General features: G+C 38.6%; 4 protein-coding genes and 1 pseudogene across 4 annotated transcripts; 2 read left to right on the top strand and 3 right to left on the bottom strand.

Moving 5' to 3' along the window:
• Nucleotides 1-47,447: 47,447 nt before the first annotated feature.
• Nucleotides 47,448-106,749, top strand: LOC139726756 (uncharacterized). The gene is made up of 37 exons (XM_071637783.1): nucleotides 47,448-47,548; nucleotides 48,595-48,735; nucleotides 50,166-50,234; nucleotides 51,460-52,001; nucleotides 52,574-52,867; nucleotides 53,884-54,071; nucleotides 61,985-62,250; nucleotides 67,076-67,240; nucleotides 67,673-67,815; nucleotides 68,176-68,277; nucleotides 69,072-69,186; nucleotides 72,616-72,722; nucleotides 73,403-73,501; nucleotides 74,122-74,194; nucleotides 75,287-75,384; nucleotides 78,492-78,693; nucleotides 79,570-79,782; nucleotides 80,487-80,791; nucleotides 81,791-81,961; nucleotides 85,688-85,813; nucleotides 86,032-86,046; nucleotides 86,368-86,484; nucleotides 86,902-87,069; nucleotides 87,568-87,725; nucleotides 88,906-89,075; nucleotides 94,542-94,621; nucleotides 95,337-95,528; nucleotides 96,425-96,558; nucleotides 96,950-97,034; nucleotides 98,215-98,412; nucleotides 100,036-100,173; nucleotides 101,151-101,293; nucleotides 102,339-102,462; nucleotides 103,242-103,387; nucleotides 103,979-104,099; nucleotides 104,574-104,815; nucleotides 106,580-106,749. Exons 2-37 carry the CDS (start codon nucleotides 48,609-48,611, stop codon nucleotides 106,740-106,742), a joined length of 5,799 nt encoding a protein of 1,932 aa, XP_071493884.1. The 5' UTR covers nucleotides 47,448-47,548; nucleotides 48,595-48,608; the 3' UTR covers nucleotides 106,743-106,749.
• On the top strand, nucleotides 71,226-72,150 carry LOC139720683 (large ribosomal subunit protein eL6-like; annotated as a pseudogene).
• Nucleotides 106,750-122,995: 16,246 nt separating the features above from the next.
• Nucleotides 122,996-124,111, bottom strand: LOC139726655 (galanin receptor 2b-like). Its single transcript, XM_071637676.1, has one exon. The coding sequence runs from the start codon at nucleotides 124,109-124,111 to the stop codon at nucleotides 122,996-122,998; it is 1,116 nt and encodes a 371-aa protein (XP_071493777.1).
• A 7,042-nt stretch (nucleotides 124,112-131,153) lies between these two features.
• On the bottom strand, nucleotides 131,154-132,215 carry LOC139726551 (allatostatin-A receptor-like). Its single transcript, XM_071637572.1, has one exon. The coding sequence runs from the start codon at nucleotides 132,213-132,215 to the stop codon at nucleotides 131,154-131,156; it is 1,062 nt and encodes a 353-aa protein (XP_071493673.1).
• Nucleotides 132,216-140,395: 8,180 nt separating this feature from the next.
• LOC139726469 (neuropeptide receptor 15-like) lies at nucleotides 140,396-141,457 on the bottom strand. The gene has a single exon (XM_071637458.1). The coding sequence runs from the start codon at nucleotides 141,455-141,457 to the stop codon at nucleotides 140,396-140,398; it is 1,062 nt and encodes a 353-aa protein (XP_071493559.1).
• Between the last annotated feature and the right edge of the window lie 2,722 nt (nucleotides 141,458-144,179).

Genomic DNA, 144,179 nt, shown 5'->3' with positions numbered 1-144,179 from the left:
AGAATTCTGTTTCAGTGCAGATATGTGTTACTACAGCGTTGCAGACTATTGTTCGGATTGTTCCGATACAAAATGGCGCCAATTCCCTTGTGTGAAACGCCCTCGGATTTCTGTCATAGACACTTGCACACATTAAACTCAACAGTATTTCTGAGCGTGAATAATACGACCGGGCTTTTCTGAGGCAGCTCCTTTTGCTGGCCTGCCACATAGCAGCATCATAAACAAAACAACCATTTTGGTGCAGATAAGCTAAATGACACAGTTCTATTGCTTCAGTTGTCATCATTTTACTGTCTTTCTTCAATCTCAATCCCAATAACCTTTTATATAACCTTGTTTATAAAGTGATATACAGGATAGGCCCTACTCTGCACAATATCATAGTTTACTCTAAAATTGATTATGGAGATCCCACTGGTTCCCAAATGGCTTTATTCACGCGTTAACTCTATATTATGACATTATTTGCACTTATGTCTTGTTAATGTATTTTTTAATGTAATATGTGTGGTTGTCTTTCTCAACCTCATGACGAGTCACAGACAAGACATGTTTGGTATAGGCCACTTTGTCAGCGTTTTATATAAAATAGCGTGTAAGGTTTGCAGTTCAATTAAAGCAACATGTTTGAATTTCCAATTTCCACCTTCCAGATCAGTGAGGGTCTTAAAAAGTAAATTTTGCACCCATCTGTCTGAAAAGTGAAAACTTGCACCCGTTAAGGGGCTCCCAGTGCGACACGGGTAAAAGATGCAAAGTTTACTCTATTTTTCCTATTCTTATTATAGCACACATCAAGTTGACCGGAAGCTTCTATTTATTGCTCATGGTTAGCAAGGATCCTTGAAAAAAAAAATAAAAAAAGAACCTTGAATTAAGGGGGAAAAAATCCTTGACATTATGTTTTAACCGGGGTCATCCGAAGAGACCGTCACCCACGAGTTCGACATTAAAAAAAGTCCATGAGTCATAATAATAGTCCACGAGTCATATAGTCCGTGAGTTCGTGTGGTATAAACAGCCACGAGTTTTAAAGGTACATGACGGGGCTTAATTTGAATTCAAATTCAAACTTTATTTTCACTTTTTTTTCAACAGAATGTACGAGAAACAATTTGATAAATTTGACTTGCGAGTCATTGAGGATATACATAGCCAGACAGGATTAACAACATGTTCATGTCTACATGATCAGTACAAAAAGAAACATACACACACTCTGCGAAAAAAAAAAGCGGAGGTACCCACTCAGAGAGTAAGTGGGAATGGGGGGGGGGGTGAAAAGCTTTCAACTGCAAAGAGTGCGGGAAACTGGGAAAGCCGTGAATAGAAAAAAAAGAAAGCAATTTGTCGGTCTCGTGGGCCTTGTTTTCTTAGTGTCGAACGCATGGGTTGTATTAAATTATTGTGCTGTAGGCCTATAACTCGTGAGCTGTGTGACTCATGGGCTGTATGACTCGTGGGTGTCGGTATCGTGACGTGCACCCGTTTCATACACCACCTAGTGTATAAGGCAAGTGCCTACACGCCTTAAATCTTTAGATTATTATACATTGTAATAATGATAATGAGGTAAATATACTTGTCACTCGATAGAGGATGGATAATGTAGGCATTAAGGATCACACTATGCATCAGGTAAAAGAAAAAATGGCTCTATTGGTAAATTCACTTGTATCGTTTCTTGATTATAATGTGCATAGGTTAAGATGGTCCTCCCATGAGTGTCCAAAATGATCGTGGGCCGTCTTACCCCGATCTTGTTTGCTTAGTCAAATAGTTCGTAATTTTGTTTCCTGGCCTCTGATGATGTTATGCCACTACATAAAGCAAGACAAGCGAGAAATTCACGGATATCACATAACAAGAAAAAGGCCACAAAATATTGTCAAGTAGAAGGGACTTGCAGTGTATACAGTGACGGGATTAGAAGACGCACTGCCTCGGCGAGAGATTATATACACTGGTAGTATAGGTTAAATGAAAACAAGTTACTGATTTCTTAATACAACATGTAGGTCTATCCCTGAAGTACCAGGAAAGCACTTTGATAGGTTGTACAAGGATACTAATACAGTAAAAGCTTATGAACAAAATCAAACTCTACAACACAAATACAATTTGCTTAAAATTTGATATTACAATTTTCATCAATTCTCCGTCTTTTAACATAGACACCAGACTTTATTCGATTGTGTTTGATTTTACTTTAGTATTTCTTTCTCAAAAATCAACAAATAAACAAATAAACTATTAAAATATGATACATTGATATTTAAAGGGTTAATCATGAACGATGCAGAGAGCATACATAGTGCAGTTTATATAAGGCAACTGAAGCTAGAGTAAAATCTGAAACTACGCACCACAAATAATATACTTACATGAAACTTGACCATTATTCATACTGATGATTCCTTTTTTTTTACCTCTATAGGCAAACATAATCGTTACACAGTGTGTATTCCTAAATGGATAAGGATGTCATGATAACAACAACTAATAAACAAAACGAGACATGAAGGGATATTTGACTTCACCAGAATGACATAATCAAGTGATTAACCGAATTTCTTCAATGATGGTTGAACATAATCACAAGTGAATGTCATTTCTCTGCACGTTAACGGAAATTAAACTTGTCCTTACTGTAATCTTATCATAATATCTATTTCAGCAACAGTCATTTTGTGCATGAAAGGTATCATAATTACTTTCACACAATAGAGTAAGAGTGAAAAGAGAAAAGTCAAGAATTAGGTTATGTTATGTAGAGTGTTTTTATTAAAAATGTCAAATTCAGTTACTTTGTATTTTAAAATTGGTTTAACACATGCTTAAAATGGTCATCAACGTATTGGCGCAATGATCATGGTTCATGGAATTTGGTTGTGTTTATGTGTTCTCAGTCAGCTCAAACTGAGCTTCAAAATCATATGCTAAATAGCGATTTGCCAGTGCGATCTAAATGTTATCATTGAAGAAGACAATTTCGTTTTTGAAGTGCCCGGGGCAAACTAGACCTAGTCGTCCATTTTGCTACCCTCTTATGACCTATCTTAACCGAGGCCTATAAAGCATAACAAGACCCACGACATTTAAAGAACAAATATATAATATTTTATTCAAAACAACTATAGCTGAGTATTTTGACGATTATGTCAACGTAGATTTATATGCCGTCATATCACAAGCTATACAATTAAGATTTCCCAATAACTATATAGTTAAATGTCCCTCCGAAGTTAAGGGATGCATCTTATTCCATTTTGCCCCTACCGCACAGTTGATATTAGAGTGCAGGTTCATATTATTAAAACATGGAGATACACTAACCTTCTGCGGCGGGGCCGCAACATACAGAAGTAGTCAGTGTTATTAGCAGAACGAGGTGGTATCTCCCATCCATTTCAGGTAGTCCAAAACTTAGACAGCTCCTTTGTTTCATATTATAAAACAAAGTGATTAGGCTTATACGTTTTGATCGCGATGTCCGCCAAGTCTGTCAAATGATTACAGTGATTAGACTTCTTCAAAATGGTGATAGTCGAGCACACCCACGAAGTATTTCAGACAGACGAGACTATGAGGTAAATATGAGCGCTGCTGCACCCTACCACCTATCCGTTTGCATGGTTCGCTTACTTCTTTGTCAAAGTTTCTGAATGTCTGAGGTGGTGTACATTCGCGCTTGACATTGTTGTTTCACGGAAGACTACACCCCATACAATGAACATTGAGATATTTCGGGGGAAAAATCATACAAAACATTTCGACTCTTTTGTAATGCAACAAAGGTGTGTAGGGCAGATTCCCCCATTGAGCCATGAACGCGCTACGTTATTCCTGTGTGTGCAGAGTGCAGTTGCTATATACATTAGGACGGGAAAAGCTTATTCACCTGTGCAAAGTTTGCATGCATTTCACCTACACTAGCATATGACATATATACATCGATGTGTAATGTATAGGGCCTACTATCCTGCCTTTTACACTTGAAATCTATGTCTAAACCGTCGTGGTTAAGTGGAATCAGCAATGTGAATTTGAATACAGTGTTTGTGATGAATGTAATATAGAATGATATTTTAGAGTCCCTGTTTGTGGAAATTTTCATTCCGCAAAGTAAAAATATTATGATTGGTATTGTTCATAGACCCCCAAGTTCAAGTCCTAAAGATTTTCTAGATTGTATAACAAACTTATTAAAAAGCCCCTTTTTTACTAATAAAGATATTTTCATAATGGGTGATTTTAACATTGATTTGATTAAGAATAATGATAATACATCTCAAGAATTTCTTGAAATGTTTTTGTCAGCTTCCTTTTTGCCATTAATTTCGAAGCCAACTCGTGTTACAAATCATTCCGCCACCCTTGATAATATTTTTACTAATTCTGTGCAGATTTTAGATTCTTCTATAATTTTATCTGATATTACTGATCATTCTCCCATTATAGTATGTTTTGACCTTAAACACTGTGTTAATAAGTTTCATTCTTCTTTATCCAGACATAGAGCTACACCAGAAAAATTGGCTAGCCTTGGTGCTAACCTAGATAGGGCTGATTGGTCTAGTGTTTATGATGATGGTGATATAAATGTATCGTTTGAGAATTTCTCAGGGATAATTGATAGATATTTAGATGAATACATTCCCAGATTAAAAGAAAAGTCAGTTAATTACAAAACTTCCCCCAAATTACCATGGATTACAAAATGTCTTCTTCGTTCAATAAATAGGAAAAATAGGTTATATTATAATTTCAAAATGAAAAAAAAAAAACCGAGAAGTGAAAAAAATAAATACACTTCGTATAAAAATATTTTAACGAAGATTGTACGGTTGGAAAAGAAAAAAAGTATACGATTCAGTTGGAAAATATAAACATGATATAAAACATACATGGAAGGTGTTGAAGCAGGCTATGAATATATAAAAAAAACAAATCAGAAATTATAAGAATAAGACATGATAATAAAGTTTTTGAAGATCCCAATGATATAGTTAATATTTTTAACTCTTATTTTTCAACGATTGGAGAGAATTTGGCAGAAAAAATACCACAGTCAAATATACATTTTTCTAAATTCTTAGGTCAATCCAATTCCAGTTCTGTCTTTTTGTTCTAACAACAAAACATGAAATGATAGATATTGTTACCGCAATGAAAAACAAGCGAAGTGCCGGTTATGACGATATCAGTAATTTTATCTTAAAGGGAATTATATTCTCAATTGCTGACCCACTGTCATATATCTTCAATAAATCCTTATCAAGTGGTGTTTTTCCTGATTTTATGAAAATAGCTGAGGTTTTCCCTTTATTCAAAAAAGGAGATGATTCTGATATATGTAATTATAGACCTATTTCTTTGCTTTCATCTTTATCTAAAATATTGGAAAAATTGATATTTACAATTTTACAAATTTTCTGAATTTGCATAATGTTTTTACAAATTCTCAATTTGGGTTTCGTCAGAAACATAGCACCATTCGTGCTCTTTTAAAGTTTATTGACCACGCTGCGCACACTATTGATAATCATTCTCATCTCACTGGTATCTTCCTGGACTTCTCCAAGGCCTTCGATACAATTAATCTTGAAATATTACTTTATAAACAGTCACTGTCTCATTATGGAATATGCGGGGAAGGCCTTGGAGTGGTTCAGGAGTTACCTACAAAACCGAAAACAATATGTATACCTGAACGAGTACAGCTCGAGTTTAGAATTCATTAAATGTGGCGTCCCACAGGGTAGTTTATTAGGACCTTTAGTTTTTTATCATTTCTATTAATGACTTTTGCAGATCACCTGACATACTCTCATTTATACTTTTTGCTGACGATTCAAATATTTTCTTTTCTCACCAAAATCCAGATACTTTTGTACGCATCGTTAATTCCGAATTGAAAAAAAAAAGTAACTCAGCGGATAAGAGCTCATAAATTATCTCTTAATCTTCAGATAAGTATATGCTTTTTAGTAATTCTTTAGAAGATTTAGGCACAGGTATTGCTTTTGATGACACTTTGTTAGAACGAGTTTCTCATATAAAATTCCTTGGTATCACAGTGGACGATAAACTTTCGTGGAGGCCACATATTACAAACATTAGTACAATAATTTCACACAATATTGGTATTATTAATAGACTCAAGTTTCATATTCCATTGTCCTCTTTGTTGACGCTGTATTTTTCTCTAATTTTACCTTATCTTAATTACGGACTCCTAGCGTGGGGTAGTGACCATCAAAACTTACTAGATAAATTACTTTTATTAAAAAAAAAAAGTTATTCGTATCATTTGTGGCGTCCCGCCACGTTCCCATACAGAGCCATTATTCACTAAATATAAGATTTTGAAAATTAAAGATATTTTTTTTTCAACTTGGTCAGTTTATGATTAATTACAATGTAAATGCACTTCCCAGTATTTTCAATTCAACGTTCCCACGGAACCAGTCTTTTCATGATTTTCCCACTAGACAATCTAATGAGTTTCATTTACCCCTCCTTAGAACTTTATTGGCCCAGAAAACATTTATATACACCGGTCCTCGATTTTGGAACTCACTGAGCTGTGAAATAAAAAAATCCCCATCTTTGTATTCTTTTAAGCGCAAGTTGAAATCGTTTCTATCAAATCCTCTCTGATATGTTTTTTTTTTTTCTTAGCTATAGGTTTCGTCAACCTCAGGGTTCATCATTCACCCACCAATCATTCAATCACCGAATTCATTATTACGTAAAGAAGTAGCCATCACAATCCTTGCTCAGCTGCATGCAGCACCAACTCTATGAATCACATTCTCTACCATCCCCTGATCCATTTCCCTTGTTCAGCGTGTAGGCATTCTCTCATTCCCTCTTTCCTTCTTTCCTTCCATACATTTCATCTATTCTGGCAAGTTGTGTCATGTTGTTGTGTTTCTTCTGTTTTTGTCCCGTCCTGTCGTATATCATATTTTGTCACAAGTGTTTGTAGTAATTCATAAGTTCTGTGAGTGGTTCACAATCTACAAGCTTTGCTTTTTAGTGGACCTCTCTATTCTTTCTTCCTTTTTTTTCCAACTGAAGCATGACTTTGTATTATTATTTTTTTTTTTGCCAGTTGTCACAAATGTACACACTAGTAGTTATGTACACGCACATGTATGATGTACTGTATGCCTGGCTGTTTTAATGTGTATGTACACAGGTGGACCAGATTAATGGAGAACATTCTATGTGGTATAGATATAGTACATACAGGCTGACCAGATCAGTGGAGAATTTTCTAGGTGGTATACAATGTAACTACACAGTACATGCATGTAAGAGGAAATAAATTATAACTCACTCAATCTAGAATGCTTTCACCCTTTCCAGAATTTTCAGGGAAGTGCTTACATATTTGGCTGAGTGAGGCACTGTCCCTGTAGCCCAATGTGATTGGTAGTTATTCTTGGCAATGATGTTTTGTACATAGATAGGCAGTGAGTCATCCAGGATTCCTGGAACTTGGACTAGCTAGAATGTGTGGCCCCAGGTTGGAGAGAGTTACAGAATGTGCTAGAAGGGGGTGAATGGATAGTATATAAGCCAGAGAAATTCTGCAGTAGGCAGAGTACCCAACACCTCTGCTCTGAGAGTTACGTCACTTCTGGCTCTGAAGCGACTTGTTATAGTCAGTCCTGTGTTACCTGCTGACCTGTTATGTTTGTGGAGATAAGGCCTGGGAGACATTTTGCCTGCAGAGAATTAATGTGCCTTCATTGGACTCCATATTTTTGTGTCAATGGACATTGCTACGACAAAGCTGTGACGGGCTGGATTCCTAGCTGGACAATATAAAGTGAATCATCATTCAACGCATCGACTGGACGTGGTCGTTGGATCTGCACATTTCGCTGTGAACATTATACCGTGGACCTATCACATGGACATATACCTGGATTAATACCGAGGATAATCGCAACCTGCGCCTCTGGATTTACGTCGGAGGTATCATTCATTTGTGCATCGCGGATCATTCATTCGTGCATCGAACATCGTATCTGGACACTACCAGGGAACTGTAGCGACTTTGTGATAGTTTGGATGCATGTAAGTGATTCCATTACCGATTTGTAATTGTTTCTATTGATCATTGTTGTACTGATATGACGCCGATTACCAGTCTGTACCCTCAATATTACTGTTAATAAACCGCCTGAACATCAGTTGATTGTTTCTTTTGTGCGATCATTCTCAGAGTGATTTTTGGTCGTAACACAGTATGCGCTCCAATGTTTATCGATATCATGTATTTATTGCAAAGGCAAATGTTTTGTTTATGATGTAATACCTGATTTATCTTGTGTTATGTTTTTGTTGAAAGAAAAAAAGAAGAATGAAAATAAATGAATTGAATTGAATTGAATGTCAGCACTTTGTTTAATTTCACAGTAAACTTATTTTAACTGTCTTATTTGACACGTAAAGGCATGTTTAGAGAAGTATTGAAGGCTACATTCTGGTCTGAATTTGTATGCTGATTGAAGAGTTCGGGGCAATCATTCAATTTTGATGATTGGTAATGAACCCTACTGGAATCACAGATTGTTGTGTTGTAGTGATAAATTTTAATTTTTATGGTTGTTAGACTCGCTCAGATATATTGGATATAAAGGAAGCATTTCTGCATTCTTGCTTGTGAATAAGTATAATTGAGTCCTGTCTTGTATTATGCAGCTGGACTGCGTGCTGTCTAAAGAGAGTGTGTATGGCAAGAAATATATAATGACATCATTTGGCCTATACAGAGATGAACGCAACTGTCAGGCGTCTAATCCCTCACAATGATACTGTTATATAAGTGCATTATCAACTCTCACAGTAAGCAACTTTGGATGTAATCCTGTGAAGGTTATTCAAATTAAAGTGATTCAAATTATTGTGTTTTGAAGCTCTTTACGATATGCTAATACTGATTCCCGCAGCAGCACATATTGAACATACATGTTATGTGTGTGTGCGTGTGTGTGTGTGTGTGTGTGTGTGCGTGTGTGTGTGTGTGTGTGCGTTTGTGTGTTTCTAAATAGGCCTAACCTTATTACGTCACGAGATACGTTTCGATTGATTTCCAAAAATATTTTGTTTTACTTTCAGATGCACATGGAGCTCGAGTAGATGCTATAAGCTAAGGGAGAAGCTATCACTTAATCATCATCGGGAATAAGTTTTGTTGTAAAATAGCTACACAATAGTTTTGTCATTCATGCTTCTACTATTTGTAACCTGTTTGTTGTGTCTTTTAAAGACATTAAGCAGAGATAGAAATTAATATCACAGTGCTTATATAGCGCATATCACTACCGTGGTGTCTCTATGCGCTTTAAGGAGAGGGATGAAGTAGAAAGAAGAAATGCAGTGTACAATATGTGTACCATAAATGCAGAACCAAACTCATTCATAATACTTTTTGAACAGAAATGTCTTGAGAGCAGTTTTAAACTTTAACACTGTGGGAGCTTCTTTTATATAACACGGAACAGCGTTCCACAGTGTGGGAGCAGCATGGGCAAAAGATCGCTCACCATAAAACTTTGTTGTGATAATAGGACATTGGAGAAAATTTTTCTGAGTTGATCTTAAATTACGAGAGGGAGCGTACCTGACCAAGAACTTACTGAGATATTCTGGTGCCATTGAATGGCGGCACTGATAAGTCAGTAACAGTATCTTGAAAACTATACGTGACTGAACAGGAAGCCAATGGAGCTGTTTCAAAATGGGGGTTATGTGAGAATTCTTCTTTGTGCGGGTGATCAATCTTGCAGCTGCATTATGAATTGCCTGGAGTTTATGTAACTGTGAGTCAGAGATATTATACAACAAACTGTTACAATAGTCTAAATGACATATAACAAAAGCCTGAACAAGCTTCTTAGTGGTCTTAACATCCAAAAACTGACGAACTTTTCCAAGCTTATATAAAGCGAAAGATGCTGATTTACATTTCTCTGAAACAAATTTGTCCATGACCATATTCTGATCGAATATCACACCAAGGTTTTTGGCTGTTTTACCAGGTACAATGGAAGTACTGTCAATCTTTATAGCAGGAAGTTCCATTCTTCTGCGAAATCGAGATGTAAGGTGTAAGATCTCAGTTTTTTCACCATTCAGTTTAAGACCATTTTGGATTGACCATAGTTTAATCTCTCTGATACAACATTCTACTCGAGAGATTGCATCCTGCATGTTACAAGGTTGAAATGAAATGTATATCTGAGTGTCATCAGCATAACACATCCCTGACATTCGGTTGGACATGATAATATCGTGTAAAGGAGAAGAATACATGGTAATTATAAACAACACTGGGCCAACCACAGAGCCCTGGGGGACACCGATATCTAATACATGAGCAGAGGATTCTAACTTCTCTATTACAACTGTCTGCCTTCTCTGCTTCAATTATGATTCAAACCATTTATAAGCAAGAGATGTGATACCAAACTTGTGTTGCAGCCTGTGCAGTAAAACATCATGCCTGATGGTGTCGAATGCCGATGAAAAATCAAGCAGAACAAGTATGGTTTCATTGCCATGGTCTAGAGAAAGATTAATATCATTTGACACTTTGAGTAATGCTGTTTCACAACTGTGGAATGGTCTGTACGCAGACTGCAGGGGTGAGTGTAAATTGCTATCAGAAAGATAATGCTGAATCTGCCGAACTGCAGCTCTCTCTATAATCTTTCCAAGAAATGAAAGATTAGCAACTGGTCGATAATTCTTCAACTGCTCGGGATCCAACCTTGACCCTTTCATGAGGGGAAAAACAATGACATCCTTCAGACTTTTAGGAAATGTACCCTCTTCAAATGATCTATTTACGACGCATGTGATATATGGAGCAAGTTCTACAACACACTTCTTTACAAAAGAAGTTGGCATTGGATCAAGTTTACATGTTGCAGCACTCGACTTCTTGATAATTTCCTGTACTTCATAAATCTTCATTCTTTCGAACTTAGAGAAATTCACGTTCTTACAAATCTGGTCTGGAGCTGGTGTGGGATCTGTACTCATGCTACACAAACTATCAGATATTTGTCTAACCTTATCAACGAAAAAATTCTGAAAATATTCAGGTAATGCCACAGAATCAACACTAGGTAAAATTAAGGAAGGCTTAGGCTTAAACATCCTTTCAAATTTCCGGAACAACTCACGAGAGCTACAGTCCTCAAACTGTCCTTGATGATATTCTCTCTTTCTTGTCGTGAGTGCTTTCTTATAGTGACAACAAGCTTTCCTGAGGATTTGGTGGTGTACCTCCAACTTGGTTGACCGCCATCTACGTTCAAGGCGTCTGAGATCTTGTTTCAGCTTATGAAGGTCTTCGTTGAACCATGGAGCATGGGGGCGAGGGAAAATCAAGCGAGTAACCAGTGGCGCATGCTCTTCCAGTAATTCAGACAGGACTGAGTTGTATAGCTGTACCAGTTGTTCCAGATCATTAGGGACAGATGCGTATAACATAGAGCTCCTGACATCCTCTCGGAACACATCAAGATTGATCTTATGAAGTTTCCTAAACGTAACTTCTGTCCTCTGTTGCTTTGGCTTATCAATCATCAGAGAGCACATTAGGGCACAATGGTCAGAGGGAAGGTAGTATGTGGAGTCCAATTCAGAGACAAGGTTATCAGTCATACGAGTCAGGAGGAGGTCCAATGTGTGCCCCCTGAGGTGAGTTGGTATAGTGACATGCTGTTTTAGGTTCACAGAGTTGATCATCTCCAGAAAACAGGATGCATCTCTATCTGAAGGATTATCTACATGGAAATTGAAATCACCTGCCAGCATTAGCTGATTTGGATACACAGCAATCTGTTCAAGAAATGAGGAAAACTCATCAAAGAAAACCTGCGTAGTTGACCGGCCAGCTTCAGTTCTTTGAGGACGATAGACCACCATGAGGCGAAATGATGATTTTCCTTTTGCACTAAGTAGAAGATCAATATACTCAAATGATGTAAACTGTCTTGTGTCGTACTTGTGAACATTGAAAACTTTCTCAATGCATACTCCCACACCTCCACCCAAGCGACTCTTGCGAGGAGCGTGATGGAAGTCGTAATTCTTGAGGCAGCTAGTTAGATCAGCAATAGCTCGATCATCTCTCACATCACCCGACAGCCAAGTCTCAGTCAATGCTAGAATGTTAATATGGTGAACTCACAGATTACCGGTGTTTTTGATGTTATGGACCGTGCATTCCAGAGAGCGAAACGACATATTGATGACAGACCTCCTTCTTCGGGGCATAAAGCAGCCACCTTTTCTTCCCCTCTTTGTTGGCTGTTTGGAAGATATCTCGAGTTCATTGATAGTCGACCACACTGAAGGACTGACACGTCGGTGAACATGGTTGATGGCAAGGAGTTCAGACCTATCATACTGAATTCTCTTCCTTGCTGTATTCTGGGTTGTTCGGGATGAAGCTGCAGTGGCATCATGGTTAGCATTGGAAGTACCATGCTGTAGAAGAGGCCCTGGGTTTTGCTGCACATCACCACACTGTACAATGTTAAATGTGGAGTCTGCATTACTGTAGTAAAGTACTGCCTTCCCTATGAACTTCACTTTGACAATGGGACATTTAAAATGCCATTCCAGTTGCTTAGTAGACTCAGGTGTTATTAGGCTTACTTCTTTGTCTGCCTGGCCAGAGTTGCAGAGGATGGTCAGGACAACAATAAGCCACACCAGAATAGAAGACATTGTCCCTCCAGAGGCTCTGCTCAATCACAATAGGACCTTTGTATAAGGTGTTGCTGCTCAGGAATCATGCTGCTGTAGCTGGGTCTTGCCCATGTAATGGAGTTTGAGCAGCACAAGAATATCAGATAAATCCAAAAACAGAGTTTACCAATCACGAGGATAATGAAGCAGAATTGCAGTTCAAAATTTGTCCAGTAGTGTCAGTGATAACTCCCAAGCACTCTGATAATAACATGAATGAGAATAATGTGCAGTTACCAGCAAGGAATAGCAAAGAGTTGGAGAGAGGTAATCAAGCAGCTGTGAGGCGCTTGACTCTCTCCGGCTTTTAAGTCATTTATACATCTCACTTATTCCTGCAATTTACTTTTTTAATGATTTTATTTTAGTCTGCGTTGGTATGATTTATTAAGATATCAAATCATGCAACAGATAACATGTTTATTCACTTTAAATATTTGATATCAGCTATATTGAGTTAAAATCAAAGACGTAAGGAGTTGTGAATGGGGCACGCGGGCACGTTCAGACAGATGAGTTGAATTTATTACATTAAAATTGGAGGCTTTGTTTGTTGGTTGTTTTGAAACCTCAAATATAAAGCACTCGTTGCAGCCTTGTCATTCTTATGTCTCTTCCCATAAACTTGATCAAAAGCGTGTCAATAACAATCCTTCCACAAATGCCAATCTTTTGCTGCATCACTTTGGCGTAAAGTTTGAATTGGAATTATTGTGAGTGATAATCAAATAATGTATGACGGACAGACCTGGCCTCAAGCTGCAAAAAGTAATGGCGACGATGATGAAGATACACACACACACACACATTCACACACACACACACACACACACACACTCACACACTCTCTCACACACACACACAAACACACACAAATGAAATGTCGCAAACCGTGTACGAAAAAATTTTATAGAACTCATGCACCAGAGAAGTAAATGAAAATAAAGAAAACAAACATGGAAAACAGATCGAAGAAAAAGAGAAAAATAAGGGAATGGTATGAAAGAGGAGAAGGAATATGACAAAAAGAAGAGAGTAAAGAATGAGGAAATGAAAACGAATACACGAAATTTGAATGTAAATCAAAAATTATGTATGCTTTTGCATGCTTGAAATGTGCAGGCATGTTCAATTCAATTTCAATTCAAAGGTTTTATTTTCACTTCTTTCAACAGAATGTACAAAAAAGTATAAATTCGACATGCGTTTGAAGGAGTGATACATGGATAGCGAAGAATAACATTTGTCAGTAGTCATTACAAAGTGAGAGACATTTTTCATACTAAGATATTTATACATTCTGCGAAAACAAAAGTGGAGGTACCCACTCAAAAGACTGTGCTTATACTATGTAAGCACTTCACAGGAAAAAAAAAAACGTAAATAACTTAACTACAAGTGTGCGGGAAATGAGAAAAGAAGGGGAAATAGGGAGAGAGAGGAAACAGAAATAGAAGTAAAGAGACGAGACAACTAAAAATAAAAAGCCTAGATCAATCGATACATTGAAGTTCAAACCCACAGAGACTATTAGCCATATTAGAAGTGTAGAACGTTGAAAGCGACCGAGAAAGTGACATAATGGAATTGCTGATAGCGGAACGTATTATTCTGTTCTGTGAAGGCACGTATAAAAGTATACAAATTCGCAAAAAGCATGAGATGTGATGTGGATTGCCGCGAAAGATTAATAATGCTTAATATAAATAAACAAACAAACTTAGTTTCTTTCTGTTACATCATAAGACTTAAGGAGGAATGATTTCAATCTTTTTTTACACGAATGCAGTGAAGGAGCATTTTTTTATGTCTGGACTAAGGGAGTTCCAGAATCTTTGACCTGTATAAATAAATGTCTGCTGAGCTAACACAGTTCTAAGCAGGGGCAAATGAAATTCATTTGACTGTCTTGTTGGGTAACTATGGTATGTCAGGTTACGAAGAAACATGGAATCAAATATAAGCGGGAGACAGTTATTATTATTATTATAGCTATTGTCCTAAATGAAATAAAAACAAATCTTTAATTTTCAAAATCTTATATCTTTAATATGTTAAGATCAAAATGTCGAGTCCTTTTGGGGATACATCGTACACAGTAATCCGGATTTGAATACTAGTAATTAATGAAGTAGAAAATCGACTTCCTAAAACCTAATTTGAATGCTGGAAAGAAGCTCAACAGCCGAAGCTTATTAATTTGCTGCAGAAATTTCAAATTCCACCGCGCATTGACGAAAATGAGTTCTTATACAGGTTTGATTGCCCCCCCCCCCCCCCGCCAAAAAAAAGAAATATCGTGCTCTAAAACGAAATTAACTGCTGTTTGTGTTAAATTGACTGACCGATAGTCACGAAATGTAGGCCTACCTATTTGATTTTGTTCTTTAGCAGTATTGTGATGATGGGCTTCTTTTAAAATATTCGGAAAATGACCTGTAGTACATTTTTCGATGATACTGTTCGTTTTATTTCATCTAATGTTCCAACGTTAAGTATAATAAATTTAATGCAGCACAACAACTGCGGACGAGGTATGATATAAACTTAAAATTGAAGTGGCATAGCCGTATACTTTGCATGTACTTAATGTGACTATTGCATTTTCGAATCAAGCAATCACAAAATAACCCATTAACTGAAACGCACGAAACCGCCCGTCAGATTACTCCTTAACACAGCCCGAAACTGCCCGCTCGCTTTTAATACTTGCTTTACCATTTTATTTTTTATACAGAAAATATAATTACGTAATTTGAAAGAGGTCAAAGGTCAACAAAAGTATGTCAAAATCATTTCTGTGACACATAAAGTGCCTTGGTAAAGTCTCGATAGGCTTTCAAATAAACATAACTTATAATAGACAAAAAAAAAAAAACACTTTATGCAGTGATCTATTCTGCATGATTTGTCGAAAGTTGTCGAAATGAGAGTAATATTGCTAAATCGTCCAAGGAGCAATATGTCATTATGTACCGAGTCTACAGTTGCTAAAGGGATAACGAGGAGAACAAAACAAATAGATAACAACAAAATATTCTCGGTACCGGTAAATGTGAAAATACTCCCATGTCTGTTTGCAGGGCAAACGAGACGAGTGGCTGACAATTAATTTACTTACTGGTGTTTGAAACATTAGCATTATCGTTGTCTTATAAAGCGATTCCCTGTCACAAACTTCTCATCACGGGGAAAATTTATCGAATGCAAGCACAAGGGCCTATTACAGCTAACAGGATCTTCGTCTCTTTTTTTATTATTATTAATCTTTTGTCTCCCTCCTCCCCGCCCACTACTTCCATAGCTGTAAGCTCTGTTTATAGGTTGACCGCCAAAATATGGAATCTGATGGCTTCCATTTAGACGTCATTTTTAAAAAGAAATCGCTAATATTCTACTTCGTAAGGACATAATTTTGATGCTTGAATCTATGATTAAATTTCAATGGTCATGATTGACAAGCAATCAGCTTAATTTTCCCGCCTGCATATTGATTTTTATGTTTTATTTCTCAACAAATTCAAATGATTCTAGCTTGAAATTTATCGTTCATAAGGGCTTTTTACACTTGTAAAATTTTGCTTAGCCCCGGACCAACGGTGGGGCTAAGGGGGGGCCTTAGCCCCACCGTTGGTACGGGACTATCCTTAGCCCACTTTCTGTTTACACTCGTTTTTGCCAAAGTGGGCTAGCCCCACCGATAGTACGGTACTATCTGGCCCTGCAAAATAGCAGGGGTTAGCACCGCAATTGCGGTGCCAAGCAAGTGAGTGTAAACAGAACGAAAAAATAATCCTGGGCTAAGCGACGGAGACGAAGTCCGACCCTCACTGACCAATCAGAAACGAGGTAATCAAGTGCTGCCGGTGCGTGCGTGCACGTGTACAGTACACAGCGTAATCATGAATATTCATGTGGTTTGGAAAGTCCGGGGCTAAGAAATACGAGTGTAAAAAGGTCAGTTTTCTCCTTAGCCCCGGACAAGAGATAGTACGGGACTAATTGGCGAGTGTAAAAAGCTGAAAAAATTGGTACGGGACTAACGATAGTCCTGGGTCAGAGAAAGTCCGGGGTTAAGAAACGCAAGTGTAAAAAGCCCTTTAGAATGCTATAGGCCCTCAGTACCCATAATTTATTGTAAATAGGCCTGTGCATCAAATAATAATATGAACGAAGGGCAAATTCGTTGCAGCTAGCTGCGGCCCAATCTGAACAATCCAACCAAATTGTGGCCAAAAGTCAGATGACGCCCTCTGTGGTGCATTATTTACAATAATGTTGGTGCTGCCCAATAATCAACACTATAAACACTGCGTATAATACGAGTAAGTCTTTGATGGTGAATAGTCCTCAAGGTACTTTACCATTGTATTGACAACACCTTACTCAATACATTTTCATCAATGATAGGTCCTAATCCCTGATTAACCTTTCGTTGCACCTGTGAGCATTCATTAGTGATTCGTGAGCAAATAGACCTATAGTATTTAAAAATCGATACACTTGTTTGCATGTTCTACTGAGTCTCGAGAAGGAACGAGTCTCGATTTTCAAGAGAGGTTTTAAAGTCAAATTGAAACTGGAACGAGTGAATGCATTGTTTGCTTAGCAGCGTAATCGAGATTTTATTCTTGCTCCTTTATGTAGCCTAATACCTAATTAATAGCCTAATAGGCACCCTCTTTTCACCAATTGCATAAAGGAAATATTGACATTATATTATAATATATTATGGCTGTGCAGTCCTCACAGTAACTGTTGTGTCACACACGCACGCAATGCACACAGACGCAATTTGCACTCATCTATGTTTTATGCAGGCCTTTTAAATGTCCATTTGCGTTTAAGGTTTTTGTAAAGGCCGTGTCACACCAGCCTTGCGTGCGACTTGCAAAGAACAATTTTGACTACCCGGAGATCCCCTTAGATATCCGCACATGACAGTACCTAGCATGTATCTCAAAAGTAGTCGCCCGGAGGTGGGCACGCATAACTTTTTACCCACAACCGTGTTTAGGCCCTGTCACACCTTTCCGGGCAAGCTACTCGGGCTTGTTACGTGTAGGGATTTTCTAGCATACCGGACATTCCTGAGGGCGGAAAATGATTTGTGCGAGTCAGCGCATGTGTCTTGCTGGACGCGTTATACTTGCGAGTACACTGTGTGACCTTTGTGCCAGTCGTGTGGGGGCTGACAACTTAGTGAAGGAATTCCTCTAATGGAATGGCTGAAATCTCACAGAATTTCATTATCTTAAATTGGCTGCATACGGGACTGCGAAGTACCTGCGTGGGAATTGCCTGGGAAGTACTGCCGCTAAGGGTCTCCTACTGGCGTTCTGCGTGGACCTCTACGGGCATTCCCGCGACTCACCCGGAAAAAGTTTTGGTCATGCTCAAAACTTGGCTGCGGTTAAATCGGACTTGCGTGAGCACCTCCGGGCAAGTACGCGCTAGATACTGTCAGGTGCGGACCAACTGCGGAGAGCTCCTGGGAGTAAATTTGTTTCCCCGCAAGTCAAGCCGCAGAAGTTCCCCCGTACGGTATGACAAGGCATGAATGAAAATTGCAAACATTCTTGTTCGCCCGCTGAAAATCTTCTGCGTGCTGGAAACTACCTCCTCGCCACAAGCCCGCGTTATGGTGTGACACGGCCTTAAGACATGAATAGGAGTGAAAGAGAAATCATGAGACTCGGGAGGGAGGGTGAGAGCCGTGAAAGGGTGGCCGGGAGCTTGTAGGCCTATGTGATTTCTTGTTTGCAAAACCCAAGAGCAGAAATTAAGAACAATAAGAATTAATAGGCCTAATTGTAAAGCATAATTGATTGATCGAATACAAAAAAAAAGAAGAAGGATAGGACTATATAGGGGGAAGAACAAGGGAGCGAAAATACGTTGTACGTCCAGTTTGTGGTAATTTTTTGATTGATTCATCTGTTAGCATTTTATTTTTTGCGTGGAATGTGTGTATGTGAGTGTTTTTGTTTTGTTTCTTTTTAGTCCTCTATTTAGGCCCCTTTGATGATCGCTACATTTTTGGCAAATCACACACATTTTAAGTGGAAGTGTATAGATTTTTCATGCGCTTCTATAATTGGGCCTACTCTTTAATTGGTTTATCCTAGATATCTAGAGTTAAACGTGAGAGGCAAAACCATCTCTTATCGCCTGGGTGCCCATTCCCCAAAACGAAAGAAAGCAAAAAAAAAAAAAAAAAAAAAAAAAGAAAGAAAAAAGAAGCATACCAAAATAAAACTAGAGATTGTAATTTGTCATCACTGACAAATTAAGGTGATCCGGTTTTTTTTTTTTTTAATCAATGATTCGAGTCCTGGGGTGGTATTCTGAGACCGTTTTATCTCTGTTGTAAGTCTGTTGTAACAAATCGGTATTCTGAACACCGTTTTATCTCTGTTGTAACTTCTGTTGTAACTTGTGTTGTAACTAGTGTTTTATCTTGCGCACTCTTTGCCTGCGCATACCATTGTCTTAGGGTATGCGCACGCGCGTAACAGTGGGCGCAAACCTGAACACCCATTAGATTACACGGTATTCTGAAAACTGTTTTATCTTCTGTTGTAAGTCATGCCCCGTGCAAATTTATGCTTCTGAGATAAAACAGGGTGGAGGGTGTTATAACTCCGTTGTAACTTTCGTTTTAACTTATGTTAGATAGTGAGATTATTCATCAACTCAATATTGTGGTATGCGAGTTCAAAATAAAAAAGACATACAAAAAATAAAAACAATGTATGTACAGATAGACAAATGATATAGCAGTTTGACAAAATGTAAACTCATTCCACAATACAAAATTTGGTAACAGTAACATTGCAAGTACATACGCGTAGCATAATTATGCACATAGATAAAAACACAAACACATGAACAGAAAGGTTACCGGCACCGTCGGCACTAACTTGTTTTAAGCACTATTCATTTCAAAAATATCTTTCAAAATATTAAATATTTTTTAATATGATTTCACTATCTTCACCAATAAGAATTCATTATCAGTAGGGCTACCTTTGGGTGTTTCAAAATATTTATTGCTGGGGACGGCGCGAATCCTAAGAAAAGTATTAGAAGTCTAAGTTAACAACAATAATAATAATAATAATAATAATAACATGGCATTGCAAGGGCTTAACATAATTTAGAAGCGTCTAGTTCCCCATAAACCATGAAATTTGGGTTCCTCTTATGAACGCCAGATATCTTCTTATTTTTTAAACAAATTTCAAACAAAAAGACTTAATCTGAGATAGCTTTGCGAATCCCCTACTGCACCAACTATACGTCAAAACCGGTAAGAAGGCATAATGATCCAAGCTTCTGTTGTAACTTTATTTTATCTCTGGCTCTCTTTACCTGCGCATACCATTGTCCTCTTTGTGCGCACGCCAGAGAATGAGCGCTTCTTAAAACGCGCAGAGTTAAGCACGGCGCATTTGCCCAAGGGAGCAATCTTATTGGTTGAAATGTCTTAGATGCTACTTCTAACAATATTTCTTATTGGATATGATTATTGCGATGGGCGTGGTTATCATGACTTACAACACCGTTAAAACAGTTTTCAGAATACCTATTTACAACTGTTTTAACGGTGTTATAACTCACAGACTTACAACACAAGTTACAACACAAGTTACAACAGAGATAAAACGGTGTTCAGAATACCACCCCTGATCGCAATACGCATGACCATACAGGTTTCATCTGTATTCAGAGAGATTGGCCGTGTGATGTTTGGATTCTCATTTAGAAAAGGGAGTCATATCTGCCATCCTTGGTACTAAATTCTGTATACACTAGATAACGAAGATACAGCAACAAATACATATGACCTTTGACCCACCTTTTACACTCCCAAGATGGCATCTGAGCAAAAAGTGGTTATTTTGTGAAATGATTCTTGCGACATCGTCTATACGTGTGCAAAATATGGGAAAGATAGGACAGGTATTCACCAAGAAACAGGATGAAACAGTTATGACCTTTGACCCTAATTTACATACCCAAGATGTTGTCCGATCAAGTCGTTGTAATTCTATGAAATAATGGACGTGACATGAACTAAACATCTGCTAAGTATGAGGGTGATAGGGGCTGTTTTTCTTGAGTTATTGCAAAGAAAGTTGCAGAAGGAAAGAAATATCTCAATACATCGAAGATAAGCTTTAATTTCAACCAAGTTTTTTTAACATGATCCCGACATTGTATGAAGAAACGAAGGCACACATTCGATAGCGCACAGTCTCAGCTACAACATATTAAAACCTGGGAGAAATTCACTAAAGGGTGAGCTAGTGCTCGATAAAGACAATCATGTCAATTTTCACATATAAAAGAATTCCCTCCCATAGAGATAAAACGTCATAACGAAGATACAGAAAGAAGCACATATGACCTTTGACCCCACTTTGCACAGACATGATGGCATCTGAGCAAAAAGTAGTTATTTTGTGAAATGATTCTTGTAATATGGTCTTTGCGTGTGCAAAATATGGGAGAGATAGGACATGTATTCACTAAGATACAGAATGAAACATTTATGACCTTTGACCCTGATTTACATACCCAAGATGGTGTTTGATCAAGTAGTTGTTATTTCATGAAATAATGTACGTGACATGAACTAAACATGTGCAAAATATGGGGATGATAGGGGCTGCTTTTCTTGAGTTATTGCAAAGAAAGTTGCAGAAAGAAAGAAATATCTCAATACATCGAAGATAAGTTTGATTTCAACCAAGTTTTTGGACGTGATCTCGGCCTCGTATGAAAAAATGGAGAGAATGTTGGCAATAGACCAAAGTCTCAGCTACAACATATTAAAATCTGGGAGAAATTCACTGAAGAATAAGTGAGCTAGTACTCGATAAAGACCGTCATGTCAATTTTCATTTCCAGAAAAATTCCCTCCCATAGAGATAACACGTAAACTGGTTAAATTTGACAAGGTTACATTATATCCATTTTCACGAGGTGAAGACATCATCCGATTAAAACTTTGATTGAAGAAATCTTAAAGAGTATTAAATTGGCTACAACATACTAAAATCTGGAAGAAATTCACCCAAGGGTAAGTGAGCTAGTCGTCGATAAAGACAATCATGTCAATTTTCACATCTAGAAAAATTCCCCCATAGAGATAACACGTCATAACGAAGATACAGGAGGAAGTACATATGACCTTTGACCCCGCTTTGCACAGACAAGATGGCCTCTGAGCCAAAAATTGTTATTTTGTGAAATGATCCTTGTACTCTCTAAAAAAGAAAGAGTGAATTTCCACTCGATTTTCACTCCCCTTGGTAGTGACGTCAAGGATCACTAGAAGTGGAGTGAATTTCTAGTGAACAGAAATTTCACTCCAAAAGAGAGTGAAAAAAGACGGAAATGTTTTGGGTGGGATGTTCACTCCTTTCTCACTCTAAATTCACTCCTGACGTATTTCACTCTTTTGTCAGTCGTTTTTCACTCCTTTCTCACTCTCAATTCACTCCTATTTATTTCACTCTTCTTTAACTCCGGAGGTTTTTCACTCCTTTTTCAATCTTTTTTCAATCCTTTTTCAATCTTTTTTCAATCCCAAACGGAATTACACTCTACATGAGCACACATCTCTATCACAGCACTCAGTGCACTAGTTATTCAACCCTGGAAGAAAAAGTGACAATGGTGATGAATTTGGGAATAATCTAGGTGGTCTGGGCCCCGTTGCTAGAAACTTTGCGTTTAAACGCAACTTGCAACTGATTGTCACTGGCCAATCAAAATCATTGTTGCATGCATGTCTTCTTAATAGGGCAGACCCTGAGCCAATCAGAATGGTTGTTTCAAAATTAGCAATTATTTGCAATTGATTGCAACTTTCTTGCAACGGGGCCCTGGAGCCATTTCTGGAATAATGAATACCAATCAAACTAATACAAACAAAAACAGCAAGCAACGTTCATAATATAGATATTTGTTAATATTAATGCATGTATTTTGAAGCCAACGATCCATCACTGGTAGCCCAGTGCATTGCCAACTTTGTGTTCCAGTTTTGAAAGTCATTCCTACCCGGCCGACCTGGATCAATACATGAAACTGAATAAATATAAGCTAGTAATCCAATTGGCTGTTGTTTCATTCTTTCTTATTAATTTATTATTTCTTTAAGTAGCATTGAGGGGGATATAAGAAGATAATGTACTAAATGCTATGCATGATATGTTTTTTTTAATGAGCTGATTCTCTATATTAAATAAATGTGTGATGTCCACTGGATCACCTGAAATAAAAAAAAAAGGAATATACCTCTTTTAATATCTAAACTTCAACTATATACAGAGCAGTACACCATTACAAACAGTCTTCATGTGCTGAGTATCTGGTTTTCCATGAATTATGTGGCCAATAATAATTATACATATTTTCATCATTTAAGAACAACTGTCACCATAATCATCACAAGGTCCTTGTAAATATGCTATTCTAGCTGTCATTCCCAAAGCTCTACAAATGAAGAGTTTGTTTGCAAAAACTGATAAGTTCATATGTGCCAAATGGAGATATTTGCGATTAAAGGTCAAGAAAAATACAGAGAATAATAAGAAAATGTTTGCTTCTTTGATCATAACTTCAAAAATGTACCTTTATATGTAGTGACCAATATATACTGTAATTCAAAAGGTATTATTTTATACTTTATGACAGAGACCGTACTTCAAAATCTTCAAAAATGGACATATCGGTTTTTGCGAACAAACTCTTCAAATATTAGCATCACACATTTCCCCGAAAATATGCCAAATTCATAAAGTTTGTGCAAAAGTGAAAATTTTTACAAGTACCCTTCCTGAACATGTTTAATTTTCGACTACAAGCGAATATAATTATTGCATGTTCAATGATAAGCTACAAAAGACTTGCAATGTATAGTCACCATTATCTATATTATAATACAAAAACAATTACACATGTACCAGGAATTGTGATTGCTTTGAAAAATTGACAAAAATACAGACATTTTCAATACTGCATGGTTAATCAAGTTTGGATCCTCTGTCATGTAACACAGTGATGCTCTACAAGTACATTGCACAAATACCTAAACATACTCGATCAGAGAAGCATGGTCTTGACTTTAAGTAGGCTTTAGGTGGGGTATTTATGTAGATGATAGAGCCAGAGGGGGCCTCCCTGAAACCCCCCAGACCTCGGTCATCAACCGTGCGATCATTACAAAATCCACACACAAATTGCCTGTGACATAATCTATAAAACGGTAATGTTGATTTTCAACAACAAAAAAAGTCACTTGGCTAAATTATGCTAATTTGAGCATGAAATCAGACCATTTGCCATAACTAAAGTTCCAAAAAGGCACATTTGTTTTTTGTGTAAATATTCTTTCTAGCGTCCATAGCAAATGAAAGAGAAAAAAACTGTGCCATCAAAAAATTCTGAAGTATCTATTTTTTTCTATTTACTCATGTATTTCCTTGTTTCTTACTTTTTGTTTTTCATTGCTTTTTCAATGAAATTTGTCAGCGACACGTCCAGCATGAAAATATTTATGTTATTGATTACAATCAATAACCCCACAAAATAATCATGCCTTCATGAAATTCGGCATGGAATGTCAAAGGGGAGGAGGGCTCATAGCCCCCCCCCCCCCCTCAACCGGGCCTACTATTTATGGGAAAAGAATTGCAATCAATACAGTTGACACAACATGTATCATATCATTGATCTTCTTCACCTAAATAAGGCATCATTGTACAATATTGAACACTTGTAATCCTTCCGAGTTTTGCCAGATGTAGCAACAACTAATGCTGCAAACTGAATTTCTTATAGAGTGATTTGACGTCATGTTGGCCACCATAATGGTGGCTTCCATAGCAAAGGCGATCAATATTCATTCATGCATGCCTCTCTATAACAAAGGTGTTCTTTTGTCTTAGGTTTCCCTGAAGTAAACATTGCTGCAGCTTTTGTATGCAGTCTTGATTTCTAGTCAGTTTAGGCAATTGACTTCGTTAGGCTGCGTTCACATAGAAGTATACAGTATATGGTATTCGCTATTCGCTATTCGGGCACCCAGTACACCATCACCCTCACCGTCAACTTGCCATCCCATGCAGTGAGGATTTCTTCCTCCTTCATCCCAGCAAATCTTATTAACAATTTCTAAACTGCATCAGAATGTCAGTCTACATGCTTATTTTTGCTAAAGGGCAAATCCAGACCAAAATTGTCATTATTTCATAAACGTGAGACGGTATACGCTGCAGGAAAATCGAACAAGCTCGATTCCCACTTTGCTACACTATTCTATGCTATTCGGTACATTCAAATAGTGCCCTCTTATGTGAACCGGCGTTAGGAAATCCTATCGTTCGATTCAAGCTATTTGCGTGCCCTCGAAAACGAGCCCCGAATACCCAAATAGTATACTTCTATGTGAACGCAGCCTCATGGTGGGCAATTGTGACATCACTGCTAACACTCTATAACAAAATATGATTGTCAGTTGCAGGTTATCTTAATAATTTGTTATGAGGTCAAGGGAAGAATTATCCATAGGTTTGACTTGGCACATTAGTGAACTAATCTATTTGGCTCCATCTACTCTAATGCCATGGATTTATCAATGATGGGCTGCAGTTTCGTGGAAAAAGAAGGTGAACCCATTGAGCTTCTACCCACAAGTTTTTTCAAAGTACAGTACATCAATTACATAAAGGTGAAAATGTATAAAATAACCCTGGGTCCCGTAACCCTAGGGATCAATGATTCCCATCAATTTTGTTTTATTTTTTTTAAAAGATTTTTCCCTCTACTCCAAAGAAGATGGATGCAATAAATTTGAGCACATGCATATTGTACTGCATCACTGTTAATCAAAGGGGTGACAAATGTATGTGGTAACTTAATCACAACATGGAGACATAATCTTCATCCCAAGAGCATGGATGACCATTGGAAGATCCTACTATTTAGCTGCTATTTGTAGCATCCCCCCCCCCCCCCCCCCCTCAAAAAAAAAATGACGGAAAGAAAAAAAATACATACGAGTGTCTGTCAACAGTTTTCTCTCTTGAATATTAGACCATAAAAAGGTTTTATTAAAGAATTGCCTGGAGAGAAGGGGGTGCTTAATCATGAGCACAGCCAGATTCGTATCATGCGGAATGCCAAGCTGTGTGTGGCCAAACATTCTTTCATATGCTTGGAACACCTTACAGATGAATGTATTGATTAACATGTGGCCATGAAGAGGAGATTTTTTCTTGACTATATAAGTCAAAACTATTTTCAGTTACTAGTATTATATATACAACAATCAACAATTTAAAGCATTAACAATCACACATTCTATGCAACAAACTCTTTTCATCGGCGAGCCCTGTTCTACTTTTAATGTTGAAGTGCTGCAGTACATCCTGGTAACAGCTTCATGCTAAACTACCGCTGAGCCTGATGAGGCTGACTCTTCAACAAGAATGTAAGTTCCAACGTCAGAGGAGCATATACTGTATCTCAAAAGAGGAAAAAGCAAGGGTATTTAGACCTATACACCGATGGTAGCTGTCTCTTCTTATTGGGCTTCTAATCTAACGATGGAATGGTGCTCGGTCAGGTGCTTGGTGGGAGCTGCAACTACTCTCTCTCTCTGCCTGAGGTGATGAGTGGTGTCATAGCTCCTCAGGGTCTTAAAACGATACTCAATGAATCCATGATCCTTGCCATACAGGTATACTCCTGAAATATAACAATGCATTGTAAGTCAAAGCTTTTTCTTGAGTCTCAACAAATTTGACTTTGGCACAGAGTTGACTATAACTGATGAAGATCTGATAGCAGTAGAAATACATGTAGTGGCATTCTTATGGAAGAAAACGAGAATAGGTTTATTATAAATGAACGGCGCAACTGGCATGTTGGAACTTAAGTTACATTATGTTACGTTGAAGTTAACGTTTAATATCGAACCTAAGTCATGGAATCAGGCCAATCTGCACACAACTCTATTAGACATCTATGAGAAGGTACATCAAAGATTATAAAAAGTCCCCACATTGCCTGTATATTTGCACAATAAGTTAATTAAGAAATAGATGCAATTTCCCTGTAAAGGCCATTTTTTTTTTTTTTTTTTTGGGGGGGGGGGGGGGGGGGGTCATGCCCATAACCTGAAAAACTTTTGGGTCCTTGCCCCCTAACTAAACAAGGATGATCAACTCCTCGTTTGGTTGCTTAATTCTGTCCACTAGCTCTTGAGAAAAGTTGAAAATGTTGAAGTTTTTGCAAGCTAGATGAATAAGATACCATGTTACAAGGTATGTCACTTAAGCTTTCTGCTAAAGAGGGCTAAAAAAAGTTGTAGATCACATAAACTTACGAGTATAAACTTACATGTCCTTTTGCACCTTGTGTGGTGTCTCACAAAGTGGGGTACTGCATCGCAACAGCCTTGGCTACAACATCCTTAGCTCACTACTTGGTATCTGAATGTAAAAAGAAAGCAAGAAGAATGTTAATCATATTCTTGGACGCAAATATATAACATCAAAAATTTGGCCCTCATTTTAATCTTTTAAGGGGCTGAACTATTTTTATGTTTTTTTTTTCTTGGCATTAATTTCTATTGCTATTCAATACCACTGTTTCAAGTACATTTATTGCTACTTGAGCCAGATATCAGTTAATACATGTGAAAATTTCATGCAGATAGGTTAAGTGTGAATGTGCACAGTTAGTAGAAAAAATTTATACAAGATGTGATTATCCATTGAACTTCATGGCACATCAACTCCCACTTTTTTATTAATCATTGTGATGATTAAATCATAAGTATTAGGACTATTATCAAATCAATATACATGTGGCCCGATGGGGCTACCAAGAAAATAAGTCAGCGTGGAGTCTTGTACGTACACTGTGTTTACATGTCTCATACAAGTATACCAGTCTTTATTTTTAAATCTATAACCATCACTTCATTAACAATGTTATACTTACCGGTCCCTTCTTTCTTTCTTCTTTTTTTTTTCGGGGGGGGGGGGGGGGGGGGGGGGCAAATTTTAGTCTGGTTTTCTCTATACTTGAGAAGACCCCCCCAAAAAAAAAAAAAATGAACAGGCAAATTACATGCTTATATATTGGATGGAAATGTAGTACAAGACATGACAATGGGAAACTGGTATTCCAGACCAATAATATAATATATGAATAATAATAATATTTTAAATAATTGAACTTACGCTGTACAGTTTTCTGCCTCCATTTGCAACAACAAATATGCTGCAATGATCTGGGTGTGCAGATGTCTCCTCGGAACAGTCAGAACTCCTTCCCTCAGCTTTTGAAGTATCTCTTCCCCCTTGAAGTGATGTGTGTGTTGAATTCCTGGGCAAATAAGTAAAATCTAATGGCTTTATGAATAATACAAATGGCATGAGGATAGTAGGTTCCTCCAGTTTACATTATAAACTTGAAGAGCAAAATCATTTAACATACATATTTGACATAAGCAACAGCTCTACTTACACAACTCAAGACTGACCATAACATGGTTTTCACTTCTATCAATACGGCAAGTACACGGTACACATTTTTCTTAAATACAAGTACTAACCTGTCAAGACATTCATTTTCAGAGGGAAGGACAGCTCCAAAACTGCTCCATGAAGTATCTTGAAAATCATTTCAAACAAAATAAAACCAACCAAGCATTCAGTCTCTTAATGTAGCCTCTTATGTAATTACTAAGACTCTAGAATGTAAAATAAATATAAATCAATTTCAAACTAGTCTCCCTTCATTAATCATAGTGGAAAACAACAGAATAGCTTACAGCAGGGTTAATGCAATGGAAGTCCATATCTCAGAGGCTCCTTCGCTGATGTTGGCCCGGTGTTTCCAGCATTCGTCAACCCTGAATTCAATGGCTAGTCGTTGACCACATCTGGTACTTTGCAATCTGGTGATCTGCACCCTCTTCGTGTGACAGAGACTGTACAGCTATCAATATCTGTCTTTGTTCTCCAAATGATGACCCCTACACCGAGTTCCTTTAAATCACCATCACTCCCAAAGAGCTGTCATGTCTACGTCTTTATCTGGAGGAAAGTATGAAAACACAAGGTTCAGAAATGGATTTAGAACTCATTTCCACAAGACAATAATTATGCAGTTGTTTTGTCCACACAAATACTAAGTGAGCACCAATACAAAAGCTAGTACGGGGTAGGCCTAATTACTTTTTTAGCTACATCAGCATATTTAATGTTAGAATTAAAGACCCAAAGATGATCTCTGCCAAATTTCAATACCGGTACATAAGGTCACCTGTAACTTTCATAAAAAAACAATGTTGAAAATAGTACCAGTCATCGTCTGCTCCAAGGGGGATCAATCTCCATGATGTGTGAGCACGCTGATCTTCAGCTAGAAGTGTGATGTCACAGTGGACCAACACTTAACACGAACAGAACACGCATCATACTTCTTACCTAGTACAGTAACGCTAGTATGTAGGTGATTACGACACATGACGTGGGAGCTAGTGTACGTGTATTCTCCCAGCTGTTTGGATGCTCGAATGTAGCGGCAAATAAAAGTCCTTTTTACAACATACAGTGTATGATAATGAACAACAATCATAAATCACAAAATTTCACCATTATTACCGTCCTGATCGAGATCACCATCTCATCTGGCAACACAGACCAGTGTCAGTGATTCGGCTGTCAACTCAACAATAGCAATGTAGAGTACGTGTCTGGCGCCAGGCGCTTCTTAAATCTATTGCTTTAATTAGCACAGCTTAGTAACAGTTAAAGTTCGATCTCTACACTCGACCACAGTAATCTCTGTGTGATGATTAACTATACACAGCCCAGTCGCTGTACATTAAGACGTACCTACGTACACACAGCGACTGGGCTGTGTATAGTTATGTGATGATATTATGCTTACGAATGTCAATTCGGCATAATGGCTAACGACCAACGTTTCATTCATCACTCTTTTTTTTTTTTTTTTTGAATAGTTCAAGCCCTAGATCCCAACGTGTACAATTAAACTAAAGTCTAAAGACTCAACGTATTATTAGACATCCCAACACCAGGGGGGCATTTCATGAAGGAACTTGTCGGATAAAATGTCCGACAAGTCAATTATATCCGACAAGTTCAGAGAAATCAGCCAATCAGACTAAAGAATTTCTCAAAACTTGTCGGATATAATTGACTTGTCAGATATTTTATCCGACAAGTTCCTTCATGAAATGCCCCCCTAGTGTGTACCAGTTGAGTTTCGGCCTCTAGCTATTCTTAAGGTGTTCTATGGTATGACCAGCCCCATATAGCTAACTGTGCCACGGGCGGCCCGGGGTTATTCGTATAGAACCCTAAAGGTAACTTACTTATGATGGTCGTTTACGGAGAGGTATAACGTTAGACTAGCCCGTAATGCTGAAAATAACTCAATAAGTTATAATTAGATCGATCTATGGTTTGCTTACCTTCAAAAATGTGAATAATATCTCCGCCCCACTCAATTTGGAGACAGACATTTTCTCACGTCCATCACGACATCCAGGCTCAGATTCTCACGATTGCACTTACACGCACGTAAATCTGTGATCCTATGCATAATACACGCACAGCTAGCACACAGCACGCAATTGCACACAGTCCACGCACAGCTAGGCGACGCGTCGCTGCGTCAGGTAAACCTGCCCGCGCCCAAGCCAGGGGAAATTGCGGCTGGTGATTGGCTTAGAGTAAACACATGACAGGGGAATTCTCAATTTCTATTGGCCTAGCCAAATGCGTTTAATTATGTATTCACTCGGAATTCACTCGGCTTAATTTTCACTCGGAATTCACTCGGCGAATGGGTTTCACACAAATTTCACTCGTTACAAGAGTGAAATTCACTCGCCAACGAGTGAAAGTCACTCTTAATTGAGTGAAATTTTATTCACTCCTTCCGAGGAGTGAATTATTCACTCGAAATTTTTTAGAGAGTAACATGGTCTTTACGTGTGCAAAATATGGGAAAGATAGGACATGTATTCACCAAGATACAGGATGAAACATTTATGACCTTTGACCCTAATTTACATACCCAAGATGGTGTCTGATCAAGTAGTTGTTATTTTGTGAAATAATGTACGTGACATGAACTAAACATGTGCAGAATATGGTGGTGATAGGGGCTGTTTTTCTTGAGTTATTGCAAAGAAAGTTGCAGTAAGAAAGAAATATTTCAATACATCGAAGATAAGCTTTAATTTCAACCAAGTTTTTGGACGTGATGCCGACTCCTTATGAAAAAACGAAGTGCACACTTACGATAGCCCAAAGTCTCAGCTACAACATACTAAAATATGGGAGAAATTCACCGAAGCATAAGTGAGCTAGTGCTCGAAAAAAATAGTCATGTCAGTTTTCATTTCCAGAAAAACTGCACTCCCATAGAGATAACACGTAAACTGGTCAAATTTGACAATGTTACTTTCAATCCCTTTTTACGAGATGATGCTGTCATCTAATCAAAATGTTGTTATAATATGACTGAAAGACCATTTAATAAGCTACAACATATTGAAATTTGGACGAAAATCAATTGAAGAATAAGTGAGATACGCTCGAGTGAACTTGACATTTGATGACGTCATTTTGAAAATTTACTTTTTTTACTTTATTAAGAAATTTGATATCTTTTAATCATTTTTTCAGCATCGCCAACCCATGAAATGACATGTACAACTCATCAGCTTTTAGAATATGTAAAGAAAATGGGGGGTCACCGTCCATCCTGACGAGTAAAATCGGATTTAAAATTGGCGATTTTTTGGCATAGTTGCACTGTATATCGCCATTGACGCGCGCGCGGAATTTCAACTTTGATTGGCCCGTACGACGTCATATTGAGTCGGATCGACTTGAAACTTGGTAGAAATATTCCTTGACATTTCAGACATTCGATCCGTGCGATAAAATGGGAAATTTCTATTGCATATGAGCTGTGCGTGCGTATATGCGCGCGCGCGTACGCGTCCGTCGATTTTTTTTGAAATGCTGTAAATGACCTAAAACGTGTGCAAAACAATTTTGAGGTTGATTAGAGCATGTTTAAATTTCAACGCGCGCGTACGCGCTCGTTTACTATGAACGTAACTAAATTTTATGAAATATATCAATAGACCTTGACTTGGACTATATGATATCTTAATATCATTCAACAATTCCGTTCCATTAATGAGATATTGATGTAAACGTGATTTCAGATAATGACGTCATTATGACGTCACGGTTAACTGATCACATTGATACAATAGATCTGTCGTCCTTAGGACATGATACAAATATGGTATAAGTTTGAAAGTGATAGGTAGGGGACTTTTTGAGTTAACCGCTGCACAAGATTTGAGGAGAAAGAAATAAAGAAGAAGAAGAAGAAGAAGACTAGAGATTGTAATTTGTCATCACTGACAAATTAAGGTGATCCGATTTTTTTTTATCAATGATTCGAGTCCTGATCGCAATAGGCATGACCATACAAGTTTCATCTGTGTTTAGAGACATTGGCCGTGTGATGTTTGCATTCTCATTTAGAAAAGGGAGTCATATCTGCCATCTTTGGTACCAAATTCTGTATACACTGAATAACGAAGATACAGCAATGAATACATATGACCTTTGACCCACCTTTGCACTCCCAAGATTGCATCTGATGAAATAGTGGTTATTTTGTGAAATGATTCTCGCGACATCGTCTATACGTGTGAAAAATATGGGAAAGATAGAACAGGTATTCACTAAGATACAAGATGAAACCTTTATGACCTTTGACCCTAATTTACATACCCAAGATGTTGTCCGATCTAGTAGTTGTTATTTTATGAAATAATGTACGTGACATGAACTAAACATGTGCAAAATATGGGGGTGATAAGGCGTGTTTTTCTTGAGTTATTGCAAAGAAAGTTGCAGAAAGAAAGAAATATCTCAATACATAGAAGATAAGCTTTAATTTTAACCAATTTTTCATCGTAATCCCGACATTGTATGAAAAAACGAAGGAAACAAAACGATAGCGCAAAGTCTCAGCTACAACATATTAAAATCTGGGAGAAATTCACCGAAGGGTAAGTAAGCTAGTGTTCGATAAAGACAATCATGCCAATTTTCACATTAAAGAAAATTCCCTCCCATAGAGATAACACGTCATAACGAAGATACAAAAAGAAGTACATATGACCTTTGACCTCAATTTGCACAGACAAGATGGCATCTGAGTAAAAAGTGGTTATTTTGTGAAATGATCCTTGTAACATGGCCTTTGCGTGTGCAAAATATGGGAAAGATACAACATATATTCACTAAGATACAAGGTGAAACACTTATGACCTTTGACCCTAATTTACATACCCAAGATGGTGTTCGATCAAGTAGTTGTTATTTTATGAAATAATGTTCGTGATATGAACTAAACATGTGCAAAATAATGTGGTGATAGGGTATGTTTTTCTTGGGTTATTGCACATAAAGTTGCAAAAAGAAAGAAATATTTCAATACATGGAAGATAAACATTAATTTCAAGTAAGATTTTTGACATGATCCCGACATCGTTAGAAAAAACGGAGGGCACACTTACGATAGCCCAAAATCTCAGCTACAATATATTAAAATCTGGGAGAAATTCACCGAAGCATAAGTGAGCTAGTGCTCGATAAAGATAGGAATGTCAATTTTCATTTCCATAAAAACTGCACTCCCATAGAGATTACACGTAAACTGGTCAAATTTGACAAGGTTACTTTCAATCCATTTTTACGAGGTGATGCCGTCATCCAATCAAAATTATGTTTCTACAATTATGAAAGAACAATTCATAAGCTACAACATACTGAAATTTGGGTGAAAATTGGCAAAGGATAAGTGAGATACGCTTGAGTAAACTTGAAATTTGATGACGTCATTTTGAAAATTAACTTTTTTTACTTTATTAAGAAATTTGATATCTTTTAATCATTTTGTCAGCATAGCCAACCCATGAAATGATATGTACAACTCATCAGCTTTCAGAATATGTCAAGAAATTGGGGGGTCACCGTCCATCCTGACGAGTAAAATCCGATTTAAAATTGGCGGTTTTTTGGCATAGTTGCACTGTGTATCCCCATTGACGCACGCGCGGAATTTTGATTTTGACGGGCCCGTATGACGTCATATTGAGTCGGATCGACTTGAAACTTGGTAGAAATATTCCTTGACATTTTGGACATTCGATCCGTGTGAAAAAACTGAAAATTTCTATTGCATATGAGCTGTGCATGCGAATATGTGCGCGCGCGTACGCGTCCGTCCAATTTTTTCAATTTTTCAAAAAATGCTCCAAATGGTCTGAAACGTGTGCAAAAAAATTTTGAGCTCGATTTGAGCATACAAATATTTCAACGCGCGCGTACGCGCGCGTTTTTGAGATAAAAATGAATTTTGAGAATATGAGTACAATTCACTTGACTTGAAATATATGTGACGTAAATTTCATTGAAATATTCCATTCCATTAATGAGATATGCATGAAAATGTGTTTTCATATAATGACGTCATAGTGACGTCACGGTCGACTGATCACTTTGATTTTACTTGCGCTGTCGTCTTTGTGACATGATACATATATGGTATAAGTTTGACATTGAGAGGCAATGCACTTTCTGAGCTAATCGATGCACAAATTTTGAGGAGATAGAAATAAAGAAAGAATCCGTACAGAAACAATAGGTGATCCGAGAGGATACTCGGATCACCTAACTAGAGATTGTAATTTGTCATCACTGACAAATTAAGGTGATCCGATTTTTTTTAATCAATGATTCGAGTCCTGATCGCAATAGGCATGACCATACAAGTTTCATCTGTGTTTAGAGACATTGGCCGTGTGATGTTTGGATTCTCATTTACAAAAGGGAGTCATATCTGCCATCTTTGGTACCAAATTCTGTATACACTGAATAACGAAGATACAGCAACAAATACATATGACCTTTGACCCACCTTTACACTCCCAAGATGGCATCTGAGGAAAAAGTGGTTATTTTGTGAAATGATTGTTCCGATATCGTCTACAAGTGTGCAAAATATGGGAAAGATAGGACAGGTATTCACCAAGCTACAGGATGCAACATTTATGACCTTTAACCCTAATTTACATACCCAAGATGGTGTCCGATCAAGTAGTTGTTATTTTATGAAATAATGTACGTGACATGAACCAAAAGATGTGCAAAATATGGGGGTGATAGGGGCTGTTTTTCTTGAGTTATTGCAAAGAAAGTTGCAGAAAGAAAGAAATATCTCAATACATCGAAGATAAGCTTAAATTTCAACCAAGTTTTTTGACGTGATCCCGACACCATATGAAAAAAACGAAGGGCTTTAAAGCGATAGCGCAAAGTCTAAGCTACAACATATTAAAATCTGGGCGAAATTCACCCCGAAGGGTAAGTGAGCTAGTGCTCGATGAAGACAGTCATGTCAATTTTCACATTTAAAAAAATTCCCTCCCATAGAGATAACACGTCATAACGAAGATACAGAAAGAAGTACATATGATCTTTGACCCCAATTTGCACAGACAAGATGGCATCTGAGCAAAAAGTGATTATTTTGTGAAATGATGCATGTAAGATGGTTTTTGCGTGTGAAAAATATGGAAAAGATAGGACATGTATTCACAAAGATACAGGATGAAACATTTATGACCTTTGACCCTAATTTACATACCCAAGATGGTGTCAGATCAAGTAGTTGTTATTTTATGAAATAATGTACATGACATGAACTAAACATGTGCAAAATATCGGGGTGATAGGGGCTGTTTTTCTTGAGTTATTGCAAAGAAAGTTGCAGAAAGAAAGAAATATCTCAATACATAGAAGATAAGTTTTAATTTCAACCAAGTTTTTCGACGTAATTCCGACATCGTATGAAGAAATGAAGGGCACACCGACGATAGCAAAAAGTCTCAGCTACAATATACTTAAATCTGGGAGAAATTCACCGAAGCATAAGTGAGCTAGTGCTCGATAAAGATAGTCATGTCAATTTTCATTTCCAGAAAAACTGCACTCCCATAGAGATAACACGTAAACTGGTCAAATTTGACAAGATTACATTTAATCCCTTTTTACGAGGTGAAACCGTCATCCAATCAAAATTGTGTTGAATATTTCTGAAAAAGCATTAAATAAGCTACAAAATACTGAAATCTGGGTGAAAATTGGCAAAGGATTAGTGAGATGCGCTCGAATGAACTTGAAATTTGATGACGTCATTTTGAAAATTTACATTTTTTACTTTATTAAGAAATTTGATATCTTTTGATCATTTTGCCAGCATCGCCAACCCATGAAACGACATGTACAACTCATCAGCTTTCAAAATATGTAAAGAAAATGGGAGGTCACCGTCCATCCTGACGAGTAAAATCGGATTTGAAATTAGCGGGTTTTTTTTGTATAGTTGCACTGTATATCGCCATTGACGCGCGCGCGGAATTTCAACTTTGACGGGCCCGTATGACGTCATATTGAGTCGGATTGACTTGAAACTTGGTAGAAATATTCCTTGACATTTTAGACATCCGATTCGTGTAAAAAAACGGGATATTTTCATCGCATATGAGCTTTGCGTGCGTATATGCGCGCGCGCGTACGCGTCCGTCGATTTTTTCTGAAATACTCCAAATGACCTGAAACGTGTGCAAAACAATTTTGAGCTCGATTGGAGCATATTAAAATTTCAACGCGCGCGTACGCGCTCGTTTACCAGGGTCGCGATGAAATTTTATTAAATATATCGATAGAACTTGACTTGAACTATATAATATGTAAATTTCATTGAGAAATTCCATTTCATTAATGAGATACGAATGTGAACGTGATTTCAGATAATGACGTCATAGTGACGTCATGGTTGACTGATCACAATGATACATCAGATCTGTCGTTCTTATGACGTGATACATATATGGTATAACTTTAAAAGTCATAGGTGAATGACTTTTTGAGTTAATCGCTGCACAACATTTGAGGAGAAAGAAATAAAGAAGAAAGATTCAGTACAGATACAATAGGTGATCCGAGAGGATACTCGGATCACCTAAAGAAGAAAGAATCCGTACAGATACAATAGGTGATCCGAGAGGATACTCGGATCACCTAACAATTAAGTTGGATTAATATGTGTTTGGCAATTATCATTTTGCTTTTTATAGGGGCATCGATCTACTCTACCCTCAAAAAAGATGAACGGTAGCAGGTTTAGGTCTTTTATTAGGTGATCCGAGTATCCTCTCGGATCACCTTCTGTATCTGTACTGATTAGGTGATCCGAGTATCCTCTCGGATCACCTTCTGTATCTGTACTGATTCTTTTTAGGTGATCCGAGTATCCTCTCGGATCACCTATTGTATCTGTACTGAATCTTTTTTCTTTATTTCTTTCTCCTCAAATGTTGTGCAGCGATTAACTCAAAAAGTCATTCACCTATCACTTTTAAACTTATACCATATATGTATCACGTTATAAGAACGACAGATCTAATGTATCATTGTGATCAGTCAACCATGACGTCACTATGACGTCATTATCTGAAATCACGTTCACATTCGTATCTCATTAATGAAATGGAATTTGTCAATGAAATTTACATATCATATAGTTCAAGTCAAGTTCTATCGATATATTTAATAAAATTTCATCGCGACCCTGGTAAACGAGCGCGTACGCGCGCGTTGAAATTTTAATATGCTCCAATCGAGCTCAAAATTGTTTTGCACACGTTTCAGGTCATTTGGAGTATTTCAGAAAAAATCGACGGACGCGTACGCGCGCGCGCATATACGCACGCAAAGCCCATATGCGATGAAAATATCCCGTTTTTTTACACGGATCGGATGTCTAAAATGTCAAGGAATATTTCTACCAAGTTTCAAGTCAATCCGACTCAATATGACATCATACGGGCTCGTCAAAGTTGAAATTCCGCGCGCGCGTCAATGGCGATATACAGTGCAACTATGCCAAAAAACCGCCAATTTTAAATCCGATTTTACTCGTCAGGATGGACGATGACCCCCCATTTACTTTACATATTTTGAAAGCTGATGAGTTGTACATGTCATTTCATGGGATGGCTATGCTGGCAAAATGATTAACAGATGTCAAATTTCTTAATAAAGTAAAAAAAGTAAATTTTCAAAATGACGTCATCAAATTTCAAGTTTACTCGAGCGTATCTCACTTATCCTTGGCCAATTTTCACCCAGATTTCAGTATGCTGTAGTTTATTAAATGCTCTATCAGTTACGTAATAAAACAATTTTGATTAAATGACAGCATGACCTCATAAAAATGGATTGAAAGTAACCTTGTCAAATTTGACCAGTTTACGTGTTATCTCTATGGGAGTGCAGTTTTTCTGGAAATGAAAATTGACATGACTATTTCTATCGAGCACTAGCTGACTTATGCTTCGGTGAATTTCTCCCAGATTTCAGTATGTTGTAGCTGAGACTTTGGGCTATCATAAGTGTGCCGTTTGTTTTTTCATACCATGTCGGGATCACGTCAATAAACTTGGTTGAAATTAAAGCTTATCTTCGATGTATTGAAATATCTCTTTCTTTCTGCAACTTTCTTTGCAATAACTCAAGAAAAGCATACTCTATCAACACCATATTTTGCACATGCTTAGTTCATGTCACGTACGTTATTTCATAAAATAACAACTACTTGATCAGACGCCATCTTGGGTATGTAAATTAGGGTCAAAGGTCATAAATGTTTCATCCTGTATCTTGGTGAATACCGGTCCTATCTTCCCCATATTTTGAACACGTAAAGACCATGTTACAAGGATCATTTCACAAAATAACCACTTTTTGCTCAGATGCCATCTTGTCTGTGTAAAGTTGGATCAAAGGTCATATGTACTTCCTTCTTTATTATCTTCATTATGACGTGTTATCTCTACGGGAGGAAATTTTGCTAGATGTGAAAATTGACATGATTGTCTTTATCGAGCACTAGCTCACCACCCTTTGGTGAATTTCTCCCAGATTTTAATATGTTGTAGCTGAGACTTTGCGCTATCGTAATGGCTCCTCTGTTTTTTCATACGACGTCAAAAACACGTCGAAAAACTCGGCTAAAATAATCAAAGCTTAGCTTCATTAGGTGATCCGAGTATCCTCTCGGATCACCTATTGTATCTGTACTGAATCTTTCTTCTTTATTTCTTTCTCCTCAAATGTTGTGCAGCGATTAACTCAAAAAGTCATTCACCTATCACTTTTAAACTTATACCATATATGTATCACGTTATAAGAACGACAGATCTAATGTATCATTGTGATCAGTCAACCATGACGTCACTATGACGTCATTATCTGAAATCACGTTCACATTCGTATCTCATTAATGAAATGGAATTTGTCAATGAAATTTACATATCATATAGTTCAAGTCAAGTTCTATCGATATATTTAATAAAATTTCATCGCGACCCTGGTAAACGAGCGCGTACGCGCGCGTTGAAATTTTAATATGCTCCAATCGAGCTCAAAATTGTTTTGCACACGTTTCAGGTCATTTGGAGTATTTCAGAAAAAATCGACGGACGCGTACGCGCGCGCGCATATACGCACGCAAAGCCCATATGCGATGAAAATATCCCGTTTTTTTACACGGATCGGATGTCTAAAATGTCAAGGAATATTTCTACCAAGTTTCAAGTCAATCCGACTCAATATGACATCATACGGGCTCGTCAAAGTTGAAATTCCGCGCGCGCGTCAATGGCGATATACAGTGCAACTATGCCAAAAAACCGCCAATTTTAAATCCGATTTTACTCGTCAGGATGGACGATGACCCCCCATTTACTTTACATATTTTGAAAGCTGATGAGTTGTACATGTCATTTCATGGGATGGCTATGCTGGCAAAATGATTAACAGATGTCAAATTTCTTAATAAAGTAAAAAAAGTAAATTTTCAAAATGACGTCATCAAATTTCAAGTTTACTCGAGCGTATCTCACTTATCCTTGGCCAATTTTCACCCAGATTTCAGTATGCTGTAGTTTATTTAATGCTCTATAAGTTTTAATCAATCAAATTTTTCGCTTGATGAAGTCTTCACCTCGTAAAAATAGATTGAAGGTAACCTTGTAAAATTTGACCCATTTGCGAGTTATCTCTATAGGCGTGCAGTTTTTCTTGAAAAGAAAATTAACATGAATGTCTTTATCGAGCACTATCTCACTTATCCTACGGTGAATTTCTCCCAGATTGTAATATGAATTGTAGCTGAGACTTTGCACTATCGGCAATGTTTCCTCCGTTTTTTCAAACGACGTCGAAATCACATCGACAAACTTCTCTTAAATGAAAGCTTAGCTTCGATGTATTTTCATATTTCTTTCTTTTTGCTAATTTCTTTGCAATAACACATGAAAGACATTCCCTAGTACCCCCATATTTTGCACATGTTTTGTTCATGTCACGTACATTAGTTTATAAGGTAACAACTACTTGATCGGACACCATCTTGGTTATGTAAATTAGGGTCAAAGGTCATAAATGTTTCATCTTGTATCTTGGTGAATACCTGTTCTATCTTTCCCATATTTTGCACACGTATAGACGATGTCGCGAGAATCATTTCACAAAATAACCCCCTTTTCCTCAGATGCCATTTTGGGAGTGTAAAGGTGGGTCAAAGATCATATGTATTTGTTGCTGTATCATCGTTATCTAGTGTATACAGAATCAGCACCAAAGGTGGCAGACATGACTCACTTTTCAAAATGACAATCCAAACATCACACGGCCAATGCCTCTAAACACAGATGAAACCTGTTTGGTCATACCTATTGCGATCAGGACTCGAATCATTGATTAAAAAAAAAATCGAATCACCTTAATTAGTCAGTAATGACAAATTACAACCACTATTTCATCAGATGCCATCTTGGGAGTGCAAAGGTGGGTCAAAGGTCATATGTACTTGTTGCTGTTTCTTCGTTATAGTGTATAAAATTTGGTACCAAACATGGCAGATATGACACCCTTTGCTAAATGTGAATCCAAACATCACACGGCCAATGTCTCTAAACACAGATGAAACTTGCATGGTCATGCCTATTGCGATCAGGACTCGAATCATTGATTAAAAAAAATCGGATCACCTTAATTTGTCAGTGATGACAAATTACAATCTCTCGTCTTCTTCTTCTTTCTTTATTTCTCCCCAAAAGTTGTGCAGAGGTTAGCTAAGAAAGTACTCTGCCTATCAATTTCAAACTTATACCATGTATGTATCGTGTCCCAAAGACGGCAATCGAACTAAAATCAAAGTGATCAGTCGACCGTGACGTCACTATGACGTCATTATATGAAAACACATTTTCAGTCATATCTCATTAATGGAATGGAATTTTTCAATGAAATTTACGTCACATATATTTCAAGTTATGCGCATTCTACTCATATTCTCAAAATTCACATTTTCTCTTGGTACGTGCGCGTACGCGCGCGTTGAAATATTTGTATGCTCAAATCGAGCTCAAATTTTTTTTGCACACGTTTCAGACCATTTGGAGCATTTTTTGAAAAATTGAAAAAATCGGACCGACGCGTACGCGCGCGCGCATATACGCACGCACAGCTTATATGCAATAGAAATTTCCGGTTTTTTCACACGTATCCGCTGCCTGAAATGTCAAGGAATATTTCTACCAAGTTTCAAGTCAATCCGACTCAATATGACGTCATACGGGCCCGTCAAAGTTGAAATTCCGCGCGCGCGTCAATGGCGATATACAGTACAACTATGCCAAAAAACTGCCGATTTTAAATCCGATTTTACTCGTCAGGATGGACGGTGACCCCCCATTTTCTATACATATTTTGAAAACTGATGAGTTGTACATGTCATTTCATGGGTTGGCAACGCTGACAAAATGATTAAAAGATATCAAATTTCTTAATAAAGTAAAAAAAGTAAATTTTCAAAATGACGTCATCAAATTTCAAGTTCATTCGAGCGTATCTCACTAGTCCTTTGTCAATTTTCACCCAGATTTCAGTATGATGTAGCTTACTTAATGTTCTTTCAAACATAAAATTACAGTGTTCTGATTGGATAACGGTATTACCTCGTAAAAATGGATTAAAAGTAATCTTGTCAAATTTGACCAGTTTATGTGTTATCTCTATGGGAGTGCAGTTTTTCTGGAAATGAAAATTGACATGACTATCTTTATCGAGCACTAGCTCACTTAAGCTTCGGTAAATTTCTCCCAGATTTTAATATGTTGTAGCTGAGACTTTACGCTACCGTAAGTGTGCCCTTTGTTTTTTCATACGATGTCAAAATTACGTCAAAAAATTGGGTTGAAATTCAGGCTTATCTTCGATGTATTGAGATATTTCTTTCTTTCTGCAACTTTCTTTGCAATAACTCAAGAAAAACGGCCTCTATCACTTCTATATTTTGCACATGTTTAGTTCATGTCACGTGAATTATTTCATAAAATAACAGCTACTTGATCGGACACCATCTTGGGTATGTAAATTAGGGTCAAAGGTCATAGGTGTTTCACCCTGTATCTTAGTGAATACATGTCTTATCTTTCCCATATTTTGCACACGCAAAGACCATGTTACAAGGATCATTTCACAAAATAATCACTATTTACTCAGATGCCATCTTGTCTGTGCAAATTGAGGTCAAAGGTCATATGTACTTCTTTTTGTATCTTCGTTATGACGTCTTATCTCTATGGGAGGGAATTTTCTTTAATGTGAAAATTGACATGATTGTCTCTATCGAGCACTAGCTCACTTACCCTTCGGTGAATTTCTGCCAGATTTTAATATATTGTAGCTGAGACTTTGCGCTATCGTTTTATTTCCTTCGTTTTTTCATACGATGTCGGAATTACGATAAAAAATTGGTTGAAATTAAAGCTTATCTTCTATGTATTGAGATATTTCTTTCTTTCTGCAACTTTCTTTGCAATAACTCAAGAAAAACACGCCCTATCACCCCCATATTTTGCACATGTTTAGTTCATGTCTCGTACATTATTTCATAAAATAACAACTACTAAATCGGACAACATCTTGGGTATGTAAATTAGGGTCAAAGGTCATAAATGTTTCATCTTGTATCTTAGTGAATACCTGTCCTATCTTTCCCATATTTTTCACACGTATAGACGATGTCGCGAGAATCATTTCACAAAATAACCACTCTTTCATCAGATGCAATCTTGGGAGTGCAAAGGTGGGTCAAAGGTCATATGTATTCATTGCTGTATCTTCGTTATTCAGTGTATACAGAATTTGGTACCAAAGATGGCAGATATGACTCCCTTTTCTAAATGAGAATGCAAACATCACACGGCCAATGTCTCTAAACACAGATGAAACTTGTATGGTCATGCCTATTGCGATCAGGACTCGAATCATTGATAAAAAAAAATCGGATCACCTTAATTTGTCAGTGATGACAAATTACAATCTCTAGTTTTCCTTCTTCTTCTTCTTCTTTATTTCTGGACAAAATTTGTGTATCGGTTAGCTCAGAAAGTCCTCTTCCTATCAATGCCAAAATTATACCATATATGTATCATGTCCCAAAGACGACGGGTCAAGTAAAATCGTAGTGATCAGTCGACCGTGACGTCACTATGACGTCATTATATGAAAACACATTTTCAATCATATCTCATTATTGGAATGGAATATTTCAATGAAATTTACGTCACATATATTTCAAGTCAAGCGCATTCTACTCATATTCTCAAAATTCATATTTATCTCAAAACGCGCGCGTACGCGCGCGTTGAAATATTTGTATGCTCAAATCCAGCTCAAATTTTTTTTGCACACGTTTCAGACCATTTGGAGCATTTTTTGAAAAATTGAAAAAAATGGACGGACGCGTACGCGCGCGCACATATACGCACGCACAGCTAATATGAAATAGAAATTTTCAATTTTTTCACACGGATCGGATGTCCGAAATTTCAAGGAATATTTCTACCAAGTTTCAAGTCAATCCGACTCAATATGACGTCATACGGGCCCGTCAAATTCAAAATTCCGCGCGTGCGTCAATGGGGATACACAGTGCAACTATGCCAAAAAACCGCCAATTTTAAATCGGATTTTACTCGTCAGGATGGACGGTGACCCCCCATTTTCTTTACATATTCTGAAAGGTGATGAGTTGTACATGTCATTTCATGGGCTGGCTATGCTGATAAAATGATTAAAAGATATCAAATTTCTTAATAAAGTAAAAAAAGTAAATTTTCAAAATAACGTCATCAAATTTCAAGTTTACTCGAGCGTATCTCACTAATCCTTTGCCAATTTTCACCCAAATTTCAATATATTGTAGCTTATGAAATGTTCTTTCATAAATGTAATTAAACAAGTTTGATTTGATGACGACATCACCTCAAAAAAATGGATTGAAGGTAACCTTGTCAAATTTGACCAGTTTACGTGTAATCTCTATGGGAGTGCAATTTTTATGGAAATGAAAATTGACATGACTATTTTTATCGAGCACTAGCTCACTTATGCTTCGGTGAATTTCTCTAAGATTTTAATATGTTGTAGCTGAGATGTAGGGCTATCGTAAGTGTGCCCTTTGTTTTTTCATACGTTGTCGGGATCACGTAAAAAAACTTGGTTGAAATTAAAGTTTATCTTCGATGTATTGAAATATTTCTTTCTTTTTGCAACTTTCTTTGCAATAACTCAAGAAAAACAGCCCCTATCACCTTCATATTTTGCACATGTTTAGTTCATGTCACGAAAATTATTTCATAAAATCACAACTACTTGATCAGACGCCATCTTGGGTATGTAAATTAGGGTCAAAGGTCATAGATGTTTCATCCTGTATCTTGGTGAATACATGTCCTATCTTTCCCATATTTTGCACACGTAAAGACCATGTTACAGGGATCATTTCATAAAATAACCACTTTTTGCTCAGATGCCATCTTGTCTGTGCAAAGTGGGGTCAAAGGTCATATGTACTTCTTTTTCTATCTTTGCTATGACGTGTTATCTCTATGGAGGGAATTTTTTAGATGTGAAAATTGACATGACTCTCTTTATCGAGCACTATCTTACTTATGCTTCGGTGAATTTCTCTCAGATTTTGATATGTTGTAGCTGAGACTTTGCAGTATCAGGACTCGAATCATTGATTAAAAAAAAAGATCGGATCACCTTAATTTGTCAGTGATGACAAATTACAATCTCTAGTTCTTTGTTTTCCTTCTTCTTCTTCTTCTTTATTTCTGGACAAAATTTGTGTATCGGTTAGCTCAGAAAGTCCTCTTCCTATCAATGCCAAAATTATACCATATATGTATCATGTCCCAAAGACGACGGGTCAAGTAAAATCGTAGTGATCAGTCGACCGTGACGTCACTATGACGTCATTATATGAAAACACATTTTCAATCATATCTCATTAATGGAATGGAATATTTCAATGAAATTTACGTCACATATATTTCAAGTCAAGCGCATTCTACTCATATTCTCAAAATTCATATTTATCTCAAAACGCGCGCGTACGCGCGCGTTGAAATATTTGTATGCTCAAATCCAGCTCAAATTTTTTTTGCACACGTTTCAGACCATTTGGAGCATTTTTTGAAAAATTGAAAAAATTGGACGGACGCGTACGCGCGCGCACATATACGCACGCACAGCTAATATGAAATAGAAATTTTCAATTTTTTCACACGGATCGGATGTCCGAAATTTCAAGGAATATTTCTACCAAGTTTCAAGTCGATCCGACTCAATATGACGTCATACGGGCCCGTCAAATTCAAAATTCCGCGCGTGCGTCAATGGGGATACACAGTGCAACTATGCCAAAAAACCGCCAATTTTAAATCGGATTTTACTCGTCAGGATGGACGATGACCCCCCATTTTCTTTACATATTCTGAAAGGTGATGAGTTGTACATGTCATTTCATGGGCTGGCTATGCTGATAAAATGATTAAAAGATATCAAATTTCTTAATAAAGTAAAAAAAGTAAATTTTCAAAATGACGTCATCAAATTTCAAGATTACTCGAGCGTATCTCACTAATCCTTTGCCAATTTTCACCCAAATTTCAATATATTGTAGCTTATGAAATGTTCTTTCATAAATGTGATTAAACAATTTTGATTTGATGACGACATCACCTCAAAAAAATGGATTGAAGGTAACCTTGTCAAATTTGACCAGTTTACGTGTAATCTCTATGGGAGTGCAATTTTTATGGAAATGAAAATTGACATGACTATTTTTATCGAGCACTAGCTCACTTATGCTTCGGTGAATTTCTCTAAGATTTTAATATGTTGTAGCTGAGATGTAGGGCTATCGTAAGTGTGCCCTTCGTTTTTTCATACGTTGTCGGGATCACGTAAAAAAACTTGGTTGAAATTAAAGTTTATCTTCGATGTATTGAAATATTTCTTTCTTTTTGCAACTTTCTTTGCAATAACTCAAGAAAAACAGCCCCTATCACCTTCATATTTTGCACATGTTTAGTTCATGTCACGAAAATTATTTCATAAAATCACAACTACTTGATCAGACGCCATCTTGGGTATGTAAATTAGGGTCAAAGGTCATAGATGTTTCATCCTGTATCTTGGTGAATACATGTCCTATCTTTCCCATATTTTGCACACGTAAAGACCATGTTACAGGGATCATTTCATAAAATAATCACTTTTTGCTCAGATGCCATCTTGTCTGTGCAAAGTGGGGTCAAAGGTCATATGTACTTCTTTTTCTATCTTTGCTATGACGTGTTATCTCTATGGGAGGGAATTTTTTAGATGTGAAAATTGACATGACTCTCTTTATCGAGCACTATCTTACTTATGCTTCGGTGAATTTCTCTCAGATTTTGATATGTTGTAGCTGAGACTTTGCAGTATCAGGACTCGAATCATTGATTAAAAAAAAAGATCGGATCACCTTAATTTGTCAGTGATGACAAATTACAATCTCTAGTTGTTGTTGTTGCTGCTGCTGTTGTTGTTGTTGTTCATAATTTGATATTCTTTTTAATTCTTTTTTATTTACTTATTTTTTTTTTCCTGCACAGAGAGCACATCGAGTCGAGCACGACACTTTCCCATTCCCTATCCATATTCTGCGTGAGTGTGTGCAACGGCACACACACCTCCGTCCATAATGACCATGGCGTTTATTCGCTCTATGGTAACGAGTGAAAGATAGTCTCGAAAACAGTCAACGCTCAGAGTGCAATGCAAATGAAAATAATGTTGATTTAAAAAAAAAAATCAACGTTATGATCACAATGCAAATTAAAAAGAAATACGGTTTTGGTGAGCATTATTAGGGAAATAAAATCGTATCCACTGAAAGAAAAACACATTTAAGTGGTAAGTGAATAAGTCTAGATAATTATGCATTTTAACGATAAATTCTAAGTGGATGCGACACTTACACGGAGTCTAACGAGTGAAACCCTGGATTATCTCATCTGGCGAAAGTGACGAAGACGCGGAATCGACACTATGAATTTTCTGTTTTAGGGCAAGGGAAGGTTGACAATGTGTCCTTCATTGTGAAGATAGGCTCAGAATATAACTGTTTGGTAAGCTGTGTATGTTTTGAATTCCTGTTTCCGTCAAAGTTTTATTCAGTTATTGCAAAAAGGGCACAGTCGCATCAACCTTGACTCAAGTGCCTACCAGAATTCTGTTCATAGGCAGAGTACAGTAACCACGTTTGACTGGTCGAGCGACAGTGAGCCTGCAGCGCAGCCTTGCGCCTTCTTGCGGCCAGGGCTGGCAAATCACTTGACCGAATACAGTGACAGTGTAGACGAGACTCTGTTTGTGGTCATGGTCTTTCTAATTGGGTCGTCTGCTGTAATCACAGGCAAATGATGATGGTAGTATAATTGGTACACATGATATTTTGTTTGGTAGTGAAATGTAGTGCCTGAACCCTTTGTCTATAGACCTGGCCTGGAAGTCTTTGAAAAATATTTTTCTAGTGCGCAAATTGACTTTATCTACATGGTGTAAAAAATGCCAAATGGTTAATGAACATGTTTTTGTTAATGTTATGTAAATTTACGTTATAAACTCTTGGTAGTTGTAGGATTCTATTTCTAACAAGTGTTAGTTTAATTTACCACTTCACTTCAGGAGCAAACTTTTGTCTAGTAGCGGGTAGGAGTTTCTCTTCATACCAGACATCTATGCCAAAACCCACAGAGAGTAATTTGCAAAATGTGTTACACATTTTGCTCCCTTTGTGTTATTAATGCAAGATGGATGTGAATGAGTACTGCGCTCCGATATCTTACACATGTACATAGAAACGTCTCCTTGATTTGTCTTCAACTTCAAATACTCTCATTCAAAATTACTGTTAATTCAAATAAGCTGTTATTTTCGCAAATGGGGATTCAGTCACAGACATTTTTGCCAAAATGTTTTTGCGAATTAACACCGAGGCTATTCAAAATGCGCTATTTGCCCTAAGGCTGAAGCCACGGCAATATTTTTGCATGTTGTTAAATTTGTGGTCCTACTGTAATTTGCAAAATGGCAAAGATTAAAACCTCACAAAAATAACAGCTCATACATTGATGTTCAGCTTTGTTCGCTTTGCAATAATTTTTTTTAGCAGAAAGGACAATCGCCATGGGAACCAAGGTGTCCAAGAATCAGGGTGGGGAAGCATCGAAGAAAGTCAAGGCCGTAGCAGCTTTTCAACTGGCTGGGAAGAATGCTGTCAAGAGAGCAGCAATACAGGCAGCCAAGGATTCATGTGAGTGTTCCCTCTTCGGCATAGCAGTCAGTCACAACCTCAACACATGAGGTCAATGTCCCAAAGGTCAAATACTTGGCTATGAATTTTACCATGCACACTTTGACCAAGATATGATTCAATTTCAGGATTTTAAACTTAGTAGTCTACAAAAAAAGTCCCATTTTTGTTCTTTTTAATAAACATTGGTGTCTATGTACTTGAAAATTCATTTGAATCTTATTGAAGGCACAGATGATAGTATTTAAGAGGAATTCCTATTTGCATTTAATTGTTATTGGAATGCAGAAGAAGAAAAAAATCAAAATGTTTTCTCTCTTCATTACATCCATACCTGTGTGGTAAATTATTGCATAACGTGTAACACGGGTCTCTGTCATCAGTGTAAACTTGCCTCACATGTAGAGGTGCAGGAAAAAAAATACATCTTTGAGAAAAAAATGAATTGTCATAGCATCTCGTAAATCAATGAGCGCATGCTGGGCACGAAGATTTATGAATGTATACACATCTGGTCAAGATAAAAAACTTACAAAAGTATTAGATGGATACATACATTGTACATAATTACAGTACATGTACGATGATGTAGCTTTGCTCATTTTGTCTTGTTACGTAGATTTAGAACTTGAAAAATGATATCAAATTCCTAATATGTGTCAGTGAAAGTTTAAGATGTTGCAGGAAGTGTGTTGTGTTGAGCAACAGTAATAAAATTAAAAAAGCTCTTCACAGTATTAATTTGAAATTGAATGTTTATTTGTTTGCTTTTTTGTATGTTTGTGCAGTAGGCCTTTCTAATAAAATAATGTACACTGTATGCAAACTCTAAATACCGGTACTTATTTACTTGGTCACGCAATCTCGGAAGTATGTATTCCCAGATCATCAGAAGTATGAAATTCTAGGTCAACTGTTATACAATTCAACACGATGTGAGGCATGATTCAGTTTATGTTACTGTTTTATTATGATTGCTTTACTTCTCAAGTCATGAAATGAGAAAGTGTGAAGCTAAATTGTCATACAATGGAAATACCTTGCTATATTTGACTTTTGACATTTGAAAAAAAAAACAATAATTAATGTACTTCTTGCTTCTGTTTGAATTCATGGAAAAATAAAAAAAAAAACTGTAAAATTGTTGGAGATCATAACATTCTTACTCTAAAACTTTTCTCATGGTGTTAAAAAGATTTGCAACCACTACTCTGAGCTCTCCACAGAAAGCAAGCATTTTAATGTAATTTTAACATGAACAGCAAGTTATAGTAAAATAGTGATTTTTTTTTTTAATGATTGTCACATTTGTTTTTGATTATTTATTTAATATATTTATTAATTGATAGTACATGTTGCTGTATTTATGCTAGAAGCCCGGTACATGATATGTTAATATCTTTTCATCAAAATATTTTCTTTTGGAATAGTGGCAGCAAAGGTCTTGCCAAAGGGTGATTTCAATCTTCCTCCCAAGCCTCCACCACCTGCAAATGTTGGTAAGTGAATTTTTTTTTTCAGTTAACATTTTTTGTATTGATTATTGATAGATGTTGACATACATTTTTGAGATATTCACATGGTGTCAGTAATATATTATATCACTTCAGTGTTACCATCTCAGACCCAGTATTGTATTCTAGTTCTGAATTAGTAAGTGATTAACTAGTGATTGATAGTAGTTGAATTTATGTACCAATTATACATTCTGTCTAGACAAGGTTTCAATGACATCATCAAGCCAAGGTTCAACTTGCTGAGGGGCAAAAAAAAACAACCAAACAAACAAAAAACAAACAACTGAGTAAAGCAAGTGAATTAGCTTTACATCCCACATTCCATCATCGCTCACAATTTTATCATGGCAGCCAGGCAGGTTGGTATGTGGTACGCCTACCACGTGCTGCAGCTCTACGCTTAGTACACATGATTTGTTTGTGCCCCTCGAGCAACACATTTTCTGGTGTCATGAAACCTCATCTAGATACTGTACATATCCTTTTGAACATTCCCTGAGCATTGTCTAGTGACGATACATTATTGGATGTGCACGCGCTTAGACAGAGATAATTTGGGCTTCAATATTAGTGAGAATCAGTTCTTTGATAGACAATAGCATGGCTGCCCCCTCCCCCCCAAAAAACACACACACACACACACACACACACACACCAATAACAAACAGACAAACATACAGCTTGCATTTCAGATTGTTTGTGGTCAAGAAGGAATCTAACTATTAGCAGAGCTATTGGAAACATTACAACACTGCTGATTAACAAACAAAAATCCCCATACCCTGTAGATGACCATCATATTGGTCTAACAAACAACTGAATGAAAATAAAACTCACAGAAAACTATACTGTAGAATATGATATATTCGCGGCATGAAATTTTCGCAAATTGGAGCCAACGGCCTTTTTCGTGGCATGAAATTTTTGCTTATTGCCACTGGTGTTCAATGCATATTATAAAGATATGTAGTGTAGACAAGAACTTTCGCCTTCATTTTAATTTCGCAAATCTTGGCGCATGCGTGTGAAATTCGCGAAATTAAAATGCACGCGAACATTCCTCGTTTAACAATATTTTCACTTTAAACTCATCAAAATTGTGTGTAATTGGTAAGGACATACAAATCACACATTGTCTAATCAGTCATTAGTCACACGACTAACCTGCACAAATTCTTTTGTGCTTGTACCAATCCTCACACTTCAGCTGACTGGGCATGCCTTGAGGCATCGTCCAGCTGCGGCTTTCCCATCCCGGCGCTGGTCCACACAGAGTTTAATGTCAATGCCAGGCATGGTGGTGGCACAGCCCTCCTTCTGCTCACAAGGGGCAAGAGTGACGGCGACTCCTCCGAAGTCGCACTCTTGCGATGCGGCTTTGATGGGAACCACTTCTCCGCAAAGTCCCTGGCGCAGGGTGGGGAGCACAGCATTTACAACTGGAATGAGATCTTCACCAACTGCGATGGCTACCTCCAGCCCAAGCTGATCTTTGGCCATGCGCATGCCACAATCATCACGAACATCGCCAGCTACGGTCACGGGGGCTGCGGGGTTCTGTTCGACGGGCCCAAGGCTGGGTCTTACGATTCGACGGCAGATATCACCCCCTCTCCGCATATTTCCACGACTTCTGACTCTGATGGTTCTTGCATTCTTGTTGTCTGCAGTGCTGAGCCAAACAAGGCTGGCGCTGTGCCCAGCCAGACGTATCTCGTACACTTCAAGCGAGATGGTAATGTTACAAAGGTACAATCTTCAATTTATGTTTGGTATCCAATGTTGTTAAGCTGCGTTGACGTAGTCACATGAAGTGATTTTGTAAAAGCATGATCTAAAAGTTTACTTTTTGCGATATACATATGCAAACATTTGTATTATTAGTTTCTATCATTAATTTCTGTAACATTTCTATTATTAGTTTCATTATTACCAGTATTTAAATGTTACAAAAAATGCATTGTACATTACAAAGTAGAGCCACATAAAAAAGAGAGTAGTGGGGTATTGTCACAGTTTGAAAATTATTCATAGAAACAGGCAACAAGACAAACAAAAGAAGATAAGTGAATTTTGGGGGAGAAATTATTATGTGAACTAGAATGACTAATCTGCTTGTTTCCTTGCCATCAATATCTTTGCACTTAGCTGCTTTGCGTCCATATTTCTGAATGCTGAAGTTGGTGGAATCGCCCTCATTTTAAGGATTGTGTATTTAACTGTTTGGTGTTATTATGTTCTCTGTTCCACTCATTCCCTCTACTTCACATCTCTACCTCTCCCTTCACCCTTCCTCTCCCCTCTGCCCATTTTGTCTATAGGTACCCCTGTACCCTGATGGCATTGACATGTGGGAGTTCTTAAGTCAGGATGGTGCACTTCAGATGAGTGGCCCCTCCCACAGTCACTATGCCGTGTTCCACAGCAAGAGTGCGCGCTTCTGCGAGTCCCACATCAGCAGGCCGCGTGGCAGGGTCGTCCACCTGCAGGAGTTCAGCGGTACCACGGCGACCACGCTTCTGGAGAACGCTGGCAAGTACGTCGGTCGGACGATGCTGCTCTTGTGCTCTCACAGCCTGACTGACGAAGACAGCACAACTTCAGCCCTTTATCAGGTACCACACCCATAAAATGCACATACACACACAAGTATAGACAAAAACGAGCAGATATGCATACAGACACACACAAACACACATGCAGACACATACACATGCACACATACAACGTACTGCTGTATGTATCTGAAGAGATGCATCAGTGGTATGTAAATCATCTCCAGTTGAATGGAAAGATACTGTAAAAGTGGAAATTTTCGCTGTGTTGATATTTTCAATCATTTCGCGCAACCAGAAACTAGCGCGAAAATAAAAGCATGCAAATATTTTTGCTTGCCATATGTTCCTGTGCATGATGTCTTGATTCCGCGGAATTAAAAACATGTGAAACTCTTCTGACCAGGCCAAACGCGAAAAATTGGTCGCGCGAAAATATCCACTTTTACAGTACTGTAGTAAGTCCTGTGTCTTGACTGGAAAGCAATAAAAAATTGGTTCAATTGCAGTTGGTTCAGAAACTTGCCCAGTAATGCAGCAGACCAAATTCAGTGTTATGCTGAGCTTAGCACACTATTGGACCATAATGCTGAGCTTAGCACACTACTGGACCATAATGCATGGCAATAAATGCATAGCTACCATTGAATATTCCTTCTGTCTGCAATTTCCATGACTCGTGCAGTGTTTTATTTTTTTTATACCTATGGCAGGGCTGCACACTAACCCATTTTTTTTCTACCGGCGCGACCTGTCTGTCGGACCAGTAGGTACCCAGTTTTTCCATGTTTTACTGGTCCGACAGTTTTTTTTACTCGTCAGGGACCATCGAACCAGTGTCGGGGTGCAGCGTTGCATATGGTTTCATTTTGTAGTTTATTTGTTTAATTTCTTTTTTTTTCTGTAAGATACAATGTACTTCATATGACCTAATTTCAAATGTGTACAACTATCTGATGCAAATGCAGTGTGGTTTAGAAGTATATTCTGAAAAAAAAAAAAAAAAAACACCTTTGAATGATAACCTTAGAAGAGGTATAGTAGGTAATGATGAGATTTCATGCTTGCCCTTGTAGATTGCTCTGATGAAGGGTCAAGTGGGAGTGGCATACATCGCTGGTCTCACTGGTATGATGGACTCGCCGGACGTCTGGACTGTCTCATTGGTCAACGGTCAAATGCTCACTGTTGTTGGCCCGAGTGGACCCTGTCGCTATGCTTTCTTCAGTAACATTCCGGAAAATGTACCTGTTCCAGAACAGAGGTTAGTACAGTTTGATACCTATTTTCCCTTTCAGACAATTCTTAGAGGTATATGTTTTCTCTAATTTTGTGAAATGTAATTTTAAGGTCTTTCTTTTTCTCTTGCTGAAAATCAGTGTTATGACCAAGTAAAAAAAAAATATATATATATGTGACCCTGCACCACAAAACCAACAAAAAGTCGCCAGACATGGATTTTCAGTTAGGGGCATATTCTGAAAGAGCAGACTCTAAGCTTTAAAATGATGTATCTAACTTAATTTAAATGGACTCCCCTAACCTACTTGAATACATGAAAGAAAGCACACACTCTGGAAAAAGTGTGAACTGAGAAAAGAGGCTCAGAAGTGCACGGTCTATTCAAGCGCTTAATCTTTACGAAGCTGTGCTAGCTGTGCCATGAAAGGGACAAAGCACAGGATATAACCACCGGAGCAACATCAATGAAGAGATTATCAGATTAAGCTACAATTAGGCATGTTGTATTGGCACATTCTGCCCATGATTAATGCTAACTTTCAAAGCAGTAGCGTCATCCTTCCAAAAGTTATTAGACTTGAAAGTGAAGAGTTTGCAAAGGATTTCAAGACATTAAAAGCGGCCTCTAAGTCATACCTGATCATTCTACTCTTCCCCCAAAAAGGGTTGTAGAAAAACTGCTAAAAACACATTTTCCCATTCTTGTTAAGATACCAAACTGAAGAATAATGTAGAAGAAGGCTAGCTCTTTCAGAAAATATGAAAAACTCAAGAGTGACTTGGTTGAACTATTTCACCTGTTTTGAGTCCTCACGTAAAATCAAGGGGTGCGACTTTTTTTTTTTTTGTGGTGCACGGTCACGTGTATATATTATTTAAAGATATGTTGTTCCAACGAACGTTCTTTCAGACATTTACTATAACCCATATCTAGAGAGGAATTTGTTTGTTGGTAATTTTTGTTGATTCCTTTTGCTAGGTTTGAGTCTACATACCTAACAGAATGGATGATTACTTTCTGTCAGACGTGAAGTATCTACAATAGTTTGTTTCTTTTACATCAACATATAGATTGAAAAAGATTGTATCAAAATATCCTGTTGTGATGTACGAGTAATTAAGGTACAATGTAACAACAATCAGGACACCAAAGAAAACACGTGTGCTCCCTTCAAGTGCGATTCCAAAGCAACTTTTATTGCGCAGAGCGCGTGCGCAGCTTACAGTGGGTGTGTGTCAAAATAGTCTTAGTTTCCATACACAACATTTCTCCCCCCTTAGTTCAAAAAATACCGTACAACATTCATCTGCAGCTTCTTTAAAATTCTTCCAAATTACTTAATGACTTATATTGAATCCAGGTTCCTCATAACAGATTGTAGTCTTAATGGTCCTTAATACCATGTAATGGAACAACACAAAAATCATCTTTCCGACAATTGTTTTTGTTTTACTCTTGCTTTGAATTTCCATTCCAAACTTGTGTGTACCTATACTGCATCATGAATTCAATAAAAACATATTCATGACCTAATGACAACAGCTTAGATTAATGAAATGTTATAACCCCAATAAAAAAACAGTTAACATATTTCTGAAACTTCCAAAAAAAACATGTCAAAACATTAACTTTGGCTGTGATGACAAATAAGGATGCGATGTGTACATCGCTGTTGTAATCAGTCCTCAGATTAATCAGTCAAAACCGTAGTAATCCGGTTTTCTACGCTCTCGTCGTGGATATGTCTTCCTGTTGCCATTGATGGGGATATCGCGATTGACGTCGACTTCGTTCGCCAGATTTTCGCGGGGGTCGACCGGTTCATCGCGAATATCATCCGCGTCATCACCGAGATCGTTGTCGATGGGCGTATCCTCGAATGTAAGACCCGCTCCGTCGTTCGCTCGCGTTTGTCGTGCTGCGATTGGTGACGACTCTCGACCTCGAAGCTGGTCAACATGACGCTTCCACTGGTGTGTCGTACCTTTGATGACGACATCGACCGTGTACGACACGGGCCCCGACCGTTTGACTATCTGGCCAGGCACCCACTTGCTCCCTTGCCCGTAGTTCCGTGCTAACACGTCTTCGTCTATCGCGAATTCGCGTGGAGCTCGCGATTTGCGTGACGCGTTCTGTGCTAGCTGGTTTTTCTCCACGGTTGCGCTGACATCTGGCAGCACTGTTGCGATGCGTGTACGCAGTTTGCGATGCATGAGCAATTCTGCTGGCGATTGCATCGTGGTCGCATGTGGCGTGGTGCGATAGCTCAGCAGGAAACGCGATACGCGTGTTTGTAGCGGTCCACTCATCTTGCGAAGGGCGGTTTTCACTGTCTGCACCGCTCGTTCTGCAGCCCTCTTGTGGCTGATCGCATTCATCTTCAGAAAAGTGGCGAATTCATCGCTCGCGAAACAGGGCCCGTTGTCTGAGACGAGTGTGTGGGGGAGACCATGTGTCGCGAACACTTGTCTCAACTTTTCGATAGTAGCTTCGCTCGACGCCGTTGTTGTGATTTGGACATCTATCCATTTCGAATATGCATCAACGATCACGAGAAGCATCTTTCCTTGTACCGGACCCGCGTAATCCACGTGTATTCGCGACCACGGTTTGCTCGGGTACTCCCACTGGAGTGGAGGTGATTTTGGAGGTTGACGTTGGTGTGCCTGGCATTCCACACATGATTGGACTTTGCGCTCCAAATCCTTATCGATTCGCGGCCACCACACGTAACTTCGCGCACTCGCTTTCATGCGAACGATCCCAGGGTGGGCATCGTGGAGCTCATCCATCATTTGGGCGCGACACTTTGGGGGTAGCACGACTCTAGCTCCCCACAACACGACTCCTTCATGTACGCTCAGCTCATCTTTTCTATTCAAATAGGGGGCGTACTCTACATCGCTCAATTCACGATCATTCGGCCATCCATGCAAAATGAAATTTCGAACTCGCGATAGGACCGCATCCTTATCGGTCATCAGGCGTACGCGTGACGGCGTCACCGGTGATTTCTCCAACGCATTCATGAGAAATATGACGTCGCCTGGGACGGGTGGGTCTGCGATGGTCTCATTCAGCGGTAGTCGACTGAGGGCGTCGGCGTTCGCGTTCTGATCTCCCGCTTTGTAGGATATGCGATAGTCGTAAGCCGCTAGTGTGATGGCCCAACGCTGCACTCTAGGGGAAGCCATATGGGGAATCGCTCTCCTCTCCCCAAACAACCCCAGTAGGGGCTTGTGATCCGTGACAATGTCGAACTGTCGGCCGTACAAATATTGATGAAACCGCTTCACTCCAAAAACCACAGCTAACCCCTCTTTATCCAATTGAGAATAACGGCGTTCCGCTTGGCTGAGAGTGCGCGATGCAAATCCGATTGGCTTCTCAGAACCATCAGCCATCTTGTGCGCGAGCACGGCGCCGACGCCGTATGGGCTGGCATCACACGCCAGCACCAATTTCTCACTTGGGTCGTAGTGCGTTAGGACCTCTGTTGATTTCAGCAGCTCTTTAGCACGTGTGAACGCAGCTTCTTGCTCCTCGTTCCACTGCCATCTCGCATCCTTTCGCAACAACTGATGTAGGGGTTCCAATGTCGATGCGAGGTCAGGCAAGAACTTCCCATAATAGTTCAGCATGCCCAGAAAGGATTTGAGTTCTTTCACATTGCGAGGTGACGGTGCCTGGTTGATAGCCCTTACTTTGTCATCTGTAGGGCGCAGACCGTCAGCCGTGATTGTATGACCCAAGTAATCCACCTGGTCAACGAGAAACACACATTTTTCTCTTTTCAGGCGCAGTCCTGCGCTTTGGAGAGTAGACAGAACACGCTCGAGATTTCTCAAATGTTCCTCTACTGTCTGTCCCGTGATGAGCAGGTCATCCAGATACACGGCCACTCCGGAAATTCCCGCTAGCAACGATTCCATCGTTCGCTGAAACACTGATGGCGCTGTCGATACGCCAAATGGTAGACGCTTGTAGCGGAAAAGTCCCCTGTGAGTGTTTATCGTGACCAGCTCCCTGGATTTCTCTGCTAGGACCAGTTGCTGGTAGGCATGACTGAGATCCAATTTTGTGAAAAGCCGTCCATTGGCAAGTCGTGCAAACAACTCCTCCACCCGGGGAATCGGGTATGTGTCAGAACGCGCGGCTGAGTTGATTGTGGTTTTGTAATCACCACAAACACGGATAGACCCATCTCCTTTCACAACTGGAACTATGGGAGCCGCCCACTTCGAGTACTGCACCGGTTCAATGATGTCTTCCGCCAGAAGTCGATCGATCTCACGATCCAGCCGGTCTCGAAGAGCAAACGGTACAGGGCGCGCTTTGACAAATTTCGGTGTAGCATCCTGGTCGATATCAAGCTCCACTTCAACACCACGGAGCGTTCCCAGCTCAGGTGTGAACAGGCCCTCGTAGCCAGCGAGCAGCTGCTTCACTCGATCACTGCCCGTGAGGAGATTTATCTCCCTCCAGTCCAGTCTGATAAGGCGCAGCCAGTCTCGTCCCATGAGATTCGGTCCTGACCCCTTAGCAACGATGAGACCCAGCTTCTCCGTCTGGTTGCCATGCTGGACCATGACGTCACACTCGCCTACAATTTCCACGCTGTCACCAGTATACGTGCGGAGGACAGTGCTGGAATTCCGAAGAGCGGGTCTTTCGTGCATTTCCCACTGCTTCTCCCACGTAGTCTCGCTGATCAGGCTCACCGACGAGCCTGTGTCGACCTGAAATTGCAGCGCTTTTCCGTGAACACAGAGTTCGGTCATCACTGGCGGAGATTTTGCATTGTCCGCAGTTTTGTGGAACAAGCCGTACGTCTCGCTAGCATCGGCTTTATCTTCCGACATCTGATAGGTGCGCGATTTGTTCTGCGTCGCTTGTTTCTGCGTCTGGAAATTCGCTTTCTTCGATGAGCTGTTCTTGGCTGTTGAGCGACATGCGGCTGCGTAATGTCCCTTTTTTCCACACGAGAAACATACCGCGCTCTTCGCCGGACAGTCCTTCCCTTGTTTGTGTGGGACTTGACCACACCGATCACATTTCGAAGGTCGCTGGGAGGGCGGGCGATGAGCGTGATAGCGACGGCCACTCGGAGATTCGATTTTGTTTACCGCCCCGTTCGACACTCTCTCCCCACGGAGATCCGCAGTATTTCTGTCTGCCAGCTCCATTGCCACAGCGATATTTCTCGCTTTTTCGAAAGTCAAGGTGGGCTCTGAGAGTAATCGTCGTTGAATTCGATCGTCAGCCACTCCACATACCAACCGATCTCTCAACATCTCATCTAAAATTGACCTGTACTCACAGTGATCAGCTAGACGTCGCAGCTCCGCTATGTAAGCCGAAATCGATTCGCCTTCCTGGCGAGCTCGACTGTTGAATTTGTAGCGCTGGACGATCACCGAGGGCTTTGGGTCTCGGTGCTCCGTCACAACAGCTACCAGTTCCGAAAAGACAACCTCTCCTGGCTTCTTGGGCGCAAGCAAACTCGACATTAACTTGTACGTTGACGCACCGCACACACTCAGCAAGATGGAGCGCTTTTTTGTGGCCTCCGTGATGCCATTCGCATCAAAGTAATGCCCCATGCGTTCGATGTATTGGGACCAGCTCCCGTCATCTTCCCGAAATTCTCCTATAGCTCCAAAAGTCGCCATCATTCGACATCCAGACGTTACCAGGCAATTAAATGTAATCAAGGTTAATCCTCGTCGCCAAAATTTGTTGTGATGTACGAGTAATTAAGGTACAATGTAACAACAATCAGGACACCAAAGAAAACACGTGTGCTCCCTTCAAGTGCGATTCCAAAGCAACTTTTATTGCGCAGAGCGCATGCGCAGCTTACAGTGGGTGTGTGTCAAAATAGTCTTAGTTTCCATACACAACATATCCAACAATCAGTTTAATTGTTTTCAATTAGGTCCTTTCCCATTCTTTGTAACTTCAAGGTTCTTCGTGTACTATTGTAGTCATTATTTTAGTAGTTCATATGGAATACAGTTGAACCTCTCGTATCCGGACAAGTCGGGACCGGGGCTCATCCGGATAAGGGATTTGGCCGGATACGGGAGACTCAATGCTTTATACATGTACATATACATACACATGTACTGATGCAGCCCATTGTAGTACCACATGTAGTAATGTGTATACTGCAACCTTTTCATTGTTACACTCAGTAACAGACCCCAAAATAGAGGTTCGTGTTTGCAAGAATGAAATCATTTTCTTTTATAAATTCTTGGGATGATTTACCTAAATAATTGTTAAGAAATGTATCAAGTATATGTAATTTATTGTGTTTGTGTAGGAGATCTCAAGGAGTTGGGAATCCCCCTTTCCTCCCGTAATTATTTTTTTTAAAAGTCACAGCGAGATTGCGTCCGTATAATAGAGAGATCTGGATAAAGGGAGGCCGGATAAGAGAGGTTCAACTGTATATATATATTTCCAAATTTGTCTTGGTTCCCTTCCTCTTAACAGCCTTGCAATAAGAAAACAAAGTGTTCAAGTGTCTCACCATAAATGTGTACCTTGGTACACAAATTTCACAACCGTGTCTCTATAACATATGACATTTATTGGTAGTCAATCACTATTTCAAACACAGCATTACCCAGCAAAGGTTTGATACAATGCTTGGGGATGTCTTCCATATGTGGGTCATGATACAAAGTGAAGACACTGTCAGCTCTTACATCATTGACCCAATCCCCAGCTGCACTTGCACAGTAGGTAAAGTTCTATCATTACTTCTTTCTAGCTGGTCCTTTGTTGATGCTTGGAAGTGTATAACTGTAGTTGTTATGCCGAGACTGACGGTATGCCTCACAACTTGCCCAAGGTGTGTATCAACTTGACAGATTTGACTCAGCAAAGGTGTTCAGTGACTTCACCAGTTTTGTTGTCTTTACCTGAAGTTTGCTTTCCATAGAGTTTAATAAAATTGTACAATCTCCCAAGGACATGAATGGAAGTTTGTCATAATGTCTCTTGTCATAATTTCTACAGAGAGTCACAGCAGCCTTTCTGCATTAACCCTAACTAGGCCGGGCTATTTAGGTAGATGATAGAGCCGGGGGGGGCCTCCCAGGCCCCCCCCCCCCCCCCCCCTCCAGATCTCGGCCGTCAACCGCGCGGTTGCGACGAAAATTGGCACACACGTTGCCTATGATGTAATCTAAAGTACCATGAAGTTAATTTTTTCAAAAATTATCATTCACACTAAATTATGCTAATTTATGCATAATGATGCATGAAATCAAACAATTTGGTATAAATCACTAAATTAAGCTCCAAACAGGCACATTTTTTTTTTGTAAATATTCTTTTTAGTGTCCTTAGCAAATGTAAGAGAAAAAAATTGCGCAATCAGAAAAAATTTCCTAAGTATTTTTTGTGTTTTTTGAATTTCTTATATATTTCTGTGTTTTTTTGACTTTATGTTTTTCATTGTTTTTTCAATGAAATTTGTCCGCGACGTTGTTCCGAACAAGAAAATATGTTATTGATTGATTTTAATCAATAAAACCCCAAAGTAATCATGCTTTTATGAAATTTGCCTGTAAACACAGTTTGCATTGAAATTGTACACGAATTCACGTTTTTGAGCAATTTTTGGTCTGACATGCACGTGCATATTTATGCGCAACTTCGGAACCGCGCGCCCGGGCATCGCAAATTTGGTGTCAAAAGATGTGGGAAACTCGAAAGAAAAAAGTCATGAAATATCACGACGATAGCTTCTCGCGATAGCGATACGTCGCGCGAAATGTCAAGGGGGGGCCTCGGAGGCCCCCCCCCCGGCCTAGTTAGGGTTAACAGACACATTTTTTATGTGCCTTTTCCTGTTTATCCCAGTGATATGGTATATTTGCTCTAATATAAACAAATCTTTCTCTTATCTGTTGCAGATGTTTTCAGCAGGGTTGCCTGGCAACAGGGTCTTCCCAGCGGATCCAGGGAGGGCTGATACTGAATGGTGATTCAGTCACCCTGTGGGTGGACATTGTGGCCAAAGTCCTACTGACTGTCAATGGGTCGACCATCCAAGCCGTGGAGATGGGGGACTGGACAGAGCAGCCGGACAGGCGGCTAGCCTTCCAGAGGAACCTGACTGACAATGAAAAGAGCGCAGGACTGAAAGTATTCCGAGCATTTGCTGTTTTAAAGGACCTTAGTAAGTAGCAAACAGCAGACACATTATAGATTTCTCAGGAAGTAACTGAGAAGAATCAGAGTGTCAAGAATTAGTGTATTTTGATTAGAAAGAAATGAATATAGGTGAAATTTTTCAGACTAAAGTCAGTATTTTTCCTTTTTATAAAGTGGAAGAGAAAGTACTATTTCTGTGCATACCTTTTTTGTGCTTTTCCTCGTATTTCCCCCTTTTTTTCTTTCTTCAGAACTAAGCTGTGCAGATGTCATTTTTAGCTCACTGCTTTCGTCATCATCATGTTAGGTTGCTCACCTGTATAACTTGTGTTCCACTCTACAGACTGATGCTGTATAGAGGAGTCATGCCATCATTGGAATTAGGAATTTATTTGAATTGGAATTGGAATTGGAATTGGAATTAGAATTGGAATTAGAATTGATCTGGGGCCTGTTGCATAAAACTTACCATTGAATTTCAATGGTAACTACCGTCAAAATTAGGCGTCACAGCCAATCAGCATCAAGGATTATAAAATTTACCGCTAATTTGAAGACTTACTGCTATAAAGGAGCGGTAAGTCCAGCGGTAAGGGTTTTATGCAACAGGGCACTGTTGTACATGACCAAAGGAAGTTGCCGGGGATAAAAGGGTTAAATAGAAATTGTCATGCCCACGTAAACGGTTTACACAGAGCTGGGAATAGAAGGGTTATAGAATTTGTCCTGCCTAGTGAAAAGGTCTGCACTGAGCTGGGAATTAAAGGGTTATAGAAATTGTCTTCCTAAATGAATGGTTTACACAAAGCTGGGAATAAAAGGGTTATAGAAATTATCCTGCCAAATAAATGGTTCTACACTGTGCTGGGAATATAAGGGTTATAGAAACTGTCCTGCCAAATGAAAGGATCTACACTGAGCTGGGAATAAAAAGGTTACAGAAACTGTCCTGCCAAATGAAAGGGTGCACAGAGTTGCTGGGGATTAAAGGGTTATAGAAATTGTCTTGCCCATATGAAAGGGTTTACACAGACCTGGGAATAAAAGGGTTACAAACACTGTCCTGCGTAATGAAAGGTTTTACACTGAGCTGGGAACAAAAGGGTAATAGAAACTGCCCTGCCAAATGAAAGGGTGTACACTGAGCTGGGAATAAAAGGGTTATAGAAATTGTCCTGCCAAATGAAAGGGTGCACGGAGTTGCTGGGGATAAAAGGGTTAAATACAAATTGTCATGCCCACAAATTCTATAACTCTTTTATTCCCAGCTCTGTGTAAACCCCCTTTTATGGGCAAGACAGTTTCCATATTCCTTTTTATTCCCAGCTCATTCTAGATCAATTCATTCGGCAGGACAGTTTCTGTGTAAACTCTTTTATTTCCAGCTACCTAGTACACCCTTTCATTTGGCAGGACAGTTTCTATAACCCTTTTATTCCCAGCTCTGTGTAAACCCTTTCATATGGGCAAGACAATTTATATAACCCTTTCATCCCCAGCAACTTTGTGTGTACCCTTTCATTTGGCAGTACATTTTCAATAACCCTTTTACTCCCAGCTACTTTGTACACCCTTTCATTTGGCAGGACAGTTTCTACAACTCTTTTATTCCCAGTTCAGTGTAGACCCTTTCATTCGGCAGGACAATTTCCATAACCCTTTTATTCCCGGCTCAGTGTAAATCCTTTCATTCGGCAGGACAGTTTCTACAACCCTTTAATTCCCAGCTCAGTTTAGACCCTTTCATTTGGCAGGAAAATTTCTATAACATTTTTATTCCCAGCTCAGTGTAGATCCTTTCAATTGGCAGGACAGTTTTCTTTAACCCTTTTATTATCAGCTATTTTGTACACCCTTTTATGTGGCAGGACAGTTTCTAAAACCCTTTAATTCCCATCTCAGTGTAGACCCTTTCATTTGCCAGTACAGTTTCTATAACCCTTTTATTATCAGCTACTTTGTACACCCTTTCATTTGGCAGGACAGTTTCTATAACCCTTTTATTTTCGGCTCAGTGTAGGCCTTTTCATTTGGCAGGACAATTTCTATAACCGTTTTATTTCCAGCTCAGTGTAGACCCTTTCATTTGGCAGGACAATTTATATAACCCTTTTATTCCCAGCTTTGGGTAAACCCTTCATATGGGCAAAACAATTTCAATAACCCTTTAATTTCCATCACAGTGTAGACTCTTTCATTTGGTAGGACAAATTCTTTAACCCTTCTATTCCCACCTCTGTGGAAACCCTTCACATGGGCATGACAATTTCTATTTAACCCTTTAATCCCCAGCAACTTCGTGCAACCTTTCATTTGGCAGGACAATTTCTATAACCCTTTTATTCCTAGCTCTCTGTAAACCCTTTAACATGGCAAGACAATTTCTATCACCCTTTAATCCGCAGCAACTTCATGTACCCTTTCATTTGGCAGGACATTTTCATAATCCTTTTACTCCCAGCTACTTTGTACACCCTTTCATTTGGCCGGACAGTTTCTATACCCCTTTAATTCTCAGCTGGGTGTAGACCCTTTCATTCGGTAGGACGATTTCTATAACCCTTTTATTCCCAGCTCATTGTAGACCCTTTTATTTGGCAGGACAATTTCTGTAACCCTTTTATTCCCAGCTCAGTGTAGACCCTTTCATTTGCCAGGACAGTTTCTATAACCCTTTTATTGTCAGCTACTTTGTACACCCTTTCATTTGGCAGGACAGTTTCTATAACCCTTTAATTCTCAGCTCAGTGTAGACCCTTTCATTCGGTAGGACGATTTCTATAACCCTTTTATTCCCAGCTCATTGTAGACCCTTTTATTTGGCAGGACAATTTCTGTAACCCTTTTATTCCCAGCTCAGTGTAGACCCTGTCATTTGCCAGGACAGTTTCTATAACCCTTTTATTGTCAGCTACTTTGTACACCCTTTCATTTGGCAGGACAATTTCTGTAACCCTTTTATTCCCAGCTCAGTGTAGACCCTTTCATTCGGTAGGACGATTTCTATAACCCTTTTATTCCCAGCTCATTGAAGACCCTTTTATTTGGCAGGACAATTTCTGTAACCCTTTTATTCCCAGCTCAGTGTAGACCCTGTCATTTGCCAGGACAGTTTCTATAACCCTTTCATTATCAGCTACTTTGTACACCCTTTCATTTGCCAGGACAGTTTCTACAACCCTTTTATTCCCAGCTCAGTGTAGACCCTTTTATTTAGCAGGACAATTTCTGTAACCCTTTTATTCCCAGCTTTGTGTAAACCCTTCATATGGGTAGGACAATTTCTATAACCCTGTAATTCCCAGCTCAGTGTAGGCCCTTTATTTGGCAGGACAATTTCTATTAGCTCTTTTATTCCCAGCTTTGTGTAAAACCTTCATATGGGCAAGACAATTTCTATAACCCTTTAATTCCCAGCTCAGTGTAGACTCTTTCATTTAGCAGGACAAATTCTATAACCCTTTTATTCCCTGCTCTGTGTAAACCTTTTATATGGGCAAGTCAGTTTCCATAACCCTTGTATTCCAAGCTCATCCTAGATCCATTCATTTGGCAGGACAGTTTCTATAACCCTTTTATTATCAGCTACTTTGTACACCCTTTCATTTGGCAGGACAATTTCTACAACCCTTTAATCCCCAGCAACTTTGTGTACCCTTTCATTTGGCAGGACATTTTGTGTAACCCTTTTACTCCCAGCTACTCTGTACACCCTTTCATTTGGTGGGACAGTATTTATAACCTTTAATTCTCAGCTCGGTGTAGACCCTTTTATTTGGCAGGACAATTACTATAACCCTCTTATATCCCAGCTTTGTGTACAAACCATTCATATGGGCAAGACAATTCCTATAAACCTTTAATTCCCAGCTCAGTGTAGACCCTTTCATTTGGCAGGACAATTTCTATGACCCTTATATTCCCAACTCTGTGTAAACCCTTTCATATGGTCAAGACAGTTTCCGTAACCCTTTTATTTCCAGCTCATTCTAGATCCATTCATTTGCCAGGACAGTTTCTATAACCATTTTAATTCCAGCTACCTAGTACCCCCTTTCATTAGGCAGGACAGTTTTTATAACCCTTTTATTCCCAGCTCTGTGTAAACCATTTCATATGGGCAAGACAATTTTTATAACCCTTTCATCCCCAGCAACTTTGTGTACCCTTTCATTTGGCAGGACATTTTTATAACCCTGTTACTCCCAGCTATAACCCTTTCATTTCCAGGTCAGTATAGACCCTGTCATTTGGCAGGACCCTTTTATTCCCAGCTCAGTGTAGACCCTTTTGTTTGGCAGTACAATTCTTATATCCCTTTTATTCCCAGCTTTTTGTAAATGCTTTCTTTGGTATTACAGTTTCTATAACCCTTTTATCCCCAGCTTCTTTGAAAACCCCCTTTTGCAGGACAATTTGGAAAGGGTGTCCAAAGTAGCTGAGAATAAAAGGGTTATAGAAACTGCCCTGCCAAATGAAAGGATCTACACTGAGCTGGGAATAAAAGGGCTATAGAAATTGTCCTGCCAAATGAAAAGGGTCTACACTGAGCTGAGCATTAAAGGGTTACATACATGTATATGACCAAGGAAGCAATGAGTGCTTGTATGTAAGTAGGCAACAAGGGTATTGACAGCTTCAATAGAAGTCCCCTCCAAAGGACTTTGTAACAAGAATAATTATACCTTGCCTAGAGGCACAACCTCTGCCACCAGGGGACTTGAACCAGGGACCTTGTGATTGCCAGCTTGCATTCATATCCACTGAGCCACAGCAGCTCCTCAATGTCAGAATGATCATCATTTCAGCTTCATAATCATCTATCCAATAACTCTTTTGCGATTTTCTAGATGGGACTGACGTATCAATTGAACTTGAGGGTTCCCCTTGCCGAGTCATCAAGCAGCCTCCAGGCGTGGCATTCGCCCTCAACTGCGGGGGGCCGTCCTATGAAGCCCTCAACGGAGTGGTGTTCAACGACAACCAGACTATGTTCCGAATGGATGGCGACAAAGGTATTATTAAAATGGAGTGTAAGGTTGACCTGTCCATTGCTTGTCCCAAGTACTTTTGGTCTGAGGTGTGTGGTGTGCTGACCAGTATTCCAGTGAATATGAGGCATTTGTCCTAAGTATGCGTATGATCAAGGATTCTACTCCTCCTCTGCGATTCCACTCCTCCTCTGCGATTCCCTCCTCAGCCTTTCAACACTTATTCTATTCAGTGATGCTTGATAATTATAGTACCTTATTTGCATGTTTAGCACCTGGATTGAAATGTTGATACTCTTCTACCTTAAATGCCGCATATTGAATTGTACATGTGATGCATTTTGTTAATTGAGGATATCTTTAAAGATACTGAAAAACACATGTTGATTCGTTCTCATTGTGTCCTCTGACAAAAGTTTTCTCTGATTTAGACACAAATAATTGTTGTCTGTGCAGGACTGCAGTGTGTTCGTAAGTACTACCCGTGCACGTCTGCTGGGCGAAACTTCCACGCCATCATCGGGAACACCTACGACACATACATACACAGCTCCATGAACTGCTCCCACAACGGTTTCCAGAACGAAGTCAAGTTTGAGGTGAGGTCTCTTTGCAAAGAGTATTTATTGAGGGTTTATCATAAAACAGTCTGATGAGATTATGTGGTCTCTGTGTTGTCGTGATGTATGCGTAGCTGCCATCTATTAGTAGGATTTAGTACATTGTATCTATTAGTAATTTCAGCATATGACTACTGTTTTGGCCTCATGAAATTCTACATCATTAATGATTGGTTTTTTTTTCTTTTTAATGAATGTATCATGAGCTTCTCTCGGAGCAACCAACTGTTAGTAACTTTCTCTAAACTGATTAGAAAATTATACGCAGACACGTTGGCAGCTATGTGTATACATGCAAACTAGTTCGCAACCTTTTATTGTTGCTGATTTCATGCTTAGATGCCGATCCCTCCTGGAGACTACACACTGAGAATCTACTCTGTTGCCGAAAACCTGATGCATGCTGACATTCGGGACGCTACTGGCACTTTCACCAGTAAAGTATGTATGGCTGTTCTCATAATCAACATCTCAAAATGCTACAGATATTTGTCTATGACTGAGGTGCTATATGGTGATGGCAAAGTGAGAGACATTGTCCCATATTTTAGGGGCTCAGTTCAAACAACTCTGCAACTTTGTTTACTTGGCTGTGTAACAATAGCATTATCCAAATGAAGGCAATCAGTATATTTGCCAGATTTCCATTGAATGGATGGCAAAATGTAAATAAAACTATTTTTTTTTTTCCAAATAAACCATAAACACATCATTGTAATCTATGGAAGTGGTTTGGTTGTTTGTTTGTTTGTTTTGACTCATTTTGCTGTAACACACATTTCCCATAGACTCCTGCCCGAGTATACTCGGGACTAGTCTTAGGCGGAGTAAGGTGAAAATGGTAATGATGATAATGATAATGATAATACAAATGGCAGTTGTAGTGGTGTTTAGTACTTGTACTTCTAATATCTGTATTAATAGCTGCAGTTGCTTTTTGATAATATGTCTGTAATTTCTTGTGATGAATGAATAAAACTAGATAAATGCAAGTGTAAGCGTGGATATACAGTATACTCAACGATGGTGATTGTGCTGATACCCTTTGATTAGTAGAGTTTATTTTCCCCTTGCAAAATCCTTAATATCAACTGAAGCTTATCAGTGATTAACTGATTAGTTTTATAAATATAAATATTGTATATGATGGACAAGTCAGTAGTAAGACAGTTTACATAGTTTATCTACCTTGCCAAATATTCAGTTGATGGATATCATGTCTGATATCTTTCCAGATTCGGAGCCAGCTGAAAGCAGTCAGGAATGACGTAGAAGGGCTGACTGGTAAAACTTGTGAAGTTCCCCTCTCAGTCTCAGAAAATGATGGAACATGCATCTATTTCAACACCAGTAAGTGAGACCTTGTTTTGAGAGGTGCATGTGTCGCAGTAAACAGTTCAATATTTGATGCATCACGTGTTACCCCGGGGTACCGTAGTACCCTGGGGTGCCATATGTTGTGTAGTGCCGCCTCATGTCCACTCAAGGACAGCCGCAGAGAAATGCATGCACTGTGTCTGCATGTACATAGTCATTCCCATGCCACTGCATGTTATACTATGCATGCATGGTGCGCTGTGCTGTCAATAGCGTGTGCTTCAGTGCAGTGCAGTGCAGTGCAGTGGCTAGCGCGCACTAGCTCCCGAACCAAAATAACTCCCCACTTTTTGGCAACCCAGGGTACAACCTTAAAAAAAAAATAATAATTCAAAAAAATGGCTGATTATACCCCCGCCAAACGAAGTTTGAAGGGGGTATATAGGAATCAGCGGACGGTCGGGCGGTCGGGCGGTCGGTCCGTTGCAAATCTTGCGGCGCGAACTACTTCCTCAGTTTTCAACCGATTCCCATAAAACTTGGCACAGATGTGTGCCTTGGGTTGTAGATGTGCAAGACGTATTTTTTGACAGTACCCAAAAGTACGTTTAATTGCCATGGTAACAGCATATTATGGGCAAAAATGGGTACAAATCTTGCGTCGCGAACTCCTCCCACAGTTTTTGATCAATTTTTATGAAATAAGGTACAGATGTTCATCTGAATATGTTAATGTGCAAGACACATATTTCCGCAGTGGCAAAAAGTGCGTTGCCATGGTAACGGCATGTTATTGGTAAAATATAGGGCAAAATGCTTCATGGCAAAACTGCTTCATCAGTGTTCTTCCAATTCTCATGGAATTCATATTGAATGTTTGTCTTAGGATATAGGTCAGCATGACACATTTCTTGACAGTGACAAAAAGTATGTTGCCATGGTAACAGCTCACATATTATGAGCCAAAATTATGGAAAATTTTGTGTTGCAAACTACTTCCTCAGTTTTTGCCCAATTTCCATGAAACGTGGTACAGATGTGTGCCTTTGGTTGTAGATGTGCAAGACGCATTTTTTGACAGTACCCGAAAGTACGTTGCCATGGTAAGGGCATATTAATGGCAGAAGATCAAGGAAAGATCTTGCGGATTTAACTACTTCCTCAGTTTTTTTGACCAAAGCTTATGAAATGTGGCACACACCTTGATCTTGGTGGGAAGATGTGGAAGACATATTTTTTCGGACGTGTCGGAAGCTGCGTTGCCATGGTAACGGCATATAAATGGCAGAAGATCAAGGAAAGATCTTGCGGATTGAACTACTTCCTCTGTATTCGACTGAAGCTCATGAAATGTGGCACACACATTGGTCTTGGTGGGAAGATGTGCAAGACATATTTTTTGGACGTGTCGGAAGCTGCGTTGCCATGGTAACGGCATATTAATGGCGGAAGATCAAGGAAAGATCTTGTGGATTGAGCTACTTCCTCAGTTTTTGACAAAAGCTTATGAAATGTGGCACACACAATAGTCTTGGTGGGAAGATGTGCAAGACATATTTTTCGGACGTGTCGGAAGCTGCGTTGCCATGGTAACGGCATTTAAATGGCAGAAGATCAAGGAAAGATCATTCCTTGGGTAAGACTGTCGTCACGGGGCGGGGGTATTAATCACCTTCAGTGATATTTCTAGTTTTTATTTGGTACCCGGGATACCATTTTTTAGTGACTACCAGCATGCTGCGACAAGGAATTTGCCTGTCTTTTTTTTCCCCCCTGCAATTTCAATTTTAAGTGGTACTTGCATTCCAAAACTAGCACCCCCCCCTCCTCCACAAAAAAAAGGCAAGACAAAGGAAATATTCATTATGAAGACAGACATCTATAAAGTGACAGTACACATTCAAACATGTGAACAACTTCCTCTCCCCCCCCCAAGACATTCAAGAAGCAGTGAAAAAAGATGGCAGTAGCAGTGATTTCTTTTGCTTGCTAGTATGTACATATCAGCATACTTGAATTAATATAATGAGAAAAAAAAATATGTTTCAGCACCACAAGAAATAGAAACGTACATGAAAGATAGTTATAAAGGCTTTGCCAATGGGGGTCTGAATATGGTACATGTATAGTCTACAGAAGGAATCACTGAAATAATAAAAGAAAGCAGGCACAAAGGTTACATTATGCTCACATTTCATCGGCTGAGAACAAGAAGGGCACTAAGGAGGCTGTCATCAAGAAGGAGAGGAAGAGGAAGCCAGCCATGGTGGAGAAGCAGATCGGCGGTGAGAAGAACGGAGGAAAGCGTGTGGTGTGCGTCAACAGGCTGCCCCGCTACTACCCAACTGAGGACCTTCCACGCAAGCTGAACAATCGCAAGAAGCCCTACAGCCAGCACAGGTCCAAGCTGAGGCCGTCCATCACAGCGGGCACTGTCCTCATTCTCCTGGCTGGGCGCTACAAGGGCAAGAGGGTGGTGTTCCTGAAGCAGCTTGCTTCCGGACTCCTCCTCGTCACAGGTCCCTTTGATCTGAATGGTGTGCCACTGCTCAGGATCAACCACGCATACGTCATCGCCACCAAGACCAAGGTGGACATCAGGGGGGTCAAGTTGCCCGAGAGGTTAAACGACACTTACTTCAAGCGCCAGAAGCTGAAGAAGCCACGTGGCCAGGAAGGAGAGATGTTCGAATCCGAGAAGCAGGAGTACAAAGTCTCTGAAGAGCAAAAGGAGGACCAGAAGACGGTGGACGGTCAGCTCCTGCCCCTCATCAAGAAGACGGATTACCTCAAGGGATACCTCCAGATGGCAACAAGCAGTACCCACACAAGATGGTATCCCAAGATACATACAAGCGCACAAGTCTAAGCTTTCATCTCGGCTCCATCAACCAACATTTTTCCCCAAATCTTGGCATATGCAGAACCACTGGACTCACAATGAAATTGGCAATATGCAAGATTCCACACATGGTGAACAGGATCGCCCATCCCTGAATGGAGTTATTTGGTTGTAATGCAGAATCCCAGGACTGCCTCTTCACACTGCGGTTTGACTTTTTTCCCCAAGTGAACTACGAAATCGCTCGTCGATAATAAAAAGACGCAAGAAAAGCTAAAAAAAAAAATAAAAATATTGCATTCTAAGATTTGAGCGTGAAAAAAGGAAACAGTAAACAATTTTCATGCAATAAAAAGTTTATTCAATCAAGAGTGGATAGATTTGTAATAACATTGTTTCAAATACAGGGTAAAATAGCGCCCTTGTGGTTTTGATTGTTTACATTTTACTGAAAATGAAAATAAATCAATATTGGCACCATAAGTAATGTAGAGGAGATTGAGTTCAACAGCATGATATCAATAACTTGATACCCCCCAAAATTGTGATAAGCCCTTCTGGCTCTCAGCAATTAGAGACATCATTCCTATATTCATATCATATTTAAATATTTCTCATAGATGGTGGTGATGTCAGGCCATCTGCTCTGCTGGTATATGACAAGAACTTTGTGGAGCCCAGCTTGTCTGATGAGGAGAAGACAGAGGAAAAGAAGAAGAAACAAGAGGTGAATTTAAATCTTTCAATTTTTAATTTGTAATTTGTAATTTTTTAATTATTTTTTTTTCTATTTTTTTTTAGATAGGGCATAGAGGTGAGAGTCTTTTCTTTTGAGAGCTTCTTTTCTGATTTTGTGGGAAGCAACTTCATTGGGTTTTTTTGGTTTTTTCACTTATGCTGAAGAAGAGTGATATTAATGAAAATTTTATAGAAATCACATTGCATTCTATCATTCTTTGTATAATTTTACTCAATCTATTATTCAAAGGCAAACCTTTGAAGGGATGGAGTAGTTTGGGTTGAGATGGAGCTTCAGGTTTCCATTTTTGTGTGTGTGTGTGAGATGATAAGAAACCTCTATGAAATGATCATGAAAGAACATATTACACATTTGTACAATTGTAAGAAGAATTCAAATTATGTGATGAAAAATTGTTTTTAAATGGCTAAGATAGCCAAAACTAAAGAGGTCCCAATAAAAGATGGGACTCAGCTTTTATTTAGACCACATTAAATTACTTAGGATATCTCAGCCATTTCAAAACCGATTTTCATCAAACAAACTCAACCAAAATTAAATCATGCCTTTAATATGTAGTGGAAAGGTACTTTAATCATAACTCTTTAACTTTGTAGGTCTGCTGTCTTTTGCTTTTGGTTAGTTTATGTTTGCTTCTTTTTTTTTAGCTCGCTGACAAGCTGCTCCCTATCAGTCGATCCTTTGTCATGAAGGAGATGAAGATTGCTGGCTGGTCGGCAAACCTTCTGCAGAATGCATCAGGGGAGGTGAGTTTTCTGATGTTTGGCAAAAAATAAAGAGTATAAATCACTGTGTACCGTACATTTTACTCGCTTTCGAACTATGTTCTACTTATAAGGTAGCGTGATCGAAGAATGGAAATTACTACATTGTGCAGAGCTGCAACAAAATAAGTTGAAAGCAAAACCAGATCAGATAGTTTCTAGGTTGCTGAAGGTGTATTGAGCAAATAAAATGCTTGTTTTCACTAGTTGGTATTCCAACCTAAAGGGAATGAGCGTAGTCTTCAATGCTATTGAGTACCAGTTGCGATATCATCAATTGCTGAAGTGCCTCTCTAGACAGAGTGGCAAATGGAATTTAACAGAATTTTTGCGTTCAAATTTATGAAATTCTTCCATCGAGAGGTTTTTATGCAACTGATTGACAAATTGTCCTACATCGACGTAAACATCGATGTAGGGCAATTTGTCAGTCAGTTGCAGAATTTTTACAATTGATCACTTTTGAAGGAGATGTTTTAAATGGGATTGTGCAGTTTTCCACACTCTTTTACTATGTGAACTACTAAGAACCTTCTGCTTTTTCTGAATCCACATACCGTAATTCCACATTTAATTGAGTCTTCTCCCTTTAAATTGCACAGATTGGAAACATGTCTGTATGGAACTATGGTGGTGACTTCAAAGTAATTGATGGTGGGGATGGTACAGAGAAGAGTAAGTTGAAGTTCTTGTGTCTCTTTTGCAACCCTGAAACTTTAACTTGTTTTATGACTTGGTATATTTTAGAGGTAGGTAATTCAGACTTTTCCTCTGATTAATAAAGCTGGCAGTGTTTTTACTGTGGAAAGGAAAACAACTACACAGTAGATTTTCAGTAAATTCATTCCCCCCCCCATTAAAAAGAGAATGAACAAAAAACAACCAGTACTCAAGGGGAGAGTATTCTCAACTGACATGGCATAGCATGACAGAGCAGAACCGTGTCTTTTACCATCTACACATATGGTATTTCGTTGGTAAGAAACACGTTAACAAATTGCTGTGGAATTTCACACCACCGTGATGGTAATTCAAATTTGAAGCACCTGCCAATAGCACCCTTCATCTAGGCACTTCGCCCCCAGTGCTTCGTCCAGTATCTGAAAGGACTGTACTGCAGATGATGAAAGTAGCCTTTAAATTGAAGACATTTTGACCTATTTGGTAAGTCCTTTGGAGGCTAGGGGGAATAATGATGGTTCTGATATGGGTACAGTAAGGGTGATGAGTGGACTTACATGCTTGTACCTGGGATGATTGGTCAGGAAAGAGCCCATGCTGCGCTTGTCATAAAACACTGATCGTACACCAACTGTAAATAATTCAGTAAGTTACCTCTTGTAGCCACAAATATTTGTATAGGAAGGTTTTGGAATGATGGTCACAACATTTAAAAATAGCAAGACTTCATAGCTTAGGTCCATGTGGGTACAATATAAAACTCACATGGACATATATTATCTGACAGTGTATACCAGCCAACTGTTTCCATGCTTGATATAGGAACGTTCTTGGAAAGAAAGAACTGCAACTAATCATGAATTCATTCTTATTTTCTTTCTTCTTTTTCTTTTTGTCAGTAGAAGTAGATGATAAAGCATGCAAGATCGGTGACACTTTACAATTTTTTGTTTTGTCTGGCAGCTGCTTCTATTTTTGTGTCACCAATAGTATCTCAGGTAAACTGTATAATATACTTCTATACCTTGCCTCCCCACATACTGACAGAGATGTATCCTTGTTCTCTTGCCCCCCCCCCCCCCCTAGTGTTTGTGACGTCTTTCATGCAGTGCACCAAGTCACAGGATATTGACCTTACCCAGCACTTCTCTGAAAAACATCTGGACAGTGCCCCAGAAATTCAGGTACTCCAGTGGATACCAGCGCAAATGATAGTTGCTATGCCAACCGAGCTGAGATATGCTACTTTTCAGAATGCCACAAACTGCAAATTCTTATATGAGCATTAAATCATACATGTAGCAAGTATCTCTATCAACCCTTTATGTGCCCACATACATGTAGTTGTAACTTGCTCCGCTGTTTCACTAGCATTTGGGCTAAGAAGCCCTTCCAAACCAACTCAAACGCAGCAGTGTGACAGTTTTTTTTTAATAACTGCAGAGTACAGTACACTGTAATTATGCTGGAAGATTAGCATGCTGGCACAATTCCCACTCACAGACAGTAGGTAATCCCAATAATAGTACCAGTTGGCAAAGAATTCCATCCCACAGATGTGCCAAATGCCAGTTAGGTACAATTAAAGGTGAAACAGGAGAAGGATTACAGCGCAAGCATACAAACCTTGAGAGCTATATCTTTAAGTTCGTCATATGTGTGTGTGTGTCCATGTATAGTATTTTTGTTATGTGGTTAACTTGAGTATTTCAGTTGAACATTTTATTTCAATGTTTCATTTCCTGCTGCTGCTGTTGTAATGCTTCAACAAAAACGTATTCATGGTCTGTGGGGTCGGAATTCCAGAATTCAAATCTGTCTGTGACTTAACCCTAATCAGGTTGGGGGGGGGGGAATCCACCCCCCCCCTCGACGTTTCGCGCAATATCTTCACAGCCCGATAAGCTCCCGCCGCAATGTTTCATGTCTTTTTTCTTTCAAGTATCGCGCAACTTTTGAGACCAAAATTGTTGCGCTGGGGCGTACCATTTTGACGCGACGCCCGTTCGACAAAAATTTGTCAACCCCAAAATTGTTCCAAAACGTGATTTTGAGTACAAATCCAATGCAAATTGTGTTTTTTCTATTAATTCACATAAAAATTCATATCTTGACTTAGAATGGACGAAATTAATTCATTTTAGCATAATAAAGCTTCAAAAAATGTCTGTGACAACTTTTGGCCAAAAAACAAACGAAAACAAAAGGTCGAAAAACGAGGAAATACATAAGAAATTCAAAAAACAATCAAATACATAAGAAATTAATTTCAATACAGATTTTTTTTTTATCCTATGTCTCAGGAGAATGATACAAGAAACATTTTTAAAGAGAAATTAGCTTAATTAGAGCATTAATAAGTGATTTAGAGCCCAAAACTGATTTTATGCATAAATTACAATAATTAATTGATATAAAATATAAGAAAAATTTTTCGGAGAAAGCAACCATACATTTTGATAGTATACGTCGCGTGTGCCGATTTTCGGCGCGATCACGTGTTCCATAGGCGAGATCTGAAGGGGGGGGCAGGATCGTAAAAATGGATTGAAAGTAATATTGTCAAATTTGACCAGTTTACGTGTTATCTCTATGGGAGAGCAGTTTTTCTGGCAGTGAAAATTGACATGACTCTCTTTTTCGAGCACTAGCTCACTTATGCTTCAGTAAATTTCTCCCAGATTTTAGTATGTTGTAGCTGAGACTTTGGGCTATCGTAAGTGTGCCCTCCATTTTTTCATACGATTTCGGCATCACGTCAAAAAACTTGGTTAAAAATGGCACGAGGCTTCGATGCAGCGTCATTCTGCTTAATACACAGGGCCTATGGAGAATGAAATAGGTCATTGCGTAGCGCATCCGACTCGTAATCCTAAGGTGCCTGGTTCGAGGCTCACCCCTGCCAATATTTTTTTAAAATTTTTTTAAACACTTTTTTTCTTCTTTTTCTTTAGTTAATCTTAATCTCTCTTTCCTTACTTTATCTTTTTCTGATTTTTTATGCTTCTCCTTCAAATTTCTATAAAATAACATAATTTTTTCTTTATTTTTCTTTCTTTCTACTACTTTCTGTGCAATAGATGAACAACAACAATGGCTATCAATCCCATATTTTGCACATGTTTAGTACATGTCACGTACATTATTTCATAAAATAACAACTACTTGATCGGACACCATCTTGGGTATGTAAATCAGGGTCAAAGGTCATAAATGTTTCATCCTGTATCTTGGTGAATACCTGTCCTATCTTTCCCATATTTTGCACACGCAAAGACCATGTTACAAGAATCATTTCATAAAATAATCACTTTTTGCTTAGACGCCATCTTGGGTGTGTAAAGTGAGGTCAAAGGTCAAATATACTTCATTCTGTATTTCCGTTAGTGTATACGGAATTCGGTACCAAAGATGGCAGGTCTCACTCCCTTTTCTAAATGAGAATCCAAACATCACACGGCCAATGTCCCGTCAACACAGATGAAACCTGTATGGCCATGAATATTTGGATCAGGACTCAAATCATTGATTTTCGAAGAGATCGGATCACCTAATTTGTCAGTGTTGACAAATTCCGGTTCTAGTTTTCAGATTTTACACTTGAATAACTGTAAATTGGTAATACTAGGCACAGAGTTTCAGAATTTATGGTGATTGGGATGAGGAATAAGTATGTTTTCAAGATTGGTAACAACTCACAATGAACAAGGATGATGACATGGTAGCCTCACCATAGGCATGCATGAGTGGGGGCTCAAGGCAGCAGAACAAAAGAAGAAAACATGCATAATTCTACACGGGTGAACTTGCTAAACATGCTGTATTATAGTGGAATCACATTGCTACATATTATGCTATTTTCTGAAATTTGTGAGCCTCCTGCCACATGTTATCATCTTTGTTCAGTGTAATCTGTTTTGGGCTTTTTCAGAGTACTGTATACGCCAAATATTTTGCAAGGTTTTTATTTTCACGAATTTTGCGAGTCAGGTGCTATTCGCAAAATTAAAGACACGCGAAAATATTGACTCTGATCCCAATGTGAATGTGATGTATGCGTGTACACTTCTCCTTTCAGTACAGGACTCCACGATCTGAACTTAACCACTCGTGAAATCATCGGGAATTCCCGATTCGCAAAAATTTAGACTCACAAAATATATTGCGTATACAGTATTGGTTTCTCAGATCTAGGAACTTAATGAATTAAACAAATCTACACATGGAGCAGTCGATTTATGTAAGACATGATGTGAAATTATGAAAAGCGTCTGGAATTCCTCCCATTAAGGTTGGAGAATCTTTCCATGAGGGCTGCAACCAGGGCGGCTACTACTCCTTCACTGTCTACCTGTCGGACGCCAATGGCGAGGTGATCTCAAGGCAGTCTACTGGGAGGAAAGGGAGTATCTCTCAGTCCGGCTGGATCCGGGAAAGCTTCAACTTCCGGGACTACGGTCCTGGCGTTCGCATCATCACCTTTGAGAGTTCAGGTACAGGGAATGAAATGGAAAGCACAAGATGTGTTGCAAAACTATTTGTAGGTTGTGGCTACATTTTTTCTTCTGTTCAACAGTTACGCTGCAGGAGACTATACATGGATATGTGTAGTACCAAGGTTTAAGCTGAACAAAAAAAAAAAAAATGAAAGAAAGAGAACGATCCAGGGTTCTAAAAAATTGCATGATCATTACGTATTGTGTGTGTTTATTTTTTGTCTTCTAACCAAGCAATTATAATGTGTGTAGTAGTTTACCCTACGTTCAGACGATCCCCCGCTTTTTTTTTTTTTTTGGGGGGGGGGGCAGTTTAAAATCCCCCACTGAAAGGGGAACAAAATCATGGCTGGTGGTTTCAGCTGAGTGTTCTGTCATTGTTCGTAGTGCTGCAGGGCGCACGATTGCAAATTTATACGATAGCAATGTGTACAGCTCCCGATTGCCTACTTCGCCACAACCTGTCGAGCATGCGCACTTCTGAGGGAAACAGCTGCGCGAGAGATCAAGGTCAGTCCCCCACTAGAATTTTGTTGCCAGACTCGACAAGCTTGCCGGGGGAGCGGGGAATGTCCCACCAAGCGTTCACACGATGGGATTGCCGGGGAAAGTCCTGGCAAACTGGTCATTCTCCGTGAAGCGGGGGATCGTCTCAACGCAGTGTTAGTCTCACCTATCTAACTGTATCCATGCTAGTCGTGGGATGCAGTTTATCTGAATATATTATGCCAGTGCATCATAGTTAAGAGCTACATGTCTGTATAGGTATTACACTGACATGCCAAAAAGTGATAACGGTTCATTGTTGAAATTCAATACTAATTCTCTGATGCCATAACAAAGAATCAACAAATTTCGATTGTCTTGACACAGGGAAAGACGACAAGTACTGGGGTGGCCACTTTGGGACACGGATGTCGGCTGGCTTCGTGCGGGTAAAGAATGAGATCAGCCCGGCAAACGATGACGTCTTTGATGACGTCGAAACCATGTCCGAGGAAAACCGTGGTCGGGATATCACGACCTTCCTGAACCAGCTGGTTGCAAAACACAAGAATGCTCTTGATGATATATCCTCACAGAAAGGTAGGTAGCATGTGGCCAACCTGACAACTGTGAATAGTCCCCATACGTATATCTATGTCAGCAGCAATCTGCACCATTATACTGCAGACCTGTTTATAGCTGCACGCATTTATACATAATACACTACAAACTTCACAGGCAATCTTCACAAAGCTTCTTGATGCAACCAGAATCGTACAAAGTATATTGTGTGCTTATGTGAATAACATTGTAACAGTTATACTGGATATTACCATGAGAAAAATTCAGTACACCAAGCTAAAAATAATGTATAGAGAGACTAGCTATATAATATGCAAACATGTCGTTGACTGTATTCATAAATAATCTACCAACTGTGGTGTGCTCAAAGCTGTTGTTTATATCAACTACTTGCAACTTTATATCTACTTGAAACTTTATATTGTTCACATTTGAAGTCCCCCAAAAATTGCCTAAAAGAAGTAAAATTGGAATATGATTTTGTTTGAAATAATCAATGTGATATGTTGAATCAATCTTATTGTCTTGTATAACATGCTAATAGTATTAGACAAGAATGTACACACTTATTCTAGTCCTACGTACGTACCTATAATTGTGAGATATTAATTTCAAAGATGCTTGCCTCAGAGTTTCTAAGTACTGATAAGTGACACATATTATATAAACCCTTCAGCTGCTAATGTTTGGATCCACTTCTAAATTCATCATCCACTTTAAAGAACACGAGAAACCACAAAAGAAGTCCCAAGCCCAGGAAGCTGCTGTAGCTTTTAACACCACTCCCGGCGACTTCCAGCCGAGCAGGATCGCCACGCGCCTCGGCAAGCGGGAAATTCGAGTCTTCGTCTCCAGCACCTTCCGGGACTTTGGCGAGGAGCGAGAGCTGATCATAAAGAAGGTGTTCCGGGAGGTCAACCGCCTGTGCCTGGACCGCGGCGTCTTCTTCACCTACGTCGACCTCCGCTGGGGTATCACAGAGAAGGATACCCAGGATGGGAAGACGATCGCCATCTGCCTCCGAGAGGTACGTAGGGTGTGGGTCCTTCGCCCTCCCCCGCCTACTTTGATTTCGGTCTCATTGCATTCATATTGGGTCAAATCTTTCTTAACTGTCACTGGAGCAAGTGTTGTGTCACTGTTACCATAACAGTTATACTTGTACCTCTCTCAGCCGCTTTGTAAATGGTCTCAGCAGGCAGTCACTCTCTGTATGAACCAACTCAATACAACATTTAAAGACATGTATGTATCACAGTGCTTCAGAAGCGCTCCTGCCCCTGACTCTGTGTGAAAATGGGGCTTTACGTACATGGGATATCCACAGAGCTAAATCTATGTAGGAGTATACAATGTGTAAATGGGGTACCCAGTAGTAAGCTACCCAATACATTTATCATTGCTAGTTTAAAGGGATGGTGTAGTTTTGGTTGAGACCTAATTTCAGGTTTCTAACATTTTTTGGTGAGATAATGAGAAACCTCTTATGAAGTATGAAAGATCATGTAATTCTATGAGGAATTCAACGTTTATTTGATAAAAATTGGTTTTGAAATGGCTGAGATATCCAAAAAAGAGCGATTCTAATAAAGTGTGGGACCCACACTTTATTACGATTGTTTTGTTTTACTTTGTTTTTAGATGTTTCAGTCATTTAAAACCCGATTTTTTTCAAATAAACTTTGAATTCCTCTTCAAATTTTATGTTCTGTACTATATCATAAGTGCTTTCTTGGTATCTCGCAAAAAGTTAAAAGACCAATTCCCATCTCCACCAATACTGTACCATCCCTTTAATAGCAATTGTGCTTCATGAAGTAACTGCCCCGGCTGGAACACTACCAAGGGAGTGGATGGAATGCATTTCAGGAGTAAGGTTAAGTACAGTAACTTGGATAATGATGTGTTGTAAAACTAGAGGGAGAGGTGGTAGATGAAAGAAATAATGGTACAATCACTCTATAGACAGATGCATGTAGTCTGTTTTTCCGTAACTGAAAACATTTCTTCAAAATGTTATCCTTAGATTGATAAGTGCCGTCCATATTTCATCTGCTTGGTGGGCGACCGATTCGGCTGGAGTCAGAAGGAAGAGAAGCCGGACGACACCCTCAACAAGAGCTTTGACTATGCCCAAGAGAACCACCGCGAGCTGTCGTGGATTGACGCATACCGCTATGGGAGCAGCGTGACCCAGGTGTGGACTTCACTATGTTTTGTCTTGGTTAAACCTGTTATGTGCATCTTTCCAAGAGCCTACAACTACATGTTAGAATTCAGCTAGTTTCTAAGAACTATATTTTACTATTTTGTTTCAGTCAAAATGATATTGATATTATCGTCATCAGTAGTAGTAGTAGTAGTAGTAGTAGTAGAAGTATTAGTAATTCATCTTATTATTATTATTGTTATTATTGTTATTGTCATTATTAGTATTATTGTTATTATTATTATTAGTGTTGTTATTATTATTATTATTATTATTATTATCATCATCATCCTTATTCTTTAAAGTTTTACTGAATAAATGGAATGCTATGACAGCTGAAAGTGCATGTTGCTTCTCCAATGATAAAAGATATTTATTACTTCTTTCTCCATATTCTATCCAATTTTCCTTAGACCGTATAATCAAACCTTCAGTAATTTCAGTATGATATTTTTCTAATAATTGTTTGGCTTGTTCATATTCTTCCATCTTTTTTCTATCTATTTGCTCACCCATCTGTTCTATGTCTTGTATTTTCTTTTCTAATCTAATATTTTTCTCTGCATAACATCTAATTGAGCTTTCTCCTTACTGTACTTTTGTGCAAATCGTCTTTCCTTAAATTTCAAATATTCCCACATTGAATTGGGATTAAACATATTGGCTTCTATCTTCCACTCTTGAAAATTAACTTTCAACTCGTGACAGAATGTACTGTCTGTACAAAGAGACGAATTAAACTTCCAGTAACCTTTACCGGAACTTTGTTTTTTGATTTCTAATTGTACAAAAATTGCAGAGTGGTCCATGGAGACGGATGGTACTATATCTACTTTTGACACTACATTTGGTATATCCTGGTGCTCAAATGGGATGAACCAATAATCAAGTGTGCTCTGACTAGTGAAATTTCGTTTTCTCCTAGTGTACTGTTTAGCCTTAAAAAAAAAAACGACAAGCTATTGAAGGGATATTTACGAGATTTCATTCCAACTATCGCCGCTCCCTAGATATCGCTCACCCTGAGAGTTTTCAGTGGGCCCAGAGCATCTTTACTACCTGCTTTGTATTTGATCATGCATGGGACTGACCTGGGTATGAATGCGAAGTCTCCAGCAGCGCGAAATTCGCAAACCTTTTTCATAAGGATCTGGTGTTCCTTGCGAGTCGTCGGATGGACATCATCGCTGACATAGAATTGAACTCTGTTGACTTTCGGGGAGTTACCTTTTGGTGATGCCGCCCGGAGAAAGGTTTCGCGATCACGGTAGCGTAGGAATTGGATGTGAATCGGCCTTGGGTGCTGCTTCCCGTTGCTATGGTTGCGGCTCTGCCCCCCCACGGAAAAAAGCAGTAACTGACATTTTTATGAATCTGTACTTTTTTGGAAAAATGAATAGTTTACCCAATGCTCTTAAATGTGAATAAGTCAGTTTTGAAAAAAAAAATTAAGATTGACCAAAAATGCAATTTTTCACTTTTGCAAAAAGCAGTAACTGCATCCAGTCGATTCAACTTTTCAAGTTTCCCCACGGAAGAAAGCAGTAACCAACAAAACCTACGGAAGAAAGCAGTAACTAACAATTTAGTCTAATAATTCAGACTCTGTAATCCTGCCTGTACATTTTTTCCTGATTTTTTTTTTCAAATTCTATCAATTTTCTAAAACAACATAAACAGCAGTTTCTTCATTAATTTCGGGGAGTAGATATAAAAAGATTGTTTCACCAGTAACTTGACTCTGCCCGCAGGGAATCATTATGACAAGTTGTAGAAAAAAAGTTTCTTTCTGGAGACTAGCAGAGCTAACAATACTGAGCGCACTCAACGAGTGCAGAATACGCGTACTGCATGCGCGCATAAATTTTGCAGCATGCCTACAACATGTCATACACTGCTGCAGCAGTAACTGCAGAATTCATCACACACAGTACAGTCTAGTCATCACTTGCACAGTACAGTACAGTCTGAGTGACAGTGCCAACCATGCAGTCACACAGTGACTGAAAATTTTCTGCAGTCCAGGCATGCCTGCAAATCTATCATGAATTGCAGAGGAACCAGAAAATCAAGGTGAGCTGAAAATATGAGTAGAAATTTTGAATGGAGATGAGCACTAGATCTAACCGTTAGTATACACTAGAGGTCTAGTCTAGTAGTAGATCATCTAACGCTAGGTCTACCGCGTACCAGACCATTCACTTCAATTACCTTACTGCTGTTGTGTTACACAAAATACCATTTATTCCTAGATAGAGCAGAAGCGACAAGACCGAGTCTAGGTCTAACGTTAGGTCCTAGATCTTATAGATCTAGACTAACCAGAAAGTAGAAGAACTTTATAAGCTGGTGGTGGTAACAGTTCTCCTCACTATGGTCATGTGACATGTGCAGTTACTGCTTTTTTCCATGGGGAAAACAGCAGACTCCTGGCCATCTGTAGACCGAGTGCAGTTACTGCTTTTTTCCGTGGGGAAACTACCCAGAATCAAGGGTGAGTCACCGCAGTAACTACATTTTCCTAAATAACATCTAAAAAATAACGGAAACACAATTTTTTCCGAGGTTTTGTTAGACAACTAGGTATGGTTCATAATCATACCACAAAATTATTTTCGACTGTTTCTGTGTTTTTAAAGAATCTGCAAAAAACACAAAATCGCATTTATCTCAGCTCAGCGGATATGCAGTTACTGCTTTCTTCCGTGGGGAGGCAGGGCTCCCCACTTGTCCCATGAGTGTTCGATGAGCTTTCTCAATTTCCATCGACTGGCAAACTCCAAGCAGGTGCTTAGCGAGCGTGTGAACGAAAACTGCGCATTCCATGACGTCACCTTCTGCCTTCTCGGGGATGTTATGTAGCACCACATTTTTCCTTTTGCTGCGGTTCACGAGAACCACCAACTGAGCGTTTAACTCATCTGTTGCCGATGTGCTTGCTTTGGAAGAAATGGCCGTAGATAATTCCTCCATCTGAGTTTCCATGTATGAAAACCCATGGTCCAGGTTGGCGTTGTTGGTTTCTAAGCTCTTCAACCTTTCTTCGATGTTGTCAACCCGTTTTTTGACGGCCTGCATATTGCTCAAGAGAGTGTCCAGAATCGGCATTTTCTGCCAAATGTCTTTCAGCATTTCAGCGTCTGTCGGCATTCTAAGGGTTGACTTCTTGGCGATGCCAGCCATTCGCTCAGTGATGTAATGTCTAGTCACGTAGCGTATGTATATGGAAGAGTCGCCGTAGGTATAGTAGGAAAGCAAAGCTCATACGAGTTCAGCTCACTTACTTGCTTATACACTGTAGGTGTCCAGTTTTTCTCCAACTAGGCAGGATAACGCAATATAGTACTGTAGTAACAGGTATACAAGAACAAAAAATGAGGCCCGTTGACACAAATAGATGAAAACAGTAATAAAACTGGGAGCTCCAAGTATTGGTGTGCTTACATTTCGCCGGTGATACCGCCCTCTCCTGAAAGTGCATGTTGCGATCATACCCCCTTTGTTTCTTTTTTCCCTCACATGATATCAAAAATATACAAACTCCCAAGATTTAGGCCTACCAGAAGTCGAAGTCTTTATCAACAAATTGGATTTCTCTGAGGCTACTTGTTGACAATACTTCCTGGTAAAGTGCGAACAAAAGCATGCCTTCCCATTCTCTTATAGCGTACCTCTGATTACTGTTAACATTTCCTTTTTTTTCCCCTCTCTCAGCTGGAGGTTTTGCATGGAGCCATGAGGCCCCATGTGGACATCCGAAAGGATCGCGTCAGGTTTTACGTCCGGCAGTCGCGGGTCAAGAGGGATGAATTGCCCCCAGCGGAAGACAAGGAAGCCAAGGTGAGTTGGCTCCTTCAATCAGCTGAAAGATGTAACCTTTAACCCCTGTGGTTGTATATCCACAGCCATAGGGGTTAAAGGTCAAAGTAGAATGGAAAATGTCCTTGACGCATTTCATGCCACGCCAATTCACTCATACAGCTAAACACACCTTGCATGACCACACAATGTTAATGTTGCATTTCTAGAGCTTTTTAAAGCATTTCTGTGTGTGGTAGAGAATAGCAGTCAAGGTTGGTTTATAGTGACCACCTGTTTGAATGTGTCCACTGCTTTATGTATTAACCACCTTGAATTACCCCCAAAGAATGCACCGTTTAAGAGACCTCAAATTATCATAATGATTTAATAACATTTTTGTTATCCTTTGTTTTTATTCGCTGTACTGCTATATACAGCACTTCTATATTGATTTTTCTTTCAGTTTCATCATGCACTGTACTGCACTTTTTGCAGTGTACTTTACTCTGAGAACTCAGTTAAGTTGTAGCTATTATTGTTTTTTTATAGTATCATTCAATTAACCCATCCTCACTAACACCATCACTGTTCAGGGGGAGACGCAGTGGCACTTTGACCAGCAGCAACAGCTCAGGGAGACAATCCTCGGCTCTGGCTACCCATGCAAGGTGTTTGAGGGCGCCCTTGATGCTTCAGCCATGATAAGAGAGGTAAGTACAGTCTGGGTGTCTATGAAAGTCACACCCTAATGTATATTGGAGTGATGCCGTGGAAGAAGTACTAGAGTACTGTCCACCTCCAGTGCTACCCTTGTGGGAATGTTTAAACTATATCTGACATTCAATAAAAGCACTGTTTACAGCTGTGGAGAGTTGTTCAAATGCAGTCCAAAGATATCATGAGCGGGAGAGGAGAAATCTACACAAGGACACTGCATTTTAGTCAAATGTCATTGCCTATCACTCTGTTGGCAATGAATTTCTGTGTAATATAGATTTCATCTCGCAAATAGTGTGTGCTACTTTTTTGTGTCCATGTGTGCTTTTGTGATACCATTCTTTGAATTTATTGTTCATCATTGTGTATGTTTGTGTGTTTATTTATTTGTTTGTTTGTTTGTATTCAAGGACCTGCGGCAGTGCATTGATGAAGACTTTCCCCCTGGAACCAACCTTACTCACCTTGAACAAGAGAGGGAGGCACACTTAGCATTTGCCGAGGCGAGGAGGCGTGTCTACATTGGTCGGCAAGAATATTTTAACGCCATAGATGATTACTTCTCCTCCCACAAGAAGGTGAGAGATTTGAACTCTTGTTTCCAGGGTGGTAATTCTTTCAAGGATACAAATTCTTGAGGAAATATACAATGTATGTATGTGTCTCGAGAAATTACTGTCCTGAAAAGGTGACTTGTCATTTTATTGTGTGACTGTGGCACTAGATTTCAGGCATTACGTGTATCTTTCCACAGCACTTTAATGTCATGGTTTTCTCTCAGCAAAAGAGCAACCAGTTGAGAACAAGTCCCAAGTATACTCTGGCAGATGTCTTTGGGAAATTTGTGTTGTAGCAAAATCAGCCCATCCTCCACGGGTTCAAACAAAATAGCAAGTGTTTGGGAGTGTGATTCCTGGAAAATTCTATCAGAATTCTTTTGTGAAGTGGCTTGCTACATGAAATTCCATGCCAATATCCATTCCTACACTGTAAACATTGTTCTATTCAGATCATAGTATCATTATGTGATTGTTTGTTGTTGTTTTTATTTATTTATATTGCTGTGGTCACAATAGAAACCACTGACTATTGTTGGCGAGTCTGGATCGGGGAAGTCTGCCCTCATTGCTAATTGGTCAGGCCGATTCCAGGAGAGCAACCCAAAGGCCTTCGTCTTCCTACACTTCATTGGGAGTTCAGCGGAGAGCGCCTCCTACCTCAATCTCCTCAGAAGGTTTGTTTTCACCAGCAAATACTCAGGTTGTCATGTTTTTTTCTCTCAAAATGCTAATTTCCCTGAGAGAAATGGCATTTATTAATTGTTTTAATCACATGCCCTTCCACCTTGATCTCCTCGGAAGGTTTTATACCAGTGAAGACTTAGGTTGTTATGTTCTTTTCCTGGATAAAAGAATGCTAATTCCCCCAACAGAAATGACAATTGTTGATTGCTTAAACATCTTAAAGTTTGTTTGTTTGTTTGTTTATTTTTTGTGTTTTTTTTTGTGGGGGGGGGGGGGGGGGGGATGGGGGGTTACGGGGTGGGTTAGCCAATCATTAGCAAGTTTTGTGGAAAATGTTATTTTCCCAAATTGTAATACTATTTATGTTTCTATTGCAAGAAAGTTAAAATGCTGTTTTTGGACCAAAAATATCCCCTTTTCCAGCTTGAGAATACTGCAGGGCTGTTTACAAGGTTGGCACCCCTGCCTTAACTTACTGCTGAGATACAACTACATGCACAATCATATTTTCAGGCAGAGTTTGTTCTCTGTGACTTAGGAAGAAAGTAGGTCAAACATTTTTTTTTTTTTTCTGACCCATTGAAAACTACTCCCAAATATTCTCAGGCTGGGGTAAGTGGGAACTGGGTGTTATGAGAAAATCAGTCCTTCAATAGGTCGATATCCCACTATAGGTAGATTTCCCAATCTAAAGAGGGCCATGCATCAAAGTAACCAAAACTTTGACATGGCATGATGCTATGAACAGATTGTCTGATTTCCCTCAAACTCATTCTGCACTCTCTGAATGTACATAACTATAGTAATGTGTGGGAAATTCCTTGAACAGATTGTCACGATGCTCATTCAAAGGTTTTTGAACATCTAACCACTTTGCGATGGGGTTTTCATCAGTGCTTCACAATCTGTGACATGATTTATCGCGATCATTTTGTTGCCACCGTGCTGCATTTAATAGAAAAAGCATATTCGGTCTTCATATTGCCATGTGTGTTATTACTATAATCATTATTATAGCCTTACTCTCTCCTTTCCTCTGACTTTCTGTTCATCTGTCTGTCTGTCTTTCTGTCATCATGTCCATCTGTCTGTCTGTATACCTGTCATCTGTCTGTCTCTCTTTCTATCATTCTGTCTGTCTGTCTTTTGTCCATCATTATCTCTGAGCAGGCTGTATGAAGAGATGAAAGAATTCTACCGACTGGACCTCGAGGTGCCCACCTCAGACAGGAACCTGGTCATCGACCTCCCCTCCTGGCTCAAGATTGCTGGTAACAGGTCAAAGGTCATGATTGTCCTGGATGCTCTCAATCAGCTGGACAGTGGTGCAGGAGGCAGTGGTCAGTGGAGTCTCGTTTGCTTTGACCATGTTTCTTGGGATCATAGAATCAAACTAAAATTTGCAGTGGATCAGCAGTTCACTTGGCAGATAACAAGCTACATTTGATTTCCTTGACTCATAGTAAGCAAATAATCAACGTTGGTGAAGGTGATGGGACAAACTATTACTTCCGAGGAGATCTGGATGTAGCTATCTTTCCGAAGTGCAGCTGTGGAAAGATAGCGTACACATTCATATCGCCCAGGAAGTGATAGTTTGTCTCATTGCCTGAAACTAAAAGTTGATTATTTGCTTTATATTCCACATCTAGGGTCCTAGATATTCCCATTTCATTCCAGAATCTAACGTTACATCTGAAACCATTTTAGCTGTCTTTAGTTATCCTTTTAGGGGTATTAAGTACAGAATACACTGTACCGGCAACCAATCACGGAGAGCGCAAATCGCTCTGAAAAGAGCGTACGCTTGCCGATACACACGACACACGAGTCACTGTAAATATTAATCCGCTCTGCGATGATCGCGATACGGTCCGTGATTCGGCTGAGAGTGTGGTATTCATACGTGGTTTTCGGGGGTTTCGGGGCTTGTACGATCTATGTAAACTAATTTTACATGTAACGAGTTAGAAAGTTAACTTACCAATCATGTTGTTGCTAAAACGATGTCCAACGTGGTCGTTAGAATTCTAGTTGTAAATGTTCACAACGCAGTTGTTAAACTGAAATGTCGCATTTCTGTTCTGGTTCTAAACTTGCACATTTCTGTTCTCAACCGTAGGCTGAGCAACGAACAATTCAGTGTTTTCCACTGCAGCTAGCAAACGTTCCACCTGACTGTTTGAAATGTCCAAAAAGTCATCAATATCATCATCAATATTACCACTATTATTACTAACTTCAGCAGTTTGTGTTTGGTTTTGTGTGCAGCGCTGGTCTTGCTGGCCGTGATGAGATGGACCTGGCTCTTGTTGTGCATGGCCAAGTGCATTAGATATTGTTTCACTCATTTTCATTTTTTGTTGGTCGCTCGTTTGCGCGTAATGTTTGATGCTTGTTTCAGATCTATGCCCTGAAACAGTCATTATGTCCCTTGAAGGAAAACCGGCATGATCAAGAGTGGTAATGGATGTTGCTCTTAAACAGTGATTAGTGTAGTCAGTCGAGCATCCTGCTTCCCTGCTAATCGTCTTCATCATACTTCTAAGAGTGTGAATTCCAACTCGAATGTTGTCATACCAAGGTCCATCACCATATCGTCCAGCTCCTTTTGGTTTTTGCCAAAGAAATGGCGATTTGGGATTTAGTTTAGATTTGTATTTCAGGAGTGTTTCCACAGGGCACCTACTACTCCCAGGTATTTCGAACATACGTCCTCCTTGGCTGTTAGAGTCGTCGTCAGGGTGATTCTTTGTAGCTTTGTCGACGATGCGAAAATAACGGTGACCATTTCGTTCACTAAGAATAAAGTCATCAGCCTTCATATCATGCAAATTTTCTTCTCCTCGGTAGGCAAAATGGGTCATAATATCCACAAATACTCTACGCTGTAATCCACGCGGAGTGTCCAAGTCCAGACTGTTTTGAATTTTGTTCATGTCGGTTTCACTAACAGTTTTGTGATGTTTTACGCTAGCTTTTCCTTCCACTTTGAGCTTCCGAAGAACAGTTTTAAACACACGACCCGATTTCGCAAAATTAGTGTCCTTGATAATGTCGATGTCTCGCAAATTCAGAAAATACTTCTGCAAACCATACTGCAAGGCCTGCATGGATTTTTTCCGGTGCGACTCACCACTACGCGATTTCACACCCGCATAAAACTTTCCAATCCAACGTTTTCAAGTCGATGTCCGCGAGCTGGTCGAAATCAACGTCCCCTAGAGCACCACAAAAATCCTTAAATATTCTGAGACTAAACTTCAACTGTCGTTTCGTATTCTTGCTTTCACTATCCTGCAGCAAGTCATCAATTTCAGCTTTGCTAAGCAGGTCAAATCTGATTTCTGCGGCCATTTTGTTGATTGAGCTACGATCGACGCGATGCTAAACAAATTACGTAGGCCCTGTGTTACCTCACTACGTTTTTAATACGTCTATGTCTACTGTACGCAGTACTACTTTAGAGACCATGGGCGATGCGCGTAGCTGATCGCGCACAGCGGCACCGAAGTAAAAGTGCGTTGCACTGTGTACTATCAAGTGACCTAGGTCACATGATAGTCCACAGTGCAACGCACTTTTATTTCGCGCGTACTCGTCTTGCGTTGGGACTGTGTGGACTGTGTGGAGATCAGCGAAACAAAAGGGCCTATCATCACAGAGTGTAACAAACTTTTCTTCTCAGGTGATGTGATGGGCAAAATTACGCTTCATCATGTGATCAGCTCTGGACCAATCCTATTGCAACATTCTTAGTATGTGGAATATGATAGATTTTAGCTTTTTTTGTGAGGCAGAAATCCAGTTCTCACTTTGTTAGCTGTGTAATCAAAAGGAAAACATTAATGTGTGTGTGTGTGTGTGTGTGTGTTATACTGCAATAATACAATGTTATTATTATTATTATTATCATTATTATTATTATTATTATTACTACTACTACTACTACTACTACTACTACTATTATTATTATTATTATTATTTTATTCGGCATTTCAGACAATGCGCATGTACAAGGATAAACACAAAACACATTTGATTCAGCATAGCAAAAATAAGATAAACGAGATATGAAACTCGTCACGCTGACGAGTTAGGTGATACGCTTGGGGTCATCAGGTGTCGGTCATCTGTGATCGACAAAGAAAAGAATGTGATATAGGCACCTTGAAGTTATATTGAGCGTGCATGCAAAACCGTTTCTCTAACCAATCGGCCACGGGACATCCCCGGAAATGGTAAGGCAAAAAAGAAATGTATGGATATTACAGGGGGAAAAAGTCAATGCCCACTCAACAATCGTGGCCGCGTGAACATGTATTGCATTGCTAGACGGAAATGCGGCCTTGTAACGACTGATGTCGCTATGCCATTTCTGGCAACTTGGGAAAAATACGCGCCGTAGACATAAAGCCTATAATCGGCTGGTTTTGATACCTTGCCTTTAATCACAATTTTCAGTGTGATGACGTCATCAAAGTACAAAACAATGACATGGTCTTGAAAGACAAATGTTCAAAGTACAACACCTCAGTCGTCGTCATTACATACTATGATCGGTTTGACAAAGTCAACCTGCAAAATGTTGCTGCAGTCGAAGCAATGTGGTCTCCAACACACAAAAAAGAGGGATATGGCGTGTGTCTGTGTGTCTGTGTGTGTGTATAGGTGCGTTTATATACGAACGTGATTTCTACATGGACGAATATGTAATACAAAATTGAAGAAAAAAAGTAAAATAGCTAAGTATTTTGTTTCGTGATCTTGTGGGGTTCGAACCCGCAACCTCAAGTCTCTGAGACGTCGCCTTTAACCACTCGGCCATACGTCTCGGCGAGAAAATATGAGGAACGTAAACTTATGTATGTGAAAGCTGAATCGGGAATCGTTTTGTCCACATTCCATTCTCATTTTCAGTTTTAAACTGCAAAATTGTCAACCTGATGATGAGATTTCAAAAAATAAAATGCATGATTACTGAAGCTTATTGTCTCAGCTACAACATACTTAAGTTTCAGAGGAAATGAAGCAAAATCAGCTGAGATAAAGGTGCTTAAACGTTGTCAAGTCAATGCATGGTTTTAAAAAAAATCACCTCCCATAGACAATACACGTAAACTTGTCCGATTTTGCATCTTTACCTTTAATCACAATTTAAGGTATGATGACGTCATCAAATTTCAAAACCATGACTTGGACTTAAAAGGCAAATGTTCAAAGTACAACATATCTGAATTTGGGATAATATTGAGCTTAAACAACAGAGATACGAGCAAATGAATGTCAGAAACAGTACCTCAAAAAAATTAATTCCACTTTTTTGATTTCAGATGATGATATGATGACGTCATAATGTATTTAGGGAAATATTGATACTTGAGACGTTATTTTCAATTCATATGCTTTTGTAATATGCAATAAAAACATAGGGTCACCTGACGTTTTAAAGAGCTATGGCGAAATAAACAAAGACATGTTTTTCGCTATATTTCCACATAGACGCGAACACGAAATTTCAACTTTGACGCCAGCGCATTCCTTTGTTATAGGTCAAAATTGATCGGAAATCAATGGATATTGTTACTTAATGTATCAGGAATCCAAATCTGTCAAAAAATGTGCATTTTCAGTTTGCTTACGCGCACTACGCGCGAAAATGTGCGGACGGACGCGAACGCGCGAAACGCTTAAAATTGTCTGAAACTTCGAGATTTCCCATTGGTAAGTTGTTTTGAGCCTTTTAAAAGTTTGACGCGCGCGTACGCGCGCGTAATAATGTCTTAGGTAATTAGCATTAAAATGTATGATAGAGCGTGACCTGAACTTAATGTCCGCCGAAAATGATACAGACATGACCTTTAGATATGAAGTTATGATCGATCATGTAACATGGTCCGAAAATCACAAAATGGCGCCTAGATGACGTCATAGATATGTTACTGTCATGAAAACCTTATTGTGGCTAGATTTTGTCATGAGACATGTTCCCTGAAAATGTCATGTTATTCCGTAATGTCATTCTTGAGATATTGATGACACAAAATTGTCCAGAAAGAAAGAAGAATAAAAAGAAATAAAGAGAGATTTTGACAATCACAATAGGTGATACGCTGATAGCGTATCACCTAATTATAACACAGAGACAAGTCGAAAGCACAAATGAGAGAGGGAAAAAAAAACCAATAGATCGGGTACTAACAGTAGTGTTTTGAATTCAAGCAGAATTTCATTTCATGATTTATGAATGCAATTAGTGATATAGGAATATTGTGAATTCTACATGAAAATTTCCATTTCATTTATCTTAGCTTGCAATGGATATCAAGGAAATATGTAGACTTCTCAACATCTCTCTCTCTCTCTCTCTCTCTCTATACAATATTTCTGTGTGCAGTGACGGATCCAGAGGAATGCGCAACCGGCGCACGCCCCCCTTCCTTTATTTGTCATTAAAGACAAAAGAAAAAAAAAAGAAAAAATGATATGAAACCCAAAAGTGGCACCAGAAATATTAATTGCCCCCCCCCCCCCCCTTTACAGAATTCCTGGATCCACCCCTGTGTGTGTATAATTATGTATGTTTATATGATATTGCTATGTTTGAATACACCCATAAATAGAAATATTGATAGATTGAGAGGGATACAGATATAATGAGAAACTCAAGGTGTGTGTAAGTGTGCGAGACTACATAATGATGAAATACATTTTCCATATGATTTTTTTCCTGAGATATTTTTTGCCGTCTGTGAAATATCAAAGGTGTTTGATAGCAAGCAAATCTTCTGTTTTCTTTGACCCAGGTGATGAAATGGAACTGAAGTGGATGGTAGCTGAGCTTCCACCAAATGTGTACATGCTTCTATCAACACTCCCTGGCAAGGTAAATCATCTCCCCCCTCCCTCCCGAAAAAAAGAAAAAAGCCCACATTATTCATTGTGGCCATCTTTATTGAATACCCGTTTTGCGAGTTCTGAGTGACAGTGTTTAGTTAGCTTGTGCTCTCCATGGTAAGGTGCAAAGAGCAATGTAACCCAAGTGTTGTAAGAAAACAAGAAATGGAAGTGTTCTATGTTTGACAAAGGTAGAAAATAGAACAGAAATACAAGTGACTAAATTGCTTCAAGTCAAGTAAATATGTGTATGTGCATACAACAGCATTTGATATGACATTGCAACAATTTCAATGTAATGAGTGGCATCATAAACTTTGGCAAACTTTTCCTAAGCTGTCACTATTCTTGCTGTTACCATGCAGAAGAATGATGCCTAAAGATATTTCATTTCTCTATTAATGGAATGTTACACACGGAAGAATTCAGTTTGGTCTAGAAGAGACTTCATTTGCTTAGCAATACACATTTTTTTTTCTTTTCTTTGTTTAATTATACAGGAGGAATACCCATTACTCAGGCAAGGGCCCTAATACAACTGTAATATTAAAGGTCAGGCCCTTTTATGTGCAAAGTAGCTTCATATACATATTTTTCAGGCACTCTCTTCCATCCAGCTTGCATCCCTAATTGAATTAGTATGAAAAAAAAAAAATAACAGCTAAAACCTAAGATAATATTATGTGTATAATTCCTGTCCCCAGGCCCAAGACAAGGTGCTGGAGTTCTGCTGGCCAACTTACAAGGTTGAACCGTTGAAGGATGAGGAGAAGCATGAGATCATCACAGGTTACATGAATCTCTACGGCAAGTCGCTGAACGCCGAACAGTCCGACCTCATCATCACCGCCCCTCAGAGCTCCAACCCACTCTACCTCAAGGCTCTACTGGATGAGGTAATGACATGCACTGCTTGTGAGAGAAAAGGGGAGAGATCCAGAGAGAGAGAAAAAAAAATATAGTGGTGAAAGACATCTATGTGACTTTGAGCCCAGATCTGAAGACTTAAAACAGACGCTATCACTAGCTATAACTATCTATTATTTATTCAAATATTGAGATGTAGCAGTATATGACAAACCTTGAGAGAGAGATGACGGTAATCAGCAGCACACAAGACATTTTTTCTGACAGTGAACAATAATCAAGCTACCATCACCACTAAGCGATTAGAAGGAATCAATAAGAGTGATAACTTAAATGTGTCAGAATTCCTTTCTTGAAGAAACTTCTTTATCTACATAAGTTTCTTTGGAACCAATTCATGAATACAGGAGTAAACATATAGGTAATATGCCCACTCATAACAAAAGATGGATATTAGATTGGTATATGGATAGATAAAAGGACATTTATGTAGAGAGGACAAGGTAGAAGGCATGACAAGTAACGTAAGGAGTATGTAAATGAAAGGGTTAGACAAGTTTGTAAAGGAAAGGGTTGTGTAAGGGAGGAGGATAGATGAAAAGGAAAACATGGACAAAGAGAAGAGACAAAGATGTTGGTAGAAAATGTAAAGACTGCTTGTGACAAAGCCTAAAAAAGCAAAACTCTAAACCTGTGAAATCGACGAACAGGATGTGCATGACATAATCTGATTCTGATTCTGATTCTGATTTTATTTCTGAATTTCTTCTTCATACATAATCTGGCAAAATACTTCAGAAAAGGAGAAGAAGACACAAAAAGAAAGTAGTAGGGTATGAAGGACGAGTGATTCCATTGAAAAATCCGGACTGTACACCAAAAATTTCAAATATTCTCCCTCTTTTTCTCTTTTAATTTTGACAAGGTGCGTATCTATGGCAGCTTCAATCAGCTGACCACTGCCATCAAGTCCTACCTGGCAGCCGACAATCCTGGGAAGCTGTTTGGGAAAATTCTGGAGCGTATGGAGGATGACTTTGAGAAAGGCAGCCTCTCTCGGTAAACCAGATTAGTTTCCAGACACATTGATGATATTTTTCCTTGCCAAAGAAGGCACTTCTTTAGTTTTGGTCCTTCGTTGTATTCAAAAAGCTATTCATACATTATGATATTTTTGTTGTTGTTGTTGTTCAAGCATGGTATATGTTAATTTTTACTCTCTTTTGCATTCTTTGAATACCATTACTTATTTCCTGTTGCCAATTTGTTTTTATTTTGTTTAAGTTTTATTTCATCATCATTGTTTACAGTTCGGGTTTGTTTTGTTGTTTTTGTTTCATTTCCAAATCTTTTTGTTATTTGAAATGCTTTTGCCATTGTTTGATTTGGTTTATTGCACTTGTTCTGTTCATTCTTGGGTTCTGCATGTTGGTTGCTATGGCAACTGTAGACCAAATTTGGTGCGAGATACCACCACGGCCATCTGGTGTTCTCACCGAGGGATGAGTGAGAACGAGCTGCTCACTCTGCTGGATGTAAGTCAGTTTGAATCCATGTCTCTGTCTGTGTTTCGATTTCGAGTAGAGCAAACTGTGCTGAGTAATGCATACTGTGACATATTGCACCACATTTTGCAGTAGTGGCATGGTGCGGCATTACTGTTCAGGGAGCGTTCAGTCTCCTGTGTTGAGGCAGACTTTCAGAGGTACCCTTGGGGAATGCTCTGCTTGTGCCCATTAACATTTTCTACAAACCTATCAAGATTTCATGGAACATATAGGGGAATTTTAGCACATATACCTTCACAATGTACATCCTGTGTCATGCATCAAATTCTACTGATGTGCTGTCTAGCGAACTTCAGTTATTGAGACTGAATTCATTCTATGTGTAACACAAATTGCACCTTTGTCTCATGGAGGAATGGAATGCAAAAAGCCCCCAAATCCTTTGTTCTATTGACAGCTACATGTGCATGTAGTATTCTTGCTTAATTCCCAGTGCTACGTGTATTAACTAACACTGCTGATCATTGTTTGTTGTGAGGTTGAGAAAATACGGTGCTGTCACTCTACATTACATGAGAATGAAGAAAGTGTTTGAATGAGTGTGAATACAAAAACATATAATTGTTATTTCCAATTGTTTTTGTTTTAATTAGGGTCATCGTCAAAAAGAGAAAAATTAAATCTGTTCAATGTTACTTCATGTGTTAGATAAATAATTTTGAAGATATCATGATTATCACATACATTGTAATTATTTTTTTTTCCTGCAGATTCAATCTGAAATATCTCAAGTTTATAAAAACGTGTATATAAGTTTTTGCATTTAAATTCTTCATAGAAATTCATTGGCCAATCTGAGAACACCTCCATTTAACAATGATTCTAGTTTTTGAACAATTTTTAACTGTCAGTAGTGTCCTACACACTACCAGTTATTTTTGCATACAAACAAAGCGATAAAAACAAAAGCATATTACGTGTATGTCCTTGTCAGTGGCGGATCCAGGGGGGGCGCAACCGGCGCACACCCCCCCCCCTTTATTTTTCGTAAAAAACAAAATAAATAAAAAGAAAAACAATGAAATGAAACCCGGAAGTGGCACCAGAAATATTAGTCACGCCCCCCCCCCTTTACAGAATTCCTGGATCTGCCCCTGCTTGTGGTGTCCCATAGTGAAATTGAATTCCTTCTCTCCTGACCCTTTAGGTTCCAGGCTTTGTCTGGTCGCCATTCTATCTGTCGCTGGAAGAGAACCTCATCAATCGTAATGGTCTCGTCAACTTCTTCCACGACCACCTGCGTCAGGCGGTGGAGAGCCGATACCTGCCCACTCCTGAGGACAAGCGCCAGTGCTACCTGCGCCTGGCCAACTTTTTCAACGCCCAGGACATAGACGACAGATATGTGAGTACAGAGGCACCTCGGTTGTAAATAGCTGCTTTTGACCACTGAGATTTCCATGCTATATTGGGTATCTCCTTTAAATCAGGTGTAAAATCAAAAGAATAAAAGAGAAATGGGACCTGACAAAAGAAACTCAAAATACATCTGTATCAGGTATGTTATCACTTTCTCTGACCTCATCATACCAAGTTTCAGTGTGTTAGAGCTGAAGAGTTTGTTTGTTTGTTTGTTTGTTTGTTTTTGTGTGTGTGTGTGTGTGTGTGTGTGTGTGTGTGTGTCATTGATTGGCTGACAGGCAAATTTCCATATGGTTGTATGTCACTATTCTAATAACAGGTGTACAATGCTTTCCAGTTACAGTATATGTAAAGATATAAAGTGGTGAGCTTTTTTACTTGGTAGTGTGTTTGCTGTAAACCTTACTAGCCATGTTCAGACGTCGGAGTAAAATTTTATGGCGCAGCAATTAGAATAGGAAAGAAACTCTGACCAATTTACCATGGCCTTCACGCGCATCACCGTGGAGGGTAGGTGTAACTTCCAGGAGTGGTAACGACGCGCACATCGACCATACCATTGTTTTTTACCAGCAGCATTTATCTTCTCTATTCTTGTCGATGAGAATTTATGAGCGCTAGCTTCTCCATCGTGATCGACTAGTTTAGAATTGTACCTCACGCGCACATGTACTCGTATTTGACTCCGGAAGTTTTACCTAGGTCGTATAAGGTTTGTAAGGTCATAGATACTCCAAGGGCTTGTCTGCACGGGCAATTTACTCCGACCGGCTAGTCGTGGTAGTGAGATACTCCTGAAAAAACTCAGGAGTATCTTGGTTGGAGGAAGAGGTCATGGTATGTTCCCCCGACCGTAGGAAGTTACCACGACCTTGTTCAGAAGGGCACTACTCCGACCTTTCCTCCGACTTTCCTCCAACCAAACTTCCTCCGACCCTTCCTCCGAAGTTACTCCGACCAAAACTGCCTCCGTTTGAACTGTTTTCTCCAATTGGCATGCACACATGAGTGCTTTGGGGCTGCCATTTGGCACAGACTTCTGGATTTCCCAAACTAATTGCCAACAGTATAGAAATTACCTAGTCCCCCTGATTTTACCATGGCCTTCCCCTGGGACTGATGCACATTACTATAGTATATTCCTATAAAGTAGACTTGCTAAGCTGTAATCCACTCAAGTTTGGATGGGTTAATGTACATCAATGTTATTTCTAAGTTACTATTGTTATACCATTACTGTTGTGTGTGTATTTGATGTTTGTTGTCTCTTCATACAAGCCACTCTTAACCCGTTTAGGATGGGCTGATTTGGCTACAACATGCATTTCCCATAGACACCTGCCCTAGTATACTCGGGACTCGTCCTCAATGGGTTAAGAGACAAAAGAGTAGAACTTCCTGTTAAGTAAAGCATTAAGGTTGATATCATCTATTGAACCCGTTGAGGACGAGTACTGAGTATACTCGGGTAAGTGTCTATGGGAAATGCGTACAGTTGTCACAAAATCAGCCTATCCTCAATGGGTCATTAAAGTGTCGTCATGTATTTCAATCTGTCTGTGATGCATCAATTTCCTGCCCTCTCCCCCCCCCCCCCACCCTCCAGGCGGATGAGGTACCCTTCCTCCTGGCCCAAGCTGGAGAACTGACCCGTCTCCGTGGCACCATCCTCAACATTGAGGTTTTCCAGCGTCTGATGAGCACCGAGGAAGGCAAATTTCAGCTCATCAAATCATGGCGACTGGTATGTACTTCTCTATATCCTCCTTTTCCTATCGTACTACAAGAAAATGAACCAGAATATACACTTTTTCTTTTTTGATGTTTAGTGTGTATGTGTATCAAGGTACATAAAAAAGGTAAATAAATGAATCAGTGAATGGCTTAATGAATCCGTAAATCATAAATCTATCAAACACAGTCAATAGTTTCACTCTTCACTTCCTTGAGACTGTTACCTGCGCACCTTGGCATAAGAGGAAAATATTGTCATGCAGTTATGATTAGAAAGAGTTCTACACTTTTTTGTGGCAGGGGAGGGAGAAGACTTACAGATTTATCATTGATTGACACATAGTTAGCATTAATGTGGTTGGTGCATATGTCATCATAAGAAATGTTTGAATGCACATATGTGTGTTATTTGCAAATTGCGTACAGATTTTTTTTTTTTTAATGGGATTCAAATCCTCCTATCATTTTTCATTATCAAGAAACTTTTTTGTCTGGAAAATAATTTTTCTACTTAATCTCATTTCTGTTTCGTGATATGGGCTTTATTTACAAATTTGCAAGGGTTGTTTTTGTTTACAAGTCTTTGTAGTAGATCGCCTAGCTATTGTGGAGTTGGGAACAATTTTTGCTACAAAAGTGTACATCAAAGAGAAAATAGACAAGAAAAAGCTGTGCTTACAATCAGTCTCCATAAATTTTAAGCTTTTTGCACTGGGCCTGATGAAGAAGTTCTGTTTTTTCAATGATTTCTTTGATGAGGCTTTTTTTTTCTTTGTTATACAAACTCCTGTACAAACTCTTATTGTCTAATTCTGCCTACTGTGCATTATTCCTCTCCATATAAATTTGGTCAAGCATGAAAGTCAAGAAAATTTCCACACCACGAAACATTTCTTTATTTTAACAGCATTGCTTTACAGTTAGAATAAAAATTCCCCTTCTTAAAATTGTCCTTTGCATTCTGTCCTGGGTTTTATCTTTAAATAGCTTGGTGGGTTCGAACCCGTGGAGCAGGCCTATCTTGACGTTCTGAGCCGATCCGAGGAGTGGGAGAAAAGTCGGAGCAAGGTTCGCCTCATCCAGCTTATGGCAGTCTTCTTCACCACGCTGGGTCTATTGAGGGGGGCAAGGTAAGGGGGACTCTTCTTCTGTCTCAGGGTCAGTGGCTAGCACTACTTTAACCCGTTGAGGATGAGTCCCAAGTAATACTAGGGTAGGTGTCTATAGGAAATGTATGTTGTAGCAAAATAAGTCCGTCCTCAGAGGTTTTGGAAGAAGTAGGAGCGCACTCCAGGATATGAATGCTCAGAATTATAGGAAAAGCACTGCAACTTCTTACAGAATATCATGGATCTGATTTAGAAAACACTCTGAAATAATTCATTGGCAATTTACTGATGAGTGCACTTTAAGCAGGTTGGGAGCAACCACCAAAATTTAGTTGCCATGACAACTAACAGTTGTTGCGATTTGAATTTGATGTGGTGCTCTTTGGACGTGGGTCCCCTTGATGTGTAGATATCATTCATATTGTTGTGTATTTTCATGGCAACATTTTATGCTTGTCAGGAGATATTTTCATACTGTCCATGTCAGAAGAGAGAGAAAGAAAAGAAAAAAAGGGAAAAACCACCACACACAAAAAACTCCTCGGATGAAGTGTGTTGTGTCTGGTAAAGCTACGTAATTGTACCTTAAGGCATGTAATCACTGTATTGTTTCTTTCTCTCTGTTGGAGCTGTTTTGAATGCAAACTTCTGGTACAGTATATCTTACAATATTCTGAGTAGTACATGGATGGAGAAGAACAAATTCCTCTGCTGATTGATTTGTAATGCCTACAGGGCACTCTGGTTACAACGCACACAGTGCCACTGATATAAAAAAATCCTTTTAATGCAAGGAAATAGACATGCAGCTCACACTGTTATAATTACCAACATCTAATACAGAATACTGTTATGACAAACTTTCTTTAATACAGGGAAATAAACATTCAGGTCACACAATTATTATCCTATCATCTATTGCAAAACTTTATTTGATAGTTACAATGAAATATCAGCATACCTGAAGAAATCTACCTGAGTTTCCAGAGACGCTTTGTTATAACAGGAGTCGCCTGTATTACATTTTATGAATTACTTCACTGTGGTGTATTTTGTCTTCCATCAGAGTGTTAAACGAGCGTCTGCTGAAAGAGATGGAGCTCCAGTACCTCGTGGAGCACTCCACCGTGGTCCAACATCACTTCCACTACAACACCAAGCACCGGTGTAACCACCCTGTCGTCATTGATGTAAGTATCATATGTCCTTATTAACTCTTTCAGTACGAGAGACTATGGACATTGTATGCAATGCTTCAGGGGTTTCTGTGCCAATCAGCTCTCAGAGCACACAAAGAGTTAAGTGTTTTTTTAGAAATGCCTGATAAATCATCCGCGACATGTTATTAATTCTTGTTTGCCATGGTAACTTGGGACTTAAAGCTTAACCATAGGTACTCTTTAACATCTTATTAAAAGAACCTAACCCGACATAACACTGAGTATATATGAGGTACATTTGCAATTACAAAGCACTGAAACACATCATATGTGACCCGCTACAACAAAAGGATCCTAAAGTCGCTGACGGGTTAGCCAAGAAAATCAAGTTTGAAGTCAGATCACCCAAATCTGTCAAAACGTTTGGATTTCTGTTTTAACATAATTTTGTAGTCTAATGTATCTTCTATCATCTGCCGAAATTTCGAAGCTAAATGATCACAGGAAAGGCCTGAAAATAGCATTTTTCTGGGCCATGATTGGCTCGCCCGTCAGCGACTTTAGGATCCTTTTGTTGTAGCGGGTCACATATGTACTTACACCAAACATGGCAAGAAACCTTACATTGATTTAAGTGTGCATTGATGAAGACTGTGTGGATAATCGTAATTGTGAGTGAGAGTAGGGAGTGGAGGAGATTGGATTATCAAGAGGGGTCGGAATTCTGGAGGCGATTTTATGACAACACCCTCGACTCCTAAGCACAGACTGGAGATAAGACTGAGTCTTTCCATGTCTCACACCCACAGGTCCTCATTGAGCTGGGAAACGTGTGCATCAAGCAGGGAAACCTGGAAGCAGCTGACAAACACCTGGAGGACGCCCTCACGAGGCTGACAAAGATCAAGACGCCAGAGCAGAAACTGCAGCTAGTGAAAACCTTGATAAGTTTGGGGTGAGTTCATTCTCTGGATGTGAAAACTTGGTGACAGTAGTTGTAGAAACGAAAAGACAAAGACAGTGAAAGATCCCAGTATCTTCACCATTACAATGTTTACTTTGTTGTGGGTATCTTGGCCAGTAACCGATTTTCATCAAATAAACTTAATTCCTCTTAGAATTGTCTAAAGTGGTTTCTAAGTGTCTTGCAAGAAGTTAAAAGCTGAATTTTCACCACAACCAATACTATACCATGCCTTTAACCCGTTGAGGACAAGTCTTGAGTATACTCGGGCAAGCGTCTATGGGAAATGCGTGTTGTAGCAAAATCAAATCGTCCTCAACAGGTTAAGATCTTTAAACGGTGTTGTTGTTTTTTTGTTTTTTTGTCCGTCTGTGCATGCCTTTCACCAGAGGATATCTTTTCTTGCACAGATTCATCTGTGACATTAGGCTAAAACAAGAACCATTACTCAGTATTTTTTTTCCTGACTCCATGACACTTGATTCTCAGCATTTTTAGTATCCACATTTTTATCACATCTTTCTATCTTTCCCCACTTGCCCCCCCCCCCCCCCCAAAAAAAAAAAAAAAAATCTGCTACAGAGCAGTGAAGCGCAAACAGGGTCAAGCTGAACTTGCTAAGAAGATTTTGCAGAAAGCCTTCTCTGTGTCCATTGAGGTCGTAGGTCATGACCACCACTACACAGCAGCTCTGGTGGGACAGGTAAGTTTACAAATTTCACCTTTCTATCACTATTGGTGGAGATTGTGTTTCTTACGGTCACAAGTAAAGCCAATAAAGAGAAGCTTTGCCTCATTTACATTAGTGTAGTGTTTGATGAGTACTATCAGGAGTCTTAGGTGCATCAAAACGGGGATGAACTGCAATGAGTATTTTGGATCTCAAAATCAATCTAAACCAACTAATTTTTTAGCAATTGCATCAGCCAGAGAAGTTTCTTGGTAGACCCTTTTGATGTATTGCAATGTAATATCAGAGGGTGGAAGAATTTTGAAATTTAAGCCCTTCTGAGAACTTAGCTACATGTATAACCTTAAAAACAAATCAAAACAAAAGAAAACAGAACTGTAAGAACACAAGCCAGATACACCGTGTACATGAAGTTTTGATGTCATACATAAAGTGTACCAGAATTTTTGGATAGTGTGGTGTCCGTTCCCATCTCCACTTGAACAGCTTGGTGAGCTGTGCTACGACCAGAGTCGGCTGGAGGAGGCCAGTCTCTTCCACTGCTGGGACTTCCAGCAGACGAGCAAGGAGACCGGCATGGACCACCCGCGACTGGCGGCCATCTTGAACAACCTGGGTCTCGTCCAGGATGACCTCCACGACGCCTCGGCGGAGAACACTTTCAAGCTGGCCCTGGGCATCCTGCTGGAGGCTTATGGGAAGGATCATGTGGACGTTGCCATCATCAGGTGACTACTGTGGAGTTAAAGAGGGGGGAAAAAACAGGAAGAAAAAGGTTTCTCTCATGACTTTATGATTTGACTTGAGTGTTGGGCAAAGTGGGCAGATGAGAGAGGATATGATTATGATGGTATAAATGTGACCGTGCATCACAAAACGAACAAAAAGTCGAATGCAGTGGTTTTATGTGAGGACTGAAAATAGGTGAAATGGGTCAACCTAGCCAATCTTGAGTTTTTCATATTTTCTTAAAAAGCAAGTCTTCTTCTACATTATGTTAAAGTTTGGGAGCATAAAACAAACAGGAAACTATGTTTTTCGCAGTTTTTCTCAAACACTTTATTGTTGAACAGTGTGATTAGATGTTTCTTATAGAGTCCCCTTTTCATTTCTTAAAAACCCTGTACACACTCTTCACTTTCAATGACTGTTTAAGGGATAATACTACTGCGTTGAAAGTTGTCATTAATCATGGGCAAAATGTGTTGATAAAGCATGCCTAATTTCAGCTCAATCTGATAATCCCTTTATTATTACTCTGGTGGTTAACACCCTGTTTGTTTGTTTTTTGTCCCATTTATGGCGCAGCTAGCGTGGCTTGAAAAGATTAAGCGCTTGAATAGACTCTTTACTTCAGAGCCTCTTTTCTCAGTTCACACTTTTCCAGAGTGTGCGTTTTCTTCCCAGCATTTAGATAGGTTAGAAGAGTCCATTTGAATTGAGTTATACATCATTTAAAAGCTTAGAGTCTGCTCTTTTAGAATCTGCCCTTAACTAGAAATCCATGTCTGGTGACTTTTTGTTTGTTTTGTGGTGCACAGTCACAAATATTATGATGGTATAAGTCAACAAGTGTCTGAGCTGCAGGATATGCTCTGAAGGATTATTGGCAGAGGACTCTATATTTCTAATTGGGAAGGGGGGGGCAGTGGAAGGGGGCTGAGGTTGATCAAATTGCTTCCTCCCCTTTATTTCTAACATAGCAGTTTTCAAAGGAATTATGTGGAAATGCTTTCCTTAAAGGGGATGGCTAGTAACTGATCAGTGGGAATCAGTGGGAATGCTGGGGATGATCGTTCCAATTCTTGTGGGATTCATTTAAGAGTACATTATATATCTATTGTTGTGTGAAAATTATTTGCTTCAGAACGGTCTCATATTCAAGTAATGTGCAGTTTAATGCCCCATCACTGTACAGGCATGCTAACCTGGAAACATTAAACTGCACATTACTTGAATATGAGACCATTCTGAAGCAAATAATTTTCACACAACAATACAGTGGTGTAGATATATAATGTACTCTTAAATTAATCCTACAAGAATTGGAACAATCATCCCCCAGCATTCCCACTGATTCCCACTGATCAGATCAGTTACTAGCCATCCCCTTTAACGGCCTACTTTTATAACCTTTCAATTCCTTCCCTGTTTTTGTACTGGTTTGCGGTTGTTAAAACCTGCATTGAATGTAGGTGTGTGTTTGTATCATTTGGTTTGCAATAGACTTCAAATAACAAGCAAAAAGAATGAATCCACCCAATTTCAAGTCAGATTTATCACTGAATTTACTGTCTGTTCTACATAAAAATATGACTCTTGACAAACCTGTCTTTGCACTTGATTGCATGTTGTTTGTTTGTTTATTGGGCGAAGGGTTGCTATATTTTTTTTTTCTTTCTTTCTTTTTCAGAAAGGGTTTAGCTTTGTTTGGGAAAAAAAAAAGAATTGGGAAATATTTTATTATCATGGCCTTCTCCTTTTTTCTTCAGGTACAACCTTGGAGCAAGATTCTTTGGCAACAACTACCTGCAGAGAGCCAAATATCAGCTCCAGGAGGCTCATCGTATCTTTGAGCTCTTCCTGGGAGAGGAACACTCATCCACAGTGGAAGCCAAGAAAGCTTACAAGATGGTTGAACAGCTCAGTGCTTAGTCCCACAAATACAGTACATTCACGTGCTGCCTGTGAGCTAGGTAACATGCCAGGGATGTGTCGTGTAGATTATGCGTGCATTAGTGATGAAAGGTATTTGAACAATTTTGTCATTCTCTATCTTTTCTTTGTCTGTATACAGAGCTGCCAACTGTTGGAAGCACCAATCATTACTCAGCACCTTTAAAATTAAGTTTGTTTGTTTTTTCACTCGGCACCTTCAAAATTCATATTTTTTCAAATGTCCCCCTCTTCAACTCTGTCAAAACCTGATTATGTCTGAATGCAGCAGGGAATACATATCACGATGAAGATATTGTTGCTCCAAATTAATTTCTAAAACATTACATTAGCTCATCATCTCATCTACAATGGTTGTATCATCATCATTATACTTTAGACCTGTCATTTCAGAACATGAACATTTTGGTTGCAAAGACATCACTTTCTTTGTCACCAAATGCAAGAGTATCTTGGTAGCAAGGCTAGGCTGAAACTCTGTGAAGTTTTTTCTCACTAGACTGAAGATGCTCTCATCTACAGCATTGCTACAAGGAATGCAGATGATTGCTATCATGAGCTAAATAGGCAAGGTACACATTCCTCTGTTCAGAAGTTGATTTATCCTTTAACTTTGAGATCTTCACCCACATGTCATCAGCTCTTTCCTTTGGATGCATGTTCACACCAGAGAGATCATCCAATCGATGGTGAGCAAACTCGCATTGGATCGGATCCCTCTTGTCTTCCTACAATTGAAATCTGGTCAGTGGAGAAGGTACACTGACTCAAACTTGGTCTTGAGCCTCTTCCTTGGGTGTGCAACGCTTGCTTGTCTGAGAATCTCATTCAGACCTTTCAACAGAACATTTTGAATTCGGAGGAAAGAATTTGAATTTTCATCATTTTAGCTCCTGTTTTAACAGGAGTTTCTTTTTTATGTAGATAACTCCACTACACTGTACATGCTCCTACATGTATGGAAACTGCTTCGTCTGTCCTACTTTTAAGCCAAATCAACCCTATTTTTTCAGTGAGAAAAGTTGGGAGGTCCGCCTCATTGGTGATTGATAACTTCTTTAAAATATAGTCCTCGCGGAGGAAAAGGAATCAGTATTTTGAGAAATTAAACTTCTCTTGAAGCAAGTAAGGCGGCAATGTCATGACCAACGATCTTAAGCTCCTTGTGTTTCTTCTGCTTACTCACATCTTTGTAGATGTGATTCTACAGAAAGTCAAAAATGCAGTGGTTGTTGGCTTGACAAAGTGCAGTAATATTTCTTTCGGTGGTAAGTCCTGATGTTTCCCGCATATAGATGGTGAAGTTTGGATCCATCTTCTTGGGGCCGTATTCTGAGGACGTAATTTGGATTTAACCAACACTTAATTATGGTATTCTAAGAACTTGATTTTAAAGTAGGGGGTATATTAACTACTGTACCCTAGGAACAAGCATTTTGGCTGGAAAGTTGTGCATAAAAAGTAAAGAGTAAAAGGGAAATGATAATCCGTAGGCATATATTCATGCAAATTACCAAATCATGGTACATTGTCTTTGCATACATTTAAAGAATTTTAAAAAGTATATTATGGTATTTTGCGTGCATGCATCAGCTTGCATTTAGACTAAAACCTCTTTAATCGTAACATGTATTTACACTTCTTCATACGGCCTATGCCAGAGTGCTTAAATTTTGATAATGCACATTCTAATGCTGATATCACAATTTGAGGAATGCTCACCTCTGTCTTATACTCGACCTGTTGCCAAGCCAAGCAAACTAGAGACTGCATCCTCCTCTGATGACAAGGTGTGCGCCCCGGGTTTGAAGAACGATGTACTTGGCATAGATGCTCTACTCAAAGATTCTGTATCAGGCTTCTCCGTGGGTTTTACCATATCGACCCCACCTTCTATGGCATCAAGGGCACTCTGTCCGATGAAGTCGAGGAACCGCTCTTCCCAAAGTGGCAGCCATGAGATTCCTCACCTCCACCGGTCGCATTTGCTACTCTCTTCCTCTGGGCATGGTTCTTTTTTGCCTTTGCCTTCAAGTTGTTTAACGTGGTTTTCAACTCTTCTACAGTTTGCCTTGAAGTTGACGCAAGGTTGATGGTATCAGTGATGTTTTGCCATGCCACTTGCTTCATGTGCCAGGTTAGATGGGCACTCAACACTCCTTGCATCACTGCTTTCCTTGAGAACAATTCCATGACGAACACTTCAATTTCTTCCGTTGTGAAGATGTCATTTCGCTTTTTCTTGTCGTCCTTGTTGGTCTTTTGTGAAGACTTCGGCATTGTCAGTATTTTCGTTCGGACATACGACAACAACGAAGAAATGTGTATCATTGGTAATAATGACAACAAGGTGGGGTGAATAATGTACGTGCTGGTGAAAGGTTGTAAACACAGGGATGGGGAGCGTGCATTTAGGACATAATGTGCACGTAATCATGTTCTTGGCGTATAACGATGTGCGTGATTGGCTGGAATAACATTTAGATGGGAGGTACCTAAAATAATTGTAGGGGACTTCATTCTAATTACATCCTCAGAATAGCAATTTCGTGCATTCCACTCCTAATGCCAATGTAAAACAGACCTATAATTACTGAAATTGATCATATTTGCAGGTTTAATTGACTTACATTAGTAAGCGTTTTTTTTTTCTATCATGGCTGGTATCCATCTGCCCAGTACAGGTGCATCCTCTGCCTAGCTAAACCTTACTTTAATATGATAATATTCATAAACAATTACTAATGGTATTCTTAAACACACTAACTAAGAATATTATTTCTTCCAAGCATTTGCAAAGAAAAAGAAATAATCATTGACAAACAATATACAACAGTCTAATCTTCTGTCAAATGTTAAATAGAGAAAAAAATGTGCATCTAAACTCATCTGATTAATAGCTTGAGCAGAGGTTTCTCTACAAGTTCTATTCCTCGATTAATCAAAATCTACATATCTCTGAACCGCAACATAACTTTTAAGAATGCATGATTATTAATTTAATTCTTATGTTGATATGCTTTGCTTCTGTCACAATCTTTTACAATATGAAGAATTGTCAAACGAGTTTTAGAAAATTATTAAACTAAGGACTAAATCTGGTGGAAGGGTACTCCAGTGAAAGCAAATTTGACACTCTCCTTTAAACTCACTTCTCTTTCTCTGCAGAGAGGCATTGGCCTCCATCTCATCACTGTTCTCCCCAGAGAGAGCTGGCTGTTGTGAAGGCCAGTCACATTTGGTGTAGTCCTTCTGGTTTTTGTTGCCGAGCTGGTGGCTCGTGATGCAGTACTTGCAGTCTTTTGTGTAAACACTGGCAGCTCTTGGTGCAGTGTTGGTGGCCTTTTGTTTAGCACCAGTGGCTCCTGGTGCAGTGCTGGTGGCTCTTGGTGTATAGCACTGGTAGTTTTTGTTGCAGCGCTTGCAGACTTTTTGTGTAGCACTGGTAGCTCTTGGTGTATCATCGGTGACCTTTTGTGTAGCACTGGAGCTATTGGTGCTACTCCGTGGTCTGTAGTGTACAGTGTAGCACTGGTGGCCTTTTACACACTGGTGTCTTTTGGTACATGTGTTTTGCAATGGTGTAGCTCTTGGTGCAGCACATGTGGTCTTGTTGTAGCAGTTAAGTAGTAGTTCTTGGTGCAGAACTGTTGGTCTTTGTCTAGCACTGGTGGCTCCTAGTACAGCACTGCTGGTCTTTTATGGAGCACTACAAATGTAGTAGTTCTTAGTGCAACACTGGTGGTCGTTGTATAGCATGTACTGGTACAAAGGGATCTAGAGCCCGTTGTGCTGTACAGGTGGCTTTTGTACAGCATTGGTGGATATTGGAGCAGTGCTGACATTCTTCTTCAAGTTGCTTGATGTTTCCTGTCTGAAGTAGTGCCTGTGCAGTTCCCACTGCTCAATCAACCAATCTAGTGCTTTCTCTAATAACAGCCACCGAGTGCACACATGCTTGGGGATGGCGTGTTGCTCCAGTTCACACATCACTTGGAATTACCTGTACTCCTTTTGTCGCTTGCTGGATTTTTCCAGGAAGTAGTAGATAGGGATCAGCAAGTCTATTGGATCTGGTCAGCTCTTTTCTCTGCAGCAAAATGTATCAGATGGCATAGGCAAGCTTCCAAGACCAGCATCCTTCTTTAAGTTGCTTGATGCTTCCTGACTAAAGTAGTGCCTGTGCAGTTCCCACTGCTCAATTAACCAATCTAGTGCTTTCTCTAATAACAGCCACCAAGTGCACAAGTGTTTGAAGATTGCATGTTGCTCCACTCCACCCATCATTTGGAATCGCCTGTACTCCTTTTGCCTCTTGCTCAATTTTTCCAGGAAGTAGTAGATAGGGATTAGCAAGTCTACTGGAGCAAAAGGAAGCTGATGAGCTCCTTTCTCTCCTGCAAGATGTATCTGATGGCATAGGCAGCCCAGGGTAAAGATGTTTTCGTTCTTCTCTCAGTCACTGAGGCACAAACTCTACTCTTCTCCCCCATCATGAGTGCTGCATTGTCAGCAGAGAAGCACTAAATGTTCTCCTACAAAAAAGTCCATTCTCCACCAAAATCTTGTCAACAAGAAGATTGAAAAAGCTCTCATATCATTTCATTTTAATTTTTCTTTCAACACAGTAATAATAGGAACTTACTCATCCTGTGGCTGTTATACTGCAAGTCTGTTCATATGGTATAACAATAGAAACATAGCACAGTAGATTCAAGGTACAAAATGGAAACTCTTTAACAATGAAGAGAATAAAAAAAAAACTGTAACTGTAATATGGAGAGAATAAACACACAAACAAAAACCTCACATTAAGCAAAACAGCAATGGTACTTATCACATTGCATAATACTAAGCTCTATAATTTAATAGTGTGAGATAAATAATGACCTATATCATTCTACTTCTGCTTGAAATAAAACCTGAAATCATTTAAATTCGTGAAATTCTTATGTTGATGTAGGGCAATATGTCAATCAGTTGCAACCTGAAATTATTGCAACTCATAATTTAAATCTCATGTTGAATTAATTAGACAAAAGCCTCACATTAAACAAAACAGCAATGGTGCTTATCACATTGCATAATATTAAGCTTTATAAAACTTAATAGTGTGTGATAAATAATAAGCTATAATATCTACTTCATCTTGAAATAAAACCTGAAATCATTACAACTCATAATTTAAATCTCAAGTTGAATTTTCTTCCACTTTTTACTCCCTCTGTATTTGTAAACTTCTGCATTGAAAATTGGTTGAGAACTCAGCGTAAAACAGCCTCTAAAATGATAATCTAGTGTGTAATAAGATATAGAATATGGATAAAAACTTGCCTTGTCATGTTGAACTCTCATCCATAGTAGTTATTTGTAGGAGGGCCCTATTAGCTTACTACAGTCTTCATCACAATTATGTAATGATAACAAGATACAGCGGCTGTTCCTTTGTGGCACAATCACATCTTCCACCTGTTGATATGGAAAACCTTGTCTCTCTGATCTTCTTCACAATATCTGCTGAACAAAAATTAAAGATAAAGGATATTAATCAGTCCAGGATAGTGTTCAGCCCAATATAGAATTTTGAAATTTATTAAAGAATCATTGAGGAAACATGATCATTTACAAATTTCATACCAAATTACACTCAAATGAATCCAGTTTCAGATGTAAATGTCTAATCCTGCAAAGTCAAGTGTGGGATAGACAATAATTTATATTCTCTGATGAATTTGTTCGTTAAAAAAAAAAAAAAAATGATCTAATTCATAGCTATTAATATGAATAGGCCTAGTTGAAACAGATGCCGAAACAGCATCATAACCTTGTTTCATTCTTTTTTTAATCATGTGAACAATTTGACTCATGCCAGTTTATGAAAATATGTACACAATATATCAATAAATGTAGGACCTAAACATAACAATACGCAAACCTTTTGTTTCTAAACCCAAAGTCTGTGCTGTTGCCATGGTTTCTCTTCTCTGGCATGCAGATTTCTTTGTGGTTCTGCTATCTGAAATCATCTCACGAGAACTAGTTAGGTGATCAGCAACAGCCATCGGCACATTGTGTTCTAGGGTGAACTGTGCCATCAGAGTATCTGCTCGTATTGTGGCATTGTCTTTGGAGAGAACAACTTTATGATGTTGCTGCTTCCAGCTACTTAAAGGATTGTGATACTTGGTGAGTGGTGTGTAGGTGTGCAACTTGAAGTCTCTTGCTCCCCTGTTAGAGATAGAAATATCACATGAACTCAGAATATATCTTGCATAGACTTTTCCTTTACTAGATAATGCAGCTTTCATCATGTGCACTCACGTTGTACACTATATACGGTAGGTAGGCCTACATGTTGTGTATCCTGTGTACATTTTAGTGCACCTATTGTTACTTGCGGTACTTTTTTTTTTTTCTCATGAATTCATACTTTTTGGAGGTGTTTTTGCATTTTTGCGTGCCCTTCAGATTTTCCTTGCAACTGCATATTTTTCTTAACGGTTGGCAGTTCTGTGTATATGCAATGGTATGTTGCCAGAAAATTGGATGTCAGTATACAGTGATGGTTAAGAAATGGCATAGAGGTATATTTAGTCTTACAACATACTCTAGGAATGTTTCTTAATTCCACAGCATGCTGCTTCCATCATTGGCTGTTTGTGTACATGTACATAATTATATACGTATATATGACCAATGGAGAAAATCCCAAAAGAGTATTTGGTTATAGGAGAACATCACAAATGTCCTCCTTTACTGTAATCATCCAGTATAACCAATCCCTGAATGCTTTTTGAGGAACGGTAGAAATAGTGCACAATGTTGAATTATGTGCACAAACAGTGTACTTTCTGTAAGATCAACAATGAAAGTTTTTAGGCAAAAGCCTGAACTCAGGTTCTGATAGTATGGTGTGGATTGAGTAACCAGTGAGTGCTTTTGAAAATCTTAGTCCATTTCCATGGCTTGCATAGTAGGCAACACAGACCTCCCAACCATACTGAGTTTGGAGGAAAGAATCTGAATTTTGACCACTCCCAGCTCTTGTTTCAAGAGGAGCTTCCTATTTTTCAAAATAATTTTACTACAAACTCCTATGGGAATTGCTCATTCTATCCTATTTTTTGAGCCAAATCATCCCTATTTTTTTAATCAGAAGGGTTGGGAGGTCTGGCAATATATATTCTATTAATTGCTATGAACAATACGTAGTCCTATAATGATAAAACTGGTTACAGAGGGCAATCTGTAAACATTTTTTGTCTTTATGTTGGACAATATCATATCAAGTATTTTCATCATGCATCAGAAGCCAAAGATAAACAAAGGAACTTTTCTATGTGGACAAAAGAAAAGAACCTTTCAATTGTGTTTCTTTTTTCAATTATTATTTATTTTTGTTTTGTTTGATATTGTTTTGTTTTGGTTTTTTTTTTTTGATCAGACATATTTCTGACAAAATTGTGCTTTAAATATCATCATGCTCGCATAATAATTATGAGGATGAAGGAAGTGCTGACAGTAAGGTGATTGTTGTATCAAAACTGAATTGTTGGAAGGGCATCGGTGACACAATGTACTTGTAGATGCTATCTTGGTAGGCCAATCTTAACTAAGTTTACTATGAATAATTGAATCAAAAAAAAAAATGAAATAAGCAAACTATAGTATTCAGAGTCACATAATTGTAACACAAGAATTGTGTCATTACTTACATTGTATAATTACAGGACTGGTGAATCAGTGATCCTGTGTGTATAATCATTATGATCATGACAAATACAAATTGTATCAGCTCTACCATATGATTTATTGAGAAGCTGTGTGCAGGGTTTTCTGTTGAATAAGTGCCGCAAGTTTGTTGGCAGTGCCATATTGTAAATTCAGTCAAGTGTGCTTTGCTTATGTCAAGCATTTTCACAAGTACATTGTATGTATGTGTGTGTGAAGGGGGGGGAGATAGAAAATCACTTTGAATGCAGAAAATAGAATTGGACTATGATTGCATATCTTCCAAGAGATGGACAAGGAATTATTATTATTGCATGGGATCAGCACAAGAAGATAGCAATTCAAATCAAACAAGAAGCACTGTGTGTGCATGGTCCATCTCGGAGCATCTGGCAATATTAAACACTTACAGGATAAAGTTATATAACAAATAATGCATAGTTCCTTTCTACTGTGAATATTAGATTACATGTTATCATATCACAATACTGCATGTTTTAATATACCGTAACCATTGTGTTTTGGGAAATTATATACAGTATCAAAATATTGAATGCCCCTCCCCCCCCCCCCCCCAAAAAAAAAAAAAAAAAAAAAAAAATGGAGAAGAAGTCACAGATTCGTGCTAGACTTTAAACCTTTTATTGGCAAGTATTTATGTGTATTATAAGTTCTGCATCATGTGCATGGAACTTGAATAGAAAAGGGCATTCAACCCAGTGAAGACATTCCCGAGAATGCTCGGACAGGTGTCTATGGAAAAATGCATATTATTGCAAAATCAATCCGTCCTCAACGGGTTGATAAACCATTGTCTTTCATACATTGTAATGCATTTTTTTTTTTTTTTTTTTTGTAAACTGTTCCACCTTGAGGCATGAATTGTTTGTGTCATGTAAGGCTGACACATGTGTATTGAATCAGAATGGCATGAGAATATTTTGTGATTAAGGTTATGCCTAAAAACCTGAGAGCATTTGAACATATTCCAAAACTTGCTGAAGGAAATATGACAATCTTCAAGAATTTGACATGTAGACTGTTTTGACATTGTTGAAAATGTTAGACCTGTAAAAAGTTTTGTTTGAAGCCAACATTATAGTAGTTCCATCCTATGTCTTTAATGTTAACTGAATAAAGGTATTGTGCAGTGGAAATAAGAAGATAAGCCTAAACGGGTAAATATATATATGATAGGCTGTGAAAAGGCGAGCTATGAATGTAATATCAATTGTGCTCATCTGTGGCAAAATGACCACTTATAGTTTGTTTGCATTTACCTTAAAAAGTGTTGTGTGTTAACTTGTCAGAAATTTTCAACATCACATATTGTAAATATGAGGATAAGCCCCAAAGGGTAAAGACACGTATATCTATAGGCTGTGAAAAAGTTAAGCTATGAATGTAGGGTCAATTGTGATGATGTGTGGCAAAATGACCACATAGCTTGTTTGCATTTACCTTAAAAAGTATTGTTGGAAATTTTCATCAACATTACATATGGTGGAGTCAAAATATGAAGATTAGCTGAAAAGGATAGAAGGCTGTGAAAAAATAAGCTATGAATCAATGTAATGTCAGTTATGATCCTGTTTGGCAAAATGACCACATAGTTTGTTTACATTTTCCTTTAGAAAGTGTTGATTGTTAACTTGGTAGAAATTTTCATCAACATTATCTAACAAGTCACATAGAGTGCTGTCTGTAGTCAAAAACATTATAAAGATATGTCTGAAATGTTTCAGGAAGTGCCGATACTGTGTGTGGGAAATGTGCTGAAGTATTCACGATGGTGAAGAGGACGCAGTGAGCATTAAGTGTGTGAAATTGTGACAGGGTATAGTATAGTATATGCATCATTTATTACCATCTTCATACATGTACAGTGTGATATACAGAAATCATTATGTTCATATACAATATACTAATTGTAGAATATGTTAGGCGTAGTATTATCATATTTTGAAAGTATGCACCAGTTTTCAAGAATAGCTCCACAACTTAAAGCTTAAATCAATGTTGACAGAAGAGTGACCTTATGACTAGACTTGAGAACTGATAATTTATTATGTGGAGTTCTTTTTTAAATGGTTGATAATGATTAATTATGTTCTTTAATGTAAATATCAAGTCCACCTCTACCTTGTACACAAACCACCTGGTAACTATATCTGTTATTGTTTGCATCTCTAATGGATAATACTGGTTGTGGCTATCTTCTTAGTCTCTGTGTAGTCAAATCTAATTTCTTATTTTCAGCAATGAACACGCTGATGTAAATGACTGCTATGCATAGTGTATCGGACAAGATTTGCTTGTGTTTCCCTTAGTGTCAGAAGGTGGATATTAAGGCATATCTTCGATTAAAACAAGTTCTCTTTAGAGTATGACCTTAAAACATTCCAATTTTTTTTTTATACTTGCTCATCGAAAATGCTATCTGGATGTTTTACTTCAGTGTTTCCTGACTCACCTTGGAAAATTGTTATTACTTTTTTTTTTTTGTAAAACAAATGATACATAGAATACCGAAGCGTGACATCATAAACATATATTATCACTTTGTTCTCTATGGGGATTTATCATGAATCAATGAAATGGTACACGTGTATTACTTCTTATATTGTGGAAATGGACCAAAATACCCATGGCTGTCCATACAAGTTTTGACCATTCAAGGCAATCCACTCAAGTATGTGCATCATGTGTATAATAGATGTGATCTTACTTTGTTTGTTTGTTTGTTTTTGTTTTGTTTTTTTGTTTTTTGCTGAACTTTTGATGTTGGTGTATGGGACATGTCTTTCAATCAAACATCCTTTTAGAACATCAGAGATATTTTTTTCTCTCTTTCTGCGAAAGTTTTGATGGTGGTATGTGTAATATGTTATTGTATTTCAAAACATTCTGTCATAACTGAAATTAGAGATACAGTATATGGTTTTTTTTTCTCTTTTTTCTCTCTCAAGTATTGATGTTAATAAGTGTGAACGACATGTCTTTCCTTAAAACATTCTATCGTAAGTTGAATAACAGAATGTGCTTTTTTTTTGCTGATCTTTTGATGGTAATATTTGTATACATGTCTTTCATAAGCATTCCGTAATAACGTGATAACAGATGTGCTTTTCCTTTCTTTTGCTGAACTTTTGATGTACAATGTACATGTAACAAACTCATGCAAAATGTCTTTCATTAAAATTTTCTGTTGTAACTTGAATATGAGATGTGCTTTTCTTTTTTTTTTCCTGCTAAACTTTGGATAATACTATGTGTCTACAATATGCCTTTTATCATCACACATAGTCATTAAGCGTTGAGTAGAGAAGCACTGACTGTATGTGTGAAGTGACTTTCAAAGCTCTGTTTGCATAGTGGAGGCCAGTAGAAAATACAGAGTGGTCATTATGCCAAATCACTTGTCTTGACCTAATGCAATTGCTGGGCGTGCGTCGGCATATGACGATTTTGTATTTGCGTCGAATATGTTTGTCTGATTAATATCACGTTTTTTTTCTAAATAAGCAAAAAAAGAAACAAACAAACAAACAAATAATTCCATTCTGACGTGGACACAAAGAAAAGACTCACCATGTACACCAGCATTATCGCAACCTCTTTTTAAGGCCGATAAAGATAGACGAAAACGAATCTCCATGAGCCCCTTCGAGAAGTTTCTTATATCAATTACTCATTCTCTCTCCTTTTTTTTAGGTGTATTCATTGTCATTATTATCATTCATCTGATTATCTGGTTGGCGGCTTTCATACGTCCTTCTTTATGATTAAAGAACTTGGGTAAAATGGCAATACCACATGCATGATCCCTTTTGCTGAGCTAGTGACTTGTTCGTAGTATGGACTGGCTAACTGGTCTGCTTCATTTTACTGGATGTTTTGACATTCACATCGGTTTCTTCGGTATTCTGTATTAGATGAGATCATTTAAGACAACACACACACACTGACACGCATACAACAACAACAAAATTCCCTGTCAAATCGATAACTCTTTACAAAATTACATGGCAGGCTGGCTGAAGTCATCCCAATGACAAGAAAGGAATTCAAACTCAGAAATTGTGAAGACATTACCTAATCACACGATTCATGTACATAAAAAAGGTGTTCTACAAAATTGCTCGAAATACAATATCCTATATTCGTTCTATGCTCCCAAACTTTAGAAAAATGTAGAAGAAGAATTGCTCTTTCAGAAAATAAGAAAAAGTCCAGATGGGTTCGGTTGACCCGTTTCATCTCTTTTGAGTCCTCATGTAAAATTAGGGCGTGTGGCTTTTTCTTGGTTTTTGTGATATACGGTCACATATGATATGAAAAAATATATCATTATAAGTGTAATAATATATGTTATGATACAGTTGGAAAATTAATTTAAGGTGTTCTTTCTGTGTATAAAATACTCGAGGCAAGTGCACGTGTTCAAAATTAAAAAAGTATTACATTTTAGCACCCTAAACTGCACTGGCATCACACAATAGGCCACACAGATTTCCTTGATAGCTACCCCCAGGTCTCAGTTTAATACACACGCACCCACGCATTCATAAACTACTACTTTCACTCGCCAAGTATATCCTATTCCTCAGAAACGCTGTAGACACTCCCCAAGTAACCTTCATTTGCTTCAATCTGCACAGGGCTGGGTCCCCACCCCCACCCAGTTAAGTACAAAATGCTAGTTCAGTAACAGAATCGTCCAACACAACAAATTTAGAAACTGCTTGTAACTTGTGATGTTTACTCTCAATAAGACACGGTGAATAATTCTTGATAAAGACATCGTTTCGAGTTTAAGCACGTAAAATAAAAACTTTCTATAGCATGATCCCACAACATCCTGCCGGCATCTTAAATCTTAATAATAATCATAATCATAATAATCATAATCGTAATGATAATAATAATGATAAGGAGAAGAAGAAGAAGAAGAAGAAGAAGAAGAAGAAGAAGAAGAAGAAGAAAAAGAAGAAGAAGAAGAAGGAGGAGGAGGAGGAGGAGGAGTCGGCGGCGGCGGCGGCACGAGGATATCCAAAGATTAAACAACTGTAGATTGGCGGTGATAGCATTTTTGTGATTTTGCTGACATCGAAATAGTCATAGTATAATTACATCTCAGCAAGAAAAGTTCGACAGTATTATTTGAGCTTAATGAGCGTTTTTATACTCTAAATGTTTTCTGGTTTTTGTGCAGTCTTGTTCTAAACCTTCCAATTGTACGCTTTGTAATGATATCCTGTTTTTAGAAACTTACCAAAGAAACACAAACTCTTGTCAGCCGAATCTATGATGAACACAGTTTCGACAAGATTGGCTCCGAAGTTCAGGTGCAGCTAAGTGTGGAGGAGACTTATACAAAATAATGTACGTGTGCACAAACGATGAGTCAAATCAACAGATCTATCGAGAAGGCGTCGGTATTGTAATCATTGCATTCCTCGTCTGTTCGAGAGGCACTGATATCAAAACTCATACAGCGTACCAAAAATTAATTTTGAGGTAGAACTGTCAAATCTATAGGTTTCCTATTAAGGGTTGTAGATTTACGCGACGTGTACTTTTATGAGTTTTGTTTTGTTCTTTTTTTTAACGTCGGAAACGACAAGTTGTTTTTCTAACACTATTTCAGACTTCATGTCTATCTGACATTATTACGTACCTATGAATATTTGAGCCAAAAAAAAGTTGAAAACAACAAGTTGCATTTTCAAAATCATTTCACATATGTTAATATTGACATTGATTTGATACATTTATCATAAGGTAGGCCCTACATGGAAAGCAGCCTTTTTACTTCACAAATCTCACTCATCATCTTCCCATGTCTTTGTGTCATAAAGTCAGTTTGATTAGAATTAGCGGTTTCTCCTTGAAGACTGCATCATAAATTCCAGTCACACAGGAAGGTTTTCATTTTCTTCATGCAACGATACATAGTGCAAGAAGTCTCAGCATGAGTGTGCCACAGTTATTCTCAAACAAGATAATCTCACTTTCATTAAAGAAATAGAAATCACTGAAAAAGAACATAACTTGAAAAAACAATACTTTGCAAAGTACTTTTCTTCACTTCAACAAGACAGCGCGTACCTCCGACTCTTCTCATCAGAACCAAAGGAAATTGATAATAAGGAAACTGATCATTGAGGGAAAAATTTAAAAAGTATTAGAAATTACACTATTTTCCAAAGTATGTGCCTATTCTTCAGAATGGGCACATAATGTGTTAGTAGGAAAAAAATACGCATACAAGTAGTCGAGAATGACTGTCGCTTTGGTGCAACAATGAGCATCATCGATGATGACATGGGTATTTTCTCATTCAGCATTGTCGAGTGTTAGACTACATATTGAATAATCTAGCCATCTAGCCGAGATCCATCAACACTTATTATAACAAATTACTTTCATACTACAAGTTAAAACTACAATATACAACAGATTAGGCCTATGTTCTTGAACAGATGATGTAGGCCCACATGAGTGCATCGAGTCAAGAGTACTTTCGTATGTTCGTTATTCCAAAGTTGTTTTTTTTTTTTTATCCGAAAGACACAGTTTACGTGGGCCTAGATGTTCGATAATCCCAAAATGAAATTGGGCCCGTCAATCACAACATTTGTAACGTTATTTGGAAGGTTGGTAAATTCGAAAATGAAATAATGTTCTTTACTCCACACGTTCGTTACTCTAAAATTTGAATAAGGTTCGTTATTCCGAGGGTTCGTTTATCCAAGAATGGAATAAGTGCTGTTAATACAAAAAAAAAGAAATAAATAAATAAATAAATAAAATAAAATTAAGAAATGCATATTAACGAACCGTAGTTCGTTTTCGGCAATCAAAAGCTCAAACTGAACCTTCGGAATAACGGGTCTTTTCCTCATTTTCGGATTAATGAACCTCCGGAATAACGAGACTATTTCCCATTTTCGGATTAATGAACCTTCCTAATGACGAACTCTTTATGATTAAAGATCCTACGGAATGATGAACCTTGTTTTATTTTCGGATTACAAAACCTCCGGAAAAAACAAACCGTCGGAATAACGAACTGTATATGTACCCTTTACTCCACAGAGTTTAAAATTTTCATCTGTCAGCAATTTGAAATTTCAGTTGATTGCAATGCACTCCCGTTATAGTGAACACGGTTATAACGAAATTCCGGTTACAACGAATTAAGAATTCAGGCCGCAACATTATGCACTCTATGTATTTTTATTTTTTATTTGTTCGGTTGTGACGAAATTTCGATACAATGAAAGAAAACTGTATTTTGATAGCTACAGAATAATTTCAGATCGTGACGAAACCCACTGATGACTATAAACTTATAATTAAGTATAGTTGCTGTAACTTATTTAGTGTAGGGTAGATAAAACTTGATCCTTACGCTCTTTTTCTACTAAGGATACTTTCATTTAAGCACTCTCAATCCAAGACAACTTAGATTCCAGTTCTCCTTTGAGGGGAATGACGCTCGTATAAAATCTCACTATTATACCGTGGTATAAGTACAGCATTGTAACAGTCTGAACAATTTCAACAACTTCAAATCCTACTGAATCACAGTTAGCATTCCAACAAGATACACCATTACTTTTTCAGTAGATCATCCTTTCGATATCATTGTCCCAACGAAAGTCAGTGCTCTTCTCTCTGTTTATTATTATGTTTCTTTCATGTTCGTATTTTCAGTGGCATTAAAAGAACTAGATATCCTCATGACTTGTTATGTGGTAGCAATGACTACACTGTCCGACTGTGAGTACATCGGATTGTAGTGGATAAAACATTGAATTTTGCACAGAGGGTCAATGGTTCGAATCCCTCAGTGCGTTTATCCTGGGACGTTTCGCAACGATGTTCTTCTTGACCCAGGTGTATAAATAGATTGGCTTACCTGTAATGCTGGGGATGCTGGGGGTCCTCTGATATGTCATGCTATCTCTATAGAGCAGCTACACAGGACCTTAAAGGGGTGGTATAGGATTGGCTGAAATGAGGATACAGCTTTTAACTTTTTTGCGATCTACATAGAAACCACTTTATGAAATTGTCAAAGAGCATACAATTCTTAGAATTCAAAGTTTATGTGAATAAAATCGGTTTTGAAATGGGTGAGATATCCAAAAACAAAGTAAAACCAAGCGATCCAAAACAAATCGATCTGATAAAAGGTAAGAACCACGTTTTATTAGATCGCATTGTTTAGATATCTCAGCCACTCACAAAAACCAATTTTCCTCAAATAAACTTTAAATTTCTTTTAGAATTATGTGGTCTTTCATATTTCATAAAAAGAGCTTTCTCATTTTCTCATCAGCAAATCAAAAATTCATCCAAAAAAAAAGTTGGAAACTTGAAGCCCAAACTCAAACAAAGCTATATCAGTATTGTCAGAATTGTATATCACAAATCAGGGTTTTTTTCCCTCCCTCTTCAACTCACTAAATGAACTGTGAGTGTTGCTCTATTTATGGCACTTGTGATAGGTCCATCACAGAAGTGATATTCTTCGTTTGGGTGTCGTTGCTGTACTGGTGATCGATGCCATGGTCGAAGAGAGGCAATTTCGCCTTGGATAAACCTTTGGTGAAAACATCTTTGATGGCTTTGCGGAATTTGGGGTAACGTGCTGCGTAGATGAACGGGTTGGCGGACGCGTTGATGAATGCCAGGAAGGTGAAGGCGTAATGGAGAGGGCTGAATAAGTAGTCGGATATACGTCCAGTCAGACCCGTGACCATCAGTGTGAGGTTGTGCGGACCTAAGCTGAGGATGAAGATAATGACAATGACTGCAGTCATCTTCACGATTGTGTTACGGGCCGTGACGTGAGCTGATGGAGCATCGGCCTTCTTGGTAGCGAGAATAGTTTGAAGTTCTCGATATTGGCGGTTCAACGATAAAGCCGTTAGAACCTGACTAACGGCCATGATCATTACTGGGATACCCACGCGGGCAACAAAGAGATAAATTGATATTTTAACCTTAACCATCCTCGATTTAGTGTCTTTACACTTGTTGTCAATAACCTCCACAGTTAGGTTGTGTGCGGAAGCGGGTAAAGAGAAAAAGCCAACACAAGTGAGGAAAATATAGACTCGTCGCTTTGTGATCAATTGGTGACGGCGTAGAGGGTAGGCAACGGCCACGAATCGCTCAACAGACATCCCTGCCAAGATGTAGGCGGACGCGAAGACAAAAACCCAAAGCGGATAGCCGGGTCTGTATACAAACTTACAGTAGAATGAGCCGAGGGGTGTATCCGGAACCCAGTAGGCATTCGGAATGGGAATCATGAAGATGGATGTCAGAAAATCAGCCACGGCCAACGCGCCTATGAAAATGTCAGTGGAGTATTTGGACGCATTCCGCCCAGCAAGGACGAGAACCACCAACAGGTTGCCAACGATCCCCACAACAGCAAGGAGAAGCTGGAGTAGGTCATTCCAGGACCACACCATACCCCACGCCCATCCGGCGGCATCGCGACTTTCCACTGTGGATGTCGATGAGTTTCCGACATCTTCCAGCGTGGCTGTGTAAATCATGGTGCCAAAGGTAGTTGCAGAGGTTTGCGCTTCCATCCTCACTCTTATGTCACAAAGCCGCTTACAAAAGGACTCCTAAACTTCTGACAGCTGGACAATGTGTACTTGACAACAAACAAACTTCAAGTTTGCCAAAAGATGCGAGTCTGCAAATAAGATATCATAAGTTGAAAAGTTTTAAAATAGATTTAGCAATTCAATTATAATAAATCAAAATATATTGATTTCATGAAAACAGAGATTACATGTATTTCTTTCAAAGGAACATTATATAAAATCAGATCAGATTAGTTCAATAAGTTTGAAAATGATTTGAAAGAAGAAAAGAGTAAACGGCGGCAAACTATGTGAGGATTCAAGAAGCGATACCAAATAGTTAAAAGAGCCCGTATAGTTCAGAAGGTTTTTGTTGTTTTGGGGGGATTTTTTGTCCAAATCCTGCGCAATGTGCAACCACTGCAGTTACTTTTTATCAAAATTCATAGTTAAAAGAGCCCATACAACAGAAGGTTTTTGTTGATTTGGGGGAATTTTTTGTCAAAATCCTGTGCAATGTGCAACCAATGCAGTTACTTTTTATCAAAATTTATTTGAAAAATATATCGACTATGAGAGTACATTCAAATGCACATCTTCACAACTACTTATTCATTGGCATCTGATTTTATATCATCAATTTGGAGCTTTCTATTTTTCAATTGCGCTTTCCAAATGATTAAACTTTCTATATAGACCCCACCCCATTCCATCACAATTTTGTGCTTTGCAACCAGTTCTTTGTAGTTACGTCATCTTGACAGGGGAACAGCATTCTTGAGATGCCTTTAATTTTATACAAAGATTAAGATTTGTGGCATGGATGCCACAAATGTGGACAATACTCCATTTGCATCATATTCAATATTACCACAGTGGCATAAGCAAGTCCGAAAACCAGTATCTCCTCTTTTCTACAACCAATATAAACAATTTTGATAAATTTGGCATTTTTGTTCATAAGTTGGTTATTATATGTTCAGAAATGCCACAAGCATGCCGAATATGATTAAATTAACTTTGGGATAAAGTATAGTAAATTATGATTAGGAATTTAACTATGACAGGTGATAATTGTGCCAAGTTATCATTCTCTAATCAAGTTTAAGACAACAAAGATTCACCTACCTTAGGTTTCAATCTGAACATGACACGCAGCGAGGTATACCTTGTGTCCTGACCGAACAGAGGGCGAAGTTTGGCTGGAGAAACAACGTCTCTGCTTACAAGATTTAGTAGTAAACCTATAGTAAGACTGCGCATGCTCCTACCGGACGTTCCGTTTCTCTATCTTTCTGTTTGTATCTTATATGTCTATTTCATATCTTTTGCGGATGATAAGATTCTGATCAGCTCTGTACTCAATTCATAGGTTTTACCCAAGAGAAGGAAAGGTGTATTAAGTTGACATGTAAATATAACCCCCCCCCCCCCGCCGACAGAAATGTTGCCTTTTAGTGCCCCTCCCTTCTCTAAACGCATTAAACTGACTTCAAATTGGAACGCTGAACCAATACATTTAGCCTTTTTCTACTTCACTTGTTGATGAATCCACTTGTATATTCCTGTCACTGTCACCAGTAATAATAATGAAAATAAGGTCCTATTTACCCAGGGTAGCCTCTTCAGTGTTACCATTGCTTTATACCAGAGGGCCCTGCCATTATTATTACCCTAGCGTTACCAGGTACAACACCTGGGTCGAGAAGGACATGGTGGGTAAAAGCATCTTGTGGTCGCAATATCGTTTTGCACTATCCAAATGGAAAATGAGTTCCATGGCCATTGAATGATATTTTTGTTTTTGTGTGTGTGTGTGTGTGTTTTGTTTTTTTTTTTTTTGTTATACGAGTCAGCTCTCATTTTGTGACATAAGACAATGAGTATGCTTCGCCGTCTACAACAAAACTGCAATTACCGGTTTTTGCATTTATAATTGGCATAAATAAGTTATATTAATTCTGGTTTGTCTGCTTTTGAAAAGTTTGTTTGTAAAGTTCATTTCTGTTCGAAAACAGTTCTTTTTTATAACTTATGTGTAATAGAATACATCTCTTTCACATAGGCCTATCACAGTGATGATTGAATATTGGCAACCATTGACAAGCCTCTTCATCATTATTTTGTAGTTTTCATGTATTTAAAGATCGGGAGAAAAACGACACCCCCCCCCCCACACACACACAAGAGAAAAAGGAACACTCAAGTAACTTTCCAATCAGAGCAAGATTATTTCAAAGGTATGACAGAAGCTGACGTCGGAAGGTGAACAGCAATATGAAGTGATAGTTCCTTTAAAAAAGTCTATTTCATTTTTTTCCTTAGTGCATGTGTGGTAGGAAAGCAAGGAAATTCCCATCGATTTTTAAATGGATTTTCAGTGTTTATCGATTTGTTTTGAGATCATGCTCTCATCTAATGGTCTGAAGTAAAAGAATTGGCTTTAGAAGCGAAGGGCTCAGTAACTATTTCCAGCAGTATTGCTACATACCACGGCTGAATAGACCGGGGTGGACAGAGGGGGAGGAGAGAGAGGGAGGGGAGTTGGAGAGGAAAAGAGACGGATAATGAGAAAGAGAGAGTGGTATATTTTGTGGAGAAAGACCAAGATAACGAGAGAGAGATAGAGAGATATTATGATATTGCTTTCGTTTGTAACGCCGACAGAACCTCCATTACTGTTTCTCTATATATTAGATGACATTACAGGGATATCTTAAACGACCTTGAATATCTACACATGTTATGTTCTGTACGGAACGTATGTTTCCTGTGTCTGTCTGTCTGTCTGTTCGTCTTTTTTCTTTTTCTTTTTTCTTTTTTGGTCTCCCAGAATACGTGCCCCTGCTGTGTTATCGATATTTAAAACCAGTTGTGACGGGAGTATATTTCGGGAGAAATATTGCTTTATGAAAGATCATACGTTACTCGAGTAAAGGGGAATGACGGAAGAAAAAAAAAATCGATTCTAAATAGCCTACTCAACTTTCCCATCATTATAGCATCTTTGATTTCCCTGTGGCGGTTAACTTTGCTTGGGAATCGCACGTTTATCCCCGGAAAAAAAAAGAAGAAAAAGATCATCTTCATATCAACTTAAATATTCCTCCGACAAAGCCTTGACATCAATACCGATAACCAGCAATATGAGTCCCTGATCATCTGACTCAATATTAAATTTGAAAGAAGGACATTGATGTCACAAAGTTGATAGATATACATTACACCATGGCATCTAATTCTCTCTTCTTCTTCTTTTTTTTTCATTCCGATGTCTTGCTAATGTTACTACCTCACTTGTCAGCTCACGCTGCAATAAAGTTTGGACCCTGATATTTTCTAAACAGAAGACTTTTGTATCAGGCTAGTTCGTCGTGACCCTAAACGAATCCTGAATACCAAACAAGCAATTAAACAAAACAAATGGACAAACATAACAAAACAAACAAACAAGCGCAAAAAAATCCTTGCATTCTTTAATGTAATTAATGTTATTTACTTTCACAAGCTATGAAAGAAGATTGAGCATAACCCCCCCCCCCCCTCGGTTTTCCTTCTTGTAACCACCTTTTGCTATACATCTGCTACTCGTATCAGACCTATAGTCCAGGCCCCATACTCGTGTACGTGTGTGGGAGTGCGTTATGTGTGCTCGCGCGCTCACACAAACTCACAATGGGTACATTGCTATCTAGGTTCAACGTGTTCAATGCATGAAAGTGTGTACGTTTTTCTTGGCGGGTTCATAATTACCATTTCAGTACCAATCAATCGGCAATTTGATATTCAATAGTTGTCATGGTTCTGAGATTCATTTGACAAATCCTAAGCGAACATCATGAACATTGCGTGGACTAGTACCGCGCAATGTAGTAGCCTGACTGACTCTAGTCACAAATACATAAATTTATTAGACATACATATATGTATTGTGTACGATCATTTCTGTTATTCTGATTTCATTCTGTTTCTTTATCATACGAATGACTTTTACTATGAATGAACTTACCTGATCCTTATATAACATTAGTTAAATTTACATTAATATTTTTTCATCCTTTCTTCTTTTCTTCCTTCTTCAGTCTAACATATTTGTTTTGATCTGTTTTGTTGGGTGTTTTTTTTAACGATTTAGAATGCTGAACAGATTGGAATGAGTCTTTCATAGATAGGAGTCAGACCTGTTCGAGTGAAATCCCCACCAGTAATAACGCACTGATATTGAACGACTGTCTATCCTTTTTATATATAGTAATATCATGGTTAAGTCAAATAATGATTTGGAAATTGTATTCATAATACACATGTATTACTACTCTTTTCTAGCAGAGTGTTCGTTGTCTTATTGTTAATAGGCCTACTTGTTAACAAGGTTTTGAATTAAATAAAAGATAAGGGGCTTATCCAGGGAGGACCGCAACCGGCGCACGCCCCCCCCCCTTATTTTTTGTTGAAACAAAAGAAATACAAATAAAAAAATTGGGGAGGGGTGAGTGCTCCCCCTTTAATTTTGTAAACGCGCCCCCTCTTTACGGAATTCCTGGATCCGCCCCTGAAGATTGATCAACTCAAAATAATGCACACACACACACGCACACACACACACAAACACACAGCGACAGAGACACATTTATATTGGCAATAATGCCCATTGTCCGCAGTAAAGGCTGTCTCTTGACCCTAATTGTTGCTTCATCTTACGACGGCAAAGGAGTATACAATCAAATAAAAGAACTTTGTTGAAATATCTATATCCAACACCTAATTCTATCTCCTCTCTCTCTCTCTCTCTCTCTCTACATGTTTTATGTCGGGTTTTTTTTTATAAAGAGGGAACATCAAACTATCATCATTATGTTGTTGTTGGTGGTGGTGGTGGTTTTGTTGTTGTTGTTTTGCGGATGTTATACAGTGTCTTGCACCAACTGTATCGTCATCCATTATACGAACCTTATATCTAAGCGCGATCAGTTTCTGAAGTTTGTATTAGAATGAATCAGTTTTTTGAATGTTCATAATTGGTACAATAATTGGTTGACGACAAAACCAACATGCACCATATGGTAACTTCAGACACAGGTATAGGACAAAGCATTATTACCTGCGGAGGTTTAAGCTGGCATGCATAGATCATTGAAGAATGTGGGTGGTTTTTTTTTTTTTTTTTTTTTTGTTTGTTTTTTTTTGGGGGGGATATGAATTAATCAAACTTGGCGAGAAGCAGAAAATTAAATAAAGACTCGCAAACAAGTTCACACCATTTCGTTTCTCTTGTACAATATCAATAATTATGCCATCATTTCCCTATACACCTCATGTACCCCTGGACAAGTGAGTCCAAACGATTGTTTTTCACCTCCGTTGACACTCGAGTTCAATGAAATAAAATTCTGGACATCTTCGTAGATAAGTTCCACTTTCTAAAAGAATGGTCTTTAATTTTAATTATTTCTTAAGACATTACTCTGCGAGTTTTCCACTTCCATAGTGGGAGTTCAGTAAGAAATGGCTCCATGTTTGTACAGCTTGGATGAGTTTAATGCAGACACTTTTTAAGTATGTGTTACCTTTTATTCAGCTGGTATTGATGAATGAATGCAAAAATTCGTTCTAAGGGCCCATCGCTGCACTTCGCCAAGTCCTTCTTTAGTGATATCTACGAGCCAACGAGATAATGGAGAGTTTGCATGTAAGGAGTGCACTTACACAAGTTAATACTCCAAGTATAATGTAGTTAATTCTACCTGGTGCAGACTTCTATAAATCAAGGTAATTCATGCGATATGTTCCTTTCACACACGTGTGTAAAGTGATATCTGGCCCGACAGTCATGCTGTGATAGTGATTTCAGCTTCCTCTTGCAGAGTATATAGCTGTAAGCTCAAATTAAAACGGTTACACAAACTTAAAACAGAATAACTGTATCAACATCATATTTAACCAAGTCTGATAAACCATTCCATACCACCATTTGTACTTCAACATTTCTACATTCTATGGTCATTTCTATCTTTTTAACAAGTTTAGACTAACCTGATGCAGTGCACTCCCGTTATAACGAACACGGTTATTACAAATTTCGATTACAACGAAAAAAAAAATCAGGCTGCAACATTATACTTCTTTTGTTTTGTTTTGTTTTTTTATTGTTTATTAAATAGATTCATAACGAAATTTCGATATAACGAAAGAAAACTGCTACTACATACAACATCTCAGTTGCATCTCAAGGCCTTATCTCCCACTCCGCCGGGCCTTCCTTTTGAATAATGATATCTATGAGTCAAAAAAATAATGGAGAGTTCAAATGTAAAAACAACTAATATATAATCCGTTTATCAATTTGAAATATGTAAAATCAAATCGGCTGTGAAAAATAAAAATGATGAAAATATAATTTATATAATTACGACATAATTTCAGTAAATCTCTAAAAAATACTTCTTGTAAAAAAAACTCTTATTTTCTCTATTTGATGATGGCTTTGATTTAAAAGCAGTGTTAAAAAGGGCGTTTTTTTATCCCAACTCTTCAGATGTCTTATTTGATTATTGGTATTTCCAAAAAAAAAATAATAGTAAAATTAACGTATGTAGTCATTATTTCACAGCGGGGAGCAATTCTATCATTATCTTTTAGTCTAAGTTATCATGTACTTTAAGAAAAAACTGAGCATATACATATTGGAACATCTAAGAACACGTTTTCCAGAGAACTTCTGGCTATTAAGAAAAGCAGAGTGGCTGATGGAACCGTCGAGATTTCTCGTCCACGATTCAAGATTTCCTTACACCTGCCCTCGTTTTTGTTAAGAATACACATGTTTATACAGAAGTATATTACATACACCTTCCACCTGATAGTCCACAGTGAAACGAAAGGAGACTATCTCTAAAGTTAACTCATTTAACTATTACCACTTAAGGAATTGAAGCTTTTTTTTTCCTTATAAGAACATGACTTTACTTTTAACGGTTGTGTAAATTCTTTGATTTAAAGCCGACGTGAGCTGGTGAGGTAACGATTGTTTAATTTTGCTTTCTCAGATTGGGCCACTCATGGCCGAAGCATTAGTTATCTGCGTACCAACCCCTAAATAGTGATCGATGCCCTGATCAAAAAGAGGCAACTTCGTCTTGGACAATCCTTTGGTGAAGACGTCCTTGATGGCCGTTCGAAACTTAGGGTACCGAGCTGCGTAAATGAAGGGATTAGCTGTCGGGTTGATGAAAGCAAAAACGTTTAGGACGTAGTAGAGAGGGCTGAACAAATGGGATCTGATGGTTCCACGAAGGCCTGTTATCATAAACATCAGGTTACTTGGACCCAAGCTGAGGATGAAGACTGCTACTACGGTAGCCGTCATCTTCACGATGTTGTTGCGAGCTGTGAGGTGAATGGACGGGACACCACCTTTCTGAGCAGACAAGACGTTTTCCAGCTCTTTGTGCTGTCCATGTAGAACCACGGCGGTCAAGACCTGCGTAACGACCATGGTGAGCACAGGGAAACCCACGCGAGAAAAGAAGAGATAGATAGCAATGTCAATTTTCACATTCATCGGTTTTGTGTCCTGGCACCTGTTACCTATGACTTCAACTTTTAAATTTTGCGCAGAAGCAGGAGTGGAAAGTACGCCAACGACGGCCAGGAAGATGTACACTCGTCGCTTCGTGATGACATGGTGACGGTGTAGAGGATATGCCACCGCCACGAAACGCTCCACGGACATGCCTGCTAGGATGTAGGCAGACGAGAAGACGAATATCCACAACAGGTAGCTTGGGTATATCACCTTGCAGTATAAAGAACCTGCAATCGTATCTGGCACGCGCTGAGCCATCGGAACTGGGATCATTACCACGGACGTCAAGAAATCGGCCACCGCCAGTGCCAAGATGAAAACATCCATAGAGTACCGGGCCGTCTGCCGCCCGGCCAGGACAAGAATCACCAGAAGGTTACCGATACTTCCTACCAATGAAAATATCAGTTGTAGCAGGTTTGTCCAGGACCATGTCATGCTCCACACCCATTCGCTGGTCTCCTCGGGGATATTTGGAAGGGTTGCCATGGCAGGATCTGTCGTATCCATCTCTACCATCATCGCTGTGTATGAAAGCGTGTAAGAAGTATCTGAACGCGTTTGTGCTTCCATTAGCATGAAGTCACCATGATGAGTGAGTTAAGGCTTTGAATCTCTGGTAACGGTTAGGTGAAATGTTCGCCCACGTGAAAGAATCCACTTTCCACCCTAACACTTGTAGTTGTATCTGTTATCCTGCGATGGGTGATAAGGAATACAGCATACAAGTTACACAAACATTTACAAAAAATAAAATAAAACATAGAGGATGATACAGCTGTTTCGTAACACTGCATAAAAGTGATTGTTTCATTGAATTTTCTTTTAGCAGCTTTCTAATAAAAGTTGTCTCTAGATAAAAATCATAAAGCTCCAAAGGTTTAGAGATTTACATCTTAAGAGCGTTAACCATCTTCAATAATATTGATGTCAAATTATTGATATTGGACAAATGACCGCAGTTGCTGACTACACCTTTATGTGCTAAAGTAGAAATAAGAAACAGTCACACAAAACAAAAACAAACATCTTAAGTTTCTGTGGAAGAACTTTTTGTTTGCCCTGAACGATGTATACGTGGTTAGGGGGGAAATGCAACTATACTTCTTATTTTGAAGGCATCATCCCATGAAGTTAGCGTTCGCGTGATCTTTCCGGCCCAGCCTACATTGTACATTACCAAATGAGTGGAAAATACGATTAGGTGATCCTGTTTTTTAAATATCCTCTGCTTTCGAGAAGAGACGTTCTTCATAAACACTGATAATAATGAGCGTAAGTGGGTAAGTTGAAGAGGCTGAATTCTCCTTGTCAGTAGTCAGAATCAGTCACTAGTATATTAATTTGGTTAAAAGAAACTGCATTGCGAAAACTATTTGTTTTCTCAGAACAAACGCGATTCGATGTTATATAAATGAAAATACGTCACAAGTTTTGAGCCCATTTAGGTATGTGTTTATTTGTTAAAACGTTGAATTACAATTAGAAGTAACGTATGTGAAGGCATTAAGAAGCGAGAAAACCTCATGCATTGTCCAGACATTCTGTCCTTTGTGATTTTGGAAACAAACAGACTCATTTCTATTGGGTGATTCCCTGAATATGGATTTATCTGCAATCCCACTATTTCAAAATTCCGATCGAGCCTCATTTCCACGTTTTACAATAGTCAATGATAGTCATAATATAAACGGAACCCTTGATACAATACTGTGTCACGACCACACAATGACATATTGCTGACTTGCACGACGGAATGCAAAGAGATGAACTTTCGTCAAGTTTGATGGGTAGATAGCAACTAACTCTACTGATTGATGTAAGTGATTTAATTAATTAAAACTTGATAACATTGAAAACATAAACAGTACAAAGGGATAAACGACATGTCTTCAGTAAAGGCTTGTAGGGTTTGGATACGACTGTGTTGTACCTTTACAATAAATGGCAATTTTGCAATCAATGGTAACTAGTATTCTATGGTAATAATCTATTATAACCTATAGTATTAAACAGTATTCCATAACCAATGGTTACCGTTGATTGCAGAACTACCATTAGTTGTGAAATTATCTTAGTTTTACACAGCGTGATCCAGATTTAATCAGAGACCGACGGCTTGTCAGGAGATTTTAAATTAGATGTTATTGTAATCTATGTTGAATTAAGCATCCCTTATTGCAGGTTATAACTCGTCTCCAGGAAAGAACAGCACCTACATTACTACCATCAACCTGATTAATATGATGAGATAAGTATCATAGCAAACATGCCAAACGTTAGAATTCTGTATCATCGCGAAAAGCCGAAGCCCTGACACGTTCATAAAAATCGTGTGATGGTTTACTTTCCGGGGGAAAAAACATCGAAAGTGAAGTGCTTGAGGAGAATTTAGACTTCTCTGTTTGTCGGAGAAAGAATATGGACTGAGTCAAGGTTACGAGCATTACCTCAACGTTGTCTCTGCTTTTGACCGTCTCTTCTTGAAGCAGCGGCATACCAGTTGAAATCTTTTACATGTCAGTCAGTGGAAACGAACATCATGTAATCATGGTTAATATAGCGGCAACCATAAATGAAATGGGGAGGGTGACCCTTCCCTTGCGCATGCTCACCTTGTTAGAAAAATTATGGCATAGTACTAATATCAACCAACGCCCATTATGAGGTATACTTCAGGCATGCGCTTTCAGGTTGATGAATAATTTCGTTAAAAGCGATATCTAAAACATTACAATGTATCCAAAGTGAAGATAATTTAACGAAAGGTTCTTTATGTAGTTATTGCAGAGGTGTATTTTTTTATCATTCTGTATTAGAATTTCGTTCAATTTCATATCACAGAAACAGAAACGTTCACAGAAACAAAACAAAACATCATACAAAGACAAACTGCATTATGCACAAACATTGTACAAAATAACGTCAATCTTACACTATATAAGGACAAAATGCAGTAACACCAACATTGTGTAAACTCATGTCAAACTTACATTATAACTCTTTTAACCAAGGAAACAAAATCCGCTTTTTGCCTTTTTTTAAAGCACATAATTCTCGCAAAAAGCCCGCAAAACGGGAACATAATAAACAATTTGCTTAAAAACAAAACGGGTTAAGCCCTATATATCATTGCTTATCAAAAAAAAAAAAAACCCGAGGCCATTTGCGAGAAAACATACACACATGAACACAGACACACCCACGCAACGCCAGCATGCACTCCCCCCACCCCCACGTGCCTTCAGCCCTCAGGTTTTATTTACACTTGAATAACTCTGCGTGTAAATTGCCATTTTGTTTCTCTTATAATAAAATACATTATAATCATAAAGTGGCAATGATGTGGAAAAGGTACAAGCAATAGAGAGAAAAAACGACAACGATATGATAATAACTCGCAGATACGGCAAAATCAAGACAGAAAAAGAAAATCACATATCATCCTCGGTATGCATCTTCCCACTGTAACAAATGCATTGCAACTGTTCCTCTTTTACTCGCTATCTTATTTTCTTCTTCTTTACACATCTTAAAATACTTCATAACATCATTAAACTTTGGTACCTCCCTTTCTGATATCGCTAAATATAAAATATATTTAATTATCGATATAATTGTATTCCATCCTTTGACTTATAACGAGTTTCCGGATATAACTGTATAAACAACTTCCCAGTTCATATTTCTTAGTTCTTCTAAATTCAATTTTTGAATATTGATTTGCCAGAATTCCTGCACTTCAATACACTCCCAAAATATATGTAAATATGTCTCAGTGCTTTTTTTTTTTTGCAAAAAGAACATGCAGAGATCATCCGAAACAAACCCAAATCTCAACAGATTAACTTTTGTATAAAGTGCACTATGAAGAAGTTTAAACTGAAATTCCTCAAGCTTTGGTATAAGAGTTCTAACTCTTGGTCGGAGAAAAATATCTTGGGTTACTTTTGGGGAGAAGGCGAAATTACTCTTTTGATCTCGTACTTCCAAGGTATATAACTACTGTAAATAAGTTTTAAACTAGAAATGTCGCTATGGCGACTGGTATGCCTCCGCCATAATGCATGATTCTCCTAATGGGTCTATAGTACATGTGGACAATGTGTGATTACATTTTCACAAAATTGGCAAAATATCAAAATGACATGTTTGTCACAAATGTATTGAATGTTTACCTTCCTTGACCTACACGTGTATGTTTAATTGGATGAATTGGAGGAGAGCATGTATTTGGGGATTTAAGAACTTTAACTTGACTTTGACCCTTTCATAAGTTTATGCACCGAGTAATTTTCAAGGTATGGAGAAAAAGTGCAATTTCTGTATTGAACAGTAAATTGTTATCATGTTCATCTGGCCTTTGATTTATAAGAGAATCACTGTCAGGCAGAACATACATAAATATGTACTAAGTTTCAAGATAACTTGAGCCACTTCGGAGATATGGAGAAAGAAGTAAGTTCAGCACTTTCACTTTGACCTTTTGACCTTTGACCTTCTTGGCAAAAAAAAAAAATCCCAGATAATTTCTATTGGGTTATACATGCATACATCAAGTTAAACAAAATAATCCTGCTGGCATTGCATAAATATAAGGAAAATAGTAAAATTTTAAAGTATTGCCTTGACGTTTGACCCCTGACCTTTGACCCAATGAACCCTGAATTCCCTAGATAACCACTGCCAGTCAGTACATGCATATATACTATGTTTCATGAAGATACCTTGAACAATTTCCAAGATACAGAGAAAAAAGTAAAATTTTGACACTTTACTTGACCTTTTGACCTTTGACCTTTTGACCTTATGACCCCAAACTTTCACCAGAGAATCTTAATTGGGTAATACATGTATACACTAAGTTTCAAGAAAATATCTATAGGCATTGCATAGATATGGGGGAAATAGTGAAATTTTAATCATTTGACCTTGACCTTTTGACCTTTGACCTTGAGCATGTGCACCCAAAAGTTGATAGGCACAACTTCACCCCCTAATACACATACATGCCAAGTTTCATTAGGATACCTCAAAAGGTTTTGGTAGTTACCCTGTCCACAAAATTCATTACGGACGGACGGACGGACGGACGGACGGACAACCCGAAAACATAATGCCTCCGGCACCACTTCGTGGCGGAGGCATAAAGATGCGTGTAAATCTTTCGCGAAGGTATGCTACCAAACCTGATTTCTGTTCCATGTAATTTCAATAGTGTATGACACTTTCCTGCACACACACACACACACACACACACACGTTTCATGACTTACGTACACTTGTATTATCTCAATCTTTATGGGGTTGTTCCATGAAAACAGCACTGTGGATGATAAAGAAACTTAAAATCGTTGATTTCGAATTTCAGAAGAGAGAGAGAGAGAGGGAAAGAGAGAAAAGACTGAGTCTTCGTTTACCTATTTCATGTATATCATAAGCATCGACGAGGCTAAAGCTAATGTATTAAAGCTAATGGATGAATACGTGGCGGAATGCACATGTGCCATTGAAGGTCTACAACGGTACATAGCGTACATGACACCGTATTAAGAAAAAAATAATGGCTTTCGTTTAGACCTATCAACTTCACAGCTCATTGTGACGTAACCACTAATGGATCCTATGGAAGAACAAAATCATTATGATTAGTGAATCTAAAATTGGCAATCCGTCCATTTTGTATTTTTTTTTTTTCGGTTCATGTATGAGTATGTATTCTGCAGGGGCGGATCCAGGGATCCTTTTTTTCAAAACAAAAGAAATTAAAATGGGGGTTGTGAGCCCCCCTTTAATTTTGTAAAGGCACCCCCTCTTTACGGAATTCCTAGGTCCGCCCCTATTCTATGTACCTTCTAAAGTAAAATTGAGAATAGATTTTTGAAAATATTGATTTTTGTTATCAAGTTATATTGCCACATTCATTTGGTTTTCTATCGATTCATCATTAAGTTCAAATTGGAGCAACAACTTTCTCGTAATACCCAGACCGCAAATATCAGTGGAAAACTTAAGCAGTGGAAATTATCATACTTTATTAACACTTCATCTAAATTTATTTCTAATTGTTGCTTCATCTTGGACGGCAAAGGAGTATTAAAAAAAAGAAAAAACTATGTTGAAATAGATATAGCCAACACCTACTCTCTCCCCCTCCCCCTCTTTCTCTCTCTCTCTCTCTCTTTTCTCTCACTCTCTCGCTCTACACGTTATGTCGTTGCTTTTTCATAATAGAGGGCATCAACCTATACTTCATCATTTTGTTGTTGTTGTTGGAGTTGTTGTTTTTTAAAGATTATCTTAAAGGACAATTTCATGTTGTTATGTGGGTTGAGTGAATGCAGCAACATTAGTAGAACACATCAAAGAGAGTTTGGGGAAAATGGGACAATCCATTTAAAAGTTATGAATTGTTGAAGTATCAGCGCAGTCAGTGCTGGATAAGAAGATTACGACAGTGTATGATGTCACATGCGTACAGCGATCTAATAAAAGTATAAGGAAATTCAACATGAAATTCATACAAGAAAAGAACATTTGACTTCCCTCTTTTGAAGGCAAAGGGGAATAATATTGTCCCTAACATATTATGTCAACGACAAGCAAATGAGCACTTCTTTTTTTCAAAGAGTAAAATTTTGTGAAATTCTCTTTATATTTTGTTACATTGTTCTACGCATATGACATCAAACGCTGTCGTACTCTTTTCATCCAGCAGGACAATAACCTCTGAACGGATTGTCCAATTTTCCACAAACTTTCACCGATGTTTTCTGCTAATATTGCTGCATTCACCTAAACCACATGGACACTCTACATGTTGTATATGAAGGTGGACTTGTCCTTTAATATTTGCAATGTCTTGTACCAACTATCTCACCATCCATGATATGAACCTTATTTCTAACACCTGTCTAAGCAAGAGTAGTTTTCTGAAGTTTGTATGACAATGAATCCGTTTTCTGAGTGTTCATACTTGATACAATAATTGGTTTACGACAAAACCAGCATGCACCATTATGTTCACCTAAGACACAGATAGGATAAAGCATTATTACCTGCGGACGTTGATCTATATATAAGCTAGCATACTTTAATCATTAAAGTATGCAGGTGGTTTTCCATCGTCGCACTCGACCGAACCTTTCTATAAAGGTTTCCTGAAATATAAAATGCATGTTCATCTGTGTTGATTTATGATACCCTCAACATCATTTTTGCGATGAAATGAAACATTCCATATATTTTTAACTAATTTTTCGGATTCATTTTTCTTCATTTTACTTGGATACGCCCATAAAAAATCCTTCCAAACCAATATTCCTGTTGTGACCTCATTTGTCAATCATTGCTAAAGTATTGATAATATTAATGTCTTTCGTTCAACATATTATGTTTAACAAAAGACAATGGAATGCACCTTCCCCTCGATTCGGCATAACATGCATTTTTCTGTAATATCAGTGTGACTAACAAAATACATGGCGATTAATCGTTAGAGTTAAATATATGGAATGCTTCTAGATTTTCGTTTCACCGCAAAAGTGATGTTGAGAGTTTTATGAACCAACACAAATCACAATGCATTTGTTTTTCAAGGAACCTTATACGAGCCAACAAATTAATACAGATCGAGTTAATATACATGTAAAACAGTGCATTTACTCAAGTTAATACTTAATATGTTTAATTTACGTTCATTTTTCCATCGGAGGTAGTAAGCTCTAATTCTACCTAATTTCTGCTAACTTCTATAAAGCAAGGTAACATAATATGTGCGATGTTCTCTTCACACAGGTGTGTAAATTGATATCTGGCAAGACAGTCATGCTGTGATAGTAATGTCAGCGCCCTCTTACAGAGTATATAGCTGTATGCTAAAGGGGAAAAAAGTTACACAAATTGAAAACTTGATAAGTCACATCATATTTTAGCCAACTGGCATAAATAATTCTACCGTCATTAATTCTACTTCAATATTTCTACATTCTACTGTCATTTTGTCTATTTCTAATAATTAGACTAACCCGATACCACATACAAGATCTCCATTACATCTCAAGGAGCAATCGTCCTACTCTATCCCACGGAATATCCATTTTTATCGATTTGAAATATATGACATCAAATCTGCTGAAAAATGAAATAACTAAAAGTGAAAAGTGACAATTAAGATCAATATCCAAAGTCAAAATCAATATCCAAATATCCAAAATAACCTTTTGTTATGTAACAAGTGCATTTCAATGAAAAGCTCTTTTATTTTCTATTTGATAATGGCTTTAATTCAAAAGCAGGCAAACTCTTCAGGTATCTTAAAAGACCATAAAACGGAAGATAAAGTACGTTGGCATTATTTTAGGAAAGGCTGCGAATGATATATTTCATGATAAATCTCAACATATTGAGGTATCTTTGTCCATGTTTTACAAAAAGCAGAATGGCTGATGAAACCGTCGGAATCTATTGTCCATGATTCGATATTTCCTTACACCTTTCCACTTTATGTTTTGTTAAGAATACACTATTAAACTAAACCTTCCATCTGATATCCTACAGTGACAGCAAAGATATCAACTGATATTACTAATACTTTACAAATTGATGCATTTCTTCCTCATAATTATGTCATAATTTTACTTTTAATTGGTACGTAATTTTTTTTATTGTAGGCCGAAGTGAGGTTTAATTTTGCTGTCTCACATTACGCAACTCACGGAGGATGCATTGGTTATTCGCGTACCGACCCCTAAATGGTGATCGACGGTCTGATCAAAAAGTGGAAACTTCGTCTTGGACAATCCTTTGGTGAAGACGTCCTTGATGGCCGTGCGAAACTTAGGGTACCGAGCTGCGTAAATGAAGGGATTAGCTGTCGAGTTGATGAAAGCAAGAAAGTTCAGGACGTAGTAGAGAGGGCTGAACAAATAGGATCTGAGGGTTCCTCGAAGGCCTGCTATCATAAACATCAGGTTACTTGGACCCAAGCTGAGGATGAAGACTGCTACTACGGTAGCCGTCATCTTCACGATGTTGTTGCGAGCTGTGAGGTGAATGGACGGGACACCACCTTTCTGAGCAGACAAGACGTGCTCCAGTTCTTTGTGCTGTCGATGTAGAACTAAGGCTGTCAGGACCTGCGTAACAACCATGGTGAGCACGGGGAAACCAACGCGGACAAAGAAGAGATAAATTGTTATATCAACTTTCACCTTCATTGGCTTTGTGTCTTTACAGGTGTTGCCTACTACTTCAACTTTTACACTATGCGCAGAAGCAGGTATAGAAAGAACGCCAACGACGGCCAGGAAAATGTACACTCGTCGCTTCGTGATGACATGGTGACGGTGTAGAGGATATGCCACCGCCACGAAACGCTCCACGGACATGCCTGCTAAGATGTAGGCTGACGAAAAGACGAATATCCACAGCAGGTAGCTTGGGTATATCACCTTGCAGTATAAAGAACCTGCAATGGTATCTGGCACGCGCTGAGCCATCGGAACTGGGATCATCACCACGGACGTCAAGAAATCGGCCACCGCAAGCGCCAAGATGAAAACATCCATTGAGTACCGGGCCGTCTGTCGCCCGGCCAGGACAAGAATCACCAGAAAGTTACCGACACTTCCTACCAATGAAAATATCAGTTGTAGCAGGTTTGTCCAGGACCATGTCATGCTCCACACCCATTCACTGGTCTCCTCGGGGATCCTTGGAAGGGTTACTATGTCAGGATCTGTCGTATCCACGTCTACCATCATCGCTGTGTATGAAAGCGGGTAAGAAGCATCTGAATGCGCTTGTGCTTCCATTGGCATTAAACAACCGTGATAAGTGAGTTAAGGCTTTGAATCTCTGGTGACGGTTAGGTGAAATGTTGGCCAAGTGAAAGCATCCACTCTTCCACCCCAAGACGTAAAGTTGTATCTGTTGTCCTGCGATGGGTGTTAAGGAATATAGCATACAAGTTACATAAACACTAACAAAAAATATTGAGGATGATACAGCTGTTTCGTGACACTGAAAAAAAAGTGATTGTTCCATTGAAATCTCTTTTAGCAGCTAATCTAATTAAAGTTGTCTCTAGATAAAAATCATAAAGCTCCAAAGGTTTATAGATTTATATCGTATCGTGACCCTGTTTTTTAGATATCCTCTGCTTTCGAGAAGAGAGTTTCTTCATAAACACTGATAAATGAGCGAAAGTGAGAAAAAGTTGAAGAGGCTGAATTCTGCTTATCAGTAGTCAAAATCAGTCGCTAGTAACTTAATCTGGTTGAAAGAAATTGCATTGCGAAAAATATCTGTTTTCTAGCAACATACATGATTTGTTGTTATCTAAATAAAATGTGTTACAAACTTACCCTTAATACAATAAAATGTCACGACCACACAATGACATTTTGCTGGCTTGCACGACGGAGTGCAAATAGATGACGTTTCGTCAAGTTTAATGGGTAAATAACAATTAGCTCTACTGATTGATATAAGTGATTTGATTAGTTAAAACATCATAACACGGAAAAATAGATAGTACTATGGAATAATCGATATGTCTTTAGTAAAATATATAGCTTGAAGGCTTTGGATACAACTGGGTCCCGGCGTATAAACTATAGTACCTTTAATACAACTAATGGTAATTCTACAATCAATGGTAACTAGTATTCTATAGCAATGATCTATATCATAAGCTAAAAAACAGTATTCTATAACCAGTGGTTATCGTTGATAGAACTACCATAGTTATAAAATTAGCATAGTTCTAACACAGCGTGATCCAGATTTAATCATGCAGAGACCGACAGCTTGTCGGCAGTTCTACTTTCTAATAAATATTGATAGGCCTACTTTGCAAAGATTCTAAATAAGATGTTATTATGTTGAATTCAGCAACCCGTATTGCAGGTTATTACTCGTCTCCAGGAAAGAACACCACCTACATTACTGCCATCAACGTGATTAACATAATTAGATAAGTATCATAGCAAAGCAGACATGATAAACGTTAGAATTCTGTATCAGCGTGCAAAGCGAAGCCCTGACACGTTCTTACCGATCTGGATGGTAATTGCCGGGGGGAAAAATCCCATCGAAAATGAATGTGCTTGAGGAGAATTTAGACTCTCTCTTCGTCGGTGAAAGAAGTCAAGATTAGGAGTATTACCTCGCCGTTATCTCTGATTTTGACCGTCTCTTCTTGAAGCAGCTGCATACGAGTTGAAATTTTTGACATGTCAATCAGTGGAAACGAACATCATTAATATAGCTGCCACCGTCTAAAAATGGGGAGGGGGAGGGAGGGAGGGTAACCCCTGCGCATGCTCACCTTGTTAGAAAATCATGACATAGTACTAATGTCAACTAACGCCCATTTTGAGGTATACTTGGGGCATGCGCTTTTCAGGTTGATGAATAATTTCGCTAAAAGCGATATCTAAACATTACAATGTATCCAAAGTGGGGAGAATTTAACGAAAATTTACTTTGTGTAGTTTTTGCAGATCGTTGTTATTGTTATTGCCATATAAATGTTAATTGTTTTGAACTAACCTGACCACTGGTGCTAACAATGAAATGAGATAGCTGCTAGCACAGTCATGTAAGTACCCATTCAAAGGGATTACTTTTAAGATATTTTTGTGCCCTAATCTGATAGTCGTAATTTGATTCTTGATTTATCATATTTAAACATAGCAGTTTAGGTTTAACTTTCATGAATTTGATTTTCTTCCTGACATTGCTCTGTTTATGAATGTATCATGAGAACAGGAAGGGAATGATTTTTGTCGATCATTCAATGTTCTGCCGACATATAAGCTTAAGTCATCCGGAAATCCACGTATTTTTCAATCCAGAAGAGTTTTGAAAATTAGTGCTTATATGACAGTGGCGCCTGCTGATATGACTTAGAATGGGATTCACAAGATCATGCCAAAATATAAACGCAATGTATGGTGATTAAACCGAATTTCTCTCTTCGCGTAAGAGTAGGCCTATACAGCTAACATCAATTGCAGAACTGAGTTTTGATGCGTGCAATTTACAATCAATATTTCAGAACTTAGCTAACAACATCCTTAAGACGCATAAATGATTCCCTGGTTGATTCCATGACATTCCTCACAGCCACTTTCTTTGACTTCACATATTCTAAACAATACATGAAACTGTGAGAAAATCTGATAGATTTCTGCGTGTATCCTTCAATATATAATTATGTTGATATCTTTTTATTCAAGTGGACATCAAACAATATCTCATTCGTTGGTTTCAGCAGGGAAGATACGATGACTTGCACACACTAGCTCTTTATCAGTCATATTCTAATCTTATTTCTAAGTACGAATGCTTTTCAGACGTTTGTATGATGTTGAGACTGTAATAATTTACAATTGGCACATTCACCTCATATTTATTGCATTTATCTTTACTTGAGGCACAAATAGGACAAGGCAATGTCTGTGGATGTTTAAGCTA

This window comes from Diadema antillarum, unplaced genomic scaffold (genome assembly GCF_040938485.1).
Source record: "Diadema antillarum isolate AM-2024a unplaced genomic scaffold, OU_Dant_1.0 scf00000001, whole genome shotgun sequence".
Classification (NCBI taxonomy): domain Eukaryota; kingdom Metazoa; phylum Echinodermata; class Echinoidea; order Diadematoida; family Diadematidae; genus Diadema; species Diadema antillarum.
The sequence above is the reverse complement of the archived record's forward strand: the minus strand, read 5'-3'. Positions and strand labels throughout refer to the sequence as shown.

Excerpts from the sequence above, each read along its gene's own strand:
- LOC139726655 (XM_071637676.1), bottom strand. The coding sequence starts at position 124,111 with ATGGAAGCGCAAACCTCTGCAACTACCTTTGGCACCATGATTTACACA.
- LOC139726756 (XM_071637783.1), top strand. The coding sequence starts at position 48,609 with ATGGGAACCAAGGTGTCCAAGAATCAGGGTGGGGAAGCATCGAAGAAA. Across the intron at positions 97,035-98,214 it reads AGCTGCTCACTCTGCTGGAT|GTTCCAGGCTTTGTCTGGTC; the intron begins GTAAGTCAGTTT and ends CTGACCCTTTAG. Across the intron at positions 101,294-102,338 it reads GGTCTATTGAGGGGGGCAAG|AGTGTTAAACGAGCGTCTGC; the intron begins GTAAGGGGGACT and ends GTCTTCCATCAG.
- LOC139726551 (XM_071637572.1), bottom strand. The coding sequence starts at position 132,215 with ATGGTAGAGATGGATACGACAGATCCTGCCATGGCAACCCTTCCAAAT.
- LOC139726469 (XM_071637458.1), bottom strand. The coding sequence starts at position 141,457 with ATGGTAGACGTGGATACGACAGATCCTGACATAGTAACCCTTCCAAGG.